Genomic DNA, 144,179 nt, shown 5'->3' with positions numbered 1-144,179 from the left:
TCATTGTTACAGTTTCTTTAAAAATATAAAAAAGGAAATGTATACAGCATGATTGTTTTCTATAAAGTAAATAGATTTGTAGAAAGAATATAAATAAAATTAAAGTTGAAATTTTATGTGTGCTATTATGTAAAAATAAAGGCATTTATCAACCCTTCCAAATTTGATAAAACAGAAATACTCAAAAATACAGATTTATGGGCACAGAAAGAAACTTTTAAGTTTTCAGCCCAATAAGATTTTTAAGCTTCAAGTATTAAAAAAAAATCACTTTTTAAAAGGTACGTAAAAAAAACCAAATGTGTGAATTTTTTCTTATTATTATAGTTGCTATTTGTTACATGATTTTTCTTAATATTTTTTATGCATCTTGACTTATTAAATATAATACAAAATATTTTTTTTCCCCTTTTGACATGGGGTAATATATTTGCATATTAGGTGTGTTCAAAAAGCATCGACTTTATTTTTTATTGCGGTAACCAATTGTAACACAGGAGGGGTACTGTCATAGAATGTGACCTTAATTTGTGTGGGTTGCATACGATTCCATGTTTTGCAGCCAGTCACTAGATAACAGCCATGAAAGTAAGACATCTGGATAGTGCTTGTAGTGTTCATGATCGTTCAAAATGACTGATCGACAATGCTCTGCTCAACCTGTTGAGCAGTGAAAATGCATTAAATTTTGTTGTAACTTGGTGAGACAATATGAAAGATTTAATCAGCTTTTGGTATCACACAAATTAAATAGCGTTTGACATTTTCAAGTTTGCTGAATATCTTCAAAAGTGAGAAACACTTTTGGAGAGCTTGAAGATGAAATAAGAATTTTATTTGGCTCAGTGCAATCAATTTCAGTGGAAAATCTCAAGATATGGTGCATAGCAAAATTTGTTCAACTTCTTTCACTTATGAACAAAAGGTAAATAGACAATGGAATGTGAACTTACTCACCAAATATGGCTCCCTGCAATTTTTGGCTCTTTCCTAAACTTAAAGAAAAAAGATTTGAAGATAAAGAGATCTGAAGAAATGTGACAAGAGGTCATGGTGCTCACTAAAAATAATTTTAAAATCCTTCCAAAACTGGAAAAATTACTGTGATAAGAGTGTTAAATCAAAAACAGCCTACTTTCACGGGGATCAGTCATTGAACTGAGTTAAATATTTTTGGTTTTATGAGCCAAGGTCGGATACTTTTTAATCACACATATGTCACTTTGTTTCACAACAGAATTTATTGCTTTGTCTTTTTTATGACTGTGATCTTAGCACCTAGTTCTAGAGGTGCTATTCAAGAGTTGCTTTCTTTTAGAGTAACATGTTCACTTTACACCCAGACCCTGTGATGAATACAACGATATCACTTGTAGGACTGATTTTTATTAGTTTTGGCTGATGTGCAAAAATATATTTGCTTGGTGAAACAAACAATAAGAAAACATTTTCTGTTCCTTTATTCTTTTCTTTGAAATTAATGCACTGTACAAAATAATAGAGATTTGTAATAATTAAAAATTTTCTGTATAAATACTGGAAGAATTAACTTGTGAAAAATTCATAAATAATTTTAGGCATCCAAATAAGTTGTATAATTTTTTTTGGGGTTTCTAAAAGATGTTATTCACAGACAACAGAAAATATAGTGGATTGAATGCTTATAGTAATATTTACACAAAGTGAATTATAATTTTAAATTCAGTAGTATGAATGAATAATGGACTTGACAATTACTTTGTTCAGTAATTTTGAAATTATTTAAAATCCCTGTGAACAGATCTACCAGAGTTGTTCAGAAAGTTTTTGGTCTGACACAGAGTTGCCACAAGTATTTCATTTGACTAAATGACTACAATATTTGTCAAGTATGATCCTTTAGATGGTACGCTGTGAAGTTTCATTACGTACATTTAGTTGCTTATTTTTAGGCAATGTAGTAAAACAAACAAGTTTTTTTACATTTTCTGAATATTGGTTAAAATTGAAGTTTAAAATGTTGTGTTTTATTTTAAAAGGTATAATCCTGATAGATACACAAAGAGTATTACATTCCACTTTAAAGGATTCTTCATTTTTGGCAGTAAAAAAAGCACTGCTAAATTTAAATGTGGTTGTACATCAATTCAAGATTATGAATGCTTGGAACGTCCAAAAACTGCTACTACTGATGAAAATTGTCACAAAAATCCACAATGCTATATTAAATGACAATCAACTGAAGGTAGATGAGCTTGCTGACAATACAAATATCTTGATAGACTATGTCTACTACAGTTTACAGGATGTTTTGGAAATGAAAAAGCTTTCCACCCAATGGGTGCTGCGTTTGTAGATTATCAACCAAAGACCATTTGACTGAACACTTCTGATTTGTGTTTAAACCTGCATAAACATGATTTTGCAGTTTCCTCAACATTTTATGACAATACATGAATTGAAGATCAGAGACCAAACTGTGGGTTAGAACAAGAGAAAGTGAGTCAAAGAATATGAAAACGGTTTCATCTTCAGGAAGTCATGGCATTTCTGGATTCTTGTGATGTGCTTTGTAGAATATTTGGAAAAAGGCAGAACCATCATCAAGGAGTATTGTTTCTTCAATACTGTACCAATTGAAGGGTGGTACTATTCAGGCTAAACATCTACATCTGGCCATAATGGAAGTCCCTTTCACTATAATAATGTGCCTAAATTTATCATCAGAAGTGAAGATAATACTACAATATATGGAATCAATTTTCAACCTTAATACGTTTAAATCAGTTTTTGAAATGACGTGTATTTTTTAATATGTATTATATCAGTTATTAAACTACTAGATGCAGTTAAAAAGTTGTGGTCAATGCATATCAAATACAAACTTATTTAGATATTTTTACCAACTTACTGATTTTAAATGAATTTGAAAACATATTACATATTTTTAAAAATAAAAATTAAATTAATGATATGGAACTTTATGTATGGATAAAAAAATATCATTAAACCATAATAATAGTTGCAGAATTTAATCTAAACAAATTTGAAGATCTAGAGGTAAGTGTAATCAAGAAAATTATAAGAACGAGATAGTTTTGGCTATTTTTACTTATTCAATTTAATTATTTCTGAAGAAATGCCCATAACTTACTTAATAATTTACTTACATTATTAAATTCATTTGTTTTTTTTTTTTTTTATTAATGAGAAGAAATTTTCTCCTTAATTTATTGTTGGCCACAATACAAAAATAAAAATTATAATAAATAATGAGCAATTAACACATGATAAATATTTGAACACTGATTAGTTTTCATACCTCACAAAATTGATTTTTCAATTAATTTCAGTATGTAATGTAAGTAGTTTGATTGTTTGGAATTTTAGAAAAACGCAATCAAATAAGAGATGTTCAGATGAATTGATGTATTTAAGCTAAATACAAATTTAATATAAAGAGTGACTGATGAAAGTAAACTGTTAATGCTAGACTTCAGACTGGTTTTAAAATAATATAACAGACAGTATTTTCACATTAAATCTTTAGTAAATAAAAAGGAAATATGTATGAGCAATTATTCTTTGAATTAGCCATAGTACGAGGGACATTCAATAATTAAAAGAGACAAATTGATGTAAAAAAAAAAAAACTTTTACTACTCAACATAATCCCCACCAATATTAACGTCCCAACGATGTTGTTAGTTTTTTTTATACCTAATGCAAAGAAGCTTTTGCCTTGTTGTTTGAGTCACTTTCCCACAAATTCTTTGACCTCATCGTTGCTACACTTTTTTTCAAATAATTTTTTACCTTTAAATGTAAACCAAATGGTAAATGGGAACCAAATGTGGACTGTAGAGGGGATGTGGTAGTATCTCCCAAACCATTTTCCAATGGTTTCTTGGGTATGCTGGGCGGTGTGAGAACGAGCATTGTAGTGTAGCAATATCACGCCTTTTCTCTGACATCCGTGTTGTTATTCTCTCATTGCTTTAATTTTTTCATCAGCATGTCTGAGTAGTAGACAATGTTTATTGTGTGCTGATTTTCCAAATAATCACAAAAGACAACACTTTGGGCATCCCAAAAGACGGTCAACATGACTTTTCTGATGCTTGCGTTCAGAATTTTTTTCGGGACAGGTGAGCTGGAGTGCTTCCATCCCATGCTTTGTCTTTTGAACTCTGGTTAAAAATGGTGAACCCAAATTTCATCACTCGTTAAAATCTTGTTTAGATAAGGGTTATCTTCCCTTTCATGTCTGTACACACTTTCAGTCATTTCCTTACGTAGTTGCGTTAACCCTTTCGGGACCACCTTGCTTTTGTTTTGCTGTACTTGAGCTTGTTGCTGGTAATGTTATGAACTGTGCCAACACTTACTGCAACTGTATTTTCTATATGTTCAACTGCTCAATGCGGGTTTCAAGCGAAGGAGTTAACACTTCAACTGGCCGGCCAGGACGTTGCTCGTCGGTCACTGAGGTTCGACCGTTTTTGAACCGTTCTACTCACTTGTAAAAATTTCCGTGGCTCATACAACTTTCACAATACTATAAAATCATTCGAGAATAGACTTTAGCCGGTTTTTCACCTTCAGAAAGCAAAAAAACGGATCACTGAACGTTGTTTAACTAATGGAAACTTCAAGCAGACATGCGATCGTTATATGCAATATTAGTAATAAACAAAACAATTTTTATCTGTCAACTGTTCTTAGCTCATCCCAGTGATGCCAACCTAAAGTCATGAAAGTATAAAATTCCTCCTACAAACTTTCATTTCTACGTCAATTTGTTTCTTTACTGAATATCCCTCATGATATTATTATTTTACTTTAAATATATATATGTAATGTAAATAAGCATCAATTTATAAGGTCTTTAGCCCTCGTTATAGTTTTTAAAAATAAAAAAAAATCATCAGATGATGAAAGGGTGTATAGGACCCTGGCATATAGATTAAACTTAACATTAACAACCATTTAAAAAGATTCATAAATTGTTAGACAATATCAGAAATAAATAAACTCTATGCTCAACGTTATAGGGCTTAAACACAGGTGATCCGCAGTCAAACATAACACAAACTTTTATTTCGTCGAAGGCTTACCTCAAACGCGTTAATAATCCGCTGGCATGAAGGTAAGCCTTATAGTTCTTCTTCATTGAAGGCAATGCCTCCGCACCCGCCTAATCCGTTACTGTTACTGTGCTATTTCTTCCCTTTTCTGAATGAGGTGATCCAGGGGCGGAAGTCTGTCCATTACGCTGGCGGGATCACCCGAGATGGTTCTGTCCTGAAGGGAGACAGCCCTGAAGGGAGACAACCGGCTAAGAATTGCACGAGCTCTCGCCCAATCTAGCGTGACGGACCAAATTGGTGCTCCGTACAAAACTTGCGAAAGCATCATCTGTGACATGACCTCTGCGAGGCAATAATATTAGCGCATCCCCTTGAACGTAACTAGAAAACTCAGTCCAAAAACAGAGTCACCATCAAAAGACGACGGCTAACAATTTTCAAGTACTTATCTAAGATAGAAGGAAAGAATAAGAAGAGAATGATCGATCCTTACTGTTCGGAGAGTCAATTCCTTTGAGTTCAAAGTGATCGCAGTAACTTTTTTTTAACTTCCGTTAGGTATTGCTTCAGAGGATGAGATAGATGATTTGTAGCGTGTGAAAATGTTATGTCTGTCCTGGAGTAGAATGCGGGACCTCCGGATTAAAGGCCTAGACGCTACCACTCGCGCCAAAATCGCGATAGCTTACCGTTACTCTCACTAACAGTTTATCTACTTAATTTTTGCTCTTACAAATTACTCAGTTATTCTTGCTTACACGTACTTAACCTACTTACTATTATTACGTAATATTTACTGAGAAAATTAAAAAGTTCGATTTAAGACGCCATTAAAGTGAATCATTTCATATAATATTCACCGCCGACTTTTAAAGACAAATAAACTTAAGACGTGGGCAGCTTGATGTATAAATTAGATAATGTTTGCTACACAGTCGTAACAATATTACCTCTTCATAACGATATTAATTCGTTGAAGAAGTGGTATTATTTCCTTTTAGGTGAATAATAAGCTATAAAAATCCTTTAAAATTATTTTCGTGCCACTTTTCACGATTTGTGTGAGGAAATTTCGTGAAAACTCATCTTTTGATAATGAAACTTCTTTTAAGGATACAGTTGTAACTTCTGTAGAGCTTCGAAGATTAGGCTAGATTGTGGTAGAGCTCACAATTTAAATGGACCGATAACATAAGAATAAAAATCTGGTAAACTGTAACATTTTCTCTTTGTATCTAAATCGAGTTGGCCCGAGTTAAAGAAAAAGCTGACTGTATATAATCACGGAATTGATTTGTAACCTTCTTTCCGTCAATAAAGAACTGAAGAATACAACTATGGCAACATCGCCATTTAATGGACGTAACATACTGTGATTAACATGTACAGTATACCATAATATAAGTTACGATACTCATTGCATTGTTTCGTTGCACAAAATCTCTATGGAACAGTCAGTGGAACGGTTGTATTCTATAAAAATTTGTAGGTTATTGCTGTAAACATTTTTTGAACAGTTTGTTGCAGGTGTTAAATTAATTATTTCCAGAAGTGTTGGTTATATTGATTCTATTTTAAAATTAGTGTGTTCAAAATAAGTAAAGAAAATATTTCGGCTGCTGCATTTTAGCAGCAGTTCACCCTTCTATAATTAACGTTGACGCTACTCTACGGACAGCATGGTTCTTTACTTCACGAGCACTGGTAAAAACCTTTGTAACTCTTATGTTAGAATTGCTTATGCATAATTTAGTATTTATGTATTCTTGTAGTAAGGTATATCATTGGTTGAACTGAAATTATAAGGATTGTCATTTAAGGGGCTGTTTGAATTAAAAGGAAATTTTTATTATAGTTGTAGTTTTAAACGTAGAATAGGAAAGGAAATTAGATTAGTACAAGTAATTATTGTAAATAGAATTCCTTGAAGGGTTTTTTCTGTAGTAGCTTGTAGTATTCGTCTGTTATTTGCTGTGTGTTTTGAGTTCAGGAACATTTTTAAAGCTTCATATTCTCAGTGACTGTACTTATAGTGACATGTTAGATGTACTTGCTCTTAACCTACAGCTTTAGTTGTCCAACTTTAGAAAGTGGATTTAGAATTTGCTATTAGTCATTTTTTAATTATTTATTGTTCATTCTAATTAATAGAAATACTGAAATGTGAATAAAATGCTAAGTTAGACATACTCACATTTTATTGTTAATTGAAATGTATATTAGGATTTTTTTTGTTTAATTTTAGAACATTAATGTCTTACAGATATTGTAACATTATTTTTATTTGGTTCCTGACAGATGCTGTTGCAGTTTTCACTACTTATTTTCATTTATATAATTAGAACATTGGTCACTTAAAATATCTTGGCTACTACAAACATTTTGTTAGTAATCAGTAAACTTGTAAAGATTTGTGACAGATGTGTAGATACTCTTAATTATTAAAATATATGTAAAGTCAGTTGAAAATAAGCACTAGTTAAAGAATTTTTTTCTCCATTTAAGACAAAAGAGATCAAAATAACAACCCAACAAAAAGTCAACTTTTAATCAACCAAAATTTTAATTTACCTTTTTTGTTTACATAAAGAAGTTTAGTGTTATATAAAACTATCCATTTTGTGTGGCACCACACTTCTCTGTGTAAATAACTACTAAGGAAAATTAATATAATTTTTCAATGTGTTGAATCCATTGTGCATTTTTGCCCCTATTTTTTTTTTGTAGTTTATATAATATTTACTATTATTACGTCTATTTTGATAATTAATTATTTTAATTTTAAGAAACCACCAACTTTTAGTGTAATTGAACAAAATATTGCAAATATATTAAATTGATAGATGTATTATGTTCAGTGATGTCATCAAAGTTCTTTAAAATACAATGAGTGTATTTTCTCTTTATTAATGAAAAATCTATTACATTTAGTTGAGTATTTTTCAGCTCCTTATTTAATATTAATTGGTAATTGTAATATTGATAATACTAAATATTTATTATTATACTAACTATAACCAAAAAGAGACAAATATCAACCAAACTGGATTGGATGCCAACCAAATTTAATGCATTTGAAATTGTTAAAAATAATTGTGTTACCAAGGATGGTTATAGTGTCAGATTACATTAGGATTTATATAAACCAAGAAGGCCATTTGAACATTATCTTTATTGAAAATTAATTGTAATTTTTAGTAGTTAAACGCTTAAAAAGTTGGTTTTGATGTTGGATTTTAATTTGGTTTAAAATTTTAATATTTTCTGATTGATATATGTTGTTTTAGGAATGATCTCATAAACTTGTTCTTTAATGGACTTTATATAATTTTTTTTTCAGATTGAAATTCTTTAAAGAATTTTGCAAAGTTTTATTTGTTTATTGGTAATCTAATAATATTAATTTACACTTTATATAAAAAGTAAGTTTTTCGCATCCAGTTTTTTTATTTTTCAACAGTTTTTTCTGAAACTATTTTAAATTTATATCTGGAATTAATTTTTTTCCAGTTCAAAATCTTTAAAAAAAACTAAATTTTTTTCATAACATATAAAACCACTGATTTGGCTCTCATAATTAATGAATTCTTTTATTCTATTTTCTTTTAGAGAAGAAATTATGCTGAAATATTTGGCTAGCCATAAATTTCTGTTGGTTTCTGTTCTTTTTTCTGAATTTTAAATATACAGGATGTCTCTAAAATGGTGGGCTGTCCACTTTTTCGGATTCTACTTGTAAAACTAAACAAAATATATCCTTAGGAAAAATGGCAATTTCTTCTTCCTTCTCCACAGTTTTGTTATTTTTGTATAAAAATATATAACTCAAGTTCAGATAGATAAATCACATTAATATTTGTTAACCTTCTTGTTAATAAAGTTTTAAAATTAGCAAACAATCAGGATTTAAATACCTTTGCAAATTACAAAATAGCGGCCATGTTTATTTTTCAATCCATTATATAAATATAGGTTTTATCAAAATGTATGTTATTTGCTAAAATATTAAGCCTTTTATTTTAAACAAAATGACATTTTATTTTTAAAATCGGTTAACAAATAGTTGATTTATGACAAAAATTGATGTAATTTTGTGTATCTGTTTTATTGTCCTCCATGTTATGTTCAATTCAATGAAATATTAATTGTTTTTATTTATTGTTAATTCTAATATTGTAAATTAGTAACAAATTAGGTAATCATTTTTTTCTTAAAATAATAGACCTAATAATTATGACACAAAATTACATCAATTTTCTCCCATAACTCGACTATTTGTTAACTGATTTAAAAAAACTAAAAGATCATTTTGTTCACAATAAAAGACTTAATATTTTCACAATAACATAAATTTTGATAAAACTAATATTTATGGAGATGTAATGGATTGAAAAATAAACATGGCCGCCATTTTGTAATTTGCAAAGGTATTTAAGTCCTGATTTTTTGCTAATTTTATAACTTTATTAACAAGATGCGTACCAAATATTAATGTGATTTGTTTATCCAAACCCGAGATATAAATTATTATATAAAAATAGCAAAATAGCGTCCGCAGGGATGGGGAGGGGATGGAGAACGAAGAACAAATTGCCATTTTTTGTAAGGATATATTTTGTTTAGTTTTACAGCTAGAATCCGAAAAAGTATAGCCAGCCCACCATTTTAGAAACATTCTGTATATATATTTCTCCAATCAGTTTTCCAGCTATAGTCAGGTTTGAGTGTGTTTATAAGCAAATGCAATTACTGCTTCTGGTTTGCCAGGCCTGAAAAGGGTTTTGTACATTTTAAAGATTTTTATATGTGGAATGTTTTGGATATGGTAGTTCTAGGATGTTGAATATTTCATCAGTAGTAAAATGCAAGGTGAGGTATAATTTGTTGATTGTGTGTATAACATTGCCTTATTTCCTTTTCATAAGATTATTATGCCATCAACATAATAATACTAGTATAAATCACGTATGTGTTTTCCATTGTCCAGATTATGAATATTTTGAAGTGTAAACATTTTTCAGCCTGTATATTAGGAATGAATGAACTTGTTGGAAAGCCTGGTTGAATGTTACATGTGAAATATTTTTCTCTTTTCATTTTTACTATTTTTTTTCATATACTTCTATTATCTTCTAGAAGCATTTTTCATGTATTTTAAACTAGAATATTTTTTTTTTAGGTTTAACTATTTAACTACGTTTTATTGAACTATGAAAGATTCATTGTTGCTTAACAAATTTAAAAGAGGAATTGAAACTTAGCTAGAAATTATTAGTTAGTTGGAAAATGTTCTTTAAAGAGAAAAGAATTATATAACTACAAATAACAATGAAACGCATATGTAGTTATGATACTTCAAGTTGTCCAGATTTTGATAATTATTTTGAAAGTATTGCTCTATTATAACATAATGTAACCTCACAAATAAGAATAATAATAGACTTTAAAGAGGTCTATTGATTACTAACTTTCAGTGGTCTGACATATGAAGTATTTTGGCTGTTTCATCAGTGCCTGTCTTGCTTTGTTGATTCTAAGCTACCTTCCACTCATGAACATGATCTTACAAGTTGCAGTTAACACTATTTTTCCACTTTTGTGTAAGTGCACAGTTTTCAATACTCTATGGAGTGACATTCAAATATCAATGCTGTTCTTCGTTCTTATATGACCTGCTGTATCTTCTGATGAACTCACCAGTAACAGCTGCTTACCTCATAATTCTGTTTTTACACATCAGCCAGTTTCTTTATTTTTACTGCTTCACAATCCATTGTAAAATTCTTATTTTCCTAAGATCATGCAGTTTAAAGGCTGAAACTGATTCAAATTCAATGTTTTTTCAATCCTTTATTTTTTCTGACATTTTCTTCTTTGTTTTCAAGACACTAAAATATTTTTAATTTTTTCACCTGTTCAAAACTCATTCTCCTTCTAACTGCAACATACTTTCAGCTTTGTATTTACCCTAAGACCCGTTTGATTACCTGTTTGTGAATTGTATTGCGGATACAAATAAAAAATTGTAACATGGATAGTTTTGGCCTACATGTAGATTAGGTCATTATAGCTTTTTAAACCTTACCTCTAGATACCTCTTCATCTACTTTCCTCAATCCCCACTCAATTCTTTCTAAAAAAATAAAATAAAATCAGAGATAGAATATCTTCTAGTCATGCTTTTCAGTTACATAGAATAACTTTCTACCATTTACATTCAATAGCAGACAGTTGCCAAATCCTCTTGATTAGGCAATAGAAGTTCAGGAGTCATTTCAAGTCTATAAATGACAATGTGTAGCATTAAACTGAGCTGCATAGTCTTGCCAGCAGCGCTGAGTATTGCTTCCAGATACATGGAACTTTGTCTTGTGCAATGCCCAAGTACACGAGTGTAGTTTTTATCATGAGCTGTTATTTTTTTCACATTTACATTACTTTTTTTTACTCATTTTGTGTTTGCAATATTAAAGATTCTCTACAGTAATTATATATTCATATATAAAAGAAATATTAAATTAATAAAAATAAATTATATTATATTATAATATTAATATAATATTAAATTAATATAAAAATAAATTATATTAGTATTTTCTGTGTAATATGTATGTGATATGTTTTCCATGGAGATTCTAAATGTTATGAAGTTGTAAAATTTTATGTTTCAGTTGTCTCACCCCCTGTAACCCTGTTCATGGGAGTTGACAAATTTGAAAGTAAGTATTATATGTTGTATTTGATATTGTTTGCCGTATTTTTGGTTTGATTTAATTTATATTCTGTTCAAAGTAGCTGATGGGTTATCAAACTGTCTTTAGAATTTCCATCTACATTGCTTAACAAATACTTTGTCCAAAAACCAGCAATTTTGTGATGTTAGTTACTTCCATTTTAATTTTTAAAGATTTGCTCAATGTTGTAGATAATTAAAATACCAAGGAAAAAATTGATTCCATATGTGTATATATTTTTTTCTTTAAATCTAATAATATTCAGTCAGTAAAATAATTATTAAATCACTAAAATAATTATTTTTATTTTACAATTGTAAATATTAGCATAATTTTTCTCAATACAATTTAGTCTTTTTTTTTTAAATTATACAAAGTTCTTTTTATGTAATTTAGTGTGAAACATAGATTCAGACATACATCTAACATCAAAACTTATACATAAGAATGATCAGTTTTAAAAGAAAGAGCAACTCACTGTCTTTACTTATAAACTTTATTTTATAAAATATGAACCGCTGGTGTAATTGTTGCCAGAAACATCTATCTGGTTTGTTCTCTTTACAATGGCATCTGTATTCTGTCATAAACTTTATAAAATGCAATTATAACAAACCTAATATATTAAAATTAAACTAGAAAACAGAGAGGTACTATCAAAACCTATAAATGTCATTTGTCTTCAGGCTACTCTAATAAATTAAAAATCCAGAACTGTACCATTACTCTGCTTTTGTATATGGAAAGTACAAGTAATACTTCTTTGTTATTAAAAGTGTTAAATTTGCTAAACATTTTCTCAGAATGCTACTTGCATACAGTTGTCTATGCTAGTTGTATTTTATTGTTTGTTGGCTGCATAGATATAAGCTAAAGCAGGCCAGTGTGGAATAAATTTAGTGTCGCAGTACTGAACTCCCATTGGATACTGATAAACTGGTTTTGCTTGAGCTGACATATTTCATTTTGTAATTCTTGCATTCAACTTAAATTCAGAGAAATAAATATGTTAACCAGTTATTGAAATAAATTAAAAATTTAGAAAGAAAATGGTCAAAAACTGTTTAAAAAAACTTAGTTATATTTTAAACTAAATGTTGATTGTTAAAGACACCCATTTGTAGATATGAAGAAATTAAAATGTTTATAAAAAACTAAATACTCAACAAAAAAAAAATTTAATTATAATGAACTATACTTAACAAACATTATAAAATAGTGCTTCTACATGTGTTAATAAATGAAAATAACTTTTAGATTTTGCTGCCCCCACACTTCATTTTGCTTCATTTATTATACTATATAAATGATTATATCATTGAATAACATATTGTATATTAATCTGTATTCTTATGCAATACCAGTGAGAATTGATTATTCCAAAATAAATCATCAAAAGTAATTATTTTTTATGATTAATTTTCAAAACAGTAGGTTGGCAAAAAAGCTTATGTAAAAAATATGCAGTGGTGTATGTTTGATCACTAACTAATGACAGCGATGTCATGTACATGTAACATAACTTTATATGCCTGGTTTCAATAACCAGGCATATCAGTTTTAATAATGGTCAAAAGAACTGGTCCAAGAACTGTTCACAATTAATTATATCATTTGCTATTGTACTTCCTGACTGTGTTATTATCCTCATGTACAACTCCAGTAACTTAATACATATTTTTTAAATAGAACTTAAATAACTTTAATGCTTGACATCTAACATCATGTTCCTTTATTTTTACAAAGAATTTTATGTGACATGATTACATTGTTATCCAAGCAATTTGATGAAAGACCAACTTTGGGGCTGTTTGTTAGTTTAAGTTTGTACTATTTAGTAGTAGTGTATACCTACCCACTGTTGACCTCAAAATTGTACAGACTGATTGCATTAACATTAGACCTATAAGAATGATTTGTTATTAATATTTAGAGATGTATTCTACAGACAAATTTAATTCATTTCACATATTTGTTGGGATGTATTTATCAGTGCATGTTTTTGACTTTTTTGTTGTAATCTAAACAGACATTTTTCATTTATAAAGAAATTTGCTAATTAATTATCTAAAAATAACAAAATATAACTCTTTTGAATATTAATTAAAATATTGAATACAATAATGATTTTTATATTTACTCATTATTTCTACTGGTAAGATAAAAATGTAAAAAAAACAAAGTAATTTCTAAAAAATGTTTATGAGATCGAAGTAACTTAATTTCTGGTTTTCTTCAATTTTAGGAAAAGAAACATCAGCTTCTACATTGCTGTTTTCTGTACAGAGAAACTTTCTGAATCATTAATGAAATTAATGATAAAGGTCACCTGTTTTTGATGCAACAGCATTTTCTTTGCTATTCTTCCAATTTCAGATATTCTATTTTTGCACGGATACATATCTTCAAAATTAAATGTCATACTGTTAGATGCTATCCAGTTTTTCATTATAGCCCAAATTAGTTCATTATGTTAAATTCTGGATGATATAGAGGAAGACAGATATATTGTAGTAAACATACCATGGTTTGCTCTGTTTTATTACTTTATACAGTTCAACTTTTAGAATTTTATCTCCAAAAGGAATGTTGTGATTTCTTATAAGCAATTTTGGTTATCTACTTTATTATAAAATGAAGTTATCTATCCAAACATTGTAGGAGGATGCATTGCCTATCACCAACACACTTTTATCTAGCAAATTGGGTGTTAGCTTTTCTTGCAATTTTTACCATGGTTCATTTTACCATGGTAATCTCCAGTTGAGGTTAATTTCCTTATCATGAAGCATCATGAAATAAAACCTATTTCACCTCCTGCAAGAAGTATTATATGTCTATTAATTTGAATAAGGAAATTTCATATCTTAAGAACTTCTTAACTTCTTACCTTATGTGACAAATGTTTACAGTAAATATGATTGCTGTGAATGTTAATTTTGTCACTCCAGAGAACTGGACAACTTTCTTCCTGAAATTTCTAAACTTGTCTAAGAAATTGAAATCTTTTGTTTCGTATTCTCTACTCTTCTTGTAGGCCCAACCTATCCATTTATATTTATTTTGTTTTTATACATATTCATAATTTATCGATTGTAAACAATGTATTTTTTCTTTAAATGTTTATTGTTTTTTTGTATTTCATGTGTTTAATTGACAGTCATAAATTGTGTATGATTATGTAATTGTACCTATTTATATGTACAACTACATAAATGAGTAAAACATTAGTTTTTCTCTTGATTTATTTCATGCAATATAATATTTTTATAACAGTTAGTGTACAGACTTTATACTGATAGTTGTAAGTTATTTTCTTTTATTTCTGTTTGCAGATGAGGATTTGATTAAATGGGGGTGGCCTGAAGATGTGTGGTTTCATGTTGACAAAGTGTCATCTGCACATGTGTATTTAAGGCTTCATCCTGTAAGTCTGTTTTGATATCATTGTTACTTATGAAACCATCGTGCCCTTTGAGAATGCAAGATTAATTTGCATACTTATCTTTTCTTTCTTGTTTATCTCTTATATAAAAGAGAATGTCCTGACTGATTCATTGACTCATAATCAACGTACAGTCAAAACTATTGTAGGTAAAGACTTGAAATTTTCAGGGTACCTTCATATCTTTAAGTAGGCATGCACTAAGAAAGTATTTTATGAAATTTTGATTTTAAGGGGTTCAAATCGATAAAAAACTAAATTTTGTGTTAACAGCACTATCTGTTGGACGTAAAAGCAACGTATGCTATATTAAATATTTTATGATTTCATTGCAATGTTTCCGATATGTGTGTTTACTATAGACTAAAAAACTATTGGATTGATGTACGTGCAGGGAAGAAGGGAGAATGGGGAAAAATCAGAAGAGGGAAATAGGGAAAAATGGAAAAGGTAAAAGGGAACAAGGGGAAATGGAAAAAATAAAAAGGGTGGAAAGGAAAAGAGAAAAATATAAGAGGAAAGAGGAAGGGGGAGAGGGAAATGGGGGAAGAGGAAGGGATTAAATAAATTTAATTAAAATTAAATAAAATAATATTAAATTAAATTTAAAAATTAAATAAAATAATATTAAATTAAATTTAAAGTAAGTAAGTAATTAAATTAAAATGAAATTAAAAAATTAGAATGTATAAAGCAAATAATTGGAGATGTCAGATGCAAAAATAATTGGTTGAGATTAAAAGTGTAGGTAACACATGGAAATGAAGTAATTCATTGCATCTGTCAAATAAGTAATATTAACACATTGTGTGCGCATGCAGAGCGACAGAAGAATGCTGTTAAATTTTACAGCTGTATTTCTCTGTTTAAAATAATGAAAAAAAGTCATAATAAACATGTGTCCGGAAAAGGCTTTGTTTTGAAATTAGGAATAACAAAGAATTTTACCATGATTTCTGCTTAGCAGCAAAATGAACCTATACCAAAATTCATCGAAAACCGGGGAAGAAGGGAGAAACGGAAAAATCAGAAAATGGAAATAGGGAAAAATCAAGAAAGGTAAAAGGAAAGAGGGGAAAATGGAAAAAAGAAAAAGGGAGAAAACGAGGAAAAGGAAATGGAAAAGAGAAAAAAGAAAAGGGAAGTGGGAGAAGAGGAAGGGGAAAAGGAAGTAAGGGAAAGAGAAACAAGAGAAGGAAAGGAAAACAGAAAGGGAGAGTGAAGTGAGCCATGACCCTCTGATCGTGAAGGGAAGCACAAGTAACCACAGAGCATGGGCGAAGCCGCGATGGGGATGCTAGATTTGGGATTGCAATAAATTTTTTGTTTATCTTTATTGGGCTTTTATACTGAACTATTTTAATTCATTCATAAAATGAATTGGTTTTATATTGAACTATTTTAATTCATTCATAAAATGAATTGGTCTAACAAATATTGTTAAATTTTCTTATCTTCCTTTTTTTTGTTTTCCTTTAAGTTTTGAGCAACAATTCATTGTTTATTGTATATTCCTGCAGTATTTTTCATAAAAATTTTTATTTACCGTTTTATCAGGATTTAATGAAAATCTAAAAATTTAAATATAATATTGTTGATTAAATAGTTTTTATTTATAAAAAAATAAGTTTGCTATTAAAAAACCATTGTGAGTGAAGCTACATCAATATTGTGGGTGAAGTCGCGACCAGGTACGCTAGTTGTGTATAAAATTATTATAGTTTAGCTGATGTAAACAGTTCTTTTTGTTTGTTTCTACCCCTTTTCATTTTTATCTGCTCATTTGTATTATTTGCGTTTACTGTTTCATGTATTTTCCACCTCTGTATACTATTTCACATGTTATTTTTTATTTATCCACCTGATCTGCTGATGTTGTAACTTATGGCTCCATTAAAAATTTATCCCAACATCTATCAAAATACCCTGCACTATTGCAACGAGTACAAATAATATCAAGTGCCTTATGGTGATAACATTTAAGTGCACCTTTACAATTTTTGTGTTGCTTAAAGGTTTAAATTATGAATGTCAAAGTGCTTTCAATTGAACAAATTAAGTACTTTGTGTAATGTTTTATTTAGTTTCTCTTTAAGAGAATAAAGTTCTTTCACCAATTCATTCATTTATCTTGTTGTATTTTGGTTAATTTATTATACAGTGATTCGCCATGGTTTTTCTCCCTAGAGCAAAAGTAATAATTTGCGAGATAAACATTGTTTGAAGTTTCTTTTCTGGTTGAAATTAAATTTGATAATCTGTATTTGGTCCATATTTTTTTTTTTTCTAACTTCCCAGGTATCCGAGTAGAAGTAAACTATATCTTAATTTAGAGAGATAATACATATCCATTACCTCAGTCTTGAACATTATTTTCAAAAATTTTTATTTTTTAGTTTTACGATAATTTCAAAAAGAAAACTTTTTTCATAATATTCTTTCATGTATCAAAGAATTCATGGATGTATTATAATGTATAAAAAAACGGACAATCATTCTTTGACTTTTGGTGTTTAATATTGTGTGATTTTATTAGTTAAAACAGTTTTGGATTTGTTTACGCTTTCATATGTCTATGTTTATTAAAAAAAAAAAAGTAGGTCTTTATTGATCCAGTGTATAAGTTTGGCTTACTAGTACGTTTATTTAGTTATATTTTATCAAAAAGTAAAAGAAGCTGCCCATCAAACAGCAAAATGTTGGGTCAGTTGAGAACTGCAATGGGATGAATCCTAAAAATTTACTCAAGAAATGAGGGATACAGATTGGAAAGTTGGAGAATTAGTATTTGTAATATTCAAGAACTTCAAGACTGCAGGAATTTTTTTTGTTGATATCTAAGATTGGATGTATCAAAATAGCCAATTTGTATTGTAAGCATCTCAAGTTGAGAGCATTAGGTTTTCTGTTATTTGTAATACAAAGTAGACGTTATCTGATTATGTAGATCCTGTACACGTGAAGCTCTCACACTGCTGCAAAGTTTTAGTTTGAATATTTAATGATTTACTTAATATTATTTGGGTATTGCAAAAAATATAATGGTAAAATTTATTTTAAATATTACATTTTTTTATATGGATAAAGGATAATTTTTTAACTCTCAGCTCTCTTTTTCTGTTTACTCCAGAAGGTATTACTTCAGAGGATAAATGAGGATGATATGTATGAATGTAAATGAAGTGTAGTCTTGTACAGTCTCAGGTCAACTGTTCCTGAGATGTGTGGTTAATTGAAACCCAACCACCAAGGAACCCTAGTATCCATGATCTAGTATTCAAATCCGTATAAAAGTAACTTCTACCTTTACTAGGATTTGAAGAATAGAACTCTTGACTTCAGAAATCATTTTTTTAACTCTGGACTATTATTACTTCTTTGTACAAAGTAAAGGAAGTATTGTGATGGCAAAAAATTTCAGATTTCAATGGAAATATCCATTTTGACTAGTTTCGGCGTGACATCTGTACATACGTATGTATCTATAACTCAAAAACAATTAGCCGTAGGATGTTGAAGTTTTGGATTTAGAACTGTTGTAACATCTAGTTGTGCCCCTCCCCTTTTGATTGCAATCGATTGGACTAAAAGAGCCCAAAATCCCTCAAATTTGGATTTTGGGCTTTTTCTTAACTGCAGAAATAAGCCCTCATTGAGAACTTTTCAACAATATATCATAAGTGGTACTTATTTCTATGGTTCCAGAGTTATAGCCAAATAAAATTTTAATTAATGAAATATTTGGATCTTACAAGGGGAAGGCACATCAGTTTGAATCTGACTTCTCCTTTTTTTTTAACTTTTTTAATTCAAATATGTTGATTTATTAATAATTATTAACCTTTTATTGTAGAAGATTTTTATAATAAATAACAATTCAATAACAATAAAAAACAATATGAAAAATATCAGAAGTTATTAGTGAAATAAAATTTTATGTAGTTTTCATTTTTAAAAAAAAGTGTATATGTAATTTAACAGGCATACAAGGAAGTCATGTGATGTCCACATTAGATTTATTTTATTACAGGAATTAATATCATGCAGTAGTGAGATTGCAGGAAATTACTTTTAATTTATAATAAAGTGATAAAGAAGATACCTTCATTTTGCTTTGTTTATTGTTTTTATTTTATTTTATTAATTTGATTAGAAGAAAATTATAGTTCATGTTCAAAATCTTTGTAATTCTACATTATTCAGATAATAAAGTATATTATTATTTATTTCTCCTCATTACAATTTGGATCACTCACACCTACAGATGTCTACCATTTATGGACTTGTCACTACTCCTGAGTTTCAATTTTTTAACATCCAAACACCAACGCTAGCAGTTTCATTTTTTCATTTACATCCGACAAAATCTCTGTGATGGAAGTACTTGCTGTGCTGATGGTATTTCCACCTGGTTATATTTTAAATGAGAGTAAACTATTATTTTATCGCTTATAATATTATTAAATCTACTTGATTATGTTAAGCATATTCTTCATGATAGCAGAGCAGTCACATATGTAGACTTTTCACTGTTGTCTGAAAGAAAGAAGTCATAATTACCTGTTCTCTTTTGTGAAAAACGTGAACCAATTGTGTACCATGCACATTATAACACCTATGTTTATCAACAACATTAGTCCCAACACCAAACCCATTGTTGGCATTAAAATCTTGTATGACTAATAGGATGGTTATTTTTTTCTACTTTTGTTATACTGCATTATAATATCTTATAGAGGACCTAAGTTCTCTATATCATAGTGGGCGGGAACTAATTCCCTATTGAAAATTGTTTATAACTTTTTTAATTCTTAACTAATTTTCATGAATAAAAAACATTTTGTTCCTTGCAATGGTAGAATTGTTATGCATTGCTAAAATTCCACATAAGTACCACCATTATTCACCAGCTTTTGTAAATGGATGGGAATGTTTGCAACAAACTTCTGCAGATAATTCAGCAGTATGTTTCCAAGAACTTGGCAAATTTGCACCTCAAATTCATTAAGAGTTTTTGTTTTTGTGCGATGAAATTCCTCTTTTGCCCACCCCCAGAGAAATAAGTCGCTGGGCGTTAAGTCAGGACTTCATGCTGGCCATTCAAGGGGGCCACGACGTCCCAACCAGTGTCCTGGAAAATGGGTGTTGAGCCATGCATAGACAGGACTTACGAAGTGATGCGTAGCCCCATTTTGCATAAAGATTAGGTCATTGTAATTGTCCCATGTGGATATGTACTGTAGTACTGTGAATATAATCTTCAAGTACATCAAGGTACCGTTCTGAATTCATTGTTTCCCGAGTGAGATATGGACCCACAACTTTCATGGATGTCATGTCGCACCACACTTTGACCTTTGAGCGATGTTAGATTTTTTCAGCAACCACCCTTGGATCCTCTGTTGCCCAATAATAACAATTGTGTCATTAAAAAAAACCCAACATGAAACATGGCTTCAGCTGACCACAAGATATTACTGAAAATATCAGACCATGCTTCATATCAAGCAAGCATCATCTTCCCACATTCCAACCAATGATCACAGTCTTCCGGCAATAATTCCTAGCAGTAATGTGGTTTCCATGGATGAAAATTCAATTCTTTCTTCAGAACAGTTAGGATTATGTGTCAGGTTAAACCACTTTCGCCAGATGGCAGTCTTTTTGATTTCTGAGAACTTCGAATGAACATCTCCTGAACCACTTTCACATTTTCCTCCATCTTGGATGTTGAGGGGCGACCATGTCTCTTAACATCTGATAGCTTTGTGTGTTCATTAGCTATGTGTGGCAATTTCTTATGATCTTTGCTTCTACTGAGGCACAAGGTCCTTTCACACTTCGCCACCATATCTGTACTTGTAGCGTGGACCACCATACTTTGTATTGGGATGCCAGCTGAGCCCACACACGCAAGGTTAGATATTGTGCCATGGGCTGCCACTGAGAAACTGCAGTAACATAAATGAGATATGTAATAAATTTTGCCATTGTAATGAACAAAATGCTTTTTGTTTTATGAAAATTTATTAAGTATTAAAAAAGTTATAAATTATTTTCAGTAGGGAGTTAATTCCTGCCCACCTAGTGTAATGATTTGAATCTGTTTTAAAAAAGAAATATATTTATTTATTTAAGTAGTAACTATTTTATAGAATTATTTTCCTTTTTGTATTTAAAGCATGCAGTTGCAAGAATAGTAAAATACCACATTACAATTACTTAACTGTGGTAAAATTAGATCCAAGTTCTAATGCTGGAGAAGATTATGTAGATTATTACATAGGCTTTTATAAATGCCATGAAATTTTCTTACTTCTGTTCCGAGCCATGAGCTAAAATAGGAAGTTATTGGAATTTCCTTAAAGTTAGAATTCCTCTGATGTGAGACAGTTACTTGAATAATGGTGACATTAATTTAGGCTTTAACTTGTGCAAATTTACTCTACTTAATGTCAGTAAAATGTCTGTTTTTAACTCGACCGGGTGATTGTGAGCCATAATGCCAATTCATTTTTCATGATGGAATCCATCAAAACTTGAATAAAAACTAAAGGATTGTTTATTTTATAATGTCTAAAAACACACCATTTCATTTCACTAATTCCCAAGACTGCAATATTTAATCTATCAATCTCAAGGATAGCATTGTCTAACTCTCCACCTTCATATAAGCTACACATATTCCATGTGCCTACATTTCCTGTACACTTAGGAAAACTAAGCGCATCATTGCTCAAATTCATTTCCTTTGAGAATTGATTTGATTCACTAGCTGCTGGAAACTAAATCTGTGGGTGATCTTTAAATAACCACATCACATGTGTGATGATAACTATATTGGAGATACCCAAAAGAATCTTATTACAGTGATTTTGCAGTGCCTTCAGCATTCTTATATAGTTGAAAATGAATGTTTTCATTCACCTTTTGGAATGTTTTTACACTCAAGGACAATAGAGTTCTAATTCCTACATATTTCTCTTCTCATAAAGGCTTTAGGCTTGCAGAAGAGAGATCATTTATAATAGTAATCATTAATTTTGTTTTATTTGCTGTGCATTATCAATAGCAACAGGATGCACTATGTAACAAGCATAAGCTACTATGTTGGAAGATTGTGAGTTTGATATTAGCATGTGAGAAGCTGCTGGAGATACATTTGTATAGTTTTCAACCAAAAAAAACCCTAATTATAAGAAGTTAAGATTTTCTGAACCGAGGTGTATTCTCTTTTGTAAGAAATGCTTAAATTCTGATTGAAATGGATCCACAAACTGTAATGACAGTTAGTTTGTTCAATTACTAGATTATTTTAATTGCTGTGGTGTATTAATTTGTGTTTTTTTGCAGGGTCAGACTATTGATGACATACCATCAGCTGTTCTGGAAGATGCAGCACAACTTGTTAAAGCTAATAGTATTGATGGTAGTAAATTAAATGGAATTGATGTTGTTTATACAATGTGGTCAAATCTAAAAAAAACTGAATCAATGGCAGTAGGACAAGTTGGATTTCATGTTGAGAAAGAAGTAAGTTGAAGAGTTTTTTTTGTTGATGTAAAAGCAGTACTGCAGTCAAAATTTGTACAAATTTGATTAAATAATGCATTGAAATCTTTTATAAAATTATGTAGTAAATTTCATAATTCAAGCCTACAATTATGAAATTGTGTTTAGGACTTTGCTTTTATGAAAAACTGCCAGCATATTTATTTATTTATGAGTCTTATATATTTAAGTAATACCTTTATAACATTGAAAAGTTGAGATAAAATAATCCATTGGAATGTCCCAAGTATTGCATAAAATATAAAGCAAAAAAAATCTTGGTTTCAATCAATTTGCCATTCATTCACAAAAACTGGATATACCTGTTTAGATATAACTTAAGCAAAAATAACTTAATTATTGACATTCTAATTTTAATAAATTTGGAATAATTTTTATTGTATTCAAAAATTATTTAGAAAAAAAATATTTAACAAAAAATATGATTATAATTTAACTTTTTTAAAATTCAACAAATTAGTAAATAAACTATTAAATTATTCAGTTCATTTAGCATCTTAAAATAACCCAGTTACCACTATTTTAGATATACTTTGTGTTGTACAAATTTGTACAATTACTATAAATGTGTGTATAATACAGTCATTGCATCTAATTGCTTGTCTAGTGCAAACTCGATTCTATATAATTTGTATTAGTTTTTGAAGAATTCAAGACAGTTGATGGTTTAAATAAATTTTTCTGACACTTGCCATTTGAGCAGCTTGAGTTTTAATAATTAGCTCTGAAATAGACATCCTTTCATTTATCCGTTTAACAACTGCTCAAATGGCACAGTTAACACACATGATCAGTAATTGTTTATTATGTAATGCTTTTCCATTCAAAATATCAGATTATTACATATTTGGTTTTTATTGAATTATAAATATTTTTTTTTAGCTAATTATACGTTTTTTTTATATATTCAAACTATTTAATAAAATATTTATGTTTATAATTCTTTGTTTTATTATATGATTAACCATTTTTCTTAAAGTGGTGCTCTATACTACTTGCTGTATAACCTGATTATCTGATAATAGCTGTTTAAATAAAACAATTTTTTTTATTTCTAGTTTCCTTCCTTTATATAATTTAAATCTATTTACACCGTTTAAATTAATAATGCAGGTTTATATGTGCAGTCGTAAAAATCTTAATTTTTGTCATTATATTTCCATTTTAAAGTTAAAACCACTAATAAAATCATTTAGTTAATTACCAGTTAATATCAAGTAGTTATACTTATTTATAGAATAAATTATTTGTTATAACATGCCTTATTTAGCCACTGAAGAATCATATCTTTTGTTGAATAAAATTTAGCATCCATACATAATTAAGATATAATTGCTTGATTATATAAATATTGCTTTTTATTTACAATTACAATTTTAATATTATTATTATTTTTTACAACCACATATGATCACTTCAGTCACTCCATTATCAAAGTCTCTTCTATGGTATTGTAGGGGCCTTGCAGTCCTCCCAATACTTTTTCATACGTTCCAATCTTTGTGCCCTTTCTAGTGTTGAAAATGTTTGTGTTATGAGTTTTTTCTTGTGAGTGTGAAGCAAGTATTATTGTTATTGATTTTCTTGTTTAATTTTATTTTATCTTTGTGGGTGGTATAAGTCCAATTCCTTCAGATCCTCACTATTTTTCTGATCTATCTGAGAAATATCTTTGTGTTTTTCGATTCAAGATTGTACAGTACTAGTTGTTTCAGAAGACTTGAATCTTGCATCCTAATGATATGTCCAAAGAAATCCTAGTCTTCTCTTACGTATGATGTCAGTGGTGGGTTCTAACTCTTTGTACAGGACTTTTTTGGGCACAATCCACCACTGCCCATCTTTCTGGTACTTTTTATTGATGCAGGTTCTTGATTTACTGTAGTCTGTCTCTTTGATTATTCGTTTATGTTTGCATTTATTGATAGGTATTTTTTTATTGTAAGTGTACCAGCTTAATTTTTGAGTTTTAGCAAGTTTGTTTCTTATTTGGATTGAAGTTTTTTCATTTAGGTTGTTTTGTTATTTCTGCGAGGTATTTAAATTGGGTTACTATTTTGATTTTATTACCATTCATGTTTACATCTTTTAATCGTGTTGGTTTTTGGGACATAATTTCTGTCTTTTTAAATGATATTTTGAGGCTAATTTTATTTGCGATGTTTTGAAGTTCTACTATCTGTGATTTAGTTTCCTCAATGTTGTTTGCTAGCAGTGTCAAATCATTAGCAAAACCAAGACAGTTTTTTTTTATCTTTTAGCTTATTTTTACTTTTGGGGGCATTTTCTGAGCCATTCCCTCTTTACCATTTCTAGAGCACGGTTGAATAGTAGCCATTGTGAGAGCCCATTGTCTTGAGCTCGCTTCTGAATTTTACCTTCGACTTAGTGTTTGTTAGAGTTAGTTTTATCATGTTTATTAATTTGATATGTAGTTTGAGGTGTCTTGGAATTTTTAATAGGGATTCTTTGTGGATGCAGTCATAAGCTTTCTTGAATTCTTCAAATGTTATCACCATGTTTATTTCTTTTCTTGTTGTAATCCATTATTAACTTGAGACTTGTGATCTGGTCAGGATAGCTCCTCCAGGGTCAGAAACCTCCTTGGTATTCTCATAGTTCTTCCTCAAGCTGTGAACCAATCCTGTTGGTGATGATCCTTAAAAGAATTTTGTATGTTGTGTATAGGAGTGAGATTCCCCTGTAATTGTTAGGGTTTGTTTTGTTCTCTTTTTTGTGTAGCGGATTGATGAGGCTGTTGTCAAATGTTCTGATACATCTTTGATCCCGATGTTGACAAGCTGTTGATGAAAGTCAATTTTTGCACAATTTTAATATATTATTAAGTATATATATGTTATTTACAGAGTGGTATGCAAGCAAACTTGTGGCAATGGCACATTATGGCCTAGGCAGTAATAACTTTATTCAGTAATAAAAAAATTGCCAGTACACTATATGAAAATGAATGCAGTAAAATGAATACTTACTGACCAAATAATGTAATGCAATGCAAGCTGTAGTAGAGCAATTTTGTAAAAGTAATTCAAAGGTAAAAATTAATTATCTAAAAATAATTTTTATGCATAGAAATAGAAAAGTGTCAATCTCCAAGAGTAAGGCATTAGGTCTTAGTCATGGAGTCATACTTAGGAGTATTATATTTTGTAATACTTCTTTAATAAACTCAAATATATTAAAGCAGTAATACTGCTTTAATTACTGTGGGATGTTGAAATATTACAGTTATTAGATTGTGAGAGAACTTAGTAAGAAAACTTAAGATTAATATTCTAGTTAGCTATATCCAAGTAAATCAGGTTGATAAGGCAAGTGATTAATTACAAGCATTCTATATATAAAAACAAATGAACTGATAGTAAGAAAATGCAATAATAAAATTCAAACATTAATGCTATTTAAAAAAAGAAAGAACATGATTACAGTTTAAACTTTTGCACTGCCAAAAGAGCACATGTTGAACATTATTTAATTACTATCTTAGGTGCTGTATAATTTATATCCCAACTACCCGTAGGGGACCGGCAGCCTTGTGATGCTGCCGGTCACCCCCCTCCTGTTCTTAGCTGTGATGGGGTTTAACGGAAGTCGTTTTTCGCCCTCTAACTTTTTACATCTCACAGTAATAAGCCAGGTATTGTTGGGATGCCACCGATAAAAATACCTCGGTAGACATTAGTGATTCTTAAACTCAACTTTTGTCTTTGCTGTAGGCCTCGTCCGGACATCTTGAATGTCCTACATCATTGCCCTCTGAACTAGCTAACATAGTTCACAGAATATATAATTTATAGAGGGGTTTTTCTGTTTCTAAAGAATTTCATTATAGTATTTCCCCCCAAAATAGCTTATCAGTATCAGAATAATGACTGGAAATAGGCTTTTTATAAGAAATTGTTAATTTAAGAAGTCTATAAGAAAAATGTAATGTACTGTTGTTAACATAATAAAATATCTTCTTTCATTTCTGCATTATAAAGGTATAATTTTTTTTTTTTAAATTGATATTTAAAAGTTTGGATAATTTATTCCTATGCATAATGTTCATAACTATTGGTTCTTTTCAATTCAAGGTTTGTTAAGAAATAACTAAATGTTTTTGGTACTGTTTTTAATGGAAGTTAAAATTACAAAATAAAAAAAATATTTATTTATTTTTATAAGAGTATCAATCATATTACTATAATAATTGTTTATTGCAGGTGCACAGAATAAGAGTGGAAAAACGTAAAAATGAAATTGTTAATCGACTAAACAAAACTAAAAATGAAGTAAATCCTGACTTAAGAGCACAAAGAGAAGAACGAGATAGAAAGGATAGAGAAGATAAGAAGAGAATCCAAAGAGAAATAAAAATGCAGCAGAAAGAAGATGAAAAGAGAAAGAAAGAAGAAGCTGAACTAAGGCAAGTAGAATTTTAGTGTAGTTAATATTACTGGTGCTAATAATACTTCTAATTGTTGTGACAGCTGCGAAAAAAGAGTTTATAAAACTACTGGTTTTAGGTTAATAGATTAAAAAACAAATAAAATATATATTCTGTTTGCTTAGTGCATTGAGGCATTCAAGCATATGGATGTATTACATTCATTTACTTTTTATGTTGTTAAATCTCATGGATGTAAATAATATATTTATTAATAATTACGCCTTGTTTAATTGAAATTGAATGAAAGCAGATTTCCATGTAATATTTTAGTTATTATACCAGCGAATCAGTGTTTTATTATTGGTGAACCTTGTATTTTTTATTTTACTTCTTGGTATAACAAAATAACAGATGATTGCAGTTTATCATATAATTGAATAACAGATCAGAATAAGATAATTCCTCAGTTACGAACTGAACAATTAATCTTTTAATAATTGTGACAGGTCTCTTAGCTGATTTAGATTGCTTCATTTGAATTATAATTCGGTATGGATTGTGAATTAACTATTATACCAAGATTCTTTATATAATATCAAACCAGTTTGGAACTTCATAACAGAAAAATGCAAGTTTATATTCTATTCTGGTAGGGATATTACTGTAAGCATAGGAATTTGTCCATTATGGTCATATTGGATTCTGTTTACCTTGAAAATAAATAAGTAAAATATCATATACTTCAAATTATATATTGTAAGCAGTAATTAGACAGGATTTATGTACAGTGCTGAAATCCATACAGGTTCATATTAGAATTATGATAATTCTGTTAAACTCTTTTAATACAAAGGTTTTGCAGAGTAACATGGTACCTCTGATAGGGTCATTTGATATATCACAGATCAGTTTTATGCTAGTCCATATGTAGGAACTATAATGAAAAGTAGATTTGCCCTGCCCAAGGATTTTGTTAATCTCAAAGTGAAGAAAGGTGAATTATTTTTTGGATGAAATTACCACCTTTTCAGTTTGAAGTGGAAAGGCAAATCAACAAATAATACAATAACAATATGTTTAGGTATGGCCAGAGAAGGAGTGATTCAGGTTATCAAACAGATGCTGTACTGGATTATAAGAATAAAACTGAAATGTGGAAAAAAGTCTTTTTTGTAAGTATATGAGAGCTGTTGTGAATGTTGAATTAGTATATGAATTAAGAAGCCTGAATAAAAGTTGTCAGTTGAGCCCATTTATTTTCAATTCAGCAAAACAGCTTGTGGATCACAAGAATTGAACTAAACCACATTAAGTCTGATTCACTTTCATGTTTATCAGTATCAGAATGCTACTTCCCCAAAAACCTACCATGGAATGCTCAGACAAGAAATTTATGGCTGATGTTTTGGGACGACAAAGGGATATCGTATTAGTTCCCTGATTGTGGAAGTAACTGAAAATGCAGATATGCATTATGAAAAAACTTTGATGTGCTATTCAGAAAAAAGATACTAAGCTACCCAGTGTGATTTTGTTCCTGCACACACAAAAAATGGAATAAAAATGATTCAAGAATTAAAGTAACTTTGCTGAAAATTCTTCAAATGTGTACCATACATGCTGTACATACCTTTGTTACATTTGAGGTCTGTGGCTGACCAAGAAAATGGAGGTGGTAACTCTTCTGACCCATGTCCAAACAGGTGATTCAGAAAAATTCCATTGAGGCATCTGTGGACAGTCAAAGCAAGGTGCGCTAGATGGAGCTCTGTCTTGCTGAAATGTATTGATGTCAACAATCCCTTTGCCATTAATTCTGGAAGCAGCCTTTCATCGTTCATTCTCAGATAACTGTGTTAATTTGCTGCACCATTGGTAAAATAAGGGTGAAGTTTGTGTCCAACTGTCATCCTAGCCCGAATCATAAGATGAGGTGGATTGTGTTCTATTTTCTCAAAAAAATTGAGGATTGTCTTTTTGCTCAGAAAAAACATTTCAGTTATGAGATCTTCAATAAATTGCACACTTGTCTGAGAACATAATGTTCTTTTTATTGTTTGCTCTTGGAAAGTGTTCAAGTAATAACTTACATTCATAAATATGTCGATCAAGTTCGTTGTCACTCAACACATGAACTGTGGCTGGACAAAAATATTTAACTTTCAAGTCCTTCCGCATATGGTCTCACATTGTTGATTTTGGAGTTCCTAACTCTGCAGAACGTTTGCATGTTTATTTCATGGATGATTGTTGAATTGATGCCTCCACCGCAGCACATGACAGTACGAGTGCTCGGCCTCCCATTGCATGACACATCAGGAACACTTCCCATTACAAAAGCCTTTTCCCATCTCAGTAACATTTGCAATGTTGGTGATGATTTCCCAAAACATGCAAAGAAGTCAATCATAATGTTCTCCAATATTTTACCAGCGTCAAGGACCCACTAACAATCTAACAAATGCTCCTTGACAGTGATTGGCACTCATATCCGCCATCATTCCATACTCACTCGACTATGATTAACATCATCCCATAAGACAGGGTCTCCCCTACCATTTCTTATCCTACCCACCTTTTTCAGCGGTAAGAATTGGCAGCAGTAGAGCCTGATTAAGCTGGATTTATATTGGCGTAAAGGGAATCCCACCCATCCTGTACAATGGCTTGCATTGTCATGATTTGAAAATGATGAGGAACTTTAATGTGAAGTAATTAATTGGCGTAAATCACTGAATAAAAATTTTCCATAATAACTAAAGCTTGTATAACAGTATGAAAAATTTCTTAGTGAAAGGTGGCTGGCTAAATCGAAAAGAAAAAAAGATTCATGTTATTCCTCTGTATGGTAAATTTATTTTAATTACTACTTACATAAACTACCTAGTACACAACTATTGAGTTAAGGCATTTCTTACCTTAATTACAGTACTGTAACGAACATTTCACCATCAGCATGGCTTTATTTTGTGACAGTATATATCGTTAATTTTCAATATTTTTATTTTAATATGCAATTTAATAAAATGAATTCAGTCATGATTGAGGATGACTTTTGGAAGTACTATTATGATAAAATAACAGTAAGAAATGACTTATCTCAATAGGAGATAAGTCATAAGTACTAGGAGGTTTACGTTATTAGAATTTAAAATATATATATTTACTTTATTAGATCAACCAAAGTACAGAATAAATAAACTAGGATGACTTATCTTATTCCACTATATGTGCAGGACCGCTTTCGCGATTTACTCGCATCATTAGCTGCAGTATAATATATTCATCTCAAATTACATAACAGACTTTGTAAAATACAATAACATATCATACATTTATTCGAAATTTCAAACCTAGCGGTCCTTTTGATCCTAGATCATTTAAGGCTAGATTCTTGGTACATTTTAGAAATTATAAAAAAGGTAAACTGAGTTTCTTTAATGTATCTTATATTAGGGCAAATTTAAAAATAATGTATATTAAAAAATATAATATGAATACAAATAGTAAGGGATTAGATATTTTAGAAAGATGCTATATAAACATAAAAATAAATTTAATATGATCAACTTTCACACACAAAAAAAATATGAGGATGTCAATATTTTGAAAGCTGCAGTGGGTGGCACCACCATCTTCTATTTTGATAGTGATGTATAATTTAATATATTTCAATCGGTATAATAAAGTTCAGTTAAATGGACAACGTGCATAATTGCTTTACTTAAAATTATTTTTATTTGAATTTTTGATTTTTAATTTTAATTTGATTTTATGCCTTGATGTGTCACATATTTACATATGTAAAAAAAACTTCACAATTTTTTAAATGTTAAATAAATGCATGATATGTTATTATATTTTACGAAGTTTGTAATGTAATTTGAGATGATATATACTGCAGTTGATGCAGTATGTAGTATATATATATATATATATATATATATCTTTAGGAAAAATGGCAATTTCTTCTTCGTTCTCCCCCTCATTTGCTGTTGTTATTTTTATATAATAATTTATATCTCGGGTTTGGATAGACAAATTACATTAATATTTGGTAAGCAACTTGTTAATAAAGTTTTAAAATGATAAAAAAAATCAGGACCTAAATACCTGTGGAAATTACAAAATGGCAGCCATGTTTATTTTTCAATCCGTTATATTTCCATAAATATAAGTTTTATCAAAATGTATGTTATTGCTAAAATATTAAGTCTTTTTATTTTGAACAAAATGACATTTTATTTTTTTAAATTTGTTAAAAAAATAGCCGTTATGGCAGAAAATTGATGTAATTTTGTCTGTTTTAATGTCCTCCATTTTACATTGAATTCAATTAAATATTGTTTTTATTTATTGTTAATTCTAGTTTCGTAAATTAGTATCTCAAATTAAGTTATAATTCTCTAACAGTAATAGACCTAATAATTAAACAAAATAAAATGACTACCTGTGATAATCTTCTGTTAATTGTTGTAGAACATTAGGTATATCTTTTTAAAATAAACAGTTAACAATTGTTAAAAGTGTCCACCAATTTGAAATTACACAAGTCTCCAGTCTTTTTCTGAGAGATTGTCTAACCGTTAAAAAATTACAATATTTCTAATTTTTTGAAATTATTTTGGATCCTTTGTTGAAGATCCTCAATGTTGAGTATTAGAGTTGAATAAATAATATGTATCTTTCAAATGGCCCCACAGGTGGAAGTGAAGAATGGCCCTTCGCGGCTTATCCATTTTTCATTTAAAGTTTCATGCAGGAAATCTGATACCAACTGACTGACTGTAATGTGCTGGAGCTCCATTGTGGTGAAACCACACATTTCCTCTTAATTGTAGAGGTAGGTCTTCCAAAAAATGTGGAAGATTTTCGATCAAATGAGCAAGACAATTTTCTCTATTTAAATGATTTGGTAGAATCACAGAATCCAAAAGATAATCATTAAAAATGCTTGCCCATATGTTCAGGCAAAGTCTTTGTTGATGCCTTCTTTGGAAGGTACCATGAGGATTCTTGTCGCTCCAGATATGCTGGTTGTGATAGTTTTGAACACCATTTCTGTTGAAAGGAGCTTCATTTTTATATTTTTAACATGATCAGCAGTAATAGTCACTGTGTAAAATTATTCAAGTGAAAAGTTAATATCGATTGTTTTATTATTATATAAAATTAAATTTTGTTGTGAGAAAATTATTACTTAATTTGATACTAATTTACAATATTAGAATTAACAAATAAAAACAATTAATATTTAATCGAATTGAATGTAAAGTGGAGGACATGAAAACAAACACAAAATTACATCAATTTTCTGCCATAACTATAAACATTTTTCAATAAAACTACTTTTAGTTTATAGGAAAATTAGTACATTTCATAGTACAGATATTTTGCTAAAAATTAGGAAGAAGATAAAAAAACATGTAGTGTAAATAGTATTGTAAGGTACACCATTGTACCAATACTTTTTTTTTAATTTTTCAAGTGTCATTTGTTTTCAATGACAAATCATTGAATGCTACATGCTTCAATGTTTACAAATTATATAAATTTATTATCAAAATATGGAATCTGTTACAGCTACATAATGTGCACTTCACAATATTTACAGTGTGCATAATCGACCAAACAAAAGCACAGTTCGTTTGGTTAAAAATTTGGAGAGAGGTTTCTCTAATTGATGTTGAAACACCTATTCACAAAATAAATGCAAGAAATCAAAAGAAAGTTGCTGCTGTTAAAAATGCTGTTTGTGAAAATTGAAATTTGTCAGTTCCATAAGAATTGGTACTTTCAACAACAAAACATGGTAAATTTTGTATCAAAATCTTGGTCTACACCCATAACTCAAGAATTAAAGCCATCAAACCATTCTTTGTGTAGACGGTTTGCTGATTGGATTCTAGAGCAGCTAAAAGTGGATCCAAATTTTCATTTAAAAAAAAAAATCTTTTTAGATGAAACTCATTTTTAGCTTCATGGCTTTGCAAACAAGAAAAATTGCCATATTTGGGATGATCCCAATCTACAAATGATTCAACAGTGTCAATTACATCTGAAAAAATCACTTTTGGTGTGGATTGTGGATTGCTGGCATCACAGGGCCATTTTTTTTGTTTTCAAATTTGGAAAATTTTGATTTGAATGAGATGTGGTTTCAACAGGATGGTGCCACATACCGCACATCTGCCAATGGAACAATTCAATTATTAAGTTTGGTGATTTTTCATGAAATGGTAATGTCAATTGGACATTTGTCAAGATCGTGTGATTTGACTCTTAGATTTTTTCCTCTGGGGTTATGTTAAGTGAAAATCTATAGTAACAAACCACTAACAGCTATGACTTGAAAAGCAAATATTCAACGTGTTATTAGTGAAATACTAGCTGATTTATGCGAAAGTCATGTAAATTTTACTAATAGACTTTGTTATGACAAGCAAATATGGAGGCCATATGAATGAAATTTTTTTCTGAACAGAATATGTTATAAGCTTCAAAATAAAAATAAAAGATTGGTTGATATTGCACTTACTTTTTGTTTTATTGCAATTTTATTTTTTACAGTGAAAATGAAAGACCCCTGTAATGTGTATTAAGGAAATACATACTAAAAGATGAATTAACGTGTGAAAAGAAGTATTAATTTTCTTAATTCATAAATGAAAAATGCCAAAATATTTCTTGATGCAGGTATAAGCCATATAAACATTTCTCAGGACTCAGTGTGTTAAATTATCATATGAAATTCTTATAAATTTTGATTTTTTTCTCTATTTTAACATTATGTTCCTGGGTAGAACAAGAATTAAACCCCCAAGAAGCTTAGTGGCCTGTAAAACTCCAAACTATGATTGCTAATCTTCATATTCTTAAAATTTATGACCCTAGGGTAAAATAAAAAAACTGATGTGGAGACCATATGACTTCCTTGTATGCCTTATTAAATTACATATACACATTATTTGCTGCACTTCATTTAAAATTATTTCACTTGAAAGTGAAATATAATCCTTCAATTTTTTAATAAAGTGTACAGTTACATAATTGCTGAAATATTTGATGTTTTTATTAACATCAAATATTTATGTAATAATTAATTCAACAATCTTACATGAAATATTAGGATAAGAGTAAAAGTCCCTTTATTACTCATATTACAAGATGAGTATTATTTATATCTTTGTGAGTTGTTGATTACAAAAGTTTTAGATTTCCGGTGTTTCGTATAAATAAAAGTTAATAATAAACTATTCTGTTTATTGAACTGAAATTCCTCCTGTATACTGGTTACAAATTTTTATTTTGATCATACGATGTAAAATATTCAGTTTTTGTTACTGGATTATTTGGTGTATTCAAAAATGAAAAAGAAACAATCAGATGTTTCACCAAATCTATTACATATACACATATGTATGTAATAATACCTATTAAATTACATATACACATTTTTAAGAGTACATACAATTTTATTTCACCAATGTTTTTACAATCATGGGTTAATAATTATTAATAAATCAACATTTTTTAATTAAAAAAGTTGAAAAAAAGAAGTCAGATTCAAACTGATGTGCCTTCCCCTTGTGAGATCCAAATATTTCATTAATTAAAATTTTATTTAGCTATAACTGGAGCGAATGAAAATAAGTAACACTTATGATATGTTGTCGAAAAGCTCTCAATGAGGGCTTATAACTGCTGTTAAGAAAAAGGCCAAAATCCAAATTTTAGGAATTTTGAAGTTTTTTGAACACTTTTGGTTCAGTCGATTCCAATCAAAAGAGGAGGCACAACTAGGTGTTGCAGCAGTCCTAAATCCAAAATTTCAACATCCTATAGCTATTTGGTTTTGAGTTATATGAGTTTTTTTTTAAGTAGTCAAAATGGATATTTTCATTGAAATCAAATTTTTCGCGGTCACAATAATAAAAATACTGATCATCTGTTACTTTTGAACTGCACCTTGTTTATTTCTTCTTCATTGAAGCTTATTTTTGCTGTACAAGGAAGTAAAGATATTTTCTAAGTTCTACAGTAGATTTTTAATTCTTACTAGATTAACATACACTTTTATTCATTAGATTCTTTAAACTTTTGTAATATTAACCAGAATCTATTGGGTAATACAATTTTTTTTTAAAAAAAAACTTCATAAGGTTTTCAGTCACCTTAGTGACTATCCTCAGGGACTGGAGCTGCTATTTTCACATTGATGGCAGTTATTTTTAATTAGGCAGACTCATTAAGAATGTGATACAAAGATTGGTTGTGATTTGAATGTTGACCATTTATTATAACATATGTTTATGTTTGTACGAGGTGCTGTTCAAACATAAGGGTCAATTATTTATAAAGAAGCAATTAGCAACATTGATTGGTTCACATAGATGCAGTAATTTTAAGTGGTTTGTTGGCCATGTAATTGCCACATTGCTGACAGTTCATTTTTTTCCTTGCAAGACAATATGCTAAAATGATCTGGTAACAATATATCCTGCCAATTATGAAGTTTGATCAGTGATTCGATTTCTAAATGCAAGAGAACATAATGGTGCTGAAATTCAGCATCAATTGTGTGAAACATACGGGCCTATCACAGTGAGTGAAGGAAAAGTGAGGCAATGGTGTTGTGAGTTTAAGGAAGGCCATTTGAATGTTTGTGACAAACAGAAAAGTGGCAGGCGTAGTGTCTGGACTGATGATCTCATTGAAAGTGTTAATGAAAAAGTGAGAGAAAATTATTGCTTTCTGATTAGAAATCTTTATATAAAATTTCCAGAAATTTTAAGGACAACATTGTAGAGAATCATGACTGATACTTTAGGCTATCATAAACTGTGTGCCTTATGGGTACCAAAAATATTGACAGTGTTTACAAAGATCATAGAGTGACATCTGCACATGCTTTTCTCAATGGTTTTATTCATGAGGAAATAATTTTTTTGTCATATTTCACTGGTGACAAAACATGGATTTCATACGTCATTGATGAGACAATACAATCCATGCAGTGGGGAAATTTCACTTCACCTAAACCAAAAAAATTCAAACAAGCCCAGTCTTGAAGAAGAATCATTGCAACTGTATTCTGATACCAAAAGGTTGTGCTTTTGATTGATTTTGTGGAATCTGGAACATCCATGGGAATGCTGAGATCAGGAATTGTTCTTAATAGTGTAACCGTGTGAGAACATGGTTGCACAACAAAAACAATTCAAAAATTTGGATGGTAGGATTTTATCATCTCCCTTACAGTCCTTATCTTGTGCCCAGTGACTTCTATTCCTTCACCTCAAAAACTGGCTTGTATCTCAATAATTTAAGGAAAATGAAGAATTGAAAATCTTTGTGCAAAGTGGTTATAATCCCATCCAATAGAATTTTATGCAGTGAGTTTGAAGAAGCCTATTTCATATCTAAAATGTTTGGAACAAAATGGTGATTATGTAGAAAAATAAAGTAAATATGTATTTGAAGCCATTAATAAACTGTTACTGATCAGCTATTACTTTTGAACTGCACCTTGTTTATTTCTTAATGTTCAAGTATATTTAGATCTTGTACTTTTGTGTGTGTGTGTAGAGTATCAAAGTTGTCGATATTGATAGATTTGTGTCTATGAAGTGGGTATCAATTGTTGACTGTGTTGCTGTGAAGACCTTTTTGTATCCATTATATCTTTGATGAAACATAGTTTCAAAACTGTGTTTCATCTGACCCTTGTAGAACATTGTGCAAGCAAACTAGTTTGGTTTATATATTCCAGGGACACTATATTTATCTGATGATTGTATTAATACTATTTTTGATTGAATAATGTTTTACATTGGTCAAACAGGAATTTTTAAGTTCATTCCTTATAATAAGGGAGCTTAGTTCATACCTTAACAATAATCTAATCTACTGATTTGCACAATTTATTTTTTTTATTTTGTTAGTGTTGTAATTAATTTTCTTTTATTTTAGAATAAACTTGTTCCATATATCTGTTAATATTTTATTAAAAATATTTGTTGCAGAAGTTACAGTACTCTTATGCAAGCTGAAAATATGACTTCAAATTTAGATAATTCTGGCTATGATTCAGACGATTTCATGTGAAGAAAACCTTTTTTTATTAATAACTGAAATAACATTCTCTGTGCAATAAAGGTTATTTATTTTTTGAATTCCTTTCTGTTATTACTACCGAAGTGTAAATTTAACTGCTTTTCCATTGAAGCTCAAAATCTAGAAAAAATAGAAAAGGTAATATAACACTTGTGCTTCCTGTTCTTTTTCTGTCAAGTTTTATGCAAAAACTTAATCCTTTTTTATTGTAGTAGTATAGATAAAAATAAATAATAAAAATTATCTGATAATTTTATGATTATAAATATAATAAGCAGCAAGTGTTTTTTTTGTTTTTTTTTGATTTTAATATGTTAAGTGGTATTTAATTTTTGTTTTTGAGAGACTGTTATGAGACTGATTAATTTTAGTCAAAATTGTTGATAAACAAGTATTGTATAAACTGGTTGTTAATATTTAATAGATATCCTGTACTTCATTCATAACAACTGAATTAAGAAAAATCAAATTTATATTTTTTTGACAATTAGCAGATTACTTCCAAATTATATAGAATTGTAAATTATCACTTATAAAATAAAAACATAGCGTGGAAAATGTATCTTGACTTTCAGTTTTAACTAATTATGTGCAAACTTGGCCCTATTGAACCATCAAAAGATTATTTTTAAAATGATGCTTCAATTCATACAGTGTGTTAATGTTACTATGTACTATGGTACAGTACAATTAGGGCTGTAACCAAAACATCCAAAAACGATTTGAAATCTGCCAAAAATTGCTTATTACCCTGCTTGTTAGAAGTAGTAATAAATAGTCCCACCAAATTGCATTATGGGTTTTGTGAGGAGGGGAGTAGAAAGCAGGTAAAATGAGTTTTTTTCTGTAGTTTTTCCAAACATCTCAAAAACTATAATCTATCAGAAACATTACCATATAAAATTAAATATCAAACAAAAATGGTTCTATACATTTTTTTGTTGATGTTGCAGAGATATGGAGGGGGTAAATTTCATTGAATTTCCACTTGTAAAAAGTTACTTAAAGCACCTTCAAAACAGGTTAATTTATGTGGAAATGCTTATCCTTAGCTATTTCACAGCAAGTACTTATGCATTATAAGAAGGAGCTTGTTTTTGAGATGTATATCTACATATATACCACATACACCATATATCCCATACCACCATATATACATACATACCACCTAATTGTTCCAATATGAGAAATAAATATAATTAATTATATTCAATAAAATAAAATCAGATAATTTAAATCCCAGCCAAAATTTATAATTAAACTACAGTATGTATATTCAGTTATGTATGTACATGTGTATTTACGGGATTAAGTGTCGTAAACAGTAACTCATTGGGATTGTCAGTATCCTAAGTAGGCTCCCTGTTCCTCTTCAAGTTAAATATCTTCTTCAAGATCATGATCCTCTTCAGCGATCTCTGTTGCTGCAGCCAGGCCCTGCACAATTTGAGCACTACATCCCAACCCCGTAGGGGAAGACACCCACCTAGTGACGGTCCAGTCTCCCCCCCCCCATTCTTAGCCCTGATGGGCTTTAACAGGAGTCATCTATCACTCTCTGACTTTTTACATTTCACAGTAATAAGCCTGTCCTCGTTGAGATGCCACCGATGTAAATGCCTCGGTAGACATTCACATCGGTGATTTATTAACTCAGCTTTTGCTTTCGCTGTATACCTCTTCTAGACAGTTTGAGCACTACAAATAATTTCTTTGACACTCACAGTTTCTTATCCACATACTTCAAAGCAAGCACATGTAATGAAGCAAAGAAAGTCTTCAGGAGCAGCCGCCTTGGATGCTGTGATCAGGCACAGACACCCAGCAGTCTTTCCATCACCATTGTAGCGGTTCTTTCTTCTCACCGTATCATTACTGCACTTTATATTAAACTCTTGAGTGTGTGTTGTTGTGCTGCAGCGGCAATAACTAACTTGAATTGAGAGTGCACTCGCTGCTTAATGATTTTGCTGCAAAATATCAGAATTTTTATAGAAAGGAAAAAATGTTTCTCAGCATCAACTACAGCCTCTACTATTGCATGAGAGTCGATGAATATCTGAAATTTGCAGTGAAGCTCCTTATCTGATAAGGAGCTTTTTATCTGATAAAAGGAGTAATTTTTTTTCTGTAAATAGACAAAACAGTCTCACAACCAGTGAAAGCATAACTGTAAGTTGAACATCTTTCATTTCCCAGATTCCACGTTGAATGTCTGAAATATTATTGATTTTTGCTTGTTAGTCACTTTTTTTTTTGTATTCATCTTCAATAGGTTGTTGGGTGGAACATGGGGAATCAATAGAACCAATAAATCAGTGTCATCACTAATTACTACTTCCGGAGAAAGGAATTCCTTTCTCCGACTCTGTAATAGATATTGTGTCAACATCTTTGCATCCTACTTACTGTAAGTGCCTTGTCAGTAGAGATAACACTGTATCTTGTTTTTACTACTTGCAAGGAATTCTCCTTGACTGCGGGTGACATGAGTGCACCTTCCACTTTCATATCAACATGGGCAGTAAAGCTTGATCTGCTCCATATATGTTCATCTTTAGTGTGCTGTGTTCTTCCCCGAACTCATCAAAAACAACAGAAGAGTTTCCATATTGGGCAACACTTTAGCCTGCGTATTGTTGGCATATTGTTTTAAAGATTGCATGGTGTTACCACAATATACGGTGGAGAAGAATCTTCCAACAATGTATCAACTCTGGCTGGTTTTTGTATGATGGCAGATAGATCATTTACTTTAAGTAACGACACTGTAACCTCCAAAGATTTACTTCCCTTCCTCATTATTCCAGATTCATCAAAAAGTGAGGGGGGATAATAAGCACAGAGCTCATATTTGAAGGTTTCTGCCAGTTATTTTTCAATTCTTACTATACATACCATCTGGTGTGTTACATACCATGATGGTTTGGGTTCACAGTATCATTACAGATTGTAACTGCTACTGTAATAGTAATGAAACTTAACAGCATACGTTCTCTGAAAACCAATGCCACTAAATTTTTTCCTTTAATCGCCTTCAGTGCTACTGCCCCAATTAAGTAGTTGATTGGTTAAGAATTTAATTTGAATTAAAAATGGCACCTTATATTCAAGGTTTTTCATGGACAAAACATGGTTCCCACAAAGTTTATCTACAGTGCAGAAGAATGGTTACTGAAATATATTAAAAAATTGAAAAACCCACGATAAAAAAAAATCTTTAAAAACATGAAATAATTGTTTTTTTACCTTATAATCCTTTGTGATATTGTTTTTAAGACAATAAAAATTTAAGATTTTGATTGACTGTCAGGCTTGACTATGATGATAATTAAAGCTTACCTATGCAGTCTATACGGGTCACACAGGTTGGTCAATAAAAATCTTAAATTTTATTGTCTAAAAAATAATGTCATGAAGGATTAAGGTAAAAATACAATTAATTATTTCATGTGTTTTAAAGTTTTTTCACTGTGGGCTTTTTAAATTTTTTCTCATTTTTTATAGATTAGTAGACCTAGCCAACAGTGGGTCAGTTATAGGACGATGATGATGATGGAAGTTTTCTATTGACCAGCACAAATTATTTAATAATTCATACAAAAGTGTAACCTAGCTGGAGTTAGAAAGACAGACACATTCAAACCCCGCTTTGAAGAAACATATTTACTGGCTGCTTATAGCAGTAAAACTAATCTAAAAACCTGTTGTGGTGATACCTATGTAATGCAAAAAATCGGCCCAGCTGTTTTAGAGAAACACATTACTGCAGTGCCCCCTGGTGGTCTATAACCTTAAAACATGTCAAGAACCTGGTCTGAAGTAATACCTATGTAGGGCAAAAAACCACATTGAAATCAGTCAAGTAATTTTTGAGGAAAATGGTAACAGACATACAAAACACGCACACAACCTATTACCGCAAGTGCATTATCGTCTCTGTTCCGTCATGGATAAAAACTGAAAAATGCTCAGAAACAGTTACAGAATTGTGTAACATCTAAAAAGATAACCATTTTGACTGTCAATCATTGGTAGATTACAAGGAATTATTACATAGAGAGTAGTTAAAATATTATCTGATAAAGAATAATACATAACTTAACAAAATACTATGAACAAATACTTTTGCATGTGTTTAGAAAATTAAAATATACTGTATAAACACATGCAAAAATATTCATTTTATACTGTTCCAAAAGTATTGTTTATTCAGTTAAGTATGACTGTTATTGTTTTATTATAATTTTTTTCAAGAATCTACTGTTGATTTTTTTGTAATTAAGATGGCAATCTAGTTTTATACTTTAAACAAATTTTTACAAACAGCTTTCTAGTTTTAAAATTACAGTGCATTTGTCAATATTATAATTACCAAACCTGAAATTAAAAACCTGTGTAATCTAACTGAATCTCCTCTATACCTACAAAAAAACAAGTGATTACAAACGCAACTTCAATGTCAGGATAGTTAGTTAATTTTGGGCCTGTTTTTTTTTTTAATCTGCTCTGAATAGTAAAGACTACCAATAAATGTTTACAGATAAGTTGCATTGAACATGATGAAACATCTTAGAAGTGCATTAAAATGAATCAACATAATTTCTAAGGCATCATAAATTGTTACAAGGAAAGGCAATGGGTTGTTAAAAAATTGTTTAATACTTTTTCTAAAAACATAAAAATTCCCTTAATAACATTCTTTTCTACTCTTCTCTTTGGCATAATTTATGCTAAATTTATTCAGTGATATGTATATTGACAGTTCCTAATGCATCTATAATCCAGTTAGGATAATTATTTCCGGAAAATCTTTTTTTCATAAAATTTTTCACAAATTCTGGAAATTGTTGTTCTTTAATACTTTCTTGCATTGATTTCATCAAACGGACCTGTAAAAAAAATTATTAAAGTCATAACTAACTCGTATGCTATTCAACAAAATTACTTTAATGTAATGAATAGGGCTAGGAAATTTCTTTTATTTCAATATGTCTGTAAAATTAACTGACAACTAACTTAAGATATAAATTACATAATTATTTTCTATTACATCTTATATGAATAATAAATAAATGTAAATACATTAATAAATAATATATATTTTTATATATATACATATGCACACAAGAAAGATGTGGTTCATCAATTCACAAGATGACAGTGCTAATTAACTTAAGAGTAGCAATAGTTTCATGAACAACCCCCATTTTCTCTAAGAATGAGTTTCCAGAAAAGTGTATATATTAGCTCTGATTACCTCCTATCAGTACATAGTAAGCTACTTGCCTGTTAACTAAGTTGGATCTAAGTTTTATATAGTAAATAACTTTAATTACGTAATTTTCTGAGTGAGAAAAACGTGTGATCGTTTTTGAATGCAAAAGAACTCCCTCGCCTTGTAGAAATTAAAAGACAAGTAAACTCTTACTCTATTAATTAAACAGGATTAAAAGAGTTATCATCAAGTAACTGGCAAACATAGTAAAGATTTCTACAATGATGCCACTTATTTCTAAAATTTATTACAGCCAATTTTCTGTACATTCTAGATGATCATTTATTCATAAGTTGGCCCACTTCAAAGAACCAGTTAAAACTACAGAATTCAATTATAAAGATGTGAAATTACGACAGTGCAGTTGCTAAGGATACCTAAACTATTTGTGTATTTCCACCTACCAAGGATAATAAGTGTTATCTACAACAAATCCTTTCCACAGAGCCAATGCATGCATTAATCAGTTAACTAATCATTACATAAAATTCATAAAAAAATCATACTGAAAAATTTATTTTTATTTCATAAGCAAGCAGGTAGAATATAGAAGTCTAGTCCAATGTGGCAACAAATTTTAGGCAGAATGAAATACTCCTGCATAACTCTCTGATTTATGATAAACTTAGTTATATAATACCGTCTAAATGTTATGGCCTAAAAGGAACATAGTGGACAAACATAGGATTCAACATTAACATGAGCATGATGGCCAGCTCCTCATTTCTTATATACAAGAATGTAAGTATAGATTAAAGAAAAATATAGATTGATGTTAAAAATACAGGTAAAGAGGTTGTTTAAAAGTGCAAAAAACTGATATTTTTATTTTAAGAAGGCATCTATACTTCAATAATAAGGATGTTTTAGAACTGGGCAGGCACATTGCACAAGTTTTAAATCTCAAATCTAAAGCTGTCAGTTGTTTTTTTAGATATGGTTCATTATTTTATTTTAAGAATAAGAGGTACACTTTAAAACAAAACTTAATATTACTGCATAAAGATAAACCTGATTTAAAAGGTGTTTTACATCGGTAACCCAACATTTTTTAAAGCCTATCAAGGAATCTATTAACTGCAATATGTTGGGAGCAAGAACAATTAAAAAATTATGAAATTACAACTTTGTAGCAAATCATAAATGTCCTTTTTAAGCAGATTGATGAAAATGAAAAGTAAATATAGAACAATACAGTTAGCAGTTAATCATTTACATTATCAATAATGGTTTATCAAAATTCATCAATCATACAAAATTCTACTAGAAAACAGTTTTTGAATTTAATCTTAAGCATGAACAGAAAGTTTCAGATTGAAATCTACAATAATTATAGCAGTGGTTCTCAATCTTTTTTTAAATTATGCAATACTAAACTCCGATATATTTGTGCACAGAACACTAAACATTACAACATAAATTTTCAAGAGTTATTTTTATAAAAGAATAAAATACCCATACTGATTGATATATTTACTACAAATTTAAATAAAAATTAAAGTTAAAAGTTTTCTTAAATTTAATACGATACATGATCTTTGTGATCTTTACAGATTTCAGCAATATTGGGACAAATAAATGATGCCACTTGCATCTCCTCTTCCAAATTTCCCAGTCTCTCGCATTCTTTGTTTTTACATTAACCATTATTGAAAATCCTGCTTCACAAAAACATGATGTGGAAAATAACAACAATGTCTATTACGTTTTTGCTAGACCCAAGTATTCATTTTTAACAAGATACAAAAATATTTAGGAGTATTTTCAATCAACTTCAATTTTACTCCATGACCTGAAGAGAGCAACATAAGTTCTTTTTCTTTCTGGGTAAAACTAGAAATGTCAAATGAAATAAACAATTTCTTATATTGTTCACTATTTAGCAATGGAAAATATTTAAAAAAATTATTTCTATTGTCGTTAAATGTTCAATTATTAAAGAAATGGTTTCTTCATTAGTATCTAGCGTTGAAGGGGACATTTCAGTGTTTCTTTCCATGACATGTCTCTTCCATAGCAAAAATTTTTTTTTCATTGTACATAATTTATCAGTAGATATAATAACATTTTTGTTGTTTGCTTGCAAGGAAACAATAAAAATGGTATTTAAGTTGGCAAAAATATCAGCCAAATTATTGCACCAATTACCATTTTTCAGTGTCAAAAAAGTTTCATGTTCCGTTTTGAAAAAACTAGTAATTCATTTTTTAAATGCAACACACGATTTAAAATTATTCTGCTTGACACTCATATCACTTCTGTATAAAGTAAAAACATTTGTAGTTTGTGTCCAGAGCTGAAAAATGTTTTTTGAAAATTCGACTTTATTGGTCTTATCATAATAAAATTAACCGTGGCAACTACTTGATTCAATACATCATTTAGTTTTCCAGGCATTGTTTTTAAGTCAAGTACTTCTCGGTGCAAGAAACACTGATGAAATAATATATTTGGTTAGATTGTTTTTGCTAAAGTCACAAATCCTTTAACTGATCCCACCATCAATGCTGCTGTGACAGTACAAATCAATACATTGATTCCATGATCATTTTTAACCTATTCAAATACAATGTTAATGCATCAAATAACTCCTGGTCAGTTGTACGTTCCAAAAGTTCCTTGCAGCATGAAAATTGATTTATCATTTTCTGTTTAAAAATAAATTATATTTAGCCCAAGAGATGTGCCTTTCCACTTATATCAGTAAATTCATTTACTTATAACGCAAAAAGGATGTAAACATGTTCACCTGCGATTCTATCTTCGATGTGGCAGGCCATGTCATTAATTCTTCTGCAAATCATATCATCAGATACCGGAATTTTCATAATTTCATTTTTTACTTCTCCAAACATAATTGTTACAATTTCACACCAGGCTTTAATCTCAATGCTACTAACTGCCTTTTGGAATATTTTTTGATGAAAAATTGTTATGTTTACTTGAAAAATGATGCTTTAATTTAGTAGGCACTATTAGCTATGCATTGTGTATCCACACAACCTATAGAAAGGAGTTCGACATTGCAGTAGCAATTTTGGCCAATGCAAGTTGAGCCTTATCACTTACTTTTGTAATTTTTCCAAATTGCTTTGTTTGTTTACTCTGAGTTTCCAACAGCTTTTGAAATATTTTTTGATGAAAAATTTTTATGTTCACTTGAAAAATGATGCTTTAATTTAGCAGATGCTATTAGTTCTGCATTGTGTATCCACATAAACTATAGAGAGAAGTTGGACAATTTGTATTTCCGGTCCAAGTAAATCCAAATTTGAAATAGTCTTTATTGTACAAGTAATTCACATTTTGAGTTGATTTCATAATGTTTGTCTCTTCTGCATTGTCTATAACTTTACTAGTACTAGCAATAGCATTGTCAACATTAGAATCAATATGCAATCTTTTTATGATGAATTCATCTATTACAACTTTCTTTAAAAAAAATATATAAATGAAAAACAAAAAAATTAATAATACAATGAAAGGTATAATGATTTTACATAACTGTAAACTCATTTAATTCAAAAAATCAAATAAGATCAGTGAAAAGGAAATCAGGAAACAAAACTTTACATTAACTTCTCAGAATTCAAATAAACACAAAACACACTGCTTGTGCAATGTGCACAGTTCGTTTACCAATATAGTCTATTATTATTCTGTCTGCCCTAACCTTATTACCTGCACTTGTAGACATAAGTACACAGCATTACAAAGTTAACTATATCAGGAAACAAACTGTGAGCACTGTACAAGTGAAGTGTGTTCTGTGTTGCATATTCGGATTCTATCTAAAGAACAAAAAAGTTACTTTGTCATTTACATTTGCTGATTACAATTCTGTACTAAAAATTATTTTACAATGTCATGATTTTTCTTTTACTACAATTTTTAACTGTGTATTATATTTTTTTGCCAGAAAACTAGAAGTGGGTTCATGTAGTACAGATTAAGAACCAGGGAATTATAGTATTGATTTTGTGACAAGAAAAGTCTTCAAGGAATGGAGATAATTCCTAGTTAAACCATGATATGAGCTGGCCTCCATGGCACGAGTGGTAGCGTCTTGGCCTTTTATCTGGAGGTCCAGGTTTGAATCCTAGTCAGGCATGGCATTTTCACACACGTTACAAATCATTCATCTCAATACCTAACGGAGGTCCTGGAGGTTAAACAAACAAAAATCCTATGGCATGAGGAGCCAATTCCTACTGTGCTTACTATTGCCAAAAAATTATTTTCAAGAATTAAAAGCATACCAAATGTGCTTAATAATAGCACTGTTGAAGTTTAATCATTGTTCTTAAAGTAAATTGTTCATAAGACATAAAAAAATTAATATTTACCTGATATGCAATATTATGTACAGATAATAAATGACATGCAACAGTATCTAGTGTAACAACTGAATGCAAATAAGCTCTAGTATAATTCTGGCATGTAGAGCAATCACATTCTTCTTGTATTGGTCTATAATCACATTCGTATTTCTTTTTCTTTAGATTTATCTGACCTAAATCAGTCAAACCACATCCAAATCTCTGTAATAAAAACACTATTATAATATATTTATATGTTAAAAACAATTTTTATTTATTTTTATTTTATTTACAATTTAAAACTTACATGGTCATCCGTCAGACCTAAGTCTGTCGACAGATATACTAAAGAGTATTATTACATTATTAAGTGGTTAATGTAATAACCAATTTTATGTAACAACTAAAGATATTATTAGTTTTATAATACTTATAATAGTAGTACAATTATAAAAATTAATTTTACAAAATTAGACTAAATATTTAAAAACTAATGAACAAATTATTTCTTTAATAATTGTAATGTATTAGATTTAGTAACTAAAATTATATTCAAGAAACAAAACTATACTTAATTACAACAACGAATTACACAATTAATATCTTGTTGCAACAATTACATAAAGAAAATAAATAACTAAGCTTTAACCATTCAACAATACATTATTTATTGATTTACAATAATTATCAACATTAAAATAATAACTATAATCATGTTATAATTGTCTGGACTGCCAGTATAAATCCAACATGAATCCTGTTAGTACCTATTACGTTATAATTAATGCCCACTCAATGAGAAGTTTTTTTAAATCATTTTTTTTTATTTTTACATTATTGAGGTGATTCGGTAAAGAATTAAGTAATGCAGGAACAACGTACTTCTTTAATCGTTTACCGTAAGTATTATTATATCTATCTGTGATAAAGCTCATTGCTCTCAAATTGTATCCACTTTCTATATTTACCCTGTATTCACTGTTGTAAAAGTTCTTAAAAATAATTAAGAATTTAAATAGACCTCTAACTGACAGAAACCTTGTAAGATTATTTAAATTAGTGTCATAATTGTTATCAGAATCATAAAGAGCAATATCTTTGAGGACCCTATTTTGTATTAAATTTATTTTATTTATGAGATAGTCTGCGGCTGATCCCCATGTTGTCAAGCCGTATCGAATAACAGATTCAAACAAGGATGAATAGAGTAAGCGTTTACAGTGAATTGGTAATAGGGGTGAGATGTGGTGGAATTTCATAGCAACCACTCTTAAATTTTTACATATATGTTTTATATGGTGATCCCGTCTAAAAAAAGAGTCAAAATGTACACCCAAATATTTGTATTTGTCAGCATTCTGGAGATGTTCACAATTACAATTTATGTGGTAATTTTTTATACAGTCACATGTATGACAAATAATTTTTATTGGTCTTTGGGATTGAAGATAAGGAGATCTTACATGTAAAACAGTAGTTTTTTTAGCGTTAATAATTAGGCCTTTGTCATGAAGCCACTTTAATAGATTATTAAAATCTTCTTGCATTAAAAACTCTGCTTCTTCCAATCGCTTATGTCCAAATGCTAAAACACTATCATCAGCGTATTGCAACAGACATGAATTAGAGATCGCGCTAGACATATCATTAACGTACAGATTAAAAAGTGTTGGGCCCAAGATAGACCCTTGAGGCACGCCACTATCCGTTTCGTATCTATCACTATATTTATCTTTAATTTTAACAATAAGTTTTCTGTTACTTAAATAGTTTTGTAGCATATTATTAAAAGGGCCATTAAACCCTAGCTTATTTAGGGCATCTAAAAGTTTATGATGGTCTAACGTATCAAAAGCTTTACGAAAATCTAAAAAAAGTAAGATTACATGGTTACATTTATTTAAGTTAATATTGACAAAATCAGATAAATCATTTATAGCATCGTTAGTCCCAATCCCCTTTCTGAAACCATATTGAGTTTCACTGATTAATTTGTTATCATCAAGGTATTTAGTAATATGCATAGAGACATACCGTTCAAAAACTTTTTCGATACATGACAGTATAGAAATTGGCCGATAATTATTTAAATCTTTAAAAGAACCAGCTTTATAGATTTATAATTAATAATATATTTAATAATTCTTAAAAATTAAATCATTTAACTAATAGCTTATATTATTAGGTCAAAATGATTCAAGTACAAATTTTCATAGATTCTGTTTACACTGTTGATTGCAATGGCTTAGTCTTTCCTTTGCTCTTCTATTCTTCAGTCACCTTATTGAAGTATGATTAGATAGTGTCATTACCTATTTTTTCCAGAAAAATAATCATTGTGACAACTGTACAAGTTAATGGCCTTTTTGTTACCTGTTCCAGTACAGACAGAAATGAATTTGATGAATGAATTTATTTAGAGAGAATAAAAAATTTTCTGAAGGTGACTTGAGTGACAGAAAATAATGAAGAACAGTATAATATACATGATATAATTAACCTTGGATATTTCCAAGCATCTAACTTCAAGACAATGTCTGATAATTTTTTCCTTTTGATATTGTGTTATATTTAAGGTTACTCTTCCTTTGACAAGAATATATTTAAATTCAAAAGAAAATACATAAGATTCATGGAGGAGTAAATTCAAGAAGTTTGGGCAAGAATCAATAAAAAATCATACAAGCAGCCCATATATGTTCTAAAGGTTAACAATTCCCTACCAAATTACTTAAAGGAATTTGTTTTTCATGCTTTTAAAAGGCAAATGAGAGAATTACTGGTATTAAAATAATTTTATAATGCAACTAGACGTTAAAGGATTATTGATTCATATTTTTATAAAATAGGCTCATGATTCATAGCTTTTAACTTCTGATAATGTAATTAAATTTAAGTTCATGATTTGTCACACATGCATCATGAATGAGTATAAATGTAAATTTAAAACATTTTGTCATAATGCCTTAGAAAACAACACTTAATACAGTGCAATCCAAAGATGCTTGTAAAAATGTTATTGTTCAATACTTATATATCTCATGGATAACTTGTACCATAAATATAAGTATGAGGTGTGCTGAACAACTATAAAAACTTTTAAAAAAATATGCTCAGAAACCATTTACAGACAATAAAAATTTAAAACTAGATAGCATTTCAATCTTTAAATAATAAGTAGATACAGATTGATCAACAAACAACAAAAATGTTGTAACAACATAAAAAAACTTATAAAAAATGAATATAAAACAAATATTAACAATAAAAAATGCAATCAAAATGAAAATACTAATAAATAATGAATAAACTAATACTTAATATAAAAAATGTCATTTTTTATAAATTTCCTCTCTCTGTCTAAATATCTATTACACGCTTGAAACTTCATTATTGTTTTTAATTACGTTTAAGTATTGTAGATAAACATTTACCATAAGCATTATGGTAATGTTATGAAAGCATTTATAAATGCTTTCTCTACTAGGAACAGACAGTGTACTAAATACAAATGAGTATTGTGTAACTTCTCTATAATAAATATTAAAAATTAACAAACATCACTGCCAAAAAAAAAAACACTGCTCATTAATATAGGATATATGAAGAGCATGCAGGTGACAATTTTGTATATAATATTTGTATATAGTATATATTTTTTTAAATTATTTAAAAATATATATCCTCATACATCAGTAATGTAAGGATTACAACGGGTCATACATCTAAATTGGTTCAGCTGTTGAGCTGCTATAGTGGAACAAACATACATATGAGTACATACATACATACATGCATACACCCTTAATACATTGCACTCCTTTTTGGGTAGTTGCATAAATAAGGTTCACTTTTGAGTATATCAGTTAATTTTTGTTCTAGTTTAGTTGCATCATGATTTTGTATTATCCTAGCAAATATCCCATTTGAATTTTGAAAATCAGAAGATTGGTTGCAGAGATAAGAGCTCCACTGCACCTCCCAAAACAGTGTTCCATTTACCAGATCTTTTACCAGTTGACGGTGATGATTGGTCTAGTCTCACATGATTTGGTCGCATCACCTCACCACTCTAGACTCACATGCAGTCCATTATTATTAAACAGAATTTTTTTTTAAATTTATTTAATATCATTTTATTTAATGTAAATTTAATTCCATTATTTTTGTAATATTATTTATTCTAATATTATTGATTCACTTCAAACCTAGCTCACAGAGTGATAGAGGCTCACAGAGTGATAGAGGCTCACAGTTCACAGCTCATTAATTCAATTCATTAAAGTTTGTGATTTAACTGCAAATCTCCACTACTACATATATATTTACATTTATATATATTTATTTATACATCTATATAGCCTATGACACTCCCGCTAACGTAAGGATTCCAACACGGGGTCATAAGCTAAATTGGTTCAGCTGTTGAGCTTCTACAGTGAAACAAATGTACATACATACATAAACAATAACAATTAAATTCCTTTTTGGGCAGTCATATAAAAGTACTAGTTACATGAACAAAATTAATAATAATTTGATCTATCAAATGATAGATTTAAACAATCAATCAGATGAATGAGTCATCTTTGAATAACTCAATCTCCTTCATTCTGAACAATTCGGAAACCTCATATCTCATACGTGAGATGGGAGTTATTCAAAAACAACTCATTCATCTGACAAGATTTTTTCAATTTTTTGAAAAATTATATATATATGTTTAAATTTATTTAAACATATATATATAATTTTTATGTTATAAATTATTTATAACAAAATTTATAATAAAATTATATTTATAATTTTATGTTTAAATTTATTTAAACATATATATATATATATTTATACAGCCTATAACACTCCTGGTAATATAAGGATTCCAATGCAGGGTCATACATCTATATCAGTTCAGTCGTCAATGGCTGCTACAGTGGAAAAAACAAACATATATACACCCTAAATACATTACACTCCTTTTTGGGCAATTGTGTAAGTAAATGAAAGGGATTATTAGTTAATAGTTAGCAATAAAATTGTGATGCAGAGCGCACCAATGGTGATGCACCAGGAGACTGCACATGGCTCTCTCCGGCTAGAAGAATCCATTGTCAATTAATTTACAGATTATTTAATTTAATTTCTAAGCATAGATTATTTTTAATTTATTTATTATTATTATTAATTTTATTAATAAAAGTAAGGGATTATTACATAATATTTAGCAGTGAAGACTGATTTAACTTTATTTAGCTGATTTTGCTTTACTTTTTACTCAACATAGTTAAAAATACTGCAATAATTTTTTTGAGTGCTAAGAAATCAGGTAAATGATGCCTTTTAAATTTCAGAACACAATAGTTATGATCTTACCTGTTAAACAAATTATTTTTGCTTTTCTTGAAAAGAGCTGTTATGTTTTCACTGCATATTACCACTCTTCAACTGAAGATAAAAATTTTGAATTCAAGTCTGGCCGATCACTAAACAAGAAAATTAAAAAATTTCATCCTAATTCAAAATGTTACAGAAGTTGAGCCATAGCAATCGAAAATTTTGTTTGTCTCTGTTTAAGGAAGTGAGCAGCAACCCATCTAGTGTGTACTATACTTTTTATAACGCATTTTTGTTTAGTAATTTCATATGTGGTGCTTTTTTAACAATCCCAAACAATATTTTTTAACTTTTTTTACCAATTAGCCCAAATAATTTCATTAATTTTCTACATGTCAGAGAATAAGCCTACCTTCCTTTACAAAATTACTTGCCCAATAACATTCATATAATCTTTACCTCAGTAAGTATTTATTTTTAATTGTGCTTGATATCTAGCAAATCTTAAAAGAGTTTCAATCTCTCTCAAATAGAAATTTTATAATTCATTGAAATTTGCATTTCTTATTCAGAATTCTAAGAGTAACTAACTGATGAAATGAGCTTATCAGCATATCTCTGGATGATGGTTACAAATCGGTTAAATGGACAGTGTAATAAAATGACAGTTTGAATGTAACTAAAAATTATGAAATTTTATTGTATTGGATTGACACTATAGTATTAGAATGACATGACATGCCATGTTCACTTCACGAACCCAACTGAGCGAGCAACACACATGGAGTGGGAGAACTCCCCACTACACCATACACACAAGCATGTATGCACATACAGAAAAAATATCCAACATCTCCAAGCTTTTACATGTCACAACAAGCATGGCATCACAAATTTATTGCAGCAAGAAAGAAAGAAAATTCATTACCAAGGATGATTTGTATTTAAAACACCCTTGTAGTAAAAAATATCTAAATAAAAAGTAAAGTATTTAAAAATTATATTTTCACATCACCTAGTTTTACTGTTGGATAAAGAAATAAATTCTACCAAACTGAATCATCTACTTATTAATATTTTACATTGGTTCTTTACTGACCCTCATAATTGGAATTATAGAATGCTTAGCACAAAAACTGTTTTAAGGAAGATTACTTACCGCCGTCCTAGTTGGAAAAACACAATCAAACATATCTACTCCAAGAGCAACACAAACTACTAAATCAGTTGCAAATCCAACACCCATTAAATATCTTGGCTTATTCTTAGGAAGATGTGATGTACATAAATGAACTATTCGCCAAAAATCATTTTTTGCTTCACCCCCACTAAAAATTAATAAAAAAATGTTAAAGATTAAAAGATTTTTTCATTAATATAATTAAACATATTAATAACTGAATTTAATAATGTTTTTAACAATAACAGGTTTTCTAACACACATTAATAAAATTAAATAGCACAGAAAAACAGCAAACTGGAGTCTTATCAACAATATACACAACTTTATAAAAATATATATAATTAACAGTTTTAATATTATTAGTTAGCTATCATAATACCAATCCATTACCTTGGAAAAAAAAATATTTGAGTGAGTGTAATACAGCAGTTAAAGTAAATAAAATTATAAAACAGTTAATAATTTATGAATCTTTAAATACTTCAAATGGTTATTATTCTAATCATCTGTTTTTTTATCATGAAAACACTCTCATCACACAACATTCTTCCATTACTTAAATAGATTGAAATTAAGCATGTAGACCATTAATCTTACTTCAATACTAACTACAAAAATCATGCAAATAATACTGTTTAGCTCACTGTTGATAAAATTTATGGTTACTACATTTACATTTTTTGTAATATGTATTTCAATCATTTCATGTTAATGGAAAGAAACATTTTAATCATTTAATTCTTATTTTGTATTTTCCTAACATGAATTATCTGAGTTTTATAAGCAATTAATCCCTAAGCAATCCCATGCTGAGTCCAAAAAGTCTGGCGAGCTGGCATGGGAAGGTAGCGTCGTCTGCGTCCAGCGGCTCCCTCAGCAGGCTGGCCGGGCCAGCTGCTCCGGTAGGGATGTTGGCATCTGCCAGGAGGTCTTATGTTGAGGCGGCCAGGCAACTTCTTCTGTCTTCTTCTTCTTGATCTTCTCCGGGTGGTGGTCAATGATGAATTGAAAATTCACTCTCGTACACGCTCTTTTATTGGAGCCTGAGAGTGGTGGGGCCGCAATCCCGCTGTGGTAAGAGAACTGTGCGATCATCTGCGCAGCAGTATTGATCTGCTAGCTCATATCTGAGTTGCTACTATGTTTCGTCAATATTAAATTAGGCATATATGTGGTAACAACACAAAATGTCAATTGTCTGGAGTCAGTTGCTCTACGAAGGGGTGGAAAGATGTCGGCAATGTAATGCACTAAATTCACTGCATCTTTGAAGAAAACGGATCTAATGATTCTCATCCTTGACACAGCACACCACAATCCAATCTTTAGATCATGCAGCAGTAACTCGATATACCATGTGTTTCAAAATGAATATTGGGGTTTTAGTCATGTAATATTTATTAAGTTTTACTTAAAATGATAAATTATACATGAAATGAAAGCGCAACTCAAACAGTTTTCCAGTAAGTGTTCGTGAGCATCATTAATCACACATCCAGCTGATAGGAGAGTTAATAATAATAGTAATTAATAACAAAATGTTTATTTCAGAATAAAGATTACAAAAAATTACATAAACATTTTAAAGACATGACCATGAACTGGTCGTCTTGTCAGGTTGAGTTCCAATATTTAAAATGTCTACTATAAATAAACACAAGATTATAATAATCTAATGATATATATATATATATATATAAAGGACACAAAGTAATAAATAATCTAATTCCCAGAAGTAAACCAAATTCTACTACCGTTAATGGCTAAATGAAAATAAACTAAAACTAGACATTAAAATAACCAATAATAATTAATGCAATACAGGAAGTGCAAGATAACCATCAATCTGCACCCAGTCTAATGAACAGGAATTTTATTAATGTATTTTGATTATGACCTCACCTTTAAATTATGTGTTTTAGAACAGCGGGACTCAGCGATACATACTTCATCTTAAATTCGAAGCACCTGGATAGCACTCCCATACATATACATACCTCCATATTTGACTCTTATGTATTAAATTCAGCAATTCAACTACATCTTAAGAACAAGCACACCTAATAAATCCTATCAGCCTTTTCCAATCTCTTCCATTAAGTTGATTAATTATCTGGTCCCCTGTTAAGACACTGTTGCCCAGTTTAGAATTTCTTATATACGCTAATACTGGGCACCTTTCAATAAAAAGCGATATGTCTTCTTCCTCCAGCTAATTGGATAATGTCCGTAACCACTGTCTACCCTGCCTACCCAAACTTTTATTTAATCTCCATAATGCACTCTGCTGTTCTAAATATTACCGACTTCGCTCCTGTTAAATTTACTAGTAAAATAATTCCGATCTTCAAATACATGATCCAGTCGATGGTAAATATTGTGAAATAACGACTTTTCCATACGCACCATCCATTTCTACTTTAAATCCTTCTTCATGAATTCATTCACTCCATTCAGCTGTAGATTCCAATCACATGCGCCATCCACACTCTTGCTAAACTAACAGCCATACTTTCCTTCATTGACTTCCACACCATATTGTACTCGATAATCTTAATAGCAAGTTTACATGGCCAATGATCTTCTTTTAAGTTTAATATCTTAACAAAAATAAAACGAAATAAATTAATCTTGTCCGTTTCCAAGTATATAACATAATTAAGTGCACTACAGCAAAGAGAATAACTTTTTAATAAAATACCTTAACAAGACCTATAATTCATCTAACATATCATCACCACGATGCTAAAGTAATGAATGTGAAAAATTGCATTTTGCAAACTTGTCAGTTTATGACTAATCTGAACATCCTGCATCTTGTGGTAAATTATCCAATGCATAACTCTTGTAGGAAGACTAGTTTAAACATTTTCACTTTTATGAATATGCATTCCTATTTAAAACTTAATATTGAAACTGTTGTATAGCTCTCCTGAAAAATTGAGTTTTTCACAATCCTTATTTTAGCATGGTGGGGACAATATAGTAACTCCAAACCTGTCCCCCATATGTTACCACCGCCCTCATTACCACTTCAAAAATCTCCCATTTACTTTTCACCAATATTTCATTGTTAGCCAAAAAACTGCTCCACATATTATTAAATACCAAATTTGACTACTGATATTAGTTCCCTTATGTGCTCTCCAAAAGACAGCAAAGCTCAAGTACTTGCATCTACTGACCACCTCGATTTGCTCATTTCCCCAAAACCATCTTTCATGTCTCGCTAACCAACCCCCTCTCCAGAAAATTGTAATCTTTGTTTTCTCCATATTAATTATTAATTCCCATTGTTCACAGTATTTTTTTAGATTGTTAATCATTATCTGAAGCACTCTTGGCAAGGACGCCACTAGCATCAGATCATCAGCATACAACAATCCTTTAATCCTAAGATCATCGATCCAAATGCCCTCTGCGATGCAATCCATAAGATCATTGATAAACAATGAGAACAATGCAGGTGACAATAAACATCCCTGTTTTAAGCCACTAAATATACTAAACCCTTCCGTTAAACCCTCAGAACACCACACAAATGCGTATGTGTTTTTTTATATAATTCTCCAATAACCCTGCAAAACTTGTTAAATAAACCTGTTTCATAACTTATATAGAAGCGCCGATCTATCAATGCTATCAAAGATGGCCCTAAAATCAACAAACAGACAGTACACCTTACCACCTCTATTTCTAAGTTCCAAATTAATTAAAGTAAGCAGATTAAATATATTGTCTACAGTAGAATAGCCTTTTCTAAAACAATCTTGAGAGTCATTTAAAATATTATTGTCCCAAGCTACTTTATTACCGTTTAATAAAATACCCAAAAAAAGTTTTGCTATTGTGTTAATAAATGAAATACCTCTGTAATTCTTAACATCCGACAGATCTCCTTTTTTATGGATTGGGAATATAATTCCTTCCAAAAAATTACTAGGCACTTGACCGGTCTCTAAAATATTAAAAAACTTAACCAATATTTTATTGAAATCCTTCAGTGCAGCTTTGTAAAATTCAAAGGGAACCCCACCTGTACCCAAGGCTTTCTTTTCTTTTGCTTTCAGCCACACAGCATTTAATTCTACCTCAACGATTGGAGAGTCCAAAGTTTTGTTCGTCCTAAACGTCAACACATATGCGACTGGAACAGCCCCCTCTTCCCTCATATAATAAACAACAAAAATGCTGCATCCATTCACTTGCTGTATTTTCCCCCACACATCTAAATGCCCTCTTTAAATATAAGTTTCTGTGAATCCTGAACTCTTACAAATTTTTCCCTTATCCCCCTTTAAAAAAATCAGATTTCTTTTTATTACAGACTATTATAATTCTTTCTTTCTTCCACATAAATAAGGTGCATTTATTCTGTATTAAGCTGTCTACATAAATTTAAACATGCAAAACATATTTTCCTAGTCTTAAGACATTCCCAGTCAAACCATTTTTGCCTACCGGGTTCTTTAATGTTTCCTCTATTTATCAGATTTCCTCCACTTTCTATTGTTCAAAGATGTCACCATCTTTGCTACTAGCACTTTCAATCAGAAGATATAGGAAACAGTTTATGAGCTTGCACACAGCTAAAACTGTTTGAGTTGCTCTTTCATTTCATGTTTAATTAATCAATGTACGTGAAACTTGAGAAATATTACATAGCTTTAAAACCCCGATGTTTATTTTGAAACATAATGGATATCATGGGTTTCTAACAGATCAATATCATGAGTTTTGTCAATTAACATAGCCACTGAGATGGAACCACACCCCCTACGTCATGAAATAGAGGTTTAGATCAAGTAAACCACTTTTGATTTCCTGCAGTAGCCATGTGCAATACTGTACAAGTTTATCATGGCCTGTACATTTTAACTCTTGTAAAGCCACAATCTTTTCAGATTGTACCTTCTTTCTGCGCCTTGGTCCAGGTAGGTCCTGATGCTTCTTATCAAGCACAGATCCAATTCTCTCAAACTTCTTTATGAGCTTGTGTATGGGTGACTTATACATCACTGTTGAACTCTGCACAAAATTGTTTTTGCACTTCTCTGATAATTTGCATTGTGCATAGTATAGCTTGATGATGAATATTCTGGCATCCTTCATCAGCAGCATATTCATGTGTGCACTGGTGATTGGCTTTATCTCAACTCCTTCACAAAGGTCAATGTGCATCACAGCATGCTGCATTACATTAACAATGTTAATGCTTGTTGCTATATTGAATACAATAATGCTTTTCAGTTTCTCCTATTCCATGACTTTTTGGGCCAACCAGTACTTCCTTTGTTGTAGAGAGCAAAATATTGTACTATTTATTTTTTTATAATTATAATTTTAATAGTTCATGATTTTTAATTACAGTTTGATTGTTCATTAAGTTGTAGCAGCAGTATGAATGTAAATATATTTCTCTAACTTAATTCTGTCTTTTTTACTATCAAAACATTTTAAGATTAACTATTTTGTATATTTGTTACAATAACCTTAAAATTTATCTTGTGTTCAGTTCATTTGACAGCTGAGATTTATTTTTAATTTAGACACATAGTGTTTATTTAACCATATTTTAAATGTTCTACTCATGTTACCTGTGTATGCATGTATATAAAATTAGAGAAGTTACGATGTTATACATGCATTAACATCATATCAGCTTTATTTTTATTATGTTGTACGATTTTTTAAAAAGGTTTGTAAGCAACATTCTATTAGTTTAAATCAAATATACTGTTATTTTTTCAGTAATAACATAAAATTTGTTACTACTTTTAGCAATCTGTAAAGTGTCAGTGTTATTTTTTATACATTATGTTTATTTCTAATTTGAAGTATCAGCTATTTTATATCATAACAATCTCTTGATATGTTTATAAAATAGTTAATCTCTTTATTTATTCCTAAAATACTGTTATACATCTATTTCCATGATCTGTCAATTACTGATCTAAAACTGCTAGTTTTATGTATCTAAGGACAGTTAAAAATAATGTGTACTGTAATGTTTTTCCTGTCATCTGTAATATCCACTAAATCGTTTTTTTACACAAATCTTTAACATCTAAAAATATAAAGTTCCTTTCCTTCTTTTCTTCTACTGTAAACATCAAAATTTTATTAACTTAGAATGATGTGTTTTTATTTTACTATGGGCAATTTATATACCTTTTTTAATTTTATATCACTCACCTATATATGCAAGGTGAATAATTTACATCCCAAAAATTTTAAAGATATATCTCGCATCATTGCTGAAAGGGGGATGGAGTCAGTTTTTTATAAATAAAATTTAATATTGAAGTAGTTTTATAAATATAAATGTCATTTTGAAATGATAATTGTTTTGTTAATCAGCAATTTTAATTAGAGTTTGCTAGTTCGCTTTTATTATAACAGTTAATTGTTTCATCAGCTGAAATATTCCATATATTAGTTGTGGTCATATGATGCCATAAATCTATTAACGAGAATTTTAATTGCATAATCTAATATAATAAATATTTCACTTACAAAATTTACATTCTAATGGAACAATTACTTTGAAATACAACCAATTAGAAAGTGATTTCTGAAATTTATTGATGGTCCAGTCTAATTATGAATTTCAGGGAATACGTGAAATATGTTAGGTGACTTTACTTTTGAAAAATGAGTGGTTGTATGGAAAGCTTAGATTTAGAGAAGTTTACTTCTATGAATGTTAGTCTGAAAAAATAAATACTGTTTTATTATTAATAACACTATTATTTTATGAACCATTTTTTAGTTAATAAAAATGAAACTAATATATAATACCATTCTAGCAACCTCTGTGACAGAATAGTAGCTTCTCTGCCTTTCATCCAGAGGTTTCAGGTTCAAATCCTGGTCAGACATTGCATTTTTCACACACTAAAAAATTCATTCTCTCCCATCAGCAGCTGTTATAGGACATCAGGCTTTGTTGATGAATAAATAAATAAATAACTAATAACAATATATATAAAATAAAATACAATCTATAATCATACATACATAATAACACACACTTACGTAATATGAATATAACATCTAAAATATGGTTATGTAAACATTGTAATGTCTAAAAAAATTACCTCAGTTACACATAGCTGTTACATAAGAATCATAATATAACAGATATACAATATAGTATATTTATTTTAAAATATAATAACAGAAAACAAAACTATATTCAATCACAGAAACAACAAATTTAAACTCATAAAATCAACCAAATAGTTATATACCACCAGATAATATTTGAAATTCAGGAACTACAAAAATTGTAGCTATAAGAAAGAAGTACAATAGTAATGCTCGCTAAGTAGAAGAAGAGTACAATTTATTACAGCATCCTTATTTTAAAAACAGGACTAGTGACATAATAAACTCCTAATATTTTATTAATCAATTTATAAAATTGGTTAAGAATGCAATGTGCTAATGAAAAAGTATTCTAACACTTTAGGGTAAATGGCTGATTTTGACTGGTTGTTTTATCAGCAAGTTATTTAAATAATTATTAATAAATGAAATGAGCAAAAAAATCACTCAAAAATTTAAAATAGCATTTTACATCTTTTTATACAGTTTTAATGCATTATCATAATAAAAACTTTATAACATAAATCTGCATTTGGTTGTTGTAAAACATATGTTCACCACGTGGAAGAACATGTTTAATGTTCTCTTTTATATTAATGGATTAATATGCAACCACAGAGTTTTACATACAAAAACTACTTTATACATAACACAAATGGGCTGTAACCGTACATTAACAGATCCATTGAATATTATATTGAAGTACTAAAACGTATGATCAAGTTTCTTTGTACATCATTCATACATATAAACAAAGCTTATAGTTACTATATTTAGTAACTATACTTATAGTTTACTATATTTATTAACACATATGATATGTATTGAATATTAATTCATTTTCATTTTTCACTAAACAATGAAACTGTAATACTCATAAAAATCTTTTCACAGAACAGACAACATATCTAAAACCATCTTCATAACCTATTTTTTTAAGAAAGAAGTAAGAACTTTCCACAAGTACTGTCTTAACAAGCATTGCTATTCATTTCTTAAAATTCAAAGAAATACTATTTTCTTAGAAAGAGAAATTTTGGATAAATATGAAGTATATACCTAAGCCCTCCTATAGCATATCCATTTACATTGCGCTTCACTAGTTGAGTGATACATTCTATTCTGAGTTTTGGATCAAGACCACCTTGCACTATAGGGAATATATTTTGTGACTGTGGATTTTCATGAGCTTCTAAACATCTGTCTAACCATCTTATTGTCCTGAAAAACAAGAAAACAGAAATTCTATATCAGACACCTTTACGAACAGTTATTATAGTTTTTTTTACATGCAATCTAATAATTATCATTAAAATTATTTAACAATTTCTTTATAACTTAGCTATTTCAACATTAGTTTTGAGTATTCATCTAACACTTATCATTTTTACTGCCTTGTACGAAGTAAAGGAAGTATTATGATTGCGAAAAATTTTGGTTTTCAGATTTCAACAGAAATATCCATTTTTACCATCCCTGAATCCATTTTACTAGTTTCAGCGTGACGTCTGTACGTATGTATCTTGCATAACTCAAAAACGATTAGCCAATGTTCAAATTTTGGATTTACGACTGTTGTAACATCTAGTTGTACACCTTCCCTTCTGGTTCCAATCGACTTGACCAAAAATGTCCAAAAGATTTTGGACTTTTTCTTAATTGTAGTAATAAGCCCTCGTTGAGAGCTTTTCAATGATATATCAAAAGTGGTACTTATTTTCATTGGTCCCAGAGTTAAGCCAAATAAAATTTTTATTAATGAAATATTTGGATCTTACAAGGGGAAGGCACATTGGTTCGAATCCGACTTAATTTCCTTCTTTTTTTTTTATTTGTATATATTGATTTATTAATAATGCATTAACCTCAGATTGTAAAAAAAATTACAATAAATAATAATTATTCCATAACAATAAAAAAAAATGAAACAGAAGTTATTAGTGAAATAAAATGATGTACTTTTCATTTTAAAAAAAAATATGTGTATATGTAATTTAATAAGTGTACAAGGAAGTCATGTGGTGTCCACATCAGATTTTTTTCTTACGTAACCATGTTCTTTAAACCTAAGATTAAGAAACCTCATTGCTAACAATGAAGCTTGCTGGTTTCTAAAAAAAATAGTTAACCAATGATGTTATATCAATGCCACCACAACAGTTGTACCTGTAAAAATACCAGAATAAGGAATTATTCAGCAAGAAAACAGCAGTACTTTCATTAGGTAATGGGGGCAACAATGTTTTTCAGGATATATGGCCTGCATAACAGAAGCTAAATGCTTTGAATATCACATGGCCAAAAGCAATGAAAATTGCATATAAAAATTCTAAGGAAATATGTTCACTTCTTTTTCATCCAGTGAATACAATAGCATCTTTTAGATATATATTTTATAGCCCAACAAACTGGTCTAATGGTTAACCCGTCATTGTAAATCCACTGTTTTCAAAGTTGAGAGTTCTAAGGTTCAAATCCTAGTAAAGGCAGTTAGTTACTTTTATGTGGATTTAAATACTAGATCGGGGGATACCGGTGTTCTTTGGTAGTTGAGTTTCAATTAATTACACATCTCAGGAACAGTCGACCTGAGATTGTATAAAACTACACTTCATTTACATTCATACATATCATCTTCTGAAGTAATACCTTATGGTGGTTCCAGCTAAACAGAAAAAGAAAGATATAAACTTTATAAATAATTCAGTCTCTAATCAAATTTTTAGTTGGGAATTACTCAAGAAAAGGTAATTAGAAAATACAAGTACTAAAATATTTTTTAACATGGAATTTCAGAACTTTAAACAAGAGTAGTAGTAGATTGACAGTTTAGAAAAGAAACAAATTATGTAAAATATACCAGTAATTAATAAGCTATTATAGAAAGATGAGTATGATGTTTGGTAAGGAAATTTACTAGCCAACATAGCAACTCAGTACACATAAAATCAGATAATGGAAAATAGAAATAACAATGAATAAGAAAAAAACCCCAGTGCAATTTATATGCAAGATTTAAAAAAAAAATTGTTTTAATCAAAACAAATTAAAAATCAAGCTAACTGTAGTATTATAATAAATTGATATGCCTACCTCATCAGAAGAAAAAAGTAATGACTATTTAAATATGTAGGAAATAACAAACACTTTATAATGAAGCTGGAATGCTAACCATAGTAACAGGTGTGAAAGGAAAATAAGAATATGACCTTGGTGATCAAACAAAAATTACACAATGTAGGTTTTTGTGATAGTATACGTAATTCTAACTAGAAATATCAACCTTTCTTTTCAGAAATCATATAATAGGATACCTAAGAATGAGATCACAAGATAATGGATGATATATGGAATATGTGACAGTTAGGCACAAATTTCAAAATTAAATAAAATACATGAAAATTTATCTTGAAACAAAACACAGATACTGATCATAATTATTTTGATGAGATGATTAAGGATAAGAGGGTAACTAAGAAATTAAAAAAAGAGACAGGGTGATTACAGGATAATTATATAAAGATACAGTTTACACAAATCACAGAAACAGATTTAGAAATTAATTTAAAAGTAATTAAAGTAAAAAGACTTTAATGCCTTTAAAAAAGAAAATAATTTATAAATATCTACCAGTAAGGAGAGAGCAGAAGGTAGGAAACGTTAGATATAAAAAATATATTATTATTATTAGAGTGTAAAGGTGCAACAGAGAAACAGATGGAAGTGGCTACAAACTGAATTAATCATAGAAATAATTAACATAATCAAACCCACCAACATGGAAAGCTACACAAGAAGAATCACTGGAAAAAATCTTATGGTGTGGAAAAAAATAGTTTCAACTAAAGTAGCATCCAGCAAGATAAGAGAATATTTTCCTAACAGATAAATAATTAAAAATCTGTTAGAAGAGAAAATGATGATTTCAGAAACTAACATTAGAATTTTTACACTATGAATGTTTTCAACAACGCTAAAGCAGTAGTGGTAAATTATATGTCAGACCTACTACACTGTTTGTGTAAAGAAAGATTAACAGGTCATACATGTTAGTATGTAAAATGTATTTGAGGACACATATTACTTTAAATAATAATAATAATTATAGTAATTCTAAAGAAAGAAAAGCAATTGTGAGAGCTAATATAGAGTCAGTTTGATATCTCATGTGACCAATCTAAAAACCAGGATATTTATAAACATGGAGAGCAAACTAGATGAAGACTAGTTTACATTCAAAAACAAGTTAGACATAAGGGAGCCAATTTTTAATTATAGACTAGTCATCAAGGGACGTTGAAGAAAAACAATGTTACCTCTTCTGGCAGTAATAGATCTAGAGAAGGCAATTGATAAAGTGGTAAGAATTAAAATGTTTATTATTTTAATTGAAGTAGTCCTGAAATAGAAAGAAAAAATATATTTATAACTTATAAGGAAATAATTTCAAGTTATGTGTAGAAGAGCAATGAAATATTAAAAGAAAAGTATGTTAGTGGTAATAACTCAAAGAGTAAACAAAGATTTGCTGCTGATGATATTGTTCTTTCAGCTCACATAAATTCATTGACAGTACAAAAAGTCTAATAGGAGAAAAAAATAAAACATAATGAAACATGAAAAGGTTTTTAGATAATAAGAGAAGAGACATAATAAAACAGAAAATAAAAAAAATGACTAACAAGGAAATAAAATTGTAAAGTATTTAAAATGAAAAAAAAAATAACACTAAAATCACAATAGCCCAAGGAAGGAGAACTTTCATGCAATAGAGAATTTTGCGACCTTAAACACTTAAGAATTACATAAATTTTTACAAACATTATTAGAGTAGTCCTTTATGGCAACAAAAATGGAAAACCAGAAAGAAAAGAACAGAGGCATTTGAGGTAAGTTGGTAAAGTTTGAAAGGAAGAGATTCTAAGACAAATAAAAAAGCCTATGCAAAATAAAATTCTTACAATAAGAACAAGGCTCCTACAGTCAGTTTAGCTATTTATAGAAGTATAGTTACATGACAAAAATATTTTAATGAGATAAAAAATTTGATCAGGCTACCACATTAATGGGGAACTGACCTTAATCCATAATTCAAGAGATAACACATACCTTCAGTACTATTTATGTTTTGTAAAAAAAACTGACTGTCACATTAATGGGGGTATCATTTCTGCAACCTTAGAATGATGCTGCATTCAACATATACACAATATTTTTATAGCAAACAACATTTTTCACAGTTAATAACTTAATAAAAAAATTTCCTACCATGTAAAAGAGTTATTTAAAAATAATCTATTTACCTACATCTTTAATAAGAAACAAGTACCTTCTGTATCTAATGTGTAGGAATTTCTTATTTAAAAGTATTACAGAATGGCATCTTTTATGGCGACTTGCATACTTATAAAATCTTATCAAAAAAATTCTCAGCAGTCTTGAGAACAGAGGTGTCTCATTAAAGGTAAATTCTCACCAGCCTTATGATTCAGTGTGTTACAAATTATTGCACTGTTTACTATGTCATCCATTTAAATAAAATTTTGCAATGACATACTACGATTGTTATATATATCAGCTGTCAATAGTCAAATCCGTGTATAAGTTTAACATAAAGCCTGAAAAATTTTTATTTCATAAACCCACAAAAGACATTCAAAATGTTTTATTAGGATTTTGGTGATCAAATATAAAACAATCAATTTATTTTTATACTTCTGGGGTAGTCAAACAGCAGTTGAAAATGTGTGCAATTGAGGCAGCAATGCAAATACAAGCATTGAATTTTTGGAAAAAAATTTTAAAAAGCATCCATAAAGGCATTCCCTAACCACCTACATTAAAATAGAATGGCAGTCATTCTCAGTGGCAATGTGAAGAAGGGGATCATGTCACTGTGAAGTTTGTACTTCAGGTTCTGATAACTATTCAGTAAAAACAGTACCAGTAAACCAAAAATTATGTCAAAATTTTCATCTTCACAGTCAACAATGATGAAAAAGTTGAATAATTTATGCCAATGACTTGAAGAAAATAAACAGATAAGAAGTATAACAACATACTCACTTTACTTTCAGCATTACGAGGGTTTGGGCACTGAAATTTTAAATTTTATTAAAAATTATACTTGATAGCAAATTTGTCAATACCTTCCCATTGCTTCTTCAACTCTAGGACCTGTAAGAGTTGTTTTAACTACATCATCTAGTTGCATAATAATGTCTGCTCCAATTGAATTCTGTATTTTAATGGAATTTTCAGGAGATAACATGCATTCAGAACCTGCAATAATTATACCAAAATTAGAAAATAAAGTTTTAAAAATAATGTTTTAAAAGAATAAATAAAAAAATAATTATCTTTTGTTTAATATAATTTGTTTAATTTGTTTAATAGTATATACTTTTTTCCTTGCTGTTAAGCTACTCTGTATGTTTGAAGTGTACAATTCATTCAGTAATTACTTTAAACTGTGTGGTCTCCAGTTATCTTCTTATTTCAGTTTCAAGTCATCAGAAAAAACTCAACCATCTTCAGTTTTCTGTGCAAGAAAACCTTACAACATACTACCTGCCAGTAAAGAAGCTTACAAATTTTTCATTGTTTACCTCAATGCAACTCTACTTGAATATATACTTTTATGCAACAATTGAATATTTATTTTCAAGGTCACAATTCCTTCATAAATTGATTGTTCATTTGAAGACAAAATTAATAAACCTATTGATTAAATTTGTCCTTGTTTAACACAGCTAACAAATAAATCTTTTAGACATATTTAAAAGAGAATTTTTTAAATAAAGATTATTAATGTAATCTTTAGAACTGAATTTTAATTTTATTAATATTGGATAACATAAATGACATCTACAAAATCCAATTTATAGTTCATAGAAAATTGGGGTTATCATGGGCAGAATTTCAAACCATTTTACATTTCTCATTCATCGGCATGTGCCCATTTTCATCCCCAAGGGTAAAAGAGGAATACTCCCTCTTAATGTTAGCTTATTATCTAAGAAGATTATGCCAGATTTCAATTTTCTAGCTCTTCTAGATTTGGCACTCCATTAAATCAATTTTTACTAACCATTGACCCATTGTTAATCAGAGTTTCTTTTCCTTATTTTTTAGTTCTTTTTTTTTCCAAGGAGTTGCCTAGGCAACTCCTTGGAAAAAACATTGTCAAATTTCAACTATCTAAAAAGTAGGATTATTAGTGATGAGTAAATCAGTGAGAGTTATTAACATACCTATACAAATACATGTATGTATATATATATATACGAGGTGCGACAATAAAGTAATGAGACTGATGTGAAAAAAAATGTTGCTTACCGTTTTAGTCATGTTTAGTGTTGTTTCCTTCAAAGTAGCTCCCCTCTGATTGCACACACTTATTCCAGCGCTTCTGCCATTGATGGTAACATTTCTGCAACTCATCTTCTGTAATACCCTCCAAGACCCTCGTCACAGCTTTTTGGACATCTTGTGTTGTTTGAAAATGGTGTTCCTTGAACGCCATTTTGACTCTTGGAAATAGAAAAATACCGGAGCGATATCTGGTGAATAAGGTGGCTGTGGTAGTACTGAAATTTGTTTTGAGGTTAAAAATTAATGTACTGACAGAGCAGTATAGGATGGCGCATTATCGTGATGCAGAATCCAATTATCAGCAATGTTGGCACGGACACGAAGAACTCGTTTACGAAGTCTTTCTAAAATTTCTTTGTAGAAATATTGGTTAACTGTTTGTCCAGGAGGCACCCACTCTTTATAAACAATTCCCTTGGAATCGAAGAAGCACACAAGCATGCATTTCACTTTTGACTTTGACATGCGAGCTTTTTTTGGTCTGGGTGATCCCTTTGAACACCATTGCGAACTTTGGCGTTTTGTCTCTGGATCGTATTGAAAAAACCAACCTTCATCACCAGTGATAACACGGCTCAACAAATCTGGACTGATTTCCGTTTGCTCTAACAGATCGGCTGCCACATTTTTCCGTGTTTCTCGCTGTTGTTGTGTGAGATTTTTGGGGACCATTTTTGCACAAATCTTTCTCATACCAAGATCTTCAGTTAATATTAGACAAACCGTTTCTCAATTGATGTTGAGTTCTTCTGCAATCATTTTCACGGATAATCTTCGATCAGATCGTACGATTTCACGCACCCTGGTCAAGTTGACATCTGTCCGTGAGGTTGATGGTCGTCCACTGCGGTATTCATCTTCAACATTCGTTGTCTTCACTAAAAATTTTATACCACCGAAAAACTTGAGCTCTTGACATCCTTCTGAAGCTTCCCTACCATAAGTTGTCGTCGCGTTTTCACCCAATTTAATGCAAAAAGAAATGGCATACCGTTGCGCAATATTTTGCGGTTTCATTTCTGTGACGATAGACACAAACACGTGTTCACTTATTACAGCACAACTCACGACTGAGCAGTTGCATCAATGTGCCACTTGGGCTAGAAGTAGCTTATAGACCAAGGTCAAAGATGGTGTGGCTATGCAAGCTGTAGGGCTGCCACATCTTGCAAAGAAAAATCAGTCTCTTTACTGTATTGTCCCACCTCGTATATAGTAATTCTAGCTGAGAGTAAAAAGGATTTAGAAGGAACAAATTGAAAGTAATGAAATGTAGTAGAAATAATGAAGATGGACCATTAAATGTAGAAACAGGAAGAGAAAAGATTATGGAGGTAGAAGAATTTTGTTATTTGGGAAGTAGAATTACTAAAGATGGATGAAGCAGGAGCGATATAAAATGCCAAATAGCACAGGTGAAACGACCCTTCAGTCAGAAATTTAATTTGTTTACATCAAAAATTAATTTAATGTCAGGGAAAGATTTTTGAAAGTATATGTTTGGAGCACAGCTTTATATGGAAGTGAAACTTGGATGATTGTAGTACCCGAGAAGAAAGATTAGAAGCTTTTGAAATGTGGTGCTATAGGAGAATATTAAAAATCAGACGGGTGGATAAAGTGACAAATGTTTTGCCGAAAAAATAAGTGTTTTATTAGAGCAAAGAATTGTCGTGAAATTTCCTATGAAACTTGGGAAAACCGCTACTGAAACTTATTTTTTATTAAAAAAAGCATATGACAAAATTTTTTATCACGTACGCAAGTTTTTGAGTTTTTGAGTACGCTGCCAAGATGGCTGACAAGACGTTGAAGATGATGTTCACTTGTGATACCCTTTCACATCAAAAACGGATAAAAATAATGAAAAAATTGGTAATCTGATCTGACCTGACTGTCGGTTAACTATTCTTGCGATTGCTGAAACTGTAGGAATTGACAAAGAATGCGCAAGGCAAATTTTACATAACAATTTTAACATACAAAGTCATGGTTCTTCATCAGGACAATGCACCGGTTCATACTGCATTGTTTGTCAAGATGTTCTAGCCAAGTATAACATCCCAGTGTTAGACAATCTGCCTTATTCGCATGACTTGGCACCACATGTGACTTTTATCTGTTCCCAAGGTCAAATCTGCATTAAAAGGAACAAAATTCCAGACTGTTGAAGCTGTGAAAGAAAAAGCGGCACGTATCATGAAAGATCTCACAGAAGAAGACTTCCAGCACTGTTTCAAACACTGGAAAATTCGCATGGAGTGTTGTAGTGATAGAAGAAGGGTGTATATTGAAGGGGATAATAACTAAATATGTATAAATTTAAAACAAAATATTTTACAGCATTTGTCTTGTTATTTAATAGCCACACCTCATACTTGTTTATATGAAATTTTTCTATAATATTTAATTTTTTATTATTATCACATCCTTTTACAATTTCCATTATTTTTAAATTTGTATCCGAGTCAGTGATTGAATGTTTATTGATTATTAAATGGCTTGCAAGATTTGAAAAACCTTAGATCTTATAAAAACAATAAATTAGGTTTTCTCCAACCTTGCAGACCAATTAATAATAATCTACAGTCTAAAACCAAGCTCTACATGATTATTCAGATATAATTGTACTATTTACAGCATAAAATTAAGCCAATTTATTAATTATGCACATACAAATAATAAATTTAACCCCTCAATGCTTTTGATAGCTTGCTAACATCACAGTATTATTTTAAAAATTAAAAACTCTGAAGCATTAAAGAAAGAAAAAAGAAAAACTGTGATGCAATTTATAATACATCATCTTAAAGTTAAAAATGACTTTTAACTAACAAATTTTTAGTCTGATTTAAAGTTTTCTGACTATTTTACTTGAATCACAATCAGATGGTAAGCTATAATCAGAAAGCTAGCCATCAGAAAAATTTATTAATTAAATGTATAAAGTAGAACCTCCCTAAGTAATAAATTAACTTAGAAATTTTATTCCTTTATATATCTATAATGCAAAATCTGTTCTATTTTTTTTTGTATTATTATCTACACATATATTTACTCCACTTACTAGGCAACCATTCTAACAACCTGCAAATTTTGCATTACCTCCATATGGTGATTGAAACTTGACACCTTCCTCGGTTATTTCAGCTAAACTTAAAAGTGATACCATCTGAAATCCACCAGAATCTGTTAATAATGCACGTTTCCATCCCATGAACTTGTGCAGTCCTCCAGCTTTCTTAATCAATTCAGGTCCCTGAATGAAACATTATCAACAAAAATGCTTTTGCAAATAGCTGTATAAAATAAATGCAGAGGAAGTTTTTCCTATACAAATTATGTCATAAGATCTAATGATGAATGCATTAATAATAGAAATTAATAATGACTCACTTTCAGAGTGTCAAGTGAAATTATTCATTCAGAATCTCAGAATCGCCTATATAATATAGGTGAATTATATACATATAATTCTTGGGCAGGGCTGGAGGGAGGAAGCAAAAGATCATCAGAGGTGCAGGAGGCTTGTTACAAGGCCTTGGATCTTTGATGTCTGACACGGCCTTTCTAAGTAAATGAAGTAAGATGTATTATACATAAAATTTGCATGTGTGCTTAATATCTTTGTAGGTTCATTCTTTATAAAATTATTTACAAAGTTTAATTCCATTGCTATTTATAAGGCTACTATGTGTTATTTGAACTTGTAGACAAATGTGTGTTTAACTTGTGCCATTATGTATAGTGCACAATTTTTAAAAAGTAGAAAAATTAAGATATCTATAAAATGATATGTTCATAAGCATGAGCTCTTTTAAAAGGATGCTGAAACTTACTGCCACTTTGCAGAAGAGATGAACTCTATTTCTAGAATTCATAATCATTTCTGAATACAGAAAGGCATGCATTACTATGCACATAACGACAAAGATCTTCCTCTGTTCCAGTAACTCCTCAATAACAAGTTCTTGAGTTCCTCAAGAGTAGTCAAACATCTGATGTAAACAATAAATTTATGGTAATGATATTAGAGTTAAGGGATCTGATATTAGATATATAAGTATCAGGAAATTTAGCAGCAGTTAACGTAAAAATTAAATACTTACTACTCAAACAGAACATTGTCTTTACTTAAACTAGAAACAGACATACATTTAAACAAAAATAACTTGCCAGATAGTTATTAATAAATGATAATGAAATATATGGCCAATAGATTTAATAGAATTCAACAGCCTAGCCACCATGGCATAAACGAACTAAAAACCTGCCTGAAACAAAACTATCCCCTGAGGTTGTTTAAGATGCTACTTATGTTGCTAATTGTTTTGTACTGTTTATAATTTTAATTTTTATTGAAATTTTGGAATAAGATTGAAATTTAGTTGAATTATCTTGTTTTTGTTAATGAATCCTATGATTGTTTAGTTGTGTGTTACTAAGACAGCATTCTAATCAAGCCTGCTGTCTACTATAGTTCCAGTCACTCATTATAACTATTATTAATATGATTGTTCCTAAAAAAGTTCTAAAACCTCAGACAATCTGAGCAGCCAAGACAAATTAATGAATTAATTTTTTTATCAAAATGTAGAAGGGTATCAAATGAGTATTTTACCCTCTCTTCGATGCTCACATTCTCCTTCTTCATGCATAAAAATTTATTATTTACCTCCCTCCAGATGTACACTGCAGTTGTTTATAAAAGAGGAGCTAGTTTATTCAATTAAATCTCAACATAATTACAATGTAAGAGGAAAGATAAAAAAAAAGAGTTTGTAGTGTTCTATATTACAATACAGAAGTAATATTAATTATATAGTGTCGTGGAACCAATTAACACTTATTTGTCAAATACAATTTCTTTACAAAAAAAAAAAATGGTTACTGCCGTTTATTAAAACATATATAAATATAAATAAAAAACCCTTTACAATTTACCTGTCAAGATACGCTAAAACCAACTCAGTAATAACTTAACTTATTTCTAGAATTCACAACCATCTCTGAATACAGAAAGGCAGGCATTACTATGCACATAACGACAAAGATCATTCTTTGTTCCAGTAATTCCTTAATAATGACTTCTTGAGTTCCTAAAGAATAGTAAAACATCTGATGTAAGTAAACTTTCTGATATCTTTAGAGAAGTAATTGCAGAAGCAGATCAAGAAGGCTGTTGATTTTTAATCAACAGCCTTTCAGCAGCAGGGGCTGCTGTTGAAAGTTTCCTCCTTTTAGATTATTAAGATATGTAAAACATAACGAACATCATGTTTACATCATAACAATACTTCTTCCTAAAAATTTTCTTACCAAATCTTTCCTTGTTTCAAAAAAAAAAGCTTGACCTTTTTAATATCACTTTAAAGCCTTTTTCAACAGATGCTGAATTTAGATAGAACATTATGATTTGTAATAAAAATGAACAGCAGTAGTATAAATAGTTAGCAAGTATTATATTATTCAAAGTGGCTGAGTGTACATGAAATTTTGTCTTTTCCTCTAACTTCACATCTCTCATGACTATACATTATCAGAGTAATTCGTAGTGTAAAACATTCATAATGGCTATACAAAGAAAATGAAATATGTTAAAACGACTCAGAACTACCTGAACTAATAAAGTGGTGAATAAAGTTAATTAAGATTTAAAATATATTGAGTATTACTGAATATAAAAGATCTTATCTGGTAATAAGAAAATAATGGAACAATAAAACACATAATACAAAATATTCATAACTGACAGAATTTACATACTATCTAGTTTGTTAACTAAGAAGTTCATACTTACAATAAAAAAGTAAAAACAAATAAAAATTATGAATTATTTTACAGAAATACAATCCCATTAATATTTTTAAATTAATAACAATTTTATAAATTTTTTTATAAGCCTTGATCACATGCCACAACTTAACAAATCTCATTATATCGGATAATCTTATTCCACAAAAATTTCAGAAAGTAAAATAAAATAAGAAATATAATAAAATGAAAATGTTGGTATATATTGTTTAAAAGATATTAATCATGCAATAAAATTTAAATTTCAAAATTTATAACATTCGGTATCTACTAATACTCACTGGCCGAGTTCCTAAGTGATAAGTGTTACCCAATATTATTTGACAGTCTAATGCTTCTAACTGCTCTGGTAGTAATCCTTTTAAAGTACCCTGTATAACACAAAATTAACACTATTAGCTACAAATGAATTAGTAATGAAATTAGATACCTAATATAACAAACGCATTAGATATCAATTTAAAATTTACTTCTTTGTTTAGTTTTTTTGTAATTACGTCTCAGAGAAACATTAAATTTGAAAACTGTTATCAGCCCTGAGAGGTTGGTAGGACTCAATCACATATAAAACTTATGATATTTTATCATTTAATTATCATGGTAGTATAAAATGGTTTACATCATGCACATCCAGACAGATAGAAAATCTTATCTCATGCAAATAAAAAATCTTGACATCACTTAAACTAAGGACATCATGACATACATGACTTACACTGCTCCATCAGCACATACAATAATACACGGGTACTGAATTTAAAAAAAAAATAAGATAGAATCTAAATGTGTGAATAGTGTATATGCTAGAGAAGATAAAAGAAAAGCTGTCCAAGTTTTTATGATAAGAAGCCAACAATTAATTAAGAAGCCATAATTTCAGTTTTATGTTATGACGTAAGCCTTTACAGTTACATTGTTTAAGCATCCAAAGAAAGTTTTCACAGGACTTAAAAGTACCATCTACACAAATTACAGATCACTGCAAAATTCAAATCCAATAATTTTCTAATATGGCAACTATTCTATAAAATAAATTATGTATGGTACAAGAAAACAAGGATGAGGATATCATTAAAAACTATTAATGTCGGACAAAGCCCTCTTCCATCTGTATTAATTCAATAAACAAAGTTTTCAGTATTGGACAAAGCGAAATCCTATTCAGTTCCATTAGGACCCAATACATAACCAAAAGGTTTTTGTGATATGCAAAATGTAGGGACAAAAGGCAAAGTGGGTCCAAATGTTTTGAGAATGATGATGGTAATGTGGCCCCTAGAACTATCTTGCCATACTGGAAACCTAACTGCCAAAAACCTGTAGAATTTTCAACAAGTGATTAATAAACAACTAGTTTCAACAAAATATCACATATTGATGGCAGCTGTAAGGCAATTTTTAGGAGTAAAATTTTGCAGTCTCCAAAACCTTCTAACATGACTATATATCATTTATTTCTGTACCTGATCATCCTAAAAGAAATTTCACCTAAGTCATTAACAAAGAACTGAAAAGCAGGAACCAAGAGGAAATAACCACATTTTCTGTTACACATCTCCATTAAAAACCTCCCTTTTTTCTGTGCCACTCTGAATTGATATGTATGTTTCGAACAGTTGAATGATATTTTAAAGTTAAAATTTCATGAGAAAAATAGTCCCATCTTTAGTTTATAGAGTAGATTTTAAGACATTTATCAAAGTAAGTATTATGTGAAAAAAGTTGTCATTATTCAAATTTATGAATACTTATACACTGAGACTGCGGTTTTCCTAACCTTAAAAGAGCAAATAGAGAAAAATTATGTGGTGTTGATAAAGACCTTAAGATATAAAGAAGTAAGATTAAATGAAGTTAGCTGACCGGCAAGATTGACAAAAGTCTAATGGTGCGAGAGGAAACAAAGACTGCATGTTGATGAGGAAGGTGTACAGGAATTAGAAATGATGCCATCTATGTGCAATACCATGGACCAAATAAGAGTTTAGTCATAAATAGCAAGTAACCTTAAATTAATAGAAATTAATGTATTCACAATTAAGCATAACAGTTACACAGAAAGAGAATAGTTTGATACGTAAACTATTTATGACAAGTCATGCATTTAAAAATTTAAGGAGATACTCCTTAAATTAAAGAGATATCTCACCTAAAGTCCAGTTTGAAAATATAATTCAAATATGATTAATTTGAAAATACAATAGCATACAATTATATGTTCATATAATCTATTACATACAATTATCTACAGGGAACATAATTTTCAAATGGAAACAAAGTTAGACTCTTCAGCTTTGTTTTTAAGTGTGAGCAGAAGCATAAAAAAAATATCGGAAATCATTTTTTAATGATACTCTTAAGCCTTCTCTGAAAACTTTTCATAACATGTAACAACTTAATGCAATTTTGAAACAAATGTGACAAATAAATTAAAAAAATATATTCATTTCAATTTAAAATCATTTCTATTCAAATTCATTCATTCATTTCTATTTAAATTTTGTGATCAAATATATACAAAGTTTCGAAAAATATAGAATTAATTTTTGAATTGAATGCAGTAATTTTTTAACTGACTGCAGTAATTTATTTTACATTTAAAAAAATAAAATCGTCACCTAATTCTTTACTAACTGATGTTCTAAAACTAGATTCACCTCCAATTGCCACTAGAACCACTGAGTGTTGTACCATTGGCTGTGGCAGTGGTGTTTGGTTTATATATGGAGCTCTTTGTTTAATGTTTGTGAGTTCAAAGAATATACGATTTAAATGTTTTATTAATTTACAATTGTTTTTACATGTTCATTTATTTAAAGTCCAGTGTTTAGATTTCTTCCTTTAATGTTAATGTATACAATCAAAATTGCATAAAAACAAACAGATCTGATCTACCTGAGATCTACAAACTTGGCTCTTCTAACTTCAATAAGTATGCATAACAAACAGCACAGCTTTTCACTAAAATATACAGAACATATAGAAGCACTTCACTTTCACAAACATAAAAATCTGATGTGGACACTACATGACTTCCTTGTATGCCTATTAAATTACATATATACATTTTTTGCTACACTTCATTTAAACTTATTTCATGTGAAAGTGAGATACGATCCTCCAGTTCATTAATAAAATGGACAGTTACACAATTCCAGAAATATTAGTTTTTATTAACATTAAATATTTATATCATAATTAATTAAACAATCTTACATGAAATATTAGAATAAGAGTAAAAGTTCCTTTATTACTTGTATTACAAGATCAGTATTATTCATATCTTCATGAGTTGTTGATTAACAAAAGTTATAGATTTTCGGTTATGTCGTATAAATAAAATTTATAATAAACTATTCTGTTTAGTGAACATCTTCCTGTATACTGGTTACAAATTTTAATTTTGACCATATGGTGTAAAATGCTCAGTTTTTGTTACTGGATTATTTGGTGAATCAACAAAAATGAAGGAGAAATAATCATATAGGAAAAGGAAAGATAACATGAAGAAATATAATTTAAAAAAAAACCACAAGACGATGAATATGAAGAGCAAGAAAATGTTAAGAACAAGGGAAGAATAAAAAAATTAAGTGAACATGATATATATAAAAAACAAGAAAATGTTAAAACCAAGGAAAGAATAAAAAGATTAAGAGAGGATGATAATATAAAGAGAAAATTTGAAAAGTAGAGGATGTGTACACAAATTAAGATCAGAAGAATTATATCACACCAATGAGTGATTAAATGATTGGCAACAAAAACCAAATTAACAAAATGATGATCAACTCCGACTACGGGAGAATATTGACCGACAATATCAGAGGAGTAATGAACGACAAAATAAGAATTTTTTGCAATGTATATGTTGTTTTTGTGTGGGTCTATTTTTCAGTCACTCTGTATTTAACTTTAATGTACATAAAATTAAACAGAAATTTCAGAATAAAATAAAATTAAACAAGAAAATCCAAAAATAATACGATTTTAAATTATAGTTTTCAATTAATCTAACAATTCACCAAATCTATTACATATACATACAGATATGTATCAATGCCTATTAAATTGCATATACGAGGTGCTACCCAAAAGTTCGGGGAATTTTACCATAACTTAAAATTTCCACTGTCTCCTTCAAAGTAATCAATCCCCTTGGGCATTGATAAAGTGATCCCAGCGTTTCTCCCATGATTCCACGCACCCCTGGAAGTCTGCAGGTGTGAGCGTTCGAAGCACGTTCTGAGTTTCTTCCTGAATGCCCTCAATTGTGTTATAACGACGGCCTTTCAATTGAAATTTTATTTTTGATAGAAAAAAAGTCGCACGGGGCAAGGTCAGGCGAACAGGGTAGCGAAGTGTGCGCGGGCGCGTTGTCATGGTGCAGAACCCAGCTGTTGTTACCCCACAGAACATTTGCGCCTAATGCTTTCACGTAACCGCTTCAAAACTACACAAAAGAACATCCCATTGACAGTTTGAACAAGAGAAACAAATTCCTTATGGATAATGCCTTTTATGTCGAAAAAAACAATCATCATGGGCTTCACGTTGCTGCGAATTTGGCGAGTTTTTTTTGGCCGTGGTGAACTTGGCGACGACTGCTGCTTAGTTTCAGGGTCATACCCGTACACCCATGTCTCATCACCGGTTATGATGTTGGAGATGAAGTTAGGGTCATCTCTTGCTGAATTTTTCAATTCACTACAGACAGCTACGCGATGTTATTTCTGGTCGCTGTTCAACAGTCTCGGTACGAATTTTGCAGCAATGCGTCTCATGTTCAAATTGTCCGACAAGATGCGTTGCACGGACCCATATGACATTTGTACGATTGCAAAAACATCATGGATTGTTTGTCTACGATCTGCAACAATAGCCTCTCGCACTTTCGCGATATTTTCCGGTGTTGTGCTTGTTGATGGTCTTCCTGAATGCTCATCGTCATCGACTGTCGTTCGTCCATCTTTGAATCGTTTGTACCACAAAAAAGTTTTACTTTTACTCATAGCATTGCCACCAAATGCTTCCACAAGCATGCGATGGGTTTCTGCACCAGTTTTTTAAGCATGAAGCAAAATTTGATGCAGGTTCTTTGCTCTTTAAAATCTGCCATTTAGAACGTCGCCGAAGCAGTAAAACACAACGTTACACAACCGCACAAAAGTCAACAATCCAGCAACGCACCGTCACAGCTGTTGGAACACTGATTCACAAAGAGCCACATCTAGCGGCTGCAGGTCGTACCGGCAAAGGTTCGTGCGCGAAATTCAAATTCCCCTAACTTTTGGGTAGCACCTCGTACACATTTTTAAGTACAACAAACTTTATTTCACTTATAACTTCTGATTTTTTATACTCATTGAATAATTATGTATTGTAATTTTTTTTTACAATCAAGGGTTAATAATTATTAATAAATCAATTTATTTAAATTAAAAAAAAAGTTAAAACGAAAAAGGTGATGAAGTCTGATTTGAACCAATGTTCCAAATATTTCATGAATTAAAATTTTATTTGGCTATAACTGGAACCAATGGAAAATAAGTACCACTTACGATATAATGTTGAAAAGCTCTCAATGAGGGCTTATTACTACAGTTAAGAAAAAAATGTTTTGGGATTTTGGACTTTTTTGGGACACTTTTGGTTCAATTGCAATCAAAGGGGAGGTACATAACTAGATGTTACAACATCCTACGGCTAATCGTTTTTGAGTAAGCAAGATACATACATGCATACGTCACGCCGAAACTAGTCAAAATGTATTTAGGGATGGTCAAAATGGATATTACCGTTAAAATCTGAAAACCGATATTTTTCGCGATCACAATACGTCCTTTACTTCGTACAAGGAAGTAAAAAAACAAACACAAGAAATAAATAATGTACATCAACAATCTTTAAAAAACTATTCCACCACCAGTGCCACAGTGCTTTATTCAGACTCGAATAAAGTTTTTATAAGTTATGCAAAAAAGTGTAGTACGTAAAAATTTGTTATATCTCAATTTAAGGTTAATAGAAAAAATTACAAGTACCGATCCATAAATACGTCTTACTTTAGTATATGCTTTCAAATTTTATTTTTTGAATAAACTTCACACAGCTTTGAAATCTTTTTTTCTTAGTTGGTTAGCAAAAATTAATGATCATTAAACCGAAAACCCTAATTTTTTTCTGTTAAATATTTTCCTAAAGCAGTTTAAGGCTGAAATAACAGAACACGATCTTCTTTCAACTTCCCGAGAAAACTGTCATAAATTAAAAATTTGTCAGTACCCCGCTTAAAATCACTATATATGCACAAACATAACCTAATTAAAAAATTCGAAATGTTACCTGAGTTCCCACAGGCATAAAAACTGGAGTTGTAATGTTATAATGAGGGAGCATCATTTGACTAACTCGCGCTTTGGAATGTGTACATTCTTTTACAATGTTAAATTTCAAACATGAATCTATTACATGGGTGGTCGACATTTTGTCCGAACGTAGATTCTGTTCTTATATAACACTCCCGCTGCTGATAAATGAGTTCTTTTAGTTATCTAAAATCTTTGATTATAACAATTCAAGATTAGATATGATAATCACAAAACTATTTACAGAGAATGTTAACTATATTCCTAACCACCATACAACCTGAATCGAAATCATTCGAACCGATTAAACACAACGATAACGTGGATGCCGGGCTTCAAGTGTTTAACATCGATGTTTGCTGTTTAGTTTTGAAGACGCATTGTATCGATACTGTAAAGTATCGCCAAAACAAAAATACTGCATTACATACATAGTATCTCTGTACAATATTTTTTATGATTATTTTTTTCTGTACAATATTGAAAACTTTAAATGCCTGGTAGTAAATGTTAAAACCTGGAAATTCCTAACTACTGCTATATTTATGCTCGGGGTAACATCTCCAAATGTTGCGAACGCCGCGTCGATCGGCATCCTGTTGAATTCTCCCGGGTGGCTGAGGACGTCATTCTCTAACTTACAGTAAGGTGAAGAAAAAGCCATCAATGTGGTAGTTTCACTGAAGGAAAGCATTTTCTAGATTTCTCTTTAGAATATCCGTCTCCCAGTTTTTGTGAGCAAAGTACTTTTTCGTCTCTGGGAATTGTTCATAGTGAGATAATGACATCCTTAAGATGTATTTCCTTCGAACTGCTCGTTAACACATATCGCACATGGCTTATTGACCAAATATAAGAATACTTTAGATCTTGCCGCTACACCACAGAAAAAATTTATTTTTATTATATGGAAAATAGTGATTTGGTTTGGTCGTTCATATCTTCAGTATCCCAGACTTAATTTTAATGATGTAGTTATAAAAATAATTTCATTGCTAAAATAGATTTTGAAGTACCTATTAGCGTGATATACGGAATAATAGAATTTCAATAACGATAATTACATTTATTACTATAGAATATACTTAATAATAATATACTACTAATATTAATATACTTAATATTCATTAACAGCAGAAATTGTTTTTTCAAAATTAGCTGGGATAATTTTAAGGATAATATCACGGCCGCTACAGGACGCAGGTTACTAGCTGGAGTAGCTGTCTTGCCACAACTCTAGGGTAATTTAAGCTTCAAAAAAATGGCCGCTTCGGAGGAAGATGTTTTATTATCTGAACGTTCCAACGTGGACGAATTAGACTGGGTCCCCATAAAATTAACACTTGTTGAATATCCAAAAGTTAAGTATTCATTTAATTAGTTTCAGTTATAAAAATGTTTTAGCCGGTTTTATGTTCTGAATTATTGAAAGCTACAAACCTTGCTTTGTTCCATTTAGTTCAAAATGTACAAACTTGTTTGCCATAATATGTCATTTTCTTTATTTGTTTATGTCTAATATGTTAAAACTTGTTTAAAGCGTAAAAGTATTATTAATGATCACTTTTTAGGTTTTAAAGTAGTTTTTCTTATAAAATAGCAAAATTTGGTTATACTTGAGGTTTTTGTCTTTTCAGATTTACGTTATATTGACATTAATGATTTGGGGAACACATGTAAAATTAAATTAAAAACCTGTTTACTGTTATTTTGCATTTTCCTGTTTTCACAATTTATATTACAGTTTAGAAGAGTAGTTTTATTTTGGATATTTGGTTAAATTTGGACTGATTTTTTTAGAACTGGAATTAAGCACTAAATAGTGGCTGTATTTACGTTGTAAAAATTTTTGTTGCTTGATATTTGTTAGATAAAGCTTGGATTCTAGGTGAATGATTATTTTAAAAATAGGGATTGGGGTAATTCATCTTGAATATACTCTGAGATTAATGTGTGAAATTCTCATTAGTAAATGAGACTGGTGTACTGCATGGTCATTTAATTGATGTTTGGATATATAGTTATGATTTGGTTGATAGTTTTTAAAATTATAAGAATGTTGGGGGGATTATTCCTTAAAAATATTGAGGTTGTAAATGAAATCAAAGTGTACATTTGGCTTGATTATTTGCTATGTATTAATTGAAAATTTGAATACTTAAAACCCTCATATTTGCATACATTCATGCAAGTATTATTAACTGCTTCAAAGTCTTTTTTTGTATTTAGGCAGATTTTGATTTCCTTTTTTTATTTTGTTGTTGAAGTTTCTTTAGGAAACTAGTACTTCTTGCTAACTACTGGGCTATCTTATTGTAAGGATATTTGATGATAATAATGAAAAAAAAATTAATTAATAAAAATGATGCTAATAATAAAATTTTTGAAGCTAATTTCCGACTTATTTGTAATGCATCAGACATCAATTTTGGCACTACTGGAACTAAAGAAAATTGCCTATTATTTTTTAAGTTTTCATAACATTATTTCCTATTTAAAAATGCTTCATCCATCATTTCATGAAAACTTTAGAATTAAAAGCAGAACCTTAATTTTTTCTGACCCTATCAAGTCACAATATTGTAAGATAAAATTCAAAATATTCTTATGTAGATTCTGATTCTACATTTGGAAGATTGCTCCCTTATTTAATGTAGTCATCTATAGCTCGCGTGTAGAAAACCTAATCTATGCTTGGAAGCAGATAGTCGTTTCTAATGTTGAAAATAAGCGACTTAATGTTTCTGCATTACCCTTAACTGTAATGCTAAAAAAATCAAGACTGGGACAAAAGAATAGTATAACAACATTGTAGATATGTGGTGTATGTAAAAATTTTAATACAGTATTGTGTAATAAGTTATCAATATGCAAGTTATATTAATAATTTGTAAATCTGTAATGAAATTGTAACAGTTGAAAGATGTTTTCTTTTATTAGGTGAAATGTGATGACTTATTAAAGTAACATATTTTGTCTAAATAAATATTGGAAGTATATGTCAACTTAAAATTGATCTATTGTTCTTGAAATTATCACAAGTTCTTTTTATTTTACAGGTGATTGGTTAGGTAAAATATTAGCAGTATCCAGTTTGTCACCATTTGGGATACTTTCAGGTTTTGTTGCCCTTATACTATTTAGACGTGATGTTCATACAGTAAGTGTGCACTATTATAAATTTTATCTGTATTTTGATGTTTATGCGGATTATATTTTATGTCTATATATGTAAATGTGAAGCGTGTTTTTTTTTTTTTTTTAAGTAAGGTTAGTTTCAAATTTTGTCCAGATTTATACTTTGAAAACTTATTGTGCTTGCTTAGCATATTCATTCAAATCAGTAGTCATGTGTTTGCAACAATACTCCAGACATATTCATTTTAATTACTGTACGTAACTTAATGTGTGCTTTGTAAATTAGTCCCATGAAGTGTGAGATTTGAGCAGTAATTCATTTTTAACTTCAGAAAACAAACCTTTTGCTGAATTTCACAAAAAAATTTGGGATGTTTATGGAACAAGTAAAATGTGTGAAGATAAATATATCAAATGGTGTCGATTGTTTGGTCGAATGAATATTGATGAAAAATGTTCTGATTGTCCATCTGGTCATAATGATTTGTTGGAGAAGTTGAACCTTGTAAATGAACACCTTACAGTTTCAAATGAATTTCCAAATATTTTTTGTTCAGTGATTTACAATATTTTAATGCAGAAACTAGTTACAAAAAATTTTGTGCCAGGTGGGTGTTAAAAATGTTGGCACTTGTACATCAAAGAAGGAAAGTCGTGGTGTAATTCAAACATTCTTTTATCATTACCAAAATGATGGAGACATACTGCTTAACCACATTGTGACAAGTTGAAACTTGGATATTGCACATTAATGTTGAAACAGCAGAAATTGATGTAGTGGTGGGATATGTTTAACAAAGGGATATTTTCCTGGATTATGAAGTACTGGTTAATGCAGATATATGTGTTGAAACTTAAAAAAACTTTGACGTGCTATTCAGAACAGAAGTGTCTAATGGGATTTAGTTTCTGCATAACACTGCAACAAAACTGTTTCAAGAATTAAAGTGACTTCTCTGGGAAATCTTTGAATTTCCACCATGTAAACCTGACCTTACACTTACAGATCAGGAGGCATGCTTCAGAAGTAAGGATCAATTTGTAACAAAATGGGAACAGTTAAAAAAAATATTAATGGTTTCAGATACTTACATATTTACTTTATTTTTCTATATAATCACACTTTTCTTCTAAACACTTTTGATATTATGAAACAAACTTCGTCAAACCTACTGCGTAAAGTTTCATTGCCTAGGATTGTAATCATTTTTGCAGTGAGATTTTCAGCTCTTCACTTTTGAGATGTAGGAAGATATGATAGTCATTGGGTACAAGATAGAACTGTAAGAGGGATGATAAAAAATTTCCCATACAAATTTTTGAATTGTGTTGTGCATGTAACCATGTGTGGACGTGCATTATTGTGACAAATAATTCCTGATCTCAGCATTCCCCATCGTCTGCTTTGAATGAAAATGCAGTTTACAAAGTGTATCATGATAAATTTGTGATGTGAAGGATGTTCCAGGTTCCATGAAATCAATCAAAAGCACACAATTTTGGTATCAAAATACAGTTCCATGATTTTCCTTCAAGACTGGGCTTGTTTGAATTTTTCATTCATTCATTCCAGACGAACTGGAATGACACCACTGCATGGATTGTTGTTTCATCTCAGGATTGGTATATGAGATCCACATTTCATCACCAGTGATCATATGGGGAAAAAAAAACATCTCCCTTGTGATAAAGCAGTCAAAAAAGCATGTGCAGATGTCACTGATCTTTGTGAGCACTGTCAACATTTTCAGTACCTATCATGTACACATTTTATAGTAGCTTAGAGTCTCAGTTCTTAACAGTGTTTGTTGTCTTTGAAATTTCTGGAAATTCTAAAGAAAGATTGCTAATAGTAAATCAATGATTTACTCTAATTTTTGTTTTTACATGTACAATGAGATCGTCAGGCCTGCCACTTCTCTGTTTATTATGAAAATTTAAATGGCCTTCCTGAATTTCACAACACCATTGTCTCACTTTTCCTTCACTCATTGCGTTAGGTTTGTATGTTTCACTCAATTGACAGTGAATTTCAGCAGCTTTATGTCCTCGTCCATTTAGAAATCTAATCACTGATCGAACTTCACAATTGATGGAATTTATTTTTACCAGATTCATTTTAACATACTGTCTTACAAAGGGAAACAACAAAAAGCACTGATGACAATGTGGTGATTATGTATCCAACAAACCTCTTAAACTACTGCACATGCACAAACAAATTGCTGTTGCCAGTTGCTGTTTATAATAATTTGGCCCTTACTTTTGAACTGCGCCTTGTATTACCTTTAACTCCATTTAAGATGATGGGTTGCCACGGAGGTTTAAAGTAAAGACGAACTGACAAACAAAATAGTTGATTGGTTTAATCTAGCGGGAAACTTTTTCAAAGATTGTAGTAGAATGACATAAATAGTATTGCATTTAATTGTGACCATATCAAAAAATTATACAAGAAATTATTATACATTAATTTATAGTAATGTAATGAAGTTTTTCTGTGTCGCTCACTTTTTTTTTGTATATTAAAACCAACCTTATTTAAAAAAACATGCCATGCATCTTTATATCAGTTATATTGGTTTGCACTTTTACAGTTTATTAGTTTTGACCTTTACAGTTAGATCTACATGTAGAGTTATATTAGTTTGATCTTTTACATTGCGTTTAGTTAACTTTGCTTCAACATTTCTAGAATCTGTTTCATATTAGTTGTAGTTGAATAAGTTTGTGATTTCCACCAGGGGATTTACCTATTTTTACCCTCCAGGTCAAAACCTCACCTACTACACAAGAAAGTAGTATACTGATGAATATTATACTAGCAGTACTATATTGATGGCATCATATTCTTATAAATACAAAAAATCAGTACTGTACAGTATTGAGTCAGAATATGTCCTAACTAATACAGTTTAGTGCAGAATATGAATAAAATAGAGCACTCAACTTACTAGGCTTCATGACCCAAGTACATTTCCCAGTGTATTCATAAATTTATAAAAACCTACTACTGACAAGATTAACTACATCACATCTAATAATTCTACTCATAATTTACAAATTTATCACACACACACTTTTTGATTTTAATTAAGAATTCAATTAAGTAAAATACATTGCATATAAAATACAGAAAAAAGTCAAACATCTAGTGATAAAAGTAGTTTAACAAAAGAAAAGGATTGGATGCTTATTATTTTTGGTTAATAAGGTTATGCACATGAATGGTTTTATAGTTAATAGGCTTTGAAAGAAATTAGTATTATTTTACTATTTGTTTTATCATTTCCACTAATTTCTGTTCATATTTTTATTTTAAAAATTTCATTATGCATTATTATAATATATGAAACATTGTGTCGTCGCTTATATTTTGTTATAAATGAAGGCCCCAGGCAAATCATGTTACTACATTATAATAGTCTTGTTATTTTTAGAAGATAAAAGATGAGAAATAGACTAACAAAATTGCTTATATATCTTATATTGAAAAAAAAACTTTCTCTAATTAAATGTAACTTTAATTTTTTGTGTGTGGGGTAAGGTTGTAGTAAAAGTTATGATAATAAAAATTTATTTATAGCTAGTTGTTAATTAGTATTTTGAAAGAGGTAAGAAACATATTTTTATTTAAGTAATAATTAATTGCTAACAATTAATTTAAAAATCGGATAATTCATTTCAGACAATGATTTAAAATTCATCATGATTTGTCTACACTGAACTTTTTCCCATCAAAGATTGTTAGCCAATTTTACATATCAGTTAGTTTGAGAGTATTCAGTTTTAAAATACTGTAATTAAAAGGGAATTGAATATTAAATTTGAGGTTATATTTATTGTGTGAAATTTTAACATAATTAGAAAAAACATACATATCATTATCTGACATTTAATGAAAAAGTTATTGTTTAATTTATACAGTTATTTATGAATGAGACTACTAGTATAAAAGTCATTTTTTGTTTTATTTAAAATAAATTGAAAATTTATGCAAGTAACATTTTCCCTTGTTACATATTTAGTTACTAATAGTTTACTTTAAATGACTGAAACAAAAAAAAATAATCTGGGAACATCACAAAATTGCATTTTGAAGTATATCTGATGATCCCCTAGCTTTACTTAATTAGTTACAATTCTCTGACATTACTTATATTTATGTTTTTTATACTGTTTATTGATGTAAAAAAACTATTTCTATTTTCAGGTAGTATTTTTTTTAGGAACAATGCTAAATGAGCTGTTGAATCAGCTTCTTAAGTATACATTATGCGAGCCAAGGCCTATGCACAGACATAACTTATACTCTGAATATGGGATGCCATCTGCTCACTCCCAGTTCATGTGGTTCTTTACTTCATATGTTATATATTTTGTATGTATTAGGTATGTATAAGTGATGTTCTGATATACGCATGTGTTTTTTTTCACCTCAATTCAATTTTTTTCCCTTTTATTTTTATTCTGAGCTCTTAGCCTCAGCATGCATCCTATATCATTTATTACCTGTTTCTTGTATACCAGTCTTTATTTTCCTGTACTGTTTTCTCCTATTGATTTTATTTTAGAACCAGATATTACCCCTGGCTACTTTAATAAAGTTACAGAGGATGTAAGGTTACTTTTCATGAGGAAGTACTTCCTCTTTCAGTTCTATTTTATTCAAAAAACAGTAATTTAGCTAGTATGTTAATAATTTCTGCTACTTTAATCTTGTTTTAATATATCAGAACTTTCATCTGAGTGAAATCTTCTGAAATCATCATTAAATTCTTTTTTCTTGCAGTTCATTTGTCAAATATAATATTTATTTCCCATTTATATATTTCCTATGTATTCCTAAATTTTTTCCATTACATCATCCTTTCATCTGGATATGAAAAAATTTGATTTCATTTCAAAAAAAATAAATGTTTTTTTTCTACATGCTACATTATGTTTCCTATAATGTTTTATTTCTTAAACTACAATTACAGTTTTTTGCCTTTATACTTCGCATTAAAATATTATTCAAGGTTTTCTACCAAAAACCTATCAATGTTTCTCTTCCAATCTTGCTAAGGCTCCTTTTCTGCCTTAATTATTTTCCTTTTTAAATGTATCTATTTATTTTTTTACTTTATTTACTTCTGTACTAGCTTCTAAGCTGTTCTCTTTTAAATCTCATTGTATTCTATCTCTTTGTTCTAAAGTTGTTTTTAGGTTCTTAAACATCAATTTAAATTTAGCTTTTTTTTTAATTTTAAAACTTAACATTGAAAATGTTGCTATGATTTTATCTCTAGACATTTATACATTTTTTAATTATATATGTAAAATGTATTATTTTTTTAAACTATATAAATTTTCAATAATAAAGTGTTTATCATTGTAAAAGACGTGGTTCTTAAACTTCAATTTATATTCATTAATTATAAATTGCGATCAATATTGATGCTTTGCCTAACCATTATGCAGTCCATCTGATACCAAATATCTTTTGGCATCGACCATTGTGTATTTTATTTATTTTTTTATAATAGAACATTACTCATGTGTACTTGCCATGGAATTCTGAAAATCACATTCTCTTTCTTTCATTTGTTTTATCTAGGCCATAATCCATTATTATTCTGCCTTTTTTAATAAATTTAAAATGATGAATTATGAAACTAAATATAAAAATACTATATACAACATACATCAGTCGTGAGGATCTAACATTTTCTTGGCGTGATCTTGGAAGTTGTTAGTGAGCCACAGGCGAATCAGCTGCTGGCCGAGCAGAGGCGTAGATATTGGTATATGATATGCCAAGGGCGACAAGTAGAGGAGCCCGAAATCCTTAGGGCCATGCACAGTCAAAATCCTATCTTGGATATAGCCCTCGAGGACTTCCTTAGGGAAACCAAGGTGGTTCAGCAGCAGGGGAGAAAAGAAGCCCCAAAGAGTCACTGGGTTTTAGAGACCTCGCCTAAGATCTGGCAGGTCTTGGTGGCCAGTAGACATCTGTTTTTAGGGTGGACCTCATGTAGGGTTGTCGACCATACAAGTCGCTTCAAGTGTCAAGGCTTTGGTCACACCTCTCTCTATTGCAGATCACAGTCGGAGATGTGTGGTCACCGTGCTCTTCCAGGGCACAGGGCAGCCAATACCCAGTGTATCGCCTGTACCTTGGTGAAAGGCAGTGATGCAGGACACCGGGTCAGGGGTAGGCAGTGTAGGGCATATGAGGTTGCTCGGGCAACAGCTGTAAAGAATACAGCTTATGGCAATGCCTGAATTGGGGGAAGTCTTTGAAGACGGACTCCACCATGTCGAACACTTGCACCTGGGGCAGTTAAACTTGCATCATTCCCGGACGGCCACCAGTGAAGCCATCTCCTTGAGGAGTACAACTTTGAGGTCCTCTTGGTCTAGGAGCCAGCCGTACGCAGTCAGGGGTAGGGTGGTCGGTTTCCATGGAGTGGATGTTATTCATTCTCATGGGGGACAGCTGCTTTCCACAGTTGTGGTTGGCTCAGATTCATTGGGTGTCTTCTGCATGCCCTATTAGTCTGATGAGCAATTCACTATCATGTGAATCATGAGGAGTACACTCAATGTTGTACTAGAGTTGGGATACTTGGATGGAGTGTCGATAACTTGCTGGCAAAGGTGGGCAGGATTCTGGACAGTCTCCTGGGCATCAGAGTGCTGGTTGCTCTGGACACTAATGCCAAGTCTCCCGCCTGGGGTTCACTACTCACTGACCCCAGAGGCATTGGTCTTGCACAGTTCGTTGAAGCCAGGAAACTCTACTTGATAACAATGCAGAACAACTGCCAAGTTTCTCTTTCGAACTGGGGGAAGGTTACATCGATGTCATTTTGGTGACAAGCGACTTGCTATGAAATACAAGTAGTTGGACTCTCTGGCCTCCCAAGAGGAGTGTGAACGATTATAGGCTTATAACCTATAAGATGGTTTACTGAGGCTGTCTAAGAGCTTCAGATTCAGGTTGCTATAACCTAAGGGGCCTGGATCAGGACAGGCTGTAGTGCAAGTGTGCAGCTGCCTTGCAGGGATTGGAATGGCGCATGGAGGAGGTGGAATTGATGGCTGAAAAATTCGGTCGGGCCATCAAGACTGGCTGTGATAGGGTTCTGCAGTGGCCTTGGTCAATGGATGGACCCTTAGGTAGTGGCCAGTCTGCTGATCAAAGATTTCCTGAAGCCGTCATGACCTCCTCTTCCGGGGAGCTGTCAGTTAAATGAAGGCGGAATACTGGGAAGAAGTGGTGGTCCTGTGACAGCGTGCTGCGCGCAAGAGTTAGGTCTGCTTGGAGAAGCGTTATCCCCAATCGGGGATTATCATTGATAACATGCACGCTGAGGATCTGCGGAGCTACCAGTGCACCCGTAATGAGTATGTTCGTGCCATTAAGGAAGTCAGACTCAAGTTATGGCAAGATCATGCATGAGTTGCAGTGCATCCCCTGGCAGCTTGCAAAATCTTGTTACTGGCCAAAGCCAACATCTGATATTCTGTTTCCAGATGCTCCAGAGGGTGAAGCAGAAGTCGGCATTAGGGCAGGTGAGACACCATTACCTGGCATACAAGCATGGAACCCGTAGATACAGACCGAGTGGTTTCTCGAATGGGTCTGAGAATGGCACCAGGGACTAACTTGACCAACTTGACTCGAATATTTTGTATCATCTGCTGCCTGTCATAAGAGAGCTGCTTGGCAGACTATTCTCGGGATGCCTAAGCTGGGGTTGCTTTACAACTTGTTGGAAGGTGGCTTTGATGAGCATGCTCTTAAAATCAATTAAGGATCCAAGTGAGGCCAGCAGTTATCGACCTATCAGCCTCTTGCCAGTAATCGACAAGTTGCTTAAAAGGCTGGTTGTGGAACGTCTTGGAAAACATCAATATGAACCCGGTTCTAAATCGAGGCCAGTATGGCTTCAGGAAAGGGGTTGGCACCGAGGATTGCATCTTAAATGCTTTTGCCGAGGTAGAAGGGGCTGACTAAATAATTTTGGCAGTTTTTATTGATGTAGATGCAGCATTTCCTTCATTGTGTTGGAGATCTTCTGTCCTCTATGAATTGGAATGCTGCAATGTTCCTGTAGCCCTGCAGGCCGTGGTACTTGACTGTTTGTCTAACCATATGTCTCTGTTTAAGGATGCGCACCTAATTGTAGAAAAATCTGTTACCAGGGGAAGCCGCTAATATAGGGGTTACTGCCGTAACCCCCATATTAAATACAAAGGCTGTGTAATCAGCCAAGTTAGAGTTCATAAGTACCTAGGTGTTTTGTTTGATGAAAAGTTGTTGTTTAGCAACCACATTAGGCAAGTAGCAGCAGACGCCATCTCAGTGATGCGCAAACTTAGGAGGATGGCTCGAAAAGACTATGGGTTGTTTGGTTATCAAATGTACATGGTTTACTGTGGTGTCTTTGAAAGGATGACCTCATATGAGTCGCTCATTTGGGTGCATTGGTTGGATATGAATATAGCACTTGTTCAAAATTTAAGGAGTGCCCAGCACAGAGCCTTAATTGTATTCATTGGTGTTTTTAAACAACCTCCTATGAGGTTACCACCATGTTGATTTAGTAGTGAAACTTTGAGCAGCCATATGGAGATTGCGAAGAGGCTGAGGTATTTGTGATGTGGTTTTGAGCTGGGCCAGTACCAGAGCGGAATGGTGATCACAATGCACCGGAGTTAAATTTCGTTCAGATGTCCATCTTCGACCTGCAGAATCAGTGGAAGCATGGCAGCTTGAATGGGACACTACGACTAATGGAAGATCCTTGTATAAGTTTATACAGGATCTGGGAGGATGGTATGCCTTTAGATCGTTTTTAAGGGTAACAGGTGTCCAGGTGCTCACCAACCATGGTAATTTAAACCAATATTTGTTTCAGTTTCGCCTGTCAGTTGATGAATGTGCATTTGCGGGAAGGTCCAGTGAAATGAATACCTGATGTTTGATTGCTCTGTTCTTTGGGGGGCCAGAGACTAGGCCAGTCAGAGGTTAAGGGGAAAATTGGCCACTCACAAGTGGCGAGTCAATTGTTGCGAGAGCCACTTTGTCAGACCGTGTGAGAGTTTGTTAATACGGCCGATATCAGTTTACCTAAGGGAAAAGGCTCCTACCGTACTGCTGTGTGAAGCTAACCTAGAGATATATATGGCTGACCACCAGCTAATTAAGGCTCCAAGCACTTTAATATGGTGGACAGGTACTTGCTGGCATTCAATGACCTAGGCGTGGCAGAAAATTGCTGTCTAGATGAAATAAATTTTAATTTATGGATGCCGTATATATATTTTTAGTAGTTGATGGGGTGCGCCTACCCATTTTAGCAAATATATGACAAGTGAGCTGGTGGTATATAGCACCGCACTTAGTCCGATCATGTTCTAGAAGCAATACTGGTCGCTAAAGTGTTTCCTGGCTCAGTAGCCTTTTGTGGCACAGATATTTGGTCTTATGCTTTAGGGCGACTGAATGGGGTGGTGATGGGAGAAATGCCAAGCGAACCAATGAAAAAATCTAGCATTTCTTAATGACTAACTAACTATGTTAATATTTAATAGACTTGTTCTTGCTTAACATAGATACTTTCAATAATTTTTGCTACTGAAGAAAGAATAATCATTGAAACTGCTGAGATAATAATTACAAAATGAATGTTAAAACATAATTTTTTTTATTTTCAAGAAAATAAAAAGATTTCATTATATTTCAGTGATAAATTGACACAAAATTTTACAATGATATATAAGTCATAAAAGTGAATCTGCATTCAAAAAAACATTGAAGAAAGTATTAATTAAAAGTGCATTTAATATTTTTGACAAATTCCTTTCCTATCTGAACTACAGTAGAACCTTGTTTATCCATCACCTTCACGTAAAACTGTTCTTCAGTTGTAATTCTATCCTTTGCCAGTTTGGTACAATAACATTTTCAAATATTGAAGCAAGACAGTTCTTTTCAGGAGCATTTTATAATTTAATGCTGTCTCATCAATATTATACAGTTCGTAAGTTTTCAGATTGTTATCTTCAAAGAGTTTTTAAAATTTTGCCACAGATTCATTTTGCAGCGGCATCATCGGCTGACAGTGTCTCCCCAACAATGGCAAGTTATTAAATTTCATGAGACTTCTACCTGTGAAGCCATCCCTCACTTGGCTGTGAATTTTCAACTTCCCCCCTCCATTTTCTTGTACTGAACCGTTGCTTTTTCTTTAATAATGGTATTAGGTAAGGGAGTTACAATCTTGGTAGAACCAAAGCCATATTGCACTTTAAGAGTTACGATTAAGGCTTTCTCAGCATTTTTTTGTTTTTTTAACACATCTTCTTCTTCCATGCTCAGTGTATGTACTTTGAGGGCCTTCTGTTTTTCCTACAATCTTTAATTCTGGTAATGCTGACTCCCAATTATAAAGTTTTGGCCCAGACTCATCCTTTATCAAGTCATTCAAGCACTTGAAGCTACTGTTGAAATGAAAACACTATGCATTGTTGTTTTTGAGTAGCTGAGTAGTGATCACACACAATAAAAACTAGATTCAATAGCCTCCTCGCAAAATTTTCAATGACAGTGACACTATCAACATACTTGTGCAGTAACACACAAACACAAACTACTGTACTGTGACTGGTTAAATTAAAACAAATTTTTATTCTACGTACATACACAAGATTGTATAGTAAGATAGTATATAGTTTTCCTGATACGATGCGATAATACAACATATTAAGTTGTAGTGATTCAACACACAGAGAAGTTTAAGCATACATGTATGTATCGAGCTACAGTACTGTACTGTGTATCAGATATACTGAGGAGTCGGTTATGCAGAGGATGGATTTGGAGGGGGGGGGGGGTTTGCTACTGTATGTTACTAATTTTGACAGTACTACTTGTATAAGATTTGTTTACTGCATGGTAGTTTTAAAGTTACTTAAATTTTTATATCCTTCTGTTATCTGAGATTTTTTCTTTTTAAAAAGTAAACAAATTTCAACCATTAAGCATAAATTTTCCTATCATTTTGACCATTATGAGTTAAAAAAAACAAGATATTGACTAGATACATTTTTGTTAGATGGTTACAAAAATATTTCTCATGACATTCAGTTAAGAACACATCCAATTATAAGGTAGAATTTTTTATTGATAATTTCAATTATCAATTATTTCAATTTCTTTTAAGTGTTAATTTTAACATCAATTGCATACTATGTTTTTAAGTAAAATTAATTTTTTAAAACTGCTATAATTTTTTTATTGCCTTTTCAGTGGTTTAGGTTTGTTTTGCCATTGATGTAAGGTTGCAGTGAATGTTCTGTTGATGAAATTAGATTCAAAAAATTTTCCTCAAATATATTTCTTTTCTTAGATATGGTTTTATTTATTTTTTTTTTAGAATAAAATTGGGTTTGTTATTCCTGTTCTTTTTATCCTGCTGTTTACCTTTATCAAGAAACATCCATGTTAATTCTTTTTTATGAAAAATACTTGTACCTATTTACGTAAAATTTGTTATATTGATGTCTAGTTGTTTACTTCAAAATATAAATGTATATAATATATTTTACCTTTTAAAATCAAGCAAAATATTTGGTTTGAAATTTCATTTTAAAAAATCAAGGATTAAATGATTGTTTTATGAGGATCAAAATGTCACATTTGACATAATTTACAAAATAATTTTTAAGTTGCTTCATGCATAATGGTAATATACCTATAATGGTATTTTTTTTTTTCTTCTAATAATTTGTGAAATAATATCTTATAGAAATTTCAGTATATTATTTTCATTTTAAGTAGAAAGAAATACTTCATAAAAATTTAAAAAAAGTTTTATGTTTAAGTAAAAAAAATGTATTTCAGTTTATATCTTTACTACCAAATTAATTATAAACCCTGAGAATTTGAAGATTATGTGATTACAAATAAGTTTAAAAAAAAAATTCTAAGGTCATATTTTGACCTTTTTGTAAGTTAACTAATTGGAGATAATGGAAGCCAATATTATTGTAATTATTAGTTAATGATTGTTATAATAAATTATAAGTTATATAATATCCTAACAAAGAAGACAAGACATGCGTGCAAGAAGCCAACTACATGATGCTGTTACTGCAACAATTAGCTTCAAAACCACAGATATCTTAATTTTTTGAAGTGATCAACTATAAAACAAAAACATTTTTGAAAGGAAAAATTTGATAAAAATATAAAATATAATTTGTGTTCTTTTATTTGACCATAACTTTGTTATGATCAACCAAAAAATAGCCTTATAAAAAAAATATTGAAATATCGATTCGTAGCTATTTTCATATGTGCTTTTCGAAACTGAATAATTGACTCATAATTTTTAAATACATAACTGGGTAAATTATTGTATAGCTAAGTAAATAACACTTATAGTTTTAAAATATTATTTTAAAAGGTATCATTCAAATTTTTTGTAAGTTTTTTTACAAAAAAAGTTTACTGTTAAGTACTATTTTAAACATAGAAGTGTAGCTGTCCTTTGTACTTATACCATGGTACAGAATATTATTATTCAATCAATATAATTTGTAATAGTTATGTATCAATATCAATATTATTTCACTGTATTGAAAGACACTTGTCAGTGATGTTATCACATATCAAAAGATACTTCACAGTGCACTGTCTTGACACCTGGTAACAACCCTAGACGCACCTATGTGACATTTAGTAATTCTTATCAGTTATCACATTCTTTTCATCACTATACCAAGCATAAAATGAAGATATGCTTTTCAATTCAGCATGTGTAAAGAAATAAATTTGTTCTGCAACTTCATTGGCCAGGGTTGGTTTATAAGATATTTGGTGACAGTAAGCTGGAAGATTGAGCCAACAAATTATTTCAACACAATATAAGTCAATAAGAAATTTTGAAAACTTAAACTTTTAATTAAAAAAAAATAAAACTGTTTTTCTTTCTTAATTAGTACATACAATTTCCTTTGAAGAAAATATGTGTTGATAATTTTAAAAAATAAATACATTTTATAGTTAGATTTAGAAAATGTATTTTCATTTGGTTTAGTTATAAAAAAATTGGCATTATTTCTGCTAAAGATCTAAAATATCTGTATTTTTACTTTTTTTTTTAGGTTACATCATATGAATAATAATACAACATTAGAAAATGTTTGGAAGACTGTAATAATATCATCTTGTGTCTCCCTGGCAGTTATAGTATCTTTTAGCAGGTACTTATCACTTCTTATACATTGTTGTTAATTTCAATTTTTAATTAAAATTAATTAGTATTAATTGAATACATTGTTGTTAATTTCATGTTTGTTGAAGAGATTATGTTTACGTAAGCCTAAATTACGTTGCGAATCAGTTGCCAGCATCATTTGTTGCAATAAGCAGCCCACATCCAACAATTGGCAATAGTATGCCACATATTCCGTCCTTTGTGGAGAAAATCAATCAGCAGCACACCTTTTGAATCCCAGAACTTTTCCAGCTGACAAGCATTTCTTGGCCTTAATCCATGCTCCTCCCCACTGTTCTTCTCTATATTTGTTCTCTTGCTTTCTGGGATGTACTAATGGACCCACATTTCATCACAGGTCACAGTATGGTAACAAAAATGCCTCTCCTTCTTTCTTAAAGCGATTCAGAAGCTGCTGACAGATGTCTTTTGATACATTTCTACATGCCTCAGTGAGAAGACGTGGAACCCTCCTCGCCAACTGTTTGCGTTATCCAAGAGTGTCTGACAACATTGTATGCACACTCCCAACACATATGGGAGTACCACACAATTACCACCATACAATTAATTGTATGGATTACCCATACAGTTACCATACTTACCCCTGATGTAAATTCGGTGATGCGGCAGTCACTTTCCACAAGGTCATGAACCTTACTTGATGAACATTCAGACAAAAGCCTGAAAGTTGTTATCATTGAAACTGGTCGGCAGATGACATTTGTGTTTTTCATTCTTCACTGTATCACGGCCACTTTTGGCTCAACTAAACACTTCAGTTTCTTAACAGGGTAGCATCTCCAAACTGTGCCTGGAGTCTTGTCAAAATTTAAAAGTATTTGACACCTTTGTTGAGAAGAAATCGGATTATAATTTGTTGTGCAACAGACAATGGTACCTCCTGCTCAGAGATTCTCTATTGATGGGGCATGATCTATGAACATGGGTGGCCAGTTGCTTCTCTCCACACATACCCAATTAACTACCCGCACCACCCACCACATTCACTGCTATTTCTCAGTCTGAGCAGCATAATTCCAGTTTATATTTGAATTACCTTGTAACTAGACTTTATAATATAAACTTCTTTAACATAAACTTAATGACATAGGTGTTATGTGCATGTTTTGTTTTACTGTTTTTTATTACTTTCTGTATGTTGAGTTCACATATATTGAATTAGCTTTGACGGAAACAAAAACTTAAGTTGTGAGTACAAATAGAAAAAAACCAGGAAAAGCACTAAGAAAGTTGAAAAATGTGAATTATTCTTTGTTATTGTAGCTGATTAAATGTTAAAATATTGACTATTAGTGATTGGATGACATGACAAAAAAATATTTAAATGTGATTAACCTCAACTACATTACAAACTAATGAGGTGCAATTATGACCCATTAACTGAATCCAATTGTGATTGGTTTCTTCATCACTAAGGAAAGGTTTTTAAACTTTGTATTAGTTTTTTACACTGCAGGAGAAGGAAACTGTTTGGCTGTTAACATAGGTAACTGTCATAAAGAGTACTGTCCTGTCCTGTTATATAGTTATAAATCACCATGTGGCGTCAGATAATTTGTGTTATATCTAGAAATGGTTAGCCTACCATCTGATATTGATACTAAGAGTTCAAAGTGTATCAGTAGATCTCAACAGATTGGTTTGCTTGGCATTTCTTCTGCCACCACCCCATTCAGTCGCCCTAAAGCACAAGACCGAATGTTTGTGCCACAAAACAGTGTAGCGACCAGTGTCCTAAATAGCTCCTAGAGCTTATCTAACAATGTGAGCGGACTAAGTGCGGTGCCATACATCACCTGCTGTGTCCCAACCGCTCACTTGTCATATATTTACACAAATGGGTAGGCACACCCCATCAGATACTAAAAATATATGTGATATCCATAAATTAAAATTTATTTCATCTAGGCAGCATTCACTACCATGCCTAGGTCGCTGAATGCTAGCAAGTACCTGTCCACCATATTAAAGTGCTTGACCTTTACTTGGCTAGTAATCAGCCATATATATCTCTAGGTTAGCTTCACACAGCAGTATGGTAGAGTTTGGTCAATCCCCATTGCCTTTCTCAGTCCCATTTGAGAAACCACTTGGTCTATATCTACGGGTTCCACGCCTGTACACCAGGGAATGGTGTCTCACCTGCCCTAACGCCGACTTCTGCTTCATCCTCTGGAACGACTGGAAACAGAATATCCAGGAACCCTGGTAAGTCGCCACAGATGTTAAAGTGTGGTCACGACCAGCAAACCTGCATCAAACACTGGGCAGGGCATGCAATGGCTTTGGCCAGTAACATGACTTCACAAGCTGCCAGGGGTTGCACTGCAACTTGCTCATGGAGTCTTGCCAAAACTTGAGTTTGGCTTTCTTAATAGCATGAACTTATTGCAGGCACACTGGTAGATTTGCAGACCCTCAGCATGCTTGTTATCAACGATAATCCTCGTTAGGTGGCGACGCTGGTATCTTCTCCTAGCAGATCTAACTCTTGCGTGCAGCACGCTAAGGTTAGAGGGCCACCACTTTTCCCTGGGTTTCTGCCTACGTTTAACAGATGGCTCCTCAGAAGCAGAGGTCATGATGACTCCAGGCACTTTCTGATCAGCGGACTGGCCACTACCTAAGGGTTCATCCATTAACCGAGGCCACCATAGGACCCTTTCGCAACCAGTCTTGATGGCCTGGTGGAATTGTTCAGCCATCAATTCCACCTCCTCTTTGTGCTCCATGCCCCATTCCAAACCCTGTACACACACACACTGCCGCACACTCGCCGTGCAACCCCTTAGGTTATAGCGATCTAAATCTGGAGCTCTTGGACCACCACTTAAGCGATCTCTTAGATTATAATCCTATGAATACTCACACTGGCCTCGGTCGGACAGTCTAATTCCCCATATTCAACAATATCACTAAAGCTTGATGCTGCATAATGTTGCTTGTGCTTCGTTATTTTCCAGAATGAAACTATTTGGATATATATTGGTATATTTTCTTGTCAACCATTTATACTATTTAAAATTTGTTTAGTGACTTTACCCAAGAAAATTACATAAAAAACAGTCAGTCAGTCTGATTTTGGTGAAATCTAAATCAAGACTTTTGGTGAAATTAAATTATTTTTTATTTTACATTTAATAATGATAAATGTGTAAAGAATTACATATTAGATTAATTTAAAATATAGTTATAAGAAAATTAAACCTAAAATTTGTAAAATATAATTAACCATCAACACATTTCAAAATGACATAATCCATCAGTAAGTATTTACCTGTATAAGTATAATACTTGTTCACATTTACATTAATCTTTTTGTAATAATACGAAAACAAAATGTTATGAAACAAAACAGATTTGTCATGATCATTTTTTTATGTAGGATATGCATCCTATATAAAAAGATGAGGTATGCACCTCAGTAATATTATGTGATTGTTTTTTGAATGTGTGTGGATGGCAGTAATTTTTGTTTGCGTTTAGGTTAATGATAGCTGATCCAAATAAAATCATACTAGACACTTGTTACAAAAATAATATTCTATTAAGTTTTCTATGTGATTTTTTGTCCATGTTATGATTTTGAAATGAATTAAAATAAAAAATGTCAGTTACTTATTATGGTATAAATTGGGTTTTCAGAAACAATGTATGAACTGCTTCCCGGTAAATTGAAGGGCAGTTATCTAGCAATACCCCATATGAGGACTGTAAATAAATTAATGAGACTAGTTTTTTTTTGGCAGCCAAAGTGGCAACACTGTAAAGTTAGTAGTAAACATATGGTTATACGAACAGCTGATTTATATTAGGTATTTATATTTCTAGTTTATTGTTGCCACATGAAATGTAAACAAACTTTTTGTGAAACGGGATTTTGTTGTGCATCACAAAAATGAATGATACTAATTATGAGCAACATTGTGAAATAAAGTTTTGTGTTAAACTTTGTGAGAATGCTACTGAAACTTTTTCAGAATTGAAAAAGGCATATGGAGATGATGTTCTGCCATGAGCCCAAGTTTTTAATTGCTTTAAAGGATTTTCAGATGGCCAGGAATCAGTTGCAGATGAATGCTTTGGACGACCGTTAACATCAAAAAGTGACAACAATGTTGAGTGAATCAGAGACTTGATTTGGTACGACTGGTGATTAACTGTCAGAATGATTGCAGAACAACTGAATTTGAACTGTAACACAGTCCATCAAATTTTGACAAGCGAATTGGACATGAAAAAATTTGTGCAAAATTGGTTGCAAAAACCTCACTGTTGAACAGAAAAACAACAGGGTGGAAGTGTACCACAATCTTCTAAGGCAAATTGAAACTGATTCTGATTTTCTAAAAAATTTCATTACTGGTGATGAATCTTGGATATTTGAGTATGACCCAGAAACAAAGCGCCAGAGGAAGGAGTGGCACAGTCCAAACTCACTACATCCCAAAAAGCAAAAATGAGCATAGCAAAAATCAAAACCATGCTAATTTTTTTCTTTGATAGTAATAGCATTGTCCATTAGGAGTGTTTGCCTATAGGACAGACTATAAATCAGTATGTTTACTGAGAAATTCTTGAAAGACTGCTGAAAAGACTGGCAGTATACGAGATCAGCCATCAAAGATAATTGAATGCTGCATCATGACAATGCACCTTGTCACACTGCACTCTCAATTAATGAGTTTTTGGCAAAGAAAAGCATTCCTATAATTCCTCAAACCACCTTATTCACCTGACTTGAGTTCCTGCAACTTTTTCCTGTTCTCGACTTTAAAAAAACACTTCAAAGGACACCATTTTGGAACTGTAGAAAACATAAATAACATGTAACCGACCGTTTGAGGGATGTTCCGGTTTCTGAGTTTCAACACTGCTATGAAGAGTCAGAAAACTGTAAAAGTGTTGTCTGGCTTCCCAAGGGAACTATTTCAAAGGTAAGAGTTCATGTATAATTAGGTTGTAAATAAAAAGTTTTTCTGAACCAGTCTCATTACTTAATTTACGGACCTCATGTGTGTGGTATATAATATAAAGCAACTAATTAATGTATCCCTTTCTGTAGAAAACATTGTACTTACTGTATACACTATCATCCAGTATTCAGGAGAAATTATTTTATATATTAAAAAAATTGTACAAATATATATTTTTTCATTTTCCTAAATTTTTAAAATTGTACCTTTAACAACTCTGATTCTGGAAGCATCATTGAGACATGTTCTCAAACAACATGAATCTGAAAGGCTGTTGGAAGAATAGTTTCTTTAATTTTATGATATAAAGTATAATAGAGTTTTATAATTAACTAATGTGTTGCTGCTATCTCAGATTTCTGTTTCAGTCTCTTTTCCATTGTACTAATGTTTACCATCTCAGAAAGTTAGCTTTTTATATTGCAATTTCATTAACTTGCTGAAGGAGCAGTGAATTTAAAGCAGTATTTGAAATCAAAACACTAGTACTAGTAATATATATAAGTAAATGTAATTTCATGCATTATATATGTATATATATTTATACACTGGCGAAAAAAATAATCGAACACAGTATTTTTGACAGAAAATTTTATTTTTAAAAGAAAAAATGTTTAATAATCAAAGCTACTCAAATTTAATGTTTATGTGTCCTTTTTTCTTGATTATCTCATTAATTCTTTTTGGCATTGATTCCTCTAAGGTAGAACAATGATTTTTGATTTCTTCATCTCGAAACCAAACCTATATCATTGAACTAATAAGGTCAGTTTTTGTGCCACAATTCATTCTCCCAAGTCTTCTTTTAGTATGACCCATAAATTTTCAGTGGGATTCAGGTCAGGGGAGTTCCTTGGCCACAAGAGCACTCAAAGTTTTTTGAAGAACTCTTTTACTTTCTTTGACATGTGACATAGTGCAAGGTCCTGTTAGAAAATGAGTTCTGGGTTCTTCTGCATAAGTGGGACTATTTTTCTTTGGCATATGTTAATGTATTAATCTGATTTCATCATCCCATCCACAGGCATGTGCTGCTGGCCCTTCATGTGTAAAACATCCCCAAAACATCTTTTTGGCTGGGTGTTTGGGAGCTTGTTGCAGGTGTGGTGGCATAGTAGTAGTCTTCTCATCTGCTGACTTATGAATTGTACCTTTAACAACTATGATTCTGGAAACATCATTGAGACATGTTCTCAAACAACATGAATCTGAAAGGCTGTTGGAAGAATAGTTTCTTTAATTTTATGATATAAAGTATAATAGAGTTTTATAATTAACTAATGTGTTGCTGCTATCTCAGATTTCTGTTTCAGTCTCTTTTCCATTGTACTAATGTTTACCATCTCAGAAAGTTAGCTTTTTATATTGCAATTTCATTAACTTGCTGAAGGAGCAGTGAATTTAAAGCAGTATTTGAAATCAAAACACTAGTACTAGTAATATATATAAGTAAATGTAATTTCATGCATTATATATGTATATATATTTATACACTGGCGAAAAAAATAATCGAACACAGTATTTTTGACAGAAAATTTTATTTTTAAAAGAAAAAATGTTTAATAATCAAAGTTACTCAAATTTAATGTTTATGTGTCCTTTTTTCTTGATTATCTCATTAATTCTTTTTGGCATTGATTCCTCTAAGGTAGAACAATGATTTTTGATTTCTTCATCTCGAAACCAAACCTATATCATTGAACTAATAAGATCAGTTTTTGTGCCACAATTCATTCTCCCAAGTCTTCTTTTAGTATGACCCATAAATTTTCAGTGGGATTCAGGTCAGGGGAGTTCCTTGGCCACAAGAGCACTCAAAGTTTTTTGAAGAACTCTTTTACTTTCTTTGACATGTGACATAGTGCAAGGTCCTGTTAGAAAATGAGTTCTGGGTTCTTCTGCATAAGTGGGACTATTTTTCTTTGGCATATGTTAATGTATTAATCTGATTTCATCATCCCATCCACAGGCATGTGCTGCTGGCCCTTCATGTGTAAAACATCCCCAAAACATCTTTTTGGCTGGGTGTTTGGGAGCTTGTTGCAGGTGTGGTGGCATAGTAGTAGTCTTCTCATCTGCTGACTTATGAATTGTACCTTTAACAACTCTGATTCTGGAAGCATCATTGAGACATATTCTCAAACAACATGAATCTGAAAGGCTGTTGGAAGAATAGTTTCTTTAATTTTATGATATAAAGTATAATAGAGTTTTATAATTAACTAATGTGTTGCTGCTATCTCAGATTTCTGTTTCAGTCTCTTTTCCATTGTACTAATGTTTACCATCTCAGAAAGTTAGCTTTTTATATTGCAATTTCATTAACTTGCTGAAGGAGCAGTGAATTTAAAGCAGTATTTGAAATCAAAACACTAGTACTAGTAATATATATAAGTAAATGTAATTTCATGCATTATATATGTATATATATTTATACACTGGCGAAAAAAATAATCGAACACAGTATTTTTGACAGAAAATTTTATTTTTAAAAGAAAAAATGTTTAATAATCAAAGTTACTCAAATTTAATGTTTATGTGTCCTTTTTTCTTGATTATCTCATTAATTCTTTTTGGCATTGATTCCTCTAAGGTAGAACAATGATTTTTGATTTCTTCATCTCGAAACCAAACCTATATCATTGAACTAATAAGGTCAGTTTTTGTGCCACAATTCATTCTCCCAAGTCTTCTTTTAGTATGACCCATAAATTTTCAGTGGGATTCAGGTCAGGGGAGTTCCTTGGCCACAAGAGCACTCAAAGTTTTTTGAAGAACTCTTTTACTTTCTTTGACATGTGACATAGTGCAAGGTCCTGTTAGAAAATGAGTTCTGGGTTCTTCTGCATAAGTGGGACTATTTTTCTTTGGCATATGTTAATGTATTAATCTGATTTCATCATCCCATCCACAGGCATGTGCTGCTGGCCCTTCATGTGTAAAACATCCCCAAAACATCTTTTTGGCTGGGTGTTTGGGAGCTTGTTGCAGGTGTGGTGGCATAGTAGTAGTCTTCTCATCTGCTGACTTATGAATATAGGCTAGTCTTTCCCCTTGGACAAAGAAATGAGCCTTATCTGAAAAAATCACTTTTTCCCACAACTCAATAGTCCATTCTTTATGTTCCTTTGCCCATTGAAGTCTTTGTCTTCATAACCTGTGTCAGTAACTGCTTCTTATTAGGTTTCCAAGCAATCTTTCCCACTGCCAACTTGCACATACGACGATTCCCTGTCACTATGTCAAATTGATACGGTCTTATTTACTAGACCAACAATTTGTTGTATGCTTAGGGGGAACAATCTCCTCCACCAGAGACATAGTCGCTGGAGTCCCCCAAGGAGCAGACCTTCACCGTTCTTGTACATGGCCTATGTCAGCGATATGCTGCTGTCTGAAGAAGTCAAAACAGCTCTATACACAGACAACACAGTATATTATTATGAATCCAGAAGTGTAGATTAAACGATCGAGGGACTCCAAAGGCAATTGGATCTAGTAGAACCGTGGCTTGATATGTGTGGAGAATCAAGGTTAATGGTGAAAAATTGGTGGCAGTGATGTTCACATACAAGACACATGTTCCAACCAGGCAGCTGGAAGGGCAAAGGCTGTCAGGGCCTCACTATACCCACTACTGAACAGTGCCAGCCCATATCCACTGGCGACCAAACTGCTCATTTTTCGGCTATATGTCCTGCCGATTATAACATATGCTTACCTGGCTTGGGAGCTTTGTTGAACTCCACACTTCAAAAGAAATTAGAAGCCGTCCAAAACAGCATTGCGGTATATTTGGAGCACCATGGTTCATTAGAAACGCCACTCTTCACCATGATGCAAGACTACACACCATATTCAGGGGGGGGGGGTGGCGCAAACACACAGACTGTTCAGAAGAGTGGCTGTGTCTGAACATGGCCATCTCCAGGACATCTTCCGAGAGGACCCTACTCCACAGGGTATAAGAAAACAGCCTCATGTCATATTAGACGAACCACTATGAAGAGGCGGTACGGAAGTCAAAAAAATGACAAACCAGGCTTAGGAGCCTCTATATCGCGTAACCTATAAATGGAAACTGCACGAAATTCCGGCCGAAAAAGTGACCGTTTTCACAATTAAATTTTGTTAAAACTATAAAAACCTAGACAACACCCCACACCGTCCCATGAAGAGATCACAATTTAATTCAGCCAACATATGCGACTCCCTCTGGAGAAGGGGGCGCATTGCTCCCTCCAAATAACTAGGGCCCTGGTAAGCATACTCCTGCTAGCCCATAAGGTGCTAGTACAAAAGGACTTCAGCAGATGGACTGAAGGGGAATCACGCTGGGAGTTTTAGGCACAAAAGCTTAGTCTCCCATGGTCAGACCCAGTAAATAAACTTCACGCTGGTCATATGGATAGGAACGCAAATTACCAAATCCATCCATAAAGAAAACTTAAATTTATTACCACCACTAAATAACCCATGAAACCCACCCATTAATAGAAAGATATTTTCTTACAACAAAGCCGAGTGTGCGTGTGCATTGTATTGTTGCATTGTATTGTTACATTGTATGTGTTGCTCACATTACAAAAATCGCTACTAACGCTTAAACATGTTGCACTTAAATAACAATAACATGAAAACTAAATGAGATATGAATAATCCAAGAACATTTGGTTACAGAGGAGGTTATGCGGAACACAATGCTGCCAACCGCCTGTCAGGTAAATATCTTCGTTGGCGTGTAATTAAAAATGTTCTGTTATTTCCTGAATGCACCGGTGGTTCAGTTGGAAGAACGCCCAAATATATGTTATTTCCTGAACAGACCTCATGTGTATGTATAAAGGCTTAAAGTATTCTAAGAAATTAGTAATAACAGAAGATTTTACTAATATCTTACTTTACCTAAAAATGTATGTTTGACATAAAAAATAAATAGAATAAATTTTAAATTAGCCAATAGAAAAGTTATTAAAATATGAGACCAATCAAATGTGATTAAGAATATATGAATAATACCTGTATCCTTTGTCAGTTTTGACATTAGATCATTAATATTAAACAATTTTGGTAGAGGAGTTTATGCAATCTGTGATAACTACACAGTCATAGCAGTATGTAATTAAAATTTTATAATTTCCTCAAAGGTTTATAACCATCTATATCTGTCAGGTCTATGAATTTCCCCCTTTATGATTGCTTTTTAACAAACCCAGATACACAACGTACAATACCTAAAATCTGTTAAATAAAAAGCTTTTATTTAACTTATTGTGCAGATTGCTGAAACATTCATAGGGAAAAAATTACTTTGAATTAACAAGTAAAGTTTTTAATTGTAAATCAGATTATCTGATTTATGATTGAAACTTTATTGTCGCAAGAGATGTCAAGTAATTAAACTTGACACAACAAATGAATTTCACTGTGATATATTGATTTCAGGTATGTGTGTTCTATTTTTCAGAGTTTATTTGCAGTACCATACCTGGCGACAAGTATTATATGGTGCTATAGTTGGCTTTCTTTTTGGTTCAGTGTGGTTTGCTGCTACTTACTTCCTTTTTACTCCATTTTTTCCTGTTGTTGTTTCATGGTAAGATCATGATATTATTTACGATTATTTATTTTATCATTTAGATTATCTAATGTTATTATAATATTTTACTTTAATTGATATACCATATTGTGTGAATTTTGTTATTATTTATTTGTTTACATTCTGAATTGAGCACATTTATGTTAACTACTGTTCATTTAAAGTCATTTAAAATTTGCTTACACATTTCTAATTTTAAAATTTACTTTTTTTTTAATAAATATTATTTATTTTATATAACTCTTTATAATCAGTTGCAATAATAATTTTTATTTTCAAACCCAAAATTCACGTCTTAAAATGAATTTTTTTGTCTTTAGTCTTTCAATTGATTTGATGAATTTTCTGGTCAGCCCTAATCGTCAACCTCCTGCAAAACATCATATTTAAAAAATTTGTGTTCTTTGCCTTTCTTATTATCAGTGTTCTGATATCAAGAACTGCTAAAATGGTAGCACAAATATCTTGTGCTAAGGTGATAGCACAAATATTTAAACAAATCTCTTTAAGAATATATTAAGATACCAGAAAATTTATATTCTGTTTGAAAGCTGTCCTTGAATGTGATAATAAGTTTCAGTAAATGTCTTTCTTACATCATCACTTTTCAGTTTCCCATTTAACTCATGTTTAGTTTCAACCAAAAGAACAATATCTTGCATGAATTTTAGCATTTTTATTTTTTCTGTTTGAATTGTTACATAGAATTTTAACTTTTCTTTCAGATCTTCTCTTGGTTTCTTCCAAATACAAATTTTTTATTCTGTATACAAATTCGAAAACTTTGAAAGTGAATTATGTGCTATCTCCTACCTCTTACTATTTTGCTGCTACTCTTATCCGAGTCTAATACAGACGACCAGTAAGTATCACCATATGATTCCTGTTTCTACTTAATTTTTATAAAATATTGAAAGTCTGCATCCTCTTTTCATTTCTCTAATTTTATTCAGTTCCACTATTATTATTAGACTTCAGCTCTGTTTTCATACTTCTTTTCATTTATTTTGTTAATTTTGTTTTCCTTTTAAGCATCTTAGTATATAAAGGTGTCATATGAAACTTTATTTACTGCATTTTAATAAATTGATATTAAATTATTATTTTTATTGATATTGAATTGATATTAAATTGATATTTAAGCCTGACTTAAATATCAATTATTTGATTAAATTCAATTAATTTTTTAGTGAAATTATAAAATAATGCATCTGCATAACGATATTAATCATAACAGTAAAACTGACTGTAATAAGTTTATTTCATTTTGAAAATTGTTTATTACAACTTTTGCAACCATTATAAAAGGTTATTAACATATTCTGTTCAAATTCTAATTATCAAAATACCAAAGAAGATTATTGTAGCATATTTCACTGATATCTGAGTTTGCAAACAACAAAAATTAGTAATAAGAACTTTCTTATAATGAGCAATACTACATAATGGCATGAAATATACTAGGCTCTTTTGTTATTACTTTCTCTGTATTAAGACTAAGAAAAACATGATCAACATATTGTCTAGCAGCATAGACATAGAGAAAAACAAATTGAAATTGTATCATTTTGCATTCAAAAAACATTTGGTTTAAATGTAATTTCATGTTGTTCTTCAAGGGCTATAAGGATTCATGAATTCAAAAGAAAACCAATGTCACTGAAGAAAACTCACCTGTTTGAGCAGGATAAAGCAATGGTGAAATGTATTAGAAATTGGGTACTTTGTATAGTAAGTACAATTACCCAGTTTGTAAAGTGGAAAAATCGTACAAGGTAAAATTCCATGTCATTGAACTCAAGTATGATCATCCTGCTCTTAGGTGACTTCATTTATTTTCTTGTTGCTTTATTTATTTACCTTGAATAATTAGGACTTTATTGTGTGTATATTATGAATATTTTATTCAGATGATGAATTTGATGTACTGATTGAAATTTGTTAAATTGTAGTCTTTTTGTTAATGTGGTTAGTATCACTTTTTGAATAGAAAACTATATTTAGAGATCTGATAATATTAAAGCCAGCATAAATTAAGATAGGCTAAGGTAATTCTTGGTTGATTTAATTGTATAGTGCTTTCTGTTTGTACAAGTCATAGCAATATTTTGACCATTTGGAACAGAATAATATTCATGTTTTTCTCTGACATCAGAATATTATAACACCACTTATATGTCCCAATGGTATTCATTCTGTTGGAAGTATTTTTCTCATTTTTGCCATCATCACTACATTATTTGGTAGATTTCTGTCTAGGGGTCTACCAGCAAAATTGTCATATATTATACTAGTTAATTGTCTAGTAAAGTATAACTTACTGTCAGGGTTGCTTTTTTATATTGCAAAAAATTATAAAATTTCATCCATTGTTACTTTTTAGTATCAAATTACAAAACATAAAGAATCATATTAAAATAGAAATATAATGCTTGCATTTATTTTGGTGCAGAATGTGAGCTTTGAATCTCAAATTTTTAAATTGAGAGAACAAAGAACCCAAAATTGTTCTTACTTAAAATGTAGACATTTTGTTATTTCAAGGAATACAGAAGTTAAGTTTTTGTATTTGTATAATAGTCGTCAGACTAAATTCCAGTTTTATTAAAAGTAGGGTCTAGATTACGTACAATAGGTTATCTGTTATCTTCTTGTTTGCTGATCTTTAATACCTACATTTCTAACTGTGATATTTGATTGTTTCTGGGGACTCAGAAGGTTATATAATTACCAATTTAAAAAAGAAAAATTGATCAGTACTATTTGTTACCTCAATATTAGTCTTTGAAGTTTGAGTTTGTGTAATGGTCATTATGCTCTTCTTGTCAACTGGCTAGCATTCACTTTCTGAGGTTTTTTTTTTTATTCATCTATCCCATCATCAAAAGCAAAACATTGAGAACCAACATGGTGATTAAATTAAATTATTTCACTCATATTACATGGTAAACTGTATTTTACTGAAAAGTTTTCTAATTTCTGCGATTAAATTAATAGTATACTGAAAAAAAAACAAATTTTGTGCCAAGATATACATCAAAAAATTATTCTGAATATAAGATATAAGAATCTAACTAAACTGAAGAATGTAAGAAGATATCAAATATCATTCTAAAATTTTAGAATGAATCTGTACAGAAAAAAGTTTTCTGTTGATAATTTTAAAATTCGGAATTCAGATCAGTGTAATCAGGTGCTAATCATTTATAATAATTTGCTGAATTTTTAATGATTGTGTCTGTTTACTGAGGTAAAATATAAATTTATTTTTATTGTTTATTTACTTATTTAATTTCATTCATTTATTTAGAATTAAAAAATTAAATACTATGAAAAATTAATTTCATACTATGAAAAAAATTGTGCTAGTGTACTAATTACAGTTGAAAATATTCTTCACTGTCTTATAAATTATATATCAAAACCTGTCTATAAAACAATGATTCAGGATAATGTTTTTCATTTTGTAGTGGTATGAAAATAAATTGAATAGTGTAAATTTAGGATAAATTCAATTTTCATTTTCTCATTAAACATAATGGTACTTACTAGTTACTGTGTTTTTAGTTACTGTTTTTTTTTTTTTTCAGTACACCAGTAAGGAATTAAAATTACCATATCTAAATATTTTCTGATAAACAGATTTACCTCTGACAACAGGTGTTTGATTTCTGTTTACATTGAATGCTAAGAAAAAGTTCATCTTTCTTTTGACATTTTTCCCCCAATGCATGTATCTTCCTTCATTGCAAAACAAAGCATTTTGTTGATAAGATCTCGAAGAAAAAAAAAATTTATATATATATATATTTATGTTTTTTGTTTCATGTTTTAAAACGGTTTTGTTTTTCAACTGTTGAACATTTATGGTACTTAATTCACCACAAATATTACTGAAAACACCTTTGTAATAAGAATTAAAGCTCTCTAGCCAGCCATTAGCTGCATTAATTATACTTTTGTAAACATTTTTCATTTTCTGCTTTAGGTTATTGATATTCATATTCTAGAAATTATCTACTATTAACAGGTTTTGTAGGGTGTTTATCGCAATGCTTTATGTAAGGAAAAGTATAAGTTCCCAAAAATGTATTTCTGTTCTGTTAAAGAGTTCATTTTAGTCAAGTTCTTATACTTATGTTTTCAAATTTATTTATATTTCATAGTAGAGTTTGCCTAAAAAATGAGAATTATGTAATTTATTTATTTTATAAAGTTATTTATCTCAGATATTTTAAATGAGATGTTGTATTAACCACTTAGTGTTTAATAATGTAATTTCTACATTATTAGCTTTTTTATTCTCAATATCATTGTTTTATGTAAGTAATACAAATACACTCACTGTTCATTAAAAAAATAATAAAAAGTATTATTGTGTTTTTATTGTTGTTTTAGGCGGATATCCGAGTTTTTACTACTAAGAGATACAACTCTAATACCTAATGTACTGTGGTTTGAGTATACCAATACTAGGCAAGAGGCTCGAGCTCGTGGCAGGAAACTTGTCTCCATGAAGTCACAATGACAGCTGACCGATGTCTACAGTTTCTTCCGCATTTATTGGCCTCGCAAACGGTAGCAATAGTGCCCGGTCAGCTAATTACTGCAATAAGCTTTTTGTTTTTAGTTGACACGATATGTTAAAAAATGATAATGCTTTGGTGCTGATAATGTTCATAAGAAATATACATTATTGTGAACTTAATGCTGTTGATTAATTATTTGAAAATTTTTGTACAGTGTTGAACAATGCCATTAATTTTATTTATGATCTCAGATTTTTTTATTACTGTGTTAGTTGTTTTAAACAGAAAAGACTTATTCTGTTTATTTATTTACTGTGTGTCATGAAGATTTATGAACTACATAAAGATTAGTACTTTTATTCTGATAATAAAATACTTCTAGCCTCAATTGTTTTTCTATAATTGGTAATCTGTTGTCATCATTGATAGGTAGTTTACTGTGTTCATTTTAATGCAGAAGAAATTATGATCAGAAGATTATATTGCTTTACATTTCACTATTTGTAAATAATGATATATTGCTGGATTTTTTTTTTTAAATAAAAATTGGTTGTGTTTTTTATGAATATAATTTGCTGGCTATTTAACAATTTTATGTTCTTGATTTAATTCCATGTTTAATTGTCTTCCTATACATTCACAATAACTGTTTAGAAATTTTTACTATTTCTAAAAAACAGTTTTGGTAAAATAAACTTAATTCTGAAATTATTTACAAATTTTGAATTGTTGCTAGTCATTGTGAGTGGTTTAATTTTTTAAAATGAAATTTAGTAGAACAGTAGATACTAGACTATTTCTTTATTACTGATATATTGCAGTAACATTGTAGAAATTATGTTACACTTTTATTGTCTAGTATTATTTTTTTATTGTAACAATGTGCTTAAAGAATGATCACAATTTCTTTTTATATGCTATCAGGAGGCGGTTACTTTATTTAAAAATACTTATACTGGCAATCTAAATCAGGTTAATACTACAACGGGTAAAATGTAACTTACCTTTCAGAAATTAATCAATATTTATCTGTTTGATTTTTCAAATTATATGGCAAGGTAACAAAAATTTAAAACAAAAATCATATAGTACTATTTTGTTAATTATGCTTTTAATTGAAATGTGAAAAAACAATTTCAGTAAAGATTGTTATTATTTTATATATAAGGCTGTAATATTTTATAAAAATATTTCTATGTAAAAAAAATACAGTAGTTTAAAATGCAGAAAATTAGAATTGATTCTGTTATACAAGTATTAAATTAAAAATGATAACTGCTTTATAGTGAGATTGGACTGTTTAATTTTTAATACTATTATTATTATTATATTTAAAAAATGACACAATGCTTTGAACAATTATTCTTAATTGTTTATTTGTTTATTTTTAAATAAAAATAAACAACTTCAATTTGTCCGTGACTTGAAGTAAAAAGTAATATAAAATAAGTTAAAAATTGTTTTATTGTTGATATCAGAATACAGATTCATTAATGACATTCGTTGATTTTTGTAAAGATTTTTTGTTTTGTCTTAATATGTGTAAGATTTTTTTTTAATGTGAGATATTGATTTTGGCTTACTTGCTTTGTCTTCCTATTTATACAATTGTTTGTATGTGTTTGTTATTAAGGATTTTGTTGTAAGTGATAAAGAGCATTTCCATCATTTAGGGCTAAAGGTAGAAGAGAAAAATATTTTATTATGAAACTGGATGTTTATTATGATGAAATTTGTGAAGATGTGATAAAATCATTTGATTAGAGGGATTTTCATTTTAATATTTTCATATTTAGAAACCTGTTTTTAAATGTTGTAAATCTTTCTTGCCTGTAATATGAATATTTAAAGCTAAGATAGTTTATAAATTTTATAAAAAAATTATATGCAAGCTTATTACTAAAATTGTTGTTGCTTTTCATTCTATCAGCAGAAGCTTGCCAGTAGTGGAATAAGACTTTTCAAATATCAAAGAAGCTCATGTTCATGAACTACAAAGCACTAATTTCTTTATAAAATTGATAAATATCAAATAAATTTGATTTTACTCTCAATTATTTTGTTTGAAATTCTTAGATTTGTATTGATTTTTTAGTTTATATAAAGCTTAATTAAAACTAGGCTGTTGACTGCCCAGATAGACCGTCAGTTAATAAGTACACAGTTATATCATGAGGTTTATATACACAGTTGAAGCTCTGTATAACAAAACTCAAGGTTCCACTACTTATTTTCATTGTAAAAGAATGTCATTACTGGGAAAATTGTTAAGGAAAAATTTCTTTCTTTACCTTTCCTTCTATTTCTGTGTCTTACTATACCAGGAAAAAAATAAAATAAAGAAAGAAAAATTGGATTACTTAATTGAGACTGCTTAGTCTTAATTAAGACTACTTAATTGTTTTCTATTGTTTATGTAATATAATTAATAATAACAATGAAATTAGAGTAAATAGACTTATCAGGAATGTTCAGGAAGTCTTTTGAAGAGAACAAATATGAACTCTGTACAGCTGTAATTCCACAAGTTTGTTTAGATAAATTTAAAGACATTTTGTACTTTTACTACAGTATAAAAGCTTACTCTAATATTGTGTTGATTTACAAACAGTTATTGGAAAGTTTTCCATAAAATTTTGTATTAAATTTCTCACTAATCACAGCTTAATCTTTTTACTCACTTCTGAAGAATTGTTTGATTTTTTATTGTTTGTATTCTGCTTTACAATAATAATTTTCAGTGATATTTTCTATATTTATTACTTGTTGATGCAGCTGAGTGTTTGTACTTTGGCATCTTAAGTAGGTTGATATCAGCCTTATTGCATTTAGGGCCTCTTTTGAAGTAGAGGATATGATTTCTTTAATCCATTTTTCTTCCTCTTTGCTTTCTTTATTATCTTTGGTAAGAATATTTTCAACAATGTCATCATGACTTGTGCTGTTACTGTGTAGTACTTGTTATCAACTACTTGGTAATCGTTGATATTAGATAATGCAGACTGAAGAGATGGTATAACACTGAACTGTTTTATCTATTCACTTAGAGGGTAGATTACCTTCGTTTATCGTATTCTTTGTTATCAGAAAAATGGTTTTATTGTGCCAGACAGGAATGCTTAAACATGTGTTTTACAGTTTAAGGCATAATCAAGTTCATTGATTATGGTAACTATTCATTGACAGGTAGCATACTGCATCATACAAATTAAATTTGATATTATTTTCTCTCTTCAATCAAACCACCATTTTCTTAATATAGTGACACTTCTGACATTTGATGACACATTGATCCATCGGTTGGGCACCAGTTAAAAAAAAAAAACATAGTTTTAATTTGCTTGTGTCCTTATATATTTGCATGAGCTGTACAGTTATCTACTAATAAAAAAATATTCATACTCTTTTTAGTTAATTCAGCATCCCATGTTCATATTTATTCTTTAAATGTTACAGAATTCATCCATGCAGTTGTTTTGATATTTTAAACGTTAAGATTTAATGTTTTTCAAATATTTATGTTTTTCGAGGTTTTTCTATGACTAGTTACTCTTGTTTTTAAGTCCCTGCCATTTTAATATGAACAAGAACAATAACTTTTGCTAATTATGGGAACAGAAAATTAAGGGGTGAAAAGTACATTTTACACTCTTAAATTTTAGTCTTGTAGACTTGCCCCAATTTTTTTTTCTAGTCTTCTGGTTGTGTGTTTTCAATCATTTTTCTTTGTAGCTACCATCAGTAGATACAATTGAAAGTCACGACAAGTGTTGACTGGCTTATTACCCTTCTCCATCACTTGAATTTCACTTTTTTATTCCACTGAAAGAATTTCTTGTTTGCTAGTCATCAATAAACTAAAACTTGTACCACAATACACGTACAAAACAAATATGGCCCTGAATAATTACTTTTTTTAAGAGGTGAAGGAACCCCATTTACGGGTGCCTAGTTAGTGTAGTGTAGGGTTCACTAACAGGTTCTGCAAGATGTTATTAAGTGCGTATATATACCTGCACATTACTGATTAAACCTCCACCCCTCAGCTAATAAAGCATTACTTCAGGAGGGGGTAAAATGTCCACATACACAATTGGTCACCACTAACACCATGTAACACTCATATAATCATGCACACACCACACAAGTACAGTGCATCGCATCAGACAACACACCAGGCACAACAATACCATGCATACATACACCATACACATACCACACAAACTTACACAATGCATGCCCAACAATATGCACGCAAACACAAAATACTTACCTGCACAGCATTTGTTATTGCTCTGGAGAAGCAGAGAGCACACCATCAGGCACTGGTGATGGGGTTTTCACAGCCTTACTGCCCCCAGGCAACCCCCGCATACTTGCAGGGGACCCCCCAGGCACTCATTCACAGACCTGCCCGACCCAGCACCCCCTGGCGTCACATCCCTGACGGGACTTCTTGATCACGTGTACTTTATCCAATAACTTCTTCCCATAGTTTTCCAACTAGGGCATCTGACGTCTTCCTGCATTCCTCATTCTACTTCAATCTTTTTCAAAAATTCTTAGCTCCTTCATGACAGTAGCACACCCCACAATTGCTGTCTATTGTTCCTGCCCTCCAACATAATCCATTGAACATCTTCTGGCTGGTATACATTTTGTATACATGGTATACATTTTCTTCTTCCTTACAGACCGACCAGGCAATAGTTAAGATTGGTCCAGGTTGAACCTAAAAAGGTACGACCTGAAACCACCTTGCCCAGACAAAAATTAAGTCAGGTTTTTGTGTATTGCACCATGTACTATGTCATACCAAGCCTTTATATTACCCACCACCCAGTGGGTCCACCAACCTGTTACTCCTACATCCCACCATTTTCTTACCCAGCCCTTTAAGCTAAATACAATACCATATAGAAACTGTTTACAGTACAGTGTTTTGTGTAAGCATAAGGAAGAGATCAAACAACAAACAAGTAGCACCCTGACATACACCTGAATGAATTTTTAGTGTTACATTACTGTTAAACAGTACGTGGAGATTCCAATTTGTAAGGATAGCTGTACTGAACTTATGACCTCTGGAGTCTTCTAAGTTCAGTACTACTATAGAAATATAGTATTCATAACCTGTTCAATAAACCAAAGAATGTACAATAATTGTTGGCAATTGCAGCAAAGGTGAATGTAAATTAAAAGTTGTAGAAATGAAGACAGGTTGACAGTTAATTGGACTATAATCTACATTAGCAAGTTATTTTAAAATTTACAGAATTATTGTGTCCATCAGATCTTCTGTTCTGAAAAATGTCATTCTATTACAAGATTCAGTACCTGGGACTGCGTAACATAAAAATTCCCATTTTAATCTTAAAAATTTTCCATTTTTTTTGTTATAGAGAAAATTCAAAGATATTTTTATTACAGAAGACATAAATTATACTGCCTATTACAGAATTGTAAAGGGACCAACCAATATTTTCATTATGGAGAGCTTTGACTAGATATAATATTCCCTATTATATTAATATGTAGAAAATAATAATATACTATCTATGTATTAAAATTAACTTCATTTTTATTTACATGATGTTTATCATATTCATTACTTCTCTCAAGTTTTAAATTAAGTTAAAAACAAAGTTCATTTGCCTCAAATTTTGGAAAGCAGATCTTTGGCTATATAATGTAGTGTGAAATCATATATTTTATGAAAATGGTTATCCACTGAAGAAAGAAGTTTAATATGACTCATTAAAATCCAATTTTTTTATATTTAAAAAATTTTATTCTGTTACAAAAAAAAAAAAAAATTGTACATTACTTAAGTAATCAGTGGTACTTCTCACCTTGATCCTGTCGGGCATTGAATGGATCAGTTTCCTCCTACATTCCTCTAGTACCATATATTAGTGTTGATTCCCAATCAAAGTTCCACTCTATTCTGGGGTTTTGCATAATTCATTTACCTGAATTTTTTTAAATATTCCATTTTTTATCATAAATATGTATTCTAACCTCACATCATCAGATTTAACTGTTAGGGACTTACTTTTAAAAAATCCTTATTATTTTGATAATACAATTTATTAGTTCTCCTTAAAGATAAATAACTCTTGGTTTGGGTTAATGGACAGTGGACTAACCTAATCCCATACACCTTGTCATTTGCAAGTTTCAGTGCATAATAACCTTTTTTTTTGGATAGAATTAATGGTTTGTCAGTTTTTATTTTCAATAAGTTCACCTACTGCTATTGTGAGTCCAAGTAATTTCTGATTTTCATGTTCAGTTAGGTTGTTAGATAAATCACTGTAATTACTGATATTGTTGGTTGTAAATAATTTGTTTTTAAAAAACAGTTTACAAGTAAAAAGAACACTGATGTTGTGTCCAATAAGCTGTTTTTACACAAGAATGATTATAATACTTACATCTTGATTCCTCCCGAGGGGAGAAGATCTCGCCTCGTAGCGTGTCAGGTCGCTACACCCCCCCGTCCGTTCCAAGCCAGAAGTGGCTTTAACGGAGGACTTACAGCAATGCTTATACTAATTCCTTTTCAGTTCTCTGTGGTTTATCTTTCTTTACAATTTACAGTCTACTTATCATTAATCATGTCCAGCCATTTTCCTGAATCTGTTGAAATTTCCAATTTTATTTAATAATTAAATAGATGTTACATACATCTGACAAATTGGTTTCTATAACGTGTGCAAATGTGGAAGACAGAATGTATATCTCAATGTCATCACTCCAAACTTGTACTAACAAGTTTATTTTGTTAAGGCACTAGCATTACCACAAGCCATTTTTTTTTTCCTCTACTCCCCTGGGCCGGTCCGACTTGGTGGTATTGCCCCATCCAGGGGAGTGTCTTTTTACTCTAATAGGCCTTTCCACCTACCAGCTATATACCAGCATGGCAGGTCGGCCTACCGGTTAGCTCTTTTGAGAGATTTACTTTTTACTATTGCCCATTTTAGAACCACGCCATACCAGCTATGTTGTGGCATGGTGTCGGGTCTTTTCTTAATGACTTGTAATTGATCCCTAACTAAGTCCCCTGGAGTCCTCAGCGGCTCATCGAGACCGACACACCTCGGCATGTCGGCCCTCACCACTGAGGTTATCCGCCCTACCCTAACCTAGCTAATATCCCATGCTTCTCTCATCTGTGTTCTTTTGCGCGATGATTTGTCTAACGTAATTCGCAATTCTTCTCCAATTGGATTCATTACTTAGCATAAAGCTTACTATTTCTACTGGAGTTATCCCAGTAATTGCCACGTTAAATCTTAGAGTGGCCCACCTATTGCATGCGAAAAACGTATGCTCCACGTCATCTGGTTCCTCACAGTACATACACCCTGGGTCTTCCCTCCTACCCACTTTGTATAAATAACTGTTGAAGCAGCCGTGTCCTGTGAGGAACTGTGTTAAATAGTAGTCAGGGATAAGTAATTTAGTTTAATTAAAGTAATTTAGTTTAGTTTATAAGTATTTAGTTTTCTACCCACGCTGTCTTCAGCCCACCTCTCTTGCCAGTTGTTGTTGATAGCACCTCTGACCTCCTGTTCTTCTCTTCCTTGCGACTTTTCTACTCGTTGCCTCGCAATTAGATCAATTGGAGGCACACTGGCTATAACACATAAGGCTTCGTAGAAACGGTCCTGTATGCTGCTACCACACCCAGGAGTGCTCTTCTGTGCGTCCTCACTAATTTTTCCTTATTTCTTCTGATGGAGATGGAATGCCACCAGGCCAGAACCGCATACATTAGCGAGGACACAACAGTGGTTGCTAATAATCTTCGTTTTGAGGCTCTAGGGGCCCTCTGCGATGACATGATTGTATTAAGGCTCTTGATCATGCCTTCCACTTTCTGGCAAATGCTGTCTATATGATCGGTGTATCGACAGCTCTTCTGAAATATTACTCCTAAGTATTTAAGGCTATTAACTTTGTCTATGATATTGCCGTTAATATTAATGTTCAAAGGCTCCAAAACTCTTTTCTGCCCGTAAATGCGATACACCGACACTTGTCTATAGACAGCTCCAGTCCCCTAGAGCTCAACCACTCGTGTATGATGTTGGTAGCGGCATTCGCCCTCTCGTGGACCTCCATGACTGTCTTGCCTTCCACGAGAGTCGCAAGGTCATCGGCGTACGCTATCGCCTCGACACCATCTGGGAACACACTATTTAGTAGTCCATCAAAGACTGTTAGCCATAATAACGTCCCCAGAACCAACCCCTGCGTCACTCCACCGTGCATTTGGAAATTTATAACCTCCTCCTGGGCCTCGACCGTACATCTTCTGACAGATAGGTATCCCTCTATTTGTGTGCGTATGTACGGGTTTAATCCCTTTGCCGTGATTGCCTCGTTAATATGGTTCCAACCAATGGAACTGAATGCGTTCTTTATGTCCCCACCACAAGCCATTACTGGTTAGTTATGTCAGCTATTATCATCTTTCTTCATATTATTTCATGATTGTATAACATTTTTTGGCAGCTTTTTATTTACTATACTTCACTCCAGACAACTTCTATTCTTTATCAGCTATGATCAGTAATTCACTATTGTTAAACCTACATAAATGACCATATTACTAACTAAACTATAGTAATAACAGTTTTCCTTTGATAATATTATTTTGATATTATAACCAGTCAGCAGACTCTGTAACTTTCATGCACTTGAATTGATATTGCATTGATTGTTTACTAGGCCAGCATTATTTTTATCTACATAACATACTCCTTATTACAATGCAATTCTAATAAGAACTGAATAACTCTGGTTTCTAGTTATTTTTCACTTACAAAACAAGGTTACTTGATTGTTATTTATGCTAATTTTTTTTTTGTCTTAAATACGTTCATTAATGAAATATGCATTCTGTGTCAAGTATGAATTGTATATATTCAAAACTAATGTTACTTAAATTTTAGTAGAGAAAATCTTTATTTTATAAAATCTGCTACCACATTCTCAGGACATCAAAAGGATTCTTCCCCCCATAAGAAAACTATAATTGTAATTTATTCGAACAGATATATTTATAACTTCTCAAAGTACAACTTATTACTGCCTTTTAGCAATCGATGGAAATGCTTTATATTTAATTCTGTATAAAGAGGACACTCTTGGTAAATGCCAAGAGTCTGTTTTGTTAGTTTTTCTAGTGATGATTGAATGCTAATTTGAAACTCTGTAAGACTTAATTTACTTGAGAAATGGCAAATCAATCTTTTGCTTTACATTTTTGGGACAAGTGTCGCAGTTTTACCATACACTTGGTACATTAAAAACAGCAATGGAGATTCTTCATTCCTTGCTTTTCCTATTATTTCTTATGGTGTCATGGTTCTTAACATAGATAGGTACATACATATGATGAATTGTAACGTTTTGAGTTCCATTAGATAATGTGTTCAGTAGCAGCAATGACCTGAAATAACAGTCTTGTTCAATTCAAAGAGATAAGTGTAACTTTATTAACAATCACTGTTAGTTTTTCTGAACAATAGTTGTTTTGCAAGTTGTACAGTATGTTTGTTAAAAGTACATAACTGTATATTTGTAACAACTTCAGGAAAATTTGGCAGTCAAGTTTAAGAAGAATTTAAAAATGTATTTGTTACATACTTCAAAAGATACAGAGTTTAGAAATATTGCTTTTCCTGGTAAAATTGCTCCTCTAACAGGCAAACACTATTAAATTACACTAAAATTAACAAATTAACCTTTTTTTAAATCTTCCAAACAATTTAAATAACTTACAGAAAATTACAATTAGGATTTCTGAAAACAGGCTCTGGGGCAAACAGGAAGTGATCTGTAATAGATCCATATCGTGTACCTAATTAGGATCAGATTAAAATTATGAAGTATAAAGTTTTAATTATTGCTATTATTTTGGTGAAAATAATATTAATTTCTTTTTTCTAAAATTAAAAGAAAATTAATAAATTATTCTTATTATTTTTCTATTTTATATAATCAGTCGCTGCTATGAGAATTAAAAACAAATTATAGTTTTTCAAAAAATGTTTTTTTTTTTACAAAATACTGATTGAATTCAAAGGTTATCATTTTAGTAAATATAAAAAAATTTAACTAATAACAGTTACTTCCTATCTCTTTCATATGAAAAAAAGACCACTCCCGTAAACTGTGTATTATTTTTTTGATATGCTGCAAGTATCCTTTTCCAATATGATATCATATGCTTGATTATTATGTACTATATATTCCATTTCATTATGATGTATATCTGAACCCCAATAACCTGTATTGTTTTTATTTATTTATTAATATAATAAATAGAATTATTATCCCTTCTGCAGCATGTGTATTATATTTTCTGTGAATTTAGTTTTTTTCCAATTAGTAAGAAATTAATTAATCTTTGTAGCCAACCAAGTCTTTATAGCCAAGAAAATGTTCATCAATTCCCATATGCTTAGTTTGCTTAAGTTTATTCATTTTGAAAGAGTAGCTGAATTTTGCATCTACATTGATTGGAATTTACTTTCAGCTGTTAGATAACATCAATATTTCATCTCAAATATGATTAATAAATTCTTATAATAATCAAGAAATGTTGTGGTAGCCATTTGCATTATCTTGTTTTCTTCAGTCAATAGTCAATTATCCATGTGATGCAAAAAATATTCTATTTGAAAATGTTGAGTTTAAGAAAACCTTGAAATCTGAGAAAATAAGCTACATAATCCATCAACAGTAAGTGATCCATTCTTACAAATTTCATTGTTGATTTCTATTTCACTTCTTTGTTCACGAGACTGGATAGTTGAAAATAGTTTTAATCTTGAGCATTCATTATTACATTATCAAATATAATACGTCATTTTCTCACATTTGAATCACCTCACACTACTCTAAATTTCTGCTAAATGAATTTCTTTTGAATTTAAAAACCAGATTACACTTTTAAGATTTATATACGGTTTTTGTGATTACAACTTTAAGTTTTGTGTTTTAAATACTTTTAAACAGAATATTATAGTTTTAGTCACAAAACTTGACTTAGATGGAATTAATATAACATTAGAAAACAACTTGGGAATTTTTGCTAGGTCACCTGAGTGAGCACTATGTGCAAACATTCTTTATTTTTAAATGCCCCTCTTATCAAAGATTAGTCGATAAAGTACTTTATTGACTAATCTTTGATTAGACAAATTATTCTTATTGATAAAGTACTTTATTAATAAGAATAATTTGGTTTATTGCACAAATATTGATGAGCCTATGTTGCACTTAGGACAAGTTCATAAACCTGAGGACTGGTGCCTTTTCATAGATTCATCCGACTATAGTTTAAAAGTGGTTTTACTACACAACGGTAATAAATATCCTTTGATACCAATTGCTTATGGTGATAATTTGAAAGAGACATACGATGTGATGTAAGACGTTTTAGAAAAAATAAATTATAAAAAACATAGCTGGAACGTATGTGGTGATTTGAAAGTTATAGCTATTTTGTTAGGCTATACTAAGTACATGTGTTTTCTTTGCGACTGGGACAGCTGAGCTAGGGATAAACATTATGTTACCACAGAGTGGAAGAAATGAGACAACTTAACTCCAAATGGGAAAAATATTATTCATGAGTCCTTAGTTGAACCCAAAATAATATTTTTACTCCCTCTCCATATCAAGCTAGGACTAATGAAAATTTTGTTTCTCATTGACTCAGCTATTTCTAATAAATTATCAGTTCACATGTTCAGAAAGAGCCTTTGCTTGTTAGAAACCTAAATAAGAAACAATAATTATTTTAAATCTGTTATTAAATTACATGAATATTTATTTTATTTTGCTCTCACAATAAAGTGATACGATATTTATGAAAGAAATATGCCTGCTCTAATGTAAATGATAGAATGAATGTGATGCAAACAGTGTTATGTATATGAGATTGATTGATTGTCATGAGGGGTGACTGAAATTTAATGCACAGTTGCTCATAACTTACAAATGAAAAGAGTTAAATGAAATAAATATGGCATAAAAGTGAATTTTATTTACTACAAAATTTAATTTATTTTTCCACATAGTCACCATTTGCAGCTACACATTTCTCCCAACAGTGAGCCAATTTTCTCATTCCATCAATGAAGAATGCTGGCAATCTTCCTTGATCCACAACTTCAGTGCATCTTTTAGTTCATCATACATGGTGAAATGAATAGCAAATTATCCCTCTTTAATTGTGGAAAGGAGTGAAAACTGCAGAGTACCAAATCTGGTGAGTATGAAAGAAGTGGAACAGGTTTAAATTTACCAGAATCGTGGTGGTAGTACATGATCCGTGTAGCCAAGCATTATTGTGTTGCAGAATATCCTTTTAGTGCAGCTCCAGCTGCAAAAGGAGGTGTTTCTCATTGATTCTTCTCATTAGTCATAAAAACTGGTGAACCACTGCAAGGTTCATTTTCCATATTCGTTTTATCAACTTTTGATGCATAAAATTTATTGCCCATTACTCGTAGTATTTCAATCAACATTTCTATCGCCATAAATGGCTTTTAGGCAACAAAAAATGTTGCTAGCGTTAATTTTGTCTGCTGTAAAATCTCAGTCACTGCACACTGCTTTAGATGCGTTGACAAAGTAGGCATACTCGATTCCATAACAATAGTGATTGACAGAAAATTAGACAATGAGAAGATGTATATATATTTTTTTTTTTTTAAGCATTGTAATATGCAAATTAGTCTGAACATGGGACATTTTTTTTTCTTTCTTCATTGTATCTACTCTACTTGACCAACTCATCATTGTCTATGTTCTGAGTAATGTAAAAGTTAAGTTCTCTGTTCATCTCATAATGATATATATTAAATACAGTTTTTGAGGAAATTTATTGAATATTGTTTTACAGAATTGTATTTGTGCTTGAAAAGCACAATTTTTCTTTTATAATTTCCATTGAGCTCTGGAAGGTTCTTGCATTTTTAGAATGGATTTTCTATGAAAAATTTAACATTAATGCATTATCCATCTGTTAAGTCACAATGGTGCAGTATATTTATTAATATTATGCTCATATGAGGTAAGCCTTGTAGTGTTGTTTGAAGAGTAAACCATCTTAATCATTTCTGGCGTTTCATTGGAATGACTAACACTTACTTGAATTTAGATAAGCAAACATTCAGCTGAAACAGTCCTCAACTTAGATCAGATTTAACTGAATCTACAACTTCTATATTTTTAAAGTTGGTCAATAGGCCATTTGCCTTTTCCTCAACTGTCACCATTGAAGTGAAACCTTTTTTTTGTATTTTTTTGAAAATTGATTTTTCTATTTAATCTTTTTTATAATTACTAGTTTGTTATTTGAACACTTCTTTTAAAACCTTCTCCTAGATGAAAAGTTACATCATATTTATGTTGACTTAGTACCAAAATAATATTTTTGTCTATTCAGCAATTAATACATAATTAGGAATTAATAATTTTTCATTTTGATAAATCTTCATTAAAATGCATTACAGAATAGTCTTCTACCAATATTTTAATTAAATGTTTTATGTCTAATTAATCTTTAATTTTCTACTGTGTTTAAGAAAAAACAAAAGTTTTGAAAGAAAAATGTTCATCTATTAGGAGTCAGTATTAACTTTGTAATCAGTATAACACACATTTTAATCTTAAAACTTTGACCAACTGCCCTTCAGAGTATCATCTGAATTCATTTCTATCCATTTAAAATGATACAAAAAGATCTTGCAAAATACTGTTAATAAATGTTTTCAATTATGTGGTTTGTAATTACTGATTTCTAAAACCTTAATAAATTCTTAGAATGACTGTTGCTTATCTGTTTTACCAGTGCCTGTTTTACCTTCTCCTTCCGAGCATACAAGTATGACACAAGCAAATAACTTTTGAGTTTGGTATTGACTTAGATAATGTAAATTCTATTTTAAAACAGTTATAAGAAATTAGATATTTTTCATTGTAAAGAAAGAGCAAGTATGGCTGTAGAGAAAAAAATAGTCTAGTTAAGAATTGGTGGTAAACTCACTCTTAGCTGTGGACTTAAACTGGGAATTAACCACTGTATCATGTGACCACTATGTAACACAGACTACTTCCAGTCCTACAGAAAACTTGCCAGCCAGCTAAGATGATGGTCTTAAAACCAGTAATGTGCAAAAAATACAAGATTAAGGGACCAAAGCACATACAAACTGGATCAAAAGATATAGGAAGATGTTCAAGTGCAAAGATTTGTTTGCATTAGAAAGGCATCAAATGGAAAAAAAACCAGTGTGAGCCCATATCCAACAATCCATTCAACTTCCTGAAAAAAATTTAATGATTGTTTTATGTCAGGTGTTCGTAGTTCATTAACACCAGTGGGTGGTATATTTAAAAATGATAAAACAGCTGTGTTTGAATTAATTTTCATCCTACTGTATTAATTATACTTGAAAACAAAAGTTATCCTTCATGTTAGTTTGATTGACTTCCTAATTATCCTGAGTATTAATTATTTACTTAAAAATGTTTGCAAGATCGATTCTATTCATGAAGTAATTTTTTCTACCTGCCTATTAATAAGCTTATTTGATTAATAAGTAGAAAAAAAGTTTTACTTGTCTCTTAGAAGAAGTGTAATTTTCTGTGGTTATGTAATTTTAAATGTACTGAAATTTTTCTCTATAATTTTTTATGTAATATTGTACATATTTTAAATTATGTTAATGCATGCACATGTATGTTAATTAGATAATGTGGGTAAATAAAAGAAGTTTAATAGTAAACTGATAACAATAATATTCATTTTAGGCTGGGTGTGCATTATTATTATTATAATTATAATAAAATTATTACTGTTAATCAGAATTCACTTTGTAAATATTAAGAAATGTATTGAAACCTGTTTAGTTTACTATGAATTTTATGCAACTGTATATAAAATTAGAAAGGCAGCAAACAATTTTTTTTTTAAGAAGTTTTGATATTTTATGAAGGTAGTAATTTTTATATTCTTGTGACATTAATATTATCTAGAATAATTTTTATACTTTTATATGTGAAAAAGCTATATTATTATTTTAAATAATTCACCATTTGTGCAAGTGAATTTAATAGACTTTGTGTACTTATATATAAAATGTTCTTCTAAATATTTAATGATTACATTGTATAGTTATAAGCATTTGTATGTGTATTTTTTAGTGAAAAAATTTATGTTTAACTAATGTTGTAAATATATTTATGCATTTTAAAAGTTAGCGTATCATTTCATGTATTTTTCTCTTTAATCCTATTTACTTTAATCTCTTTCATTTTACCCTTATATTATTTATAAAATGATTAATATTGTTTGTATACTGTATTTTTTGATTCATTATTGTTAACTGCTGTAATAAAATAAAAGATTTATTTTGATTTTTATGATAAAATTGAATATTGTTTACGTAAGTTTTTTTTTATTACAGAATTTTAAACTGTGGTATTACATCTATAATCCTTTACACAGTACATTAATATATTAAATACATTTTGGCCTTTTCAAAATTTTCCGTATTGTAATTATCGTATTAATCACATTATAATTAATTTTCATTTGATATTTGTAACTTGTAATGTCAGTTTCAGAAATTTTAATACATATAAATTTTCTTAGTAAATTTATTTCATCAGTTAAATTTAATTTATAATTTATTATAAATTTGGATCTAATAATTTTTTTTATTGTTATACCAAGTGGTTATGGTGGTTTTAGTTGAAGTAGAAATTCTGAAGCGCTTTTTAATTTATCAAACAAGGCTTCACAAGAAGTTTTTGGAAAAGGTCTAACCTTTTAAGTCACGAGAAGTTCAGCAGGTTTTTTAAATCTTAGGAAGGTCACAACTGCCTCCTATGCCTGGAACCATACCTAGTATTTATGGAGTGATTTGCTTTACAAATTAAACTCCGGACTCCAGTTAGTTATTTGAAGCATTAAATCTGTTAATTACAATTAGATTCTAATACTCCAATAGAATGTAATCAATGGTATTCTGTTACTATATAAATTTAATTTTATTACTAAATGAAAATAATAGTTATTAAAACAACTATATCATAACAAATAGTTGAATCATCACTTATTACAGTTGTTGATTTATCTATATTCTATTTCATTTATATGAAATTATTCATTTGTACTTATTTTTTGTCCATCAATCAAAATCTAAAAATAATCTCATTATACTGTTAGTGTAATTATTTATTTGGCTTCCTAATCTCACTGTTTTTTTCAAACATGGTTTACCAATCGAAAAAATGCATATAAAAAAACTGCTGGTTTCTAAATATAATGTGTACAGTTAAAAAGCATATGATACAGTTTTCAAAATTTTTATTAACTTTATTTAATATGCATTTTTGAGATTTTGTAGGACCACAATCCTTTCTCTCCTCCACCAAAGTTCTTTTCACTAACTGTAAATTTATGTTTTTAGAATTTTTTTAATGTAAATAAGCCATTTATTTCATTTTATCAATATGCTGCAATATTCTGAATTCACAATTTTGTTGAAAGGAAAATTTTAATATTTCTTAAAAAACTAATTTGAAGATTGTGTTTTTCTGTTTCTGTAATATCATTAAATTTGTTTGTTTAACAATAATTTTCAGTTTAATTTACTGTAGTTGTGAAATAGGATATATGAACATTTTTTATTTTTTGTAAATGAAAAAAATGTTTAGTATGTGTAGTTTGAATGTGTAAAGTGAGATTGTAAATTCTTTATTTGATATTTTGCATTTCATTTTATTTATTGTGTTGAAAAAATTATTTACCATTCAGTTTTTGAGTAACTTACAGTTTAGAGCTTTTATGTGCATTGGAACCTTAACAGTTTGTGCTTTTTTATCAATATATTTTCTACTTACTGCTAATCGCTTGTTTATTTATATATAGTACGGACAATTTGTAAATTTTTATCCAGCTGTTACATTTATGCAATTATTACTCTAAGCTCTCCCAAGTTTTCATCCAGTTACATTTACAATTTTTTTATGAAGATAAAAAATACATTTTTTTTGTGAGAAATTCCAACTTTAACAGGGATTTAAACCTAGATCCTGGATGAAAGATGGGAATCCTTGTACACCACTACATACATATTTTAAGGAAAGAATTGGCCATTTATCATCTGTGGTTAATGTTCTTTATAAGTTCTTTCTAGGCTTTGTAAAACAATTATTTATATTATTATGAAGGTTGTTTTTTATTCAGTAAAGGTACACCATTAATGTATTCATTTATATACTTTAAAAGACTTAACACACTATTACTACAAACACATATATATATATATATTTATAAACCTACTCATGTGTTACTACATTTTCTCCTTTTTTATATAATTATACCTGCTTGCACTATTTATTAATCATAAATTTTATCAGACGATTTCTTTATGGCTCTTTTTGACCATTTTTGAAGTCCAAGCTTTCTTGGCTAAGGTTATTATTATAAGGTTGCAATTACTACTACTGTTAATTTTTTCTATTTTTACACCTTTTATACATTCTTTCTGTGGTTTGGTAAATGCTCTTCACGATGAAGGGCATTAATGTAGATATTGAAAGTTAGAAATATATAGCATGTGAAAAACATCGTACTTGACTAGGATTTGAACCCAGAACCTTTTCAATGAAAGGTAAGTTACCATCACTTCGCCATAGAAGTTGCCAGAGGTACTGACATTATTGTATTGTTTTATTACAGTAACTATTATTATGATCCAATGCAATGCTATCCTTTATTCCCCTCCCTTTTGCACCATTTTTATTCTCATACATTTTACCTCTAATTGTAATATAATTGTTTTTTTAATCAAATAAACAGAATAATATTAGTGTTATTAATCCTAAATGAGTTACATTACTATGCTACATGACCATAACTTCATTCTTCAAACTGTTAATGTATTATACATCAATAAGATTGATTTTGAGTTAAAAAATTTCAATAATATTGAAGATTGCCTTATTCATTATATAAATTCTATTATTTACCAGCATTTCTTTTCTATCATTAAAAATTAACTGAACATTCATGACCAGTTAACTTCAAAACTTCTTTTTGAGATTGTATAATTTTGTGGATAAGTTGAGAAGGAATATTTATCTTTAAAAATATTCCTTTTCAAGTAAAACAGGAAAAAAACAAGTAGCTGTTGAACATAATTTTTATTATCACCTTTCTCATTATTGTAACCAGTTCCATATATTTTCTGATATGTCATTTGCTATATGATCAACCTTTTTCAACCACATTTGTAATACAACTTTTTAGTGGACAGCTTCCCATTGTAGTGTATATATTCCAGTTTTTTTTTGTTAATCATATCTATAACATATTACAATGTTCTATTGCCTTTATTTATGGTGACAATCGCTTACCTGCTTCATTTGATCATTTCTTATACCTTTCATCTCTTTACTTTTCTTTCAATTTAATTATTTAAGAATTGACTGAATTTACAATTCTGACATACTTTTTAATATTAGCACACACATAGACATCAACTCCTGAATTCTGCTCCACAATTTAAATCACAATAACAAATTTCATTTCAACTTACTAACATCACCAAACTTTTTGCCATTTAAATCCTGAAGACTTTGTATGTCACATCTACTTTTGACATAAAGTACCTTTTAGTTTTCTTCAAAACTACCTAAATTAAAAAATTATTTATAATTAACAAATTGCACTTTTGTCTGATTAAGCTCATGATTATTTCCATTACGGCTTATGTAAGTTCTTAATCATATGACCAAACCTAAAATTAATTCTATATTGCATTGTACTTATACCAAATTTCCAAATGTTAATTTTTATTAAGTAAAAGATAAGTTCATTACTAGATTCATCTGTTACTCTTGCATTACATTACAATGTAACTAAATGTTTTGTTACTTAATGTAAAATGAAATAAGCACACTGCATCCATCATCTTGATTGAACAATTGTACACATATTATGAACCAGATGTTTGTATTATGTTACTACAGTGAAATCAGAACAACTTAGGATTGATAACTTGTATTCATCAATTTTGTTAAATCTTGTCAGATACTCTTTTGAAGCAACTCATACCATTAATTCAAGAGATTTGTTTTTTCCATAACATTGATCCAACAGTCAGTATTAACGTCAGAAAATGCATTTGCATTTGACATCATTAATTCACTGAATACATTTTAATTACCTAATCACCCAGAGGAAATATTTGTAAACAGAAATTATATTGGGAATTTAATTCACTGTGTAAGTTATATTTGATCTTTCAAAATAAGTTATTAATTTTAAAATTATAACTTTTTCAAATATATGACTTCTTTTTAAAAGTATGACTTGGAAGTCATGGTTTTGAAACTGGTGTTTAGCTTTTAAATCTGTTTCTTGGACGTGACTACATGTGTTTTTCTGAAAAAGAAAGTTCTACCAAAAAATACAAGTCAGTTTTTGAAAATAAGAAGAAACCAAAGAAGCTATGACAAAGAAGAAACCACATTAGAAGTGAAGGTATAATGAACTCTTCCACAATTAAAACAGATACAATTTTTTTTTTAACATCTAAATAAATTTATTTTTGTGTAAGAATTATACTTTACTTAATTTTATATTTTCTCTGTACACAATTAGTCTCTACTACTTTATAAATTACAAAAAGACAGTTAGTCTTCTCCAGACTCAGGCCAGTTACGTAAGAAGAATTAATTAAAATTCAATTACCTAAAAAAGGATAATATAGGCATTAGTCTTAAATAGGCAAGACTTATTTTATTAATTGGAATATAATTATTTACGGTAAATTAGGCCCTTCATACAATTAAGTTAAAAATATTACTTTTATGCCAAAAACTGTTTTTAAAATTATCATAAATTTAATGTTGATTTTTAATTTACCAATAATTACAAATAAATTATCATCAATCAAAAATTATTCAGGAAGTGAATTTAGAGCAGAAAGCCTTGCAAGCTTTCAGAAATTCTTTGTTTCAAAATTATGGGTTTATTTTGCTTCTAAATTCTTACAGTATTACTATTAAAAATTCTTATCCACTAGAGTTATCATACTTCTATCACAATTGATTTTTTTCATAATCAGTTTATTCCACAACTCATTGTCGGTTCAAACTTCTTCAGTAGTTTTTTTAAGAACATTGCTTTTTTCCCTGAACTTCCAAAAATGATGATCAATAAAATGTCTTTTATCTGTTCTAGATAGATTAGCTAATCAAGAAGACATTGTTAAGTTGATTTTGTTTCTAATTTATTCATGAAGACTGGAGTTCTACATTTTCAGTGGCTGGTTTATATGATAGAATATTTTTTAGTCATATTTTATTATCACTTTGAGACTATTTTTCCTGTTAATAAAAATTAAGATAAAGAAAGCCATTAAATTCTTTCCTTGGATGTAACACCTTATGTTAAGGAACTGAAGGAATGGAAAAGCTTTTTGTATGATTTATTGAAGACAAAATCCAGTGTTATGCATCTTTTCAAAAGATTCTTAAAATTGTGTAATAGTAAATTAAAAGAAGTGAGGAAATATTTGACCCATAGTTGAGCGGAAAACTGTTTTGGATGTATTGACAAAGAATCTTCTGAGAACAGTATATTATATCATTGGTTATCTTTGGAACACATTTCAGTAAGGGTCTTTCCTAAAGTTTTTATGATTAAATCAACCTACATAAAAAAGAAAACATAAATAACAGTCAACATTTTAGACCTGTTTGCCATATTCTTGACAAGAATATAACCAACAGGTCTTATTTATTTCTTTTTGAAAAAGTTCTATATAACATACTAAATAAAAATAATATATGTGATGAACCAGCTCAATTAATATTTTATAGTATGATCTAACTAACTTTCAACTCATTCCCAATGCTTCAAATGGAGTAGATAAGCAAGACAAAACAGACTATTTCTCTACTTTAATAAAGATTTCAGTCTAACCAGTTATAACAAACATCCTGCTTAATAAATTAAAGGTTTATTTTTTGCTTATCATTGTTGATTCTTCTTAAAAATGCTTTTCATATATGTTATCTATATGAATCTGCTGTGGCTTCCTTTTATTATATCCAAAAATATAAGAACTATGCATAAAGATTGTTAAGCAAAAATTTATATTTGACTATTTTATCATTAAAGTAATTAATTTTTTTTTAATGTAATGTATTTTATCCATGTAAGACTTAAGTTAATTTTTATATGAAATATTCAAAGATTTACTCCATAATAACTGATATGTCAACTTTTTTTCCTAGGTTTCAAATATAAATGAAAATTTTATTGCAAAGATAAATGAATTTTCTTATAAAACTGAGAGAAAATTGAAATGTTTTAATGTGAAATATATTATGACTGATATTTTTTTAGTAATTAAAAAAATAAATTATATACTGCTCAGAAAATATTATTTTCTCATCTTTTATTTGGATAAATTAAAAATATTTATTGCAGCCTAAAATTTTTCTCTTCTAAAAAAGTACAAAACTTAATTTCAAACAGGTCTATATAAATAGAGACAATAAGCTAAATTTTACACTTACTGAATGCAAGATAATAGACAAAGACTCAGCAATAATGTAAATTAGTAGTAGTTTTAATTATAATACAGCTGTTGATAGGATATTTGTATCTTTCATATTACCTATATCTAGTTGCTAAGTACTGTGGCTAAATGAAAGGTATTAACAGAAAACATTATTTAAAACTTTTAAATGGAAACCTTACCATATGGTTTAATAAAAATATTAAAAATCTGATGAGGACACCACATGACTTCCTTGTACATCTATTAAATTACATTACACATTTTTTTTTAAATGAGAAGTACATAAAATTTTATTTTATTAATAACTTCTGTTATTTTTTCTTTTTTGTTATTGAATTATTATTTATTGCAAACATTTTTTACAATCAGAGGTAAATAATTATTAAAAAATCAATATATTTAAATTAAAAAAATAAAGGAGATGAAGTCAGATTTGAACCGATGTGCCTTCCCCTTGTAAGATCTAATATTTCATTAATTAAAATTTTATTTGGCTATAACTCTGGAACTGATGAAAATAAGTTTCACTTATGATATATCATTGAAAAGCACTCAATGAGGGCTACACTGAAGTTAAAAAAAAGTCCAAAATCCCCCAAAAATTGGATTTTGAGCGTTTTTTGGACACTTGGTCCAGTCGATTGCAATCAAAAGGGGAGGTGCACAACTAGATGTTACAACAATCCTAAATCCAATATTTCAACATCCTATGGCTAGTTGTTTTTGAGTTATGATGTCATCAATCCATCATGATGTCAGATGTCATGCTGAAACTAGTCAAAATCGATATTTCCGTTGAAATCTGAAAACCGAAATCTTTTGCAATCACAATACTTTCTTTACTTTGTACAAGGAAGTAATAATATAAAGAAAGTAATGGTACTCTCTTTCAGTTAAGTTCAATTTAAAATTTAACTTTATATTGCTTATTAATGTTTGATACACTTCTGTGTATTTTTAATTAAATTGAGTTTACTTTAATTATTTAAAATAATACTGATGATGTTTATAAACTTTCAATTTTGAATATTTTTTTAGTCTTGTTTTAATAATATTGATCAAAAGTATTGTTTTATAAAAAAGTTGTTTTTGTTGCAAAAAATAATAACATTAAAAAATAATTATAAAATATATTTTAATATATCTACCTCATTTAATATAGAGATGCTTTCAAGAATATCCTAATCATCAGTTGTTCAATATATCAAAGTTATCTTAGCACATTTCTTATGCTGATGCGTTTCCCTGATTGAATGATTGATGAATGGAGATAGACTAACTGCTGTTCAACAACTCACTGGACTATGTGTAGTTACAGCTTTACACTAAGGTGAATGATGTTAACAAACTATGTTGCATACAACATAATACCATATAAAAAAATGTATTTTTATAACATTGCATATGTTTACTGTTTTAGTGAGTATGAGTACACATACAGCTGATGAGGGTACCCTCAAAAGCACTCCTGTATTAAATAAAGTAGATATAATAAAGCATAGTATTTGTTTTTGGTGATTATTGTAATTATTAATTTAATTACAGAAGTTCAACAATGTTAAAAAAAATATTTAATATTAGAGGAAAACTTTATAGAGATTTAATTATGGCATCAACATGTAAAATAGTGTAGTTAATATAATAAGAAAATTATAATTTTATACTTATTCAATGAAGAAATTAACCATAAATTCAGAAAACAAATTTTTGTAGATTTAATTGCACTATTAGATATGTTTATCCTAGAAATAATTAATGTTTTTAATAAAAAAATGTTCATGCTAACAGTGTAATTATTTACAAATTTACTTGTGATTTTCTGACAACTTCATTCAAGACAGTTCCATTAGTCAGTTCTGAAGTTACCAGAATAAAGTTACATGTTTGAATAATAACCATTTTTTATTCCATAGCTCTTAAAAAGTAAGCTTTATATATATATATATATATCAGTGTTAATCATTATTAAATAATTGAGTGTTTTTTTATCGAGTTGTATTTTTCAGGGATTTCACTGAAATCTATGTGTACTTTTTATAATTGTATATCAAGTTAGAAATGTTAAGAAAGTGTGAAAATATGATCTAAAACAAACATGGTTGTAGTTTTACTTTTAAGATATTTTGTGAGTGTTTTGTGATGTGATTATACAATCAGTAATTTATAGTAATACATTTCAATAAAAGTAATTAAGCGCACAAATTTTTTAAGTAGCCTTAAGGAATTTAATTTACATTATGGCATTATTTAATGTTAACCTTAGTTAACATTAAATAAAAGTATTAGTATTTGAATAACCGATTTATTATCCTGTAGTCTTAAAAAGTAAGCCTATGTGTCAATGTTAATGGTTATTTAATAATCAAGCATATTTGATTAAATTTAGAAAAATTAAATAATTTTCAAGAAAAAAAGAGATTTTAAAAAGGCACCAAAGAATACAGTAATTCTGTAATTTCCCTCTTCTTACCTATTTATCCATCTGTTGGGTAAGCCCTTTAGAAACCACTCCACTTACTTCTATCATTCCATAACTTTTCCCGAAATAATCTTGGAACATTTCACTTTGTTAATCCATTTCTTCTGCGGTTCTTCATTATGATAATTTTTTCCAGTTCAACTAACTCTCTTTTAACCTTTACCTTTCCATTTGCCATTTTCATTACATGTATAAATCAATTATGTGCACTTTGGTTTGGTGGTTTGGGCATGTAATGAATATGGAAAATGGAAAAGTTGTGAAAAGGGAAGATCATTTGAAGAAATTGATTAACAGAGTGAAAGTTAATTGCAGCATTATATTTTTAATTTATATTTGGATCTTTTTTTGTTAATATTCAGCAATTTCTATCCTATAAATTCATTTGTATGTGTTTTTGAAACTAATTAATCTTTGAAATTAATTGTTTTTTTCCTTTTAGTTGGGATTTGTAGAATTGTACTTATAAAAAGTTGTAACAGTGCAGTCATCATTTTAAGTTAATTTACTCTTTTTATTTTGTTTTAATTTTCTTTTATTTTACTGACATTATTTATTTTTAGTATGTTTTTCTATTTTTTTTAATTTAACCAGGTAAAAATTTTACATTCACATCACTATTTAATTGCATAAGTTATATGATGTATGTTGTATGTAATGGTATTTCAAAAAAGACGTAACCCTAAGATTAAGAAGGTAGAAGTCACGCATAGGTAAATTTTATTTCTCTCTACATGTCAGTTGGCAACACTGTACTAAAGGTTAGCAGTTTGCAACAGTTAGAATGTCCTTCTTACACACTAGTGCTATACCAGTATAACTTCATCTTTATTGTGTTAACTATGTTGTTTTCCAAGGATGTATGTTTGTTTTATTATTGAGATTTATTGCACTTACAAATGAGTGAAAGATAAGTTTAGAATAATTTCCCGATTCTTCAGTTCCTAATAAGTCGACAATATCGCTTTTGATTGATGAATTTTGTGAGACTTGGAATGTACATGATCAGAAAAGCACAGGTAGACCATCACTGTTAACAGTAGATGTTCTGGAGTATGTGAAAGAATATTTGAACTGCTCACCCAGAAAATTGCTCAGAAAGTTATCTTCACAAGCTGGACTTTCACTATCTACAGCTTTCAGGGTACTAGAAAATTACAATCGCATCGATTTCACTTGGATGGTTACATTAACAGCCAAAACTGCCTAATACGGAGCACTGAAAACCCTCACATGTTTCATGAATGACCATTACATGCCTGTAAAATTGGTATTTGGTGTGTGATCTCTCGGCATCATGTAACAGTGCCTTTATTTTTTGACAAATCTGTAGATGGTGTGGTTTATTGCAGTGTTAAATTTACATGAATGGGAATTTTGGGAAATTTTTACATGAATTGGTTCTAACAGGATAATGCAACGTGTCATACTGCTAATTAAATGCTTGATATGTTACAAGAAGTTTTGGTCATCGTTTGATGTTAAAAGGGTTGTAGCCTCCAAGATCCCCAGATCTTACACCAGCAGATGTTTTCCTTTGGGGGTATTTAAAAAGTGTTGTTTTTAAAACAATACACTTGATGAATTAAAGGTTAACATTGAAAGTGAGATTTCAAACATTAAAAAAAGTGGCTGCAAATGTTATGAAACAAGTATAAACCTGCATCAGGATCACAGGAAATCATTTTGAACATCTATTGTAAAGTTATTAAAAGTAATTTGATTATTGTTGAATATGTATTTTTTTTACATTAATATTTTTGTAATAAATTCACGTCATCAAAGGGGTTGTGTCCTTTTTGAAACACCTGTTATAAATTCATTGAGGGGACATGAATTTTACAATATGAGTATTATTACTTTATCTAAAAAATCTGCAACATCATGTCATTTGGATACTGTAAATTCAGTCAGGTAAAATCATTTAAATGCATTTACACATTATATATAATTTTATTAAAAACAATTGTAGTTGAAGAGTGGAAGTAAAAACTATTTTATACTGCAGGGGAGGGAGTAAAAAAAATGTAGGTAATACCTTTTCTGATGATTGCATGATTAAACAAGTTAATAGAAAATAACCAAATATTTTAGTAAACTGATAATTTGTTATAGTAAATTAAGTATGTATTAGAACTTAAAAATAGATATAATGCATAATTTCAGTTCATCATTATTTCATGAGGATATTCTAATAGGTCAAATAAAACTTGGTTGTATATGATAAATTTCCACTTACTATTCTTACATTATTTTTTAAAGAATTATTATAGCCTAACTTGTTGATGTACAAGTGTCTTGATTTTGTAATTCTATCTGTGAACTTACTTAATGCAACAAATAACTATTTCAGTTTTTTAACAAACAGTATGTTAACTTTAATTATTGAAAATCAAAATATGTTTGCTAAAGATAGTTAGAATTATTCATCTACTTAAAATAAAAGTATATAACACAATATAGCAAAGTATAAATATATCTCAATCTTTTTAAGTCTCTAATACAAGAAAATGTGTATTTTTATACATTGTAAAATATATTATAAAATTGTGTTTTTTTTTTCATGCAATATATGTATATATAGTTTATCTCTCTTTCTCTCTCTCCCTCTCAATGCAAAGTTTTTGGCACAGGCTAGTCTATGCAAAGATATTAATTTTATTCATAAAAGATAAAATACAGTTTATTAAGAAATCTGTATTTCTTAGCCATAATAAATCATTTTAGATTTGAGTCAGAGCTGACTTATTAAAAGAATTATTAAAAGTTATTATTAATTCACTTTCACATTAATGTGATAATTCTTTCAATGGCCATTCAAAGCCAATTAGCACCATTAGCACCTTTCCCTGTAAAGTTTCTTTAAAAAGTTCAATATCCCTTAAGTGTAATTTAATTGAATAATATATTTAATTCCTGTTGTATTTGTTCATTTAATGTGATTTTTTTTTTGTTAAATTAAACAAAAACGAAATTTTCAGGTTTTTGTTGGGTGTTATCAAATTGAAGTGTATTGAATGATGGATTTTTTTTTTAGTGAAATTTGCATGTTGTAGTCAACATTTTCTTACTGTCTTTCATTATTATGGGATGATATGTAAAAATTGATTCTGCTGTTGTATTAAGAACCTGTATGTGTTACTTGCACCTGGAAGTGTAATTGTATCTGGTCTATGCAATATCTAATGCAACCAGTACAGAATAATTTTTATACTTCCAGGTGCTGTGTTTGTCAGTACATATTTGTTAAATTAATGTATGATGTGTTTTGTTTTTTAAAGGAACATTGCAATGTATATAAAAAGGTTGGCAATTAGTATGACTGTTGGTTAATGTACAGTGTTAAACATTGAGAGCATATCAGATGTTTGTTGTACTGTATTCTTCAGTGCAGTTGTCAACTGATAATGGTATTAGTTTTAGGTTATGAGAAAGTTGCATATTTTGACGGGTTAATTATGTTATGAGAGTGTCAGTTATTTACTACACATTGTAATGATGTTTGTTATTGTTTAGGATATGCTGAGATTAAGGGAGTTCTAATTTGTTGTGTTAATATTTTGTTGCAATTCTGTAGTGAAATGTCAGTTGTTACTGGAATTTGTTGATGGATGGTATGTGAATATAATTTCTTGATGAATGTGAGGAATATATGACATGACATATCTTGTTTTTTTAGCACACAGCATGATTCAATCTACATATCAATGCCAGTATTATAGTTTTATCTGTGTTTCTTTGCTTAACATGTTAATTTTTTTCAAATTGCTGTAAATATAGTTCAGCCAGTAGACTGCAAATGAACCAACTGGTAGGCTTGACTGTTGTTTGTTGCATGTGAAGGAATTTTTTCTGTGATGTCTTATGTTAAGGTTGTGAATATGTTGGTGTGTGTTGTTTTTTAATAACTTATTATGATTACAATTTGTTGTGATATATTATGGTTTCTTGTACAAGTATGTTAGTGAAGAGATTGGTAATTCATAGAATGTGATTCCAGAAATGAATTTTGCACACACTATCATACTGAGAGTTTTCATTGCTGAAAGTCCAGTACTTCTAAGAAAATTGTTACGTAAAAGTTTCCCTACCCTCTTTTCTTTTTATGTTGTTAATTCTTAAGTATTATCAACTGCTATCATCATTAACTGTTACTAGATGTTGACAGCATATGAGGTTTGATAAAAAAATATTGGTACATAGAATTTTAATTTTTATAAAGATCTTTATCTATTCATCAATGTTGATTTTGTCACCTTCAAAGTACTCCTTTTCATGTATAATCGTTTGTGCCAGTGTTTTTTCCAATCTTCGAAGCACCTCTGGAACGTAATTTCTGGTATGGCATTTAGCTCCTTCAGCGATTATGTCTTTTATCTCTTCAATGTTGACAAAACGTCCTCTTTCATGATTCTTTTCAGCTTGGGGAGGAAATAGAAGTCAGAGGAGGCTGTCTCCGGCAAATGCAGAGGCTGAGGGATCATAATGGTGAAAAGAACATATTGGTAAAAAATTCACAAACAAGCAATGAAGTGTGAGCAGGTACATTATCGTGGCGCAATTGCCATGAATTGTTTTGCCACAAATGTGGGCGTTTTCTTCGGATTGCTCGCAAACAACATAGAACTTCCACTTAGTTATCCTTATTGACTCTCTGATAGTGATTCGGCTGTTGTCCATAATCATTTTCTTCACTTTTTCGACGTCATCGATTATTGATATGCTGGAATGTCCAGGGCGCTCATCATCTTCACTGTCTTCACGGCCCTCTTGGAAATGTTATTAGCACTTGCTTTATTCATAGCCAAAAGCAACATTTCCAATGCAGTGCTGCACTTTATTCCATTCTTAAAGCAAAATTTAAGGCAAATTCTGTGTTCCATTTTTTCCACAAGCTAAAAATTGCCGATTATATCAAAGCACGTGTAACCTTTTTCACAGCCAACAATAAATAAGCATCCAATACGGCTTCCAATGTAAACATACGTTAAGGACATGTGTACCAACAGAAAAAAAAGTTGTGACAGTTGGGTTTATACAGCCTGGAAATTAAAAAATTCCACATATTTTTTTATCAATCTTCATACTAATTTAACAGCTTTTGTTGTTTAAAGATATATTATGAGATATTTCGGGTATTGAAAAACAATCACATGGTTTCAGTGCAGGTTATAGAATGCAGTCAATTGTCTTTTCTTGGATTCTCTCTATTTTTCTTTACTTTTTGGCCACTGTTAATGCAATTTGGTATTTTCCTGCTACTTTTAATGAACTGGTTGACATTATACTGACACTATTCTTTTGAACTGATAGCCAATAATCTAATTTTTTTCTTTACCACACCTTCCAGTAACAAAAATGCCTCCTGATCTTTCAAGACCCTAATCTCAAATAACCTAAATTTTTTAATCTTTCATTAATCTCTGCTTAGAGATTTTAATGGAGAATTTAATTTTACTTTTACATCCTTCCAGCTCTAAAAAATGGGAGAAAAGGCATTTTCTCCCTTTTATTGATATAAAGCTCATCACAGCCACATCATGAAATAAGTAAAAGAAAAAATAATAATGAATTTGTATATGTTAATGAACCACCTATTAACACTCACCATTTGAGTTATACCTACCTATTCTTCTTAGACCATACTTAAGTTAGTTGATTTTTTATTACAATTTACAATTAAAAAAAAAACAGTCTTTATTTTTAATTATAACAATACTAATTTTAATCAATAAAAATAAACATAAGTAATTTTTTAAAGTTTTTATCTGCTTATAGACTGAGAATAAAATTTGAAAGCTTGAAATTGCCAATTTAAAAACCAGAATATTTTTGTTCATATCAGTTACCAGTGAAAGTTAGGCAAAAGTATTAATTTGTAATGGCAAACTAAACCAAATTTATTTAGCATAATGCTTTAAAAATTTCCATCATAATGTTTTCAGTTGCTTTTATGAAATCTTCAGTTAATGGAAAAAATATTCACTCAAAGCTACTGCAGGTTACAACAAGAATGACCAAGAGAAATGTGACAATAATTTTTATATCATTTCAATAAAATGAATTTAATGAGGTTTGTTTTTAAAAAGCAAAAAATTAGTACCAATACAACAGTTTTGATTTTCTTTTAATATTATGCAAACTTGAATAAATTTTTTTCTCCTTCAAAATGTTAAAGAAGTTGAGTCATTGCCATTATATTTTGCTGTGGTGTAAAAAACCAAAGAACCCACCTTTCCCACCCATTTTTTGTACTATATTTTCATGTAGTATTTTTTCAACCCTCCCATAACTGATTCCTACCTTGCATAGTTGCTTAACCATCCACAGTTGTGCAGGGTTATTCACTGGTTATCCTAAACAGTCCTACCAATTTTAAATATTTTATCAGGAGTAGTAGATTTCTTTCACTTGCGAAATACAAGTTTCATTTTTCTTGCATTCTCTTACATAAAATAATTTTGTCTAATTGTACATTCTTTCCTTTGATGAATATCCATCCATAAACATCACATTCACTTAAAGTCAAGAATTGTCTCAGAAGGCTTGATCCTTTAAAACAAAAATTATCATGTCGTTGCCCAGCAGTTGTAATTCTTGATTAGAGATCTAATATCAGCTACCTGAAGAAAGCTGGAGTCAGTGTGATTTCAAAGTTTGCAAATATCTTACATTACAGATATATTACAAGCAGGAAGAAACTAAGTTCTAATTATCTTTAAACTAGTTGTGTAAAATGTATTTTGGTTTTAACTTATATAATTTTTTTTTCTGTATATGTATTCAATTTGTAATATTTATTTCTCATAAAAATGTTTACTTATTTCATTGTTTAATATGATTGTAATCATATTCATTAATCAGCATAATAAAATGCACTTTTAAATGTAAAATGCTTTGTAAATTCATGGAATTATGTTTTCAGAAGATTTTTCAGAGCTATTGCATAGCTCCTTTGTTAGTGGTGACTAACTGAACAACATTACTGATAAAAAGGAAACAAAATATTATGCATATTTCAGAAGTATATTTGTATTATACTTAAAATTACTTTTTGAAATATTTTATTTTTATACATGTAGCTTCTATTAAAGTTGTTTTTAATAAATTATTACTATTTAGTGAACATTGTTAAAAATAAAATTAAATCCACATGAAAATACACAAATCACAGTTTTATGTTTTAATCAAATAGAAGAAATTGTTTTACAATGTAAAATCTATTAACTAAATAGGACAAATTTAAGCAGTGAACTAAGTTAAAATTGGAAAAGTATTAAATATTACATCCCACATGATGTGCTAAATGCAGTTCCTTGTGAAGATTTTTTCATTCATTTTCAAAGTAATCAATCCCATGATTGATTATTGACTGACCCTGGGAGAGATTCAAAATCTATTCTCTCAGATATTCCAAAGAAAATTAATAAAATAATTTTTTATAATTATTAATATAGCTGTATAAGTAAAATAATAGTAATGATCAGGATGGTTGGTAAATGTATTTATAAATTAAATGAAGTAAATATGTACCAATTAATGGGCAATGTTAAGTGTGATGATGATATTTTGAGTGATAAACCCTGCTTGGTTGCTATAGCAGTAAATAGTGTGTTCAGTATTACTACTGTATGATACACAGCTGGGCAAGATTTATATTACTTAAAAGACTGCACATTAAAAGTAAGCTTTTATCTTAATAATTAATAAGCTGATTTTATTCATTTTTAAAATATAATTCAGCATTATCAACTTTTAAGCTTAGATTTTAACTTGAAATTTGTAATACATCATTATCTAGTTAAATGCCAATTAGTTGTTATGTAATAAAGTATCATAAACTATAGATCAGTCAGGTCAGCCTTTTCTAATTTTGGAAATAAAATCTATAATTTTTACCATATTTCATAAATAATATGGAAATATAGATTTTTTTAATCTAAAAGTAAGATTAAATGAACTGCCTTTTTATTAGTTATAAGATATTTATACTAAACAGTGTTTTTCACAGAATAATTAAGATCAGTTTATATTTTTAGATGTAGAGTAATTAATTTTTTTTATCATTGCCTTTTTAATCTCATTGTGTAAATAAGGATACTTTTGGAATGTTTCTGTTACCCTTTGTATTTTATCTAAGTAAATTAAATATCTAAATAAATGGTTAATATGAAATATGGTTTATAATTTTTAGTATAATTGTGTATATATTCAAATGAAATATTTTGTTATAATGCAATTAACAATAAGTATAATTCTCAATTATCTATTTAAAATGGATTTTAATTTCCTAGTTTATAAAGAAAAAAAATCAAAAGGTTTACAATGCTGGTTGTTTATATTACTGACTTGTTATTTAAGTTAAGTGATAAAACCTACTTATTCTTCTAATTTTCAGAAATCTATTTTTTATTTA

General features: G+C 30.2%; 3 protein-coding genes across 5 annotated transcripts; 2 read left to right on the top strand and 1 right to left on the bottom strand.

Annotated features, from left to right (window-relative positions):
* The first annotated feature begins 6,268 nt into the window (after window positions 1-6,268).
* On the top strand, window positions 6,269-37,385 carry LOC142319537 (coiled-coil domain-containing protein 25). 2 transcript variants are annotated; one of them, XM_075356923.1, is made up of 7 exons: window positions 6,269-6,773; window positions 11,741-11,788; window positions 15,139-15,230; window positions 22,602-22,781; window positions 27,044-27,246; window positions 28,292-28,382; window positions 37,236-37,385. In XM_075356923.1, exons 1-7 carry the CDS (start codon window positions 6,749-6,751, stop codon window positions 37,260-37,262), a joined length of 666 nt encoding a protein of 221 aa, XP_075213038.1. In that variant the 5' UTR covers window positions 6,269-6,748; the 3' UTR covers window positions 37,263-37,385. The 2 variants fall into 2 exon arrangements, with proteins under 2 accessions (XP_075213038.1, XP_075213039.1); XM_075356924.1 differs by lacking the exon at window positions 28,292-28,382 and having other exon boundaries at window positions 6,308-6,773.
* Window positions 37,386-41,969: 4,584 nt separating this feature from the next.
* Window positions 41,970-80,440, bottom strand: Tgt (tRNA-guanine transglycosylase). The gene is made up of 8 exons (XM_075356922.1): window positions 80,084-80,440; window positions 74,020-74,109; window positions 71,030-71,183; window positions 66,700-66,832; window positions 61,610-61,771; window positions 53,417-53,585; window positions 46,951-47,145; window positions 41,970-42,218 (listed from the first exon to the last, which is right to left on the bottom strand). The coding sequence occupies exons 1-8, from the start codon at window positions 80,222-80,224 to the stop codon at window positions 42,066-42,068; spliced, it is 1,197 nt and encodes a 398-aa protein (XP_075213037.1). The 5' UTR covers window positions 80,225-80,440; the 3' UTR covers window positions 41,970-42,065.
* An 834-nt stretch (window positions 80,441-81,274) lies between these two features.
* LOC142319535 (dolichyldiphosphatase 1-like) lies at window positions 81,275-117,477 on the top strand. Of its 2 annotated transcripts, XR_012755209.1 has the most exons (7): window positions 81,275-81,467; window positions 83,166-83,266; window positions 87,458-87,636; window positions 96,406-96,504; window positions 106,986-107,114; window positions 107,843-107,979; window positions 111,516-111,650. XR_012755209.1 is itself a non-coding variant. In XM_075356921.1 (6 exons), the coding sequence occupies exons 1-6, from the start codon at window positions 81,368-81,370 to the stop codon at window positions 111,643-111,645; spliced, it is 738 nt and encodes a 245-aa protein (XP_075213036.1). In that variant the 5' UTR covers window positions 81,278-81,367; the 3' UTR covers window positions 111,646-117,477. The 2 variants fall into 2 exon arrangements, 1 of the variants encoding a protein (XP_075213036.1); XM_075356921.1 differs by lacking the exon at window positions 107,843-107,979 and having other exon boundaries at window positions 81,278-81,467; window positions 111,516-117,477.
* The last annotated feature ends 26,702 nt before the right edge of the window (window positions 117,478-144,179 follow it).

Source organism: Lycorma delicatula, chromosome 2 (assembly GCF_047948215.1).
Source record: "Lycorma delicatula isolate Av1 chromosome 2, ASM4794821v1, whole genome shotgun sequence".
Classification (NCBI taxonomy): Eukaryota; Metazoa; Arthropoda; class Insecta; order Hemiptera; family Fulgoridae; genus Lycorma; species Lycorma delicatula.
This window is presented reverse-complemented; position numbering and strand designations above follow the sequence as displayed.

Bases quoted from the DNA above. Each gene is read 5' to 3' on its own strand.
- LOC142319537 (XM_075356923.1), top strand. From the start codon at position 6,749: ATGGTTCTTTACTTCACGAGCACTG. The intron at 6,774-11,740 runs GTAAAAACCTTT...TTTATGTTTCAG, and splicing joins TCTTTACTTCACGAGCACTG to TTGTCTCACCCCCTGTAACC. The intron at 15,231-22,601 runs GTAAGTCTGTTT...GTTTTTTTGCAG, and splicing joins TGTATTTAAGGCTTCATCCT to GGTCAGACTATTGATGACAT.
- Tgt (XM_075356922.1), bottom strand. From the start codon at position 80,224: ATGTCGACCACCCATGTAATAGATTCATGTTTGAAATTTAACATTGTA. The intron at 74,110-80,083 runs GTAACATTTCGA...TGTGTTATACAG, and splicing joins TTATGCCTGTGGGAACTCAG to GGTACTTTAAAAGGATTACT. The intron at 71,184-74,019 runs GTGAGTATTAGT...TGTTTCATTCAG, and splicing joins ATCACTTAGGAACTCGGCCA to GGACCTGAATTGATTAAGAA.
- LOC142319535 (XM_075356921.1), top strand. From the start codon at position 81,368: ATGGCCGCTTCGGAGGAAGATGTTTTATTATCTGAACGTTCCAACGTG. The intron at 81,468-83,165 runs TTAAGTATTCAT...TTTATTTTACAG, and splicing joins ACTTGTTGAATATCCAAAAG to GTGATTGGTTAGGTAAAATA. The intron at 107,115-111,515 runs GTAAGATCATGA...TTGTTGTTTTAG, and splicing joins TTTCCTGTTGTTGTTTCATG to GCGGATATCCGAGTTTTTAC.